Raw genomic sequence first — 144,179 nt, forward strand, 5'->3', positions numbered from 1 at the left:
AAACATTCATGGCTTTAACCTTGGTTATCCCTTGAACCCTTTCACAAGAGTTTACCCCTTGGGTAAAAGCTTTATCCAATAGATAATCCTAACCTAACCTTAACCCTTACCTCCTAAGGTAACCTTCATGTCTTCTCAAGCATTTATTGCTTCTTACATCTCCTCTCAAGCAAACTCTTGTTGACAATTGTCACCATTTCATTGGTGAGAATTATAAACATGGATTGATTAACTTTCAATCTTGGTCCTTGTTAAGATTATCCAATCTTGACCATCCATTGCCCTATTTTCTCTATAAATAGAACTCTCATTCCTTGTTTTCATCATCTCCAAGTTTTCATGCACCTACATTATAGCCTAAATTACTAAACATCTAGTCTCTCTTTGTTAAATCATCATAATAGCATTTAGAAGCAATTTAATATATCATAGAATATTCATGTTAGACTAGTATATCATTGCTAGGATAATTTGCTAATCTTATCATCATCTTTATGCTAGCTTAATCATCATAGTTTCAATATCAGACATCTTAGAATGCATTCATGCATATAAATAAAACATCACTCGTTCTTGGAGTTATCATTCCTAAGTCACTTTGTTCAGTGATCTGAGAGCAAAAACATTTACTTTAGGGATCCTGTGAGATAGAGAACAATGGGACACCCCTTGGGAAGTTGAATTGATTGAATTAGTTCGTATACTTGAACCAAGAGTCACCATTGGTGTGTGGGTATTTTGGATTTGAGTTACTCATTTTCGTCACCACATTTCCCCACACACACTAACAACCTAGAAGATTTGTGAGAACTAGAGTAAAATTGAACAGTATTTTGTTTACATTAAATGCAGTGTTCACAAAAATTAAACTCAAGATTACAATCATCAAGCCCTTCTACGAGACATTTATTTTTTAAGGTTTTGAGACCCCCGAACTCACCAATGTGACCAATTATCTAGTGCCATAATGTTTTCTTCTCTACAATGAGTTTCATCTCTAAAGAATTGACACTCTTGGGTACCCAAAAAACATGTCGATGAAAAGTAGAAGCAATATTCCTCTTCATAGCTTGATCTAACGATGAGTATGAAAAAAATTTGAGCCCTCTTCTTGGACTCCACAAATGCACTATTGCACTGAATCATGCATGCATCCAACTTATACAAGGTGCCTATCTAAAAAATCCTTAGCAAGCACCATAGAACCTATAGTCATCTTGCATTCGCCTTGCAAGAAAACAACTTGCACACCCATATCACTTAGTTTACTTACAGAGAGTAGATTTTGTGCCAAATCCAAGATGTGCATAACATCGTTGATTCCCCTTTACTCTACTATCATAGAATCTAATATTGACTCTTCCACGACCAACAACCTTTAGATGAGATTTATCATCAAGATACACCTTCACACCATCACATTATTCATACTTTGAAAACTAATCCCTATGTGAGGTCATGTGAAAAGATGCACTCAAATCTATCAAACATATATATTTCAATGCATGTGTTACCAAGGTTGTGACAAATGCTTCACCATCACCCTTAGAGGATTTTTATGAATTTGAATCAGAGGGTCTTTGCTTCTTCTTTTTTCCTCCTTACAATATTTACGAAAGTGACCAGTTTTGTCATAGTTCCATCACTTCGCCTTGGAATTTGCAAGAGACTTAGATCTCCCATGGGATTTGGATTTGTCTCTTTCATCTTTCTTGACCTTCTTGTCTTTCTCTTTTGATATACCATGAACTACAAGAGCCTCCTTGGTTGACTCAGAAGTCTTCCTCCACATCTCTTCAGAAGTCTTCGTCCATCTTGAACTTGGTAGTTATACTCCCAATAACCATAACAAGGTGGTACCATGAGTCAAGTAAAGAACACATGGAATGGTCCTCCTCCTCAATCTTGTCACTGACAAAACCCAATTGAGCAACAATCATATTGAATCCATTGAGATGATGAGCAATGAAACTCCATATTCGATCTTCAAAGAGTACATCTTCTTTCTTAGGAAAATCTTGTTTACCAAGGATTTAGCTTGACGAACATTTCAAATATTATTCCATATTTCTTTTATAGTTTTCTCTTCATGGGAATTTATGAGAACTAAATCAACTAAACAAATTACTATCAAATCCTTAGCCCAAAACTTTTGTTTGAGGCCAACACCATTAAGCATACTCCTAGCCCTCTCCATCAACATCTTGTTCATCCTCTTTGAAACTCTATTATGTTGAGAGGTGTGTGGAGTTGTCTTATGCCTCCCAATCCCATGATCCTTACAAAACCTATCAAAATCTATTGAGAAAAACTCACCACCATTATCAATCCTTAAAAACTAGATTGAATCTCAAGAAGAGCCTTAAACTCCTTGAACCAACTAAAGATTTACTTTGAAGAAAATAAACTAAATTCCTTCTTTTGTAGTAATCAATAAACAATATAAAATACATGGATTTTAAAATCTAAGGAACATTAATAGGACCAAAAACGTCAAAATGTATCAAGTTGAACAACCTAGAAATTTTTTTATAACTAGAGTAAAACTGAACACGGTTTTGTTTACCATAAATACAGTGTTCTTAGAAATTGAACTCAACATTAAAATTGTCAAATCCTTCTCACCAATGTGACCAAGTCATTGGTGCCATAACATTGCCTTCTTTGTTGAGAGTTTCATCTCCAAAGCATTAGCACCACTAGGTACCTAGAAAGCATGCCTATCAAATGTAGAAGCAATAGTCCTCTTCATAGCTTGATTGGATTGTGAGGATGAATAATATAGAGCCCTCTTCTTGGACTCCATAGACGCACTATTACACTAAACTATGCATGCATCCATCTTATATAAGGTGGCTATCTAATCACCCTTAGCAAGCACCATAGAACCTCTAGTTATCTTGCATCCACCTTGCAAGAAAATAACCTGCACACCCAAATCACTCAATTTACTTATAAAGAGTAGATTTTGTCCCAAGCCCAAGATGTACATAACACCATCGATTCCCTTCACTCTACCATCATGGAATCTAATCTTAGCTCTTCCACAACAAACAACCTTTAGATAAGAGTCATCGCCAAGATACACCATCCCACCATCATTTTCTTCATACTTTGAAAACCAACCACTATGTGAGGTCATGTGGAAAGATGCACTCGAATCTATCTATAGACACCATAAAATTAATTAAATTAATATTTAATTAATTACTCGCATCGCATTGCATAATTTTATTTAATCATGTTAGCCCTTTATTATCCCTAAATTATTTAATTAATTACCCCCTTTTCATCCATATAATTATCCCAATTAATTAAATTAGTTATAATTAATTAAGTTAATTTGGTGATTCCTACAAACCCACCTTTTAGCCCCTTCATTAAGCTAATTAACCCAAGCCTAATCCCTATGAACATTTATCCTATTTATAAATGTTATACACCTACCCAATTCCACATGTGACTCCCCTCATAAATGACTTGCATGCACAAGTCATTTCACCTCTCCACCTCAGCTTTGACCAAGGGGTGCTCACACATGTCTGAGAATGCTCTTCCCCATGGAGCCACCCTACACCTTTCCCTTTTAGTTTGCATGTCATAACCCCCCTTCCAATAGCCCTTGCACTATGCTAAAAGTGTTTCCACTTGTCAGCCTCATGGTCTTCCCAAGATTTAATCACACATGTGTGAGCAAATATTACCCTCTTGCCTATGACAAGTTGATCTTCCCAAGATGTGCTCACACATGTGTGAGCATACCTTGCCCTCTTCCCCATGCCAAGTGTTCTTCCCAAGGATCGACTCTTGGTCCACATGTCAAAAGGTTATGTACCTTGTCCACTTCATCTCCCCTCCTTCAATCTCAACCCTTCATTTATCTTCTGGAATCTTGACCATCCATTTCGAATCTCCAAAGTCTATAAATGAAGCCTTCACTCATCTTAAACCATCCAATTTTCATCATAGCCTTATGTTGCCCTTTTGGTTGTATATCCACTCCACTACATCCTTATGTTTCCATTTTGAAAGCATAATCATATCCATTATCCTAGCACCCTTATCATGTCAAAATCATTATCCACACATCCACACTATTGTTATGCCAATGTGAGAGCATTCCACATTTAACTCTCCATCGAATCTCCCACTCTTCATTCGTCAATCTTGGAGCAGCAAGATTATGGAGATGAGGAGGACAAGAAAAAACGATGGCATAGGGAGCATAAGAGAAGTAGTGGTTTTCATGCTTCTTTTTTATGCTTTATGTTTATATTCCTTCATAATGCTTTAAAATGGGTTTTGATTTATATTGATTGCTAATTTGCCATTTTACCCGATCCCGTATATAAATCTGATTTTCATTTGATAAAGTTAGTTCCTTCATTGCAAGCATCATTCCATGCGATGACATCTCTTTGAAGCATTTTGTCAAACAACGCATGTGACTTGACTAGGCTTCCATATTTTGGATTGCACTAACCATTTTGCATGTGACATATCTTCGAGGCATTATGTCAAATGCTTTCTTATTTCACATTCATGTCTAGGAAGGCAATGGAAAGGTATTCAGTTTTACACTTTCCTAGGGCATTTGCTTAAGAGATTTTAAAGCCTCTTCACTGAATCTATTTTGTGAATAGACCTACAACCATAGCATTCCACGAGGTACCATCTCTGTGCAACATTATGACAAAAACAACATTCCACGAGATATCATGCCTACATATATTCATTTGATACATTGCATTTGCTTGAAAATTCCTAAATCCTTTTCAACACATCCACTTTTGTGCATAGCCTGCAATGCTTTCCATGCAATGACGTCTCTATGACGCATACAGTCCAAAAGTTCATGTTTGTCTATGCTTCACATTTTGAATGCTTGTATGACATGTATTTCTGATAAAACCATTTGACTGAAATCATACATAACCTCAGTGTAGAGGACACTGACACGAGTTGTGACTTTGGCTTTACGCCTACCAATTACATTTGCTTGTAAGTTGTTTTTTAAATCTATTTCATAATTCACATTACTACATAGGGGACACGTCTGTTTTGGTTCCAAAACGACAGTACGGATTGACTAACACGCGTGTTAGTTGCACGTTTTACAGCATCAATTTTGCAATTAACGGCTGCCATTGACTAATCTATCACTAACACGCTGTACAAAAATATCTGTTTTGGAGCCAAAATAGACACAACCCTACATAGGTAGGGAGGACACTAACAAAATTGTATTCGTATGAAAACACGAGACAACATGGAGGCTACAAGTAAAGGGTTGTTGAACTGAGCTTTTACACCTGCACATTGAATTTACTTGAAAGTTTCTAAAGTCGTTTCAACAAAACAATTTTGTGCATATACTGCAATCAATGTTTTTCATGAGATCGATATCTCTTTGAGGCATTCTATCATGCAACACTTGACATAAACCGCCTATCCTTTAGGTTTTGACGGTTATTCCTACCCAAATCCAATTATGCCTGCATTTTCTTTACACCTGCCAGTGGCATTTACTTGAAATTTTTAAATCTTTTCCTGCAAATCTCTCTTTTGCGTTAATCCTACCATCGTTGCAGTCCATGAAGTCGACATCTCTTTGAAGCATTTTACCAAACTGTGCCCATGCCATCTTTCTTTGACTTAGGCTAAAAAAATTTGCTTTCTCCAGGCTTTAAAATTGCATAAAATAATAGTGTTAAAAGCTCTACTATTTTATTGTGTTTATCGTCGACATTAAAATTACTAATCTCGTTTTATGGTAAGCTTGTAAGGGGAGGGAGGATAAAAAAAAATGTGTGTGCAAAAGAAATTAGGCAATCTTTTAAAACTACTCAATTAAGAGTATGGCTACTGTACAAGGAATTATTGTCTAATAATTTTGACATGATATAAGAACTCACTTACAAAGTGTTTTTTTTGTTCATTCAACATTATACATGTACTGCAATATAAAGTTTCAAGTGGACTTGTCATTGTGTGATGTCTTGAGCATTTTATTTTTTTCTCATTTCTTGTTCTAGGATTTCTCAAATTCGAACATGACGTGGGAAGCAACAAGTGGAAGAAGTAAGGAAATTTGTGCAACCAAGGATCGCATAATCGGTATTTGTCTTTTACAATCATTTTGACAGGTCATTTTTTTTAATTTGATTGTTACTAACTCTTCTCTAACCAAAGTGCGGGTGCAAGACATCAAGGAGGGTTTTTCTAAAAGAATCTTTTTGCAGGTTTTGAAGACTTCGCATTTGCAATATTTCTTTAAAAAATCATTTAATTGGGTAAATCGATCAATCCTAGGATAGTCACCTTTATTTTGCGCATTGGTTTAAAAAAAACAATCACATTTTACAATCTTGGTTAAAAATGAACAATCACATTGTCATTTTTTCTACAATATGGTTGTAAAATGCACTCACATTTTGTTATGGGGCATTAAAACGAACAAGTGTTTTCTATGTTTGGTGCACTTGAACATCTATAGGGTAGACCCACCATTAAAGAGAAAGGTGATTGACAACACCCACTTTTTATTTTGAGTAGAGAAGCACCTCTTGGGGGCCTCATCACCTCATGGGAGTGTTTCAAAATTGAGGCACATTGGGGATATTTTCTCTCCTAGTGAGTCTAAAGTGGTAGTTTTTGAGCCGCTATATAAATGCATCAGTTACACAGTCAAAGTGCTAAGTGAATTCGACTATGTGAAGGCTCTTTTTGCACCAATAAGCTTAGTTAGAGTCTTAAGTGGCTTGCTTCATGGATTCATTGTGGACTGGTATCCATCATATCATTACTAGACACCTTGTTGTAGTGGCCCAAATCCCATTTGCTTGTTTGTGGAAGAGGTCGAACCTCCGAAGCCACCCCACATCGTACTATTCAAAGTAGAGATAGATGTCCCTAATTCATAAGATCTCTAGATCTTTAGGGTATGAGATTCTAGTATGCCTGAGAAGTAAGTGTCATGGTAGGGGAGCCAATGCTACCAAATCTCTATCTATCTTCTTTGTTTAAGTATATGGAGAAATCCAAGTGGGGACTTAACAAGTAGAATCCTCTTCCAGCCTAAGTTGTATGTCTTCAAGTATTTGCAATTATTGAAACCCGGTATGTTCAAATCTAGGCTAATCTAGGCCCCCCTTTATCTCATACTAGTTGATGCATCAAAGTTGGCCAATATGTTTTATTATTTGATATCTCTTGCCAAGAGAAAAATTCCAAGGTTGATCGATACTTCAATCCTCAATGCATCATATCTGCAAGTCTCTTAAGTATCCCACAAAGTCCATCTACCGCAAAACCAAGAAGAAGAAGCCTAGTCCTAAGGTTATCCAAGAGCGACGATGTTTCCTATACAAAAACCATGACATTCTATTAAAACATCACACATTCCTACAGTGATATCACGACTTCCTCCATGGCTTTACTGATTAGTTTGAATCGGAAGCTATACGAATAATAGCTTGTGACCAATGGATAGCCTCATCTCAATCCCTAAATGGAAATCGACACATCTCACAAGCTTATCTACGTAATCCATAGATTACCTATCAGTAGCTTGGAACTTGTCATCTTTCACTAGCCACTCATTTTCCAACCATCTTCTTTCAAAATCCAACCTTTCATTGCTTCATGTGGACTTAGTGCAACCATCTAGAATCGACCATATGATCCCAACCAATCAAATTACATCCAATCATCATCCCTAAATCAAGATTAAAAATTTGCAAAATTTAGTCTAGATATTTTCATCATTTGAAATCCCTAATTAGCATAGTGCTTGATAAATTATCTATCTCAAGTATTATTTCTAGTTAGCTCTAATCACTTGAGGTTCATCAAAACCGTTGTCCACATTCGACCTTGCTTAGGAACATAAGTTTATCTTGAGTTAGAAAAGACTCAATCAAATCCAATCTTAATCAAAGGATATAGATTCAACCTAGCTAGGTATTTACCTTGCTTTATAGCCAAATCATTTATACCTACACCTTATCTAATCTTGCTTGGAAACCTTGTTTGTCCCCAAGTAAGAGAATATCGTAATCCAATCCAATCAAACCTAATCCTAATCAAAGGATCAAGGTTCAATCCAATCTGACCTAGTCCTAATTTTAGGATCAAGGTTCAATCCAATCCAACCTAATCTTGATCAAAGGATCAAGGTTCAATCCAAATACAACATCCAATACTACCCTAAGGTTCAACTTTTTCCAGTAAAATCGCTAAGTCCTAAGACCAAATCTCATTCATCTTTCACTTCCCCCTCCAACCATCCTTCCACTCTTACTATTTTGAAGTCACCTTTGCCTAGTCTTGATGCAAGCCCAAAAGCAAAATATGGCTTCCCAGCTAAACTTCTTGATCTCAATCCTCATCAAAGACCTTCTTTAACCCAAATCCAAAATCCAAACATCGGAGCTTGGTATGAGTAAATGCTTATATAATTTCAAGGATCACCCTATCAATCATGCCCACCCCAACCCGCTTACCAAGTTAATCCTATAACCTCCAATCCATCTACCATATATTCCTCCATTCCATCTCAACACATTATATCCAATCCCAGTCCATCTCACATCCCTTATCCTTCCTCCACCTTTGACAAGGGAAATCTTTTTTATCCCTCAAGCATGTCCCCATCACATCCCTCACAAACACACCCCTCTCATCTAGTATATATACCTCCATCTTCTGCCCCATCCACATCCCAAGTGCTCAACCTAAGCAAGGAGATCGAAGACCTGAGAAACATGATCAACAACCTAAAGAAAGGGACTCATAAGAAGACTTATACATCACAATCCCCATATTTCTATGACATCTCCACTCATAATCCAAATCATGTATACTATAGCCTCCAAACCACAATCCTAATCTTTCATCTCTTCCTAAACCTCCATTTAATCCAAATCCCCTTCATAATCCTACTCCTCCACCTATTCCCCCAACTCATAATCCCAATCTTCCATTTAATGCTAAACCCCCACATAATCCTATTCCTTCAAAATCCACAATATCCCCATTCCTCCAGAATTTTTTCCCACAAACAATCCAAGCCTTACAAGAAAAGGAGATAAAATCCCCACCTCAAAAAAAAGTTGTCCAATCTCCTCAAGTCATACATCCACCTCCATTTCCTCCAAATCAAGATAAACCCCAATCCCTTAAGTGTCGTGATACTTCTATCCCTTCACCCACCCAAGATGAAGAATCATATCTTCCTTCGTCGCACCATCTCCACAACCCCAAACATGTCAAGAGCTTGTTCCAAAGCATTCTAGCATAGATTACTCTTCATATCAAGATCAAAACATCCCTCCATCTCATGATACCTTTCCATCTCACAATCCAAGTCTACCTTCCGCTCCATCCCATGATCCCCTTCCATTTTAAAATCCAATTATCCCTCCTAATCCCCTTTAGGATCTCATTCCTCATCAAGATAAAACCATCCCTTCTATCCAATACAATGAATCCCCTCCATTTCTAGATCAAATCACTCCATCTCATAATCCCATTATATTTCAAGATCCAATAATCCCTTCCACTTCACCACATGTTCCCATCCCAAGTCAAGATCAAAGTATTCCTCCATTGACATGTCATAATCTCAATCCATCTCAAGATCCTAATATTCCTCCTAATCCCCCACATGATCCCAATCCTACAAAAGATTCCATCATCCCTATCCAAGCTATTCATGAATCTCATACCTATCAACTTGGCTCTTCCAGTTTTATCCACTATGGTTTCCTCCAAGAGCTTACAACTCCTTCCACCTCCTGTCCCCCTCAAAATGGACTTGCATCCCGTTTCCAAAATAATAAGTATCCTATTGGAATTTATAATTTATGAAAAAATGAATTATCAAGGCAAAGGGTTAGGTGTCCATGAACAAAGCGTATTAGAACCCCTTCAAGTACAAGAAAATGAAAGATCATATGGCCTTGGCTACAACACTCATGCTCAAGATGTTGGTATATCTTCCATCCCTTTGATATCCAAAATCCATTAATATAAATCAAAATCCCATCATCCCCCATATTCCACATCCATTTTGGACCCTTATGTCCAAAAGTCTATTCCTTTCTCATCCGCATCCATTTTGGATCCTTATGTTCCAAAGCTAAACCCTTCATCCCTTTCATCCATCTTGGTTCCTTACATCCCTCCATCCACTACACCGCCACCTCAAATGATCCCTAAGCACAAACAACAAAAGTACACATCCTTCAATTCCTTCCAATACTCTCCTTCCACCATACCATCCGTAAAATCTCTAAGTCATTTATCCCTGTGCACCCGCACCATTGCAATTAGAAGCAATTTGGATGCCAAATGTCAAATGCATAAAGCCAAAAATTCACAAAAATCCAAGGATCAACATGTCCCATAAAAAAGACATGCTCAAGAAAAGAAAAATATGATACAAAAGAAGGATAAAAAAAATCAAAAAGCCCACAAAGAAAAAATTAAAAACTAATGTGAATTCCCAAGCCACTCATAGAAGCATTACATCTCAAAGAGAACTCCAAATTGGCATCCAAACTTGCAAATCCAATAGCTCCCTCCACTTTTAAGTCTTCTAATCCTCCATCTAAAGATCCCTTATCTTCACAATCCATTATGGGCCCTTATGCCCTAAAATAAACTATCTCACATCCATCATCCCCTTCATCTATTTTGGGTACTCATTCCCCAAAATCCACAATTGATCCTCCATCTAATTGAAAATCCCCTCCTCAACAACTCCACCACACTTCAAGGTGTGTGCTAATGATGATCTTCCTAACAACCCATATCCATTATTCAACATCCATTCTCCATAATCCCATTCTTTTAGTCCAAACTTTTGCATAAATGCTTATCCCCCTTCATCTTCCATCCATTCCATCTCCCCATTTATTTCTACCAACATATATGAGCATATATCCAATAATCATGGTTCATTATAACACATCTTAAAGGGATATGAAAAATAGAACTAGATGCTTAAGTGCTCCCTTGATCTCCCTTTCATGAATCCACTATCTTCCACATCTACTTATCCTCGTCCTTAACCATCCAAAAATTCAAAAGAAAAGAAAGAAAAAAAAGAAAAAAGTAAAGAGAAAAACTTTATTCAATGGTGAAAACCACTTCTTGTGGCACATTGGGTAAGTACCATGATGAAAACTTGGTAAACAAGTTTCAAGTGTAATCTATCATCCCCTTGCACTCTACAGTTGGGGATAAGATTCGTCGATTCAATCCTTCCATCCACATCCTCCATCTCCCTTATCCTCTATCCACATCCTATCTAAGACCATCCTCATTTCCTATCTTTGATCTTGACTATCATATCCCTATCCTCCATCTCATATTCCTCATCCTATCCAAACCTAACCTTCCTATCTTTTATCTTGATCATGCTAGAGGAAAAATAATGTATATGCATGCTTTGGGAAATGCAAGCCTAAATTCCTCCTCCATCCATAACCATTACACACTATCCTTTTATCTCGTACATCTTTATTTGTCATCCTTCATTGTACCAACTCTAGTGTGGGGTAGTTTACTCCTTTGCAACATAGTCATTGGGCTTCCATCTTGCTATCCTCCATCCTTTAGTCCTCCATATCCTATCCAAGCAATCTCTCCATCCCTCCATCCTTTTACCAAGCCTTGGTTCTCCCATGTCATTGGTCCCAATCTATTTATCCTTTATCCATAATCCAATCCTATTATATTTGATCATCAGTCCAATCCCATCATATCCAATCATTTATCCTCTTCCCATCCTATCCAATCCATTTATGATCCCCATAAAATTGAGCTTACCCATTCCTCATCCATCTGAGCTTACCTATAATTTCACATAATACAAACACCTATCCACAATGTGTTAACCAAATCCAAGCACAAATCCTATTGACTATTGTCTCTCCTAGTCAGCTTAATCTATTTCCTATAATCAATTTATCCTATCAATCAATGCACATCAGGACGCATCCTTCCCAATCCTGACAATTTATCCAAATCCATGTCCTACTCTTGGTAAGAGATGTTTTTTGGGCAAATGAGTCATTTTCTTGAATGATATTTTCACATTGATTTTATTTTTTTGTCTTAGGACTATACCTATTCATGGATGCCTTGATCATCCTCTATCTCGGTACATCTAGGTTGGTGTACATTGGGGCATAGTTTTTGTGGTATGACGTGTTTAATGGTTCCTCTTGTACAATCCAAAAAGTCTCATATTTACACCATCATGGGTGTTTGTGAACTTGTGTGCATTGAGATAACCTATTATCTAACAGTCTAGTCCAAGCATTAGATATTCACAACATCCTAACTTTTATAGCCAGCGGTGTAGACAATTTGTTGCAATATCAAAACCTAGGATTGCTCTCCACATATCGCACAACAACAATCCCATCCTCTTCGTTCATAAGCCTTCCATTGAACCCATCATATCCTTTTTCATTCCATCCTCCCTTTTCCCCTATGGCTCCAATTTATTCACCTTCCTCATCCCTCCCCTTTTCCTTTTCATCCTATCCTCTTATCCATTTTGAGAGCATGCCCATGTTCTTAGAACCTGCATGTCCTCTCAAGGGGGCATACCACTACCTCCTCATCATCCTTCCTCAACCCACCAGTGATTGGGGCATCATTCCACTAGTCCATATCTTTTTCTATCCACTACGTTTTATTCTTTTTTGATACAACATCACTTCCTGCCGCTATATCAAAGAGGGGCAAAATGTAGACACCATAAAATTAATTAAATTAATATTTAATTAATTACCTACATTGCATAATTAATTTTATTTAATAATGTTATCCCTTTAGTATCCTTAAATTAATTAAATTATATTTAATTAACTACCCCCTTTTCATCCATATAATTAATTTATTAATTAATTATATGTTAGTGAACAAATTTTGTCTTTCTTTTAATTGAATTGATTTTAAGTTCAACTAAACAATTGGGTAAGTGTGACATACATCACTTCCCTCTGAATTTTAGATAGGTACAACTCCCTCCATTAGCTATTCAGGGAATAATCTAACTAAATAAACTGATATGCTTTTAACCTGAAAGCACGTAAGGCTGCCTACTTCATTCTTAGATGAGAGGCCAAGAAATATGTAAATATTTCAGAATAACTTTCTACAAGATGCTTTGCCATGAAAATCAAAAGTAATCAAAGCAAAGTTCAATAACACTGATTTCAACACTTCATAAAAATAAACAAGAGAAGCAAAGTCTCTTTTCAACTAAATATATTTCTAAACAACACAGAAAGAAGCCCCAGATTAATAACAACATTCACCATCAGAAAGATAATCACAAACATTTTGATTAGATTAATATTTGCAAAGAAACACTACTCCACGAATTCAAAACTCAAAGATTTTCCACCTCAAAATGCATATGATCTTTATATGTGTATTTCATGCAACAAAGACATAAAAATACATGCATAAGTTCTTTCCAATTTCAAATTCTAAAAAAATGATCACTTCCTTCAGACAAAACCAAAATTTCTAAAAATCTAAGTCTACTGCTCTAACCCTTTCTCCATCTATCTTCATCTAATTTCTAGTAGTTTCTTAAAGAACATAGGAGGTCTCCCTAAAAACCCGACCTCCTCTGAAAAAGTTATAAAAACCAACTGAGTGTTTAGGGGACAGATGTCCCGAAGTCATTGCAAGGTTATGAAAAGCATATAAAAATAAAAACAAAGTATTAGCATCATGTTATGCCTCATCTCCATCACCATCCTCTTTTCCACTTTTCTGGGCATCGTGGGCGGTTGCAAGCTCCTGAATTATAGACTGACTCAAATTCTTCATAGCATTGATCTTCGCTTTTGCGGCTTCCTTTTCCCACCTGTGTTTCACCATTTTCTCGGCATGCTTAGATAACTGATCATTACCAATGAACGTCAAGGACTCCAATCAGGCGATCTGTGTTATATCTTCAGAAGTAAAGTTGCCTTTGGCCTTAACTTTCTCCATGTGCAGCTTAAATGCCTTTACCGCGTCCTGTGTATTCAGCCCACAAAGTCTAGTTGCCAATCATGGTCTGGGTTAACCACTTTATTGTCATTGACCATGCTAGATTGAAGTTCCTGAAGTTCGTAAACAAAGGCCCTGGCATCAGAAATCATAGACTTAAATGTAATTACCTGTCATGCTATAGTTTTCTTCAACACGAAGAATTGGCATTCATTAGTTACCAATTTAATTGAATTTTCTACTAAAAACTTTGTGGCTCCATATTTTTCTATCTTGGTGAACATGGGTAATACATTTTCACATTTATGCTCTTCCTTTTCCCATGGCACAATCTGATTCTGAATCTCCACAGTGAGGTTTTGCATTTCATCGCATAGCTTCCTAGAGTCTGTAATATATTTTTCGCCATCTCTGATCACTCCTTCAATCCATTTCTCTATGGCCCCTGCGATGCTCTTGGCTCGCTGAACTTGATTCATCGGTTTCTTGTTCTCTGGTGAAGTAGGGTCAAAACTTTCTGAAGCATGCGATATGGGAAGTGCTCCAAAACACCCTATGTTATCAATGAATTGAGCTAGAATCTTGATATGTCGCTTCAGTTCTCTTTTCTCTTGTCCATCTTTTTCTGACCTGGTGAGAATCTTCTTAGCCGTCACATTGAAAAGGTGGTTATCAGAGTCCCTGCTCATGTTTCTGAGATCCACTTTGGTGACCTCAAAATCCTTTGCATTTATTTCCTTATTCTCATCCTTGGGCTTATAGGAAGCAATTTTAGCAATCCACCTCCCGGTCTTTTCATCAGCGTCCAATCTGGTAGTTGTTTTGAACTTCTTCTGTTTGGGACCTTTCTCCATGTATTTGACCACCATGTCTTGAATTGGGATGGACACTGGGATTGAGTTTTGTTTCTTGCTTACTGAAGTAGTTAACCATTTGGGAGTTGTACTTGAACTAGTGGTTCCTCCGGTTACTTTAGGTGGCGGTGTCATGGCTACAGTGATTGCATGGGAATCCATGGTGTTGACAATGTCACTATCAAGGTCCTTGGCCTCAAAAATCTGAGTATCAAGGATCTTGTCTTTTACCTCTATGTCTTTGACCTGGTCCATTTTCTTCTGTGCAACACTTTGTGACCTTGTATATCGAGGAGCAGAAAAGTTCAAAGTAGGATTAGGCTCGTGCTTGGTGTGAGATGACTTCTTATTTTTACCTGCATGAACATGCATAGAAGTAGGGTTAGAAAAACATTTTGGGGAACGTAGAGAAACCACATTATCTCTTGCAGGATCAATCTTGATGCCTAATTTCATTGCCTTTTTCTTATTAACTCAATTTGCGGTTCTCTCCAAGACTCTTTTTGTTCTGAGCTGTATATCATCCTCTTCTTCCACATCCCAATTAATGCAGGACATTTTGGGTTCAGTTTGGTCTAGATATCCAGGTTCAAAAAGCTCCAGATAATCCTCTTCGATCCCACTTATATCAAGTTTCACCTGCAGTGAAACTACCTGTTCTAGAACCATTCTCATATTTGCTCTTTTAAATACTTCAAGCTCATCACAACAATCTTCCCAAAAGTCCTCCAAGTGTGGGATAGGAAGGTACGGCATCAAACCAAGACTCCGTGAGAAACCTTTATTATCAAAACCCTTCCTTTCATGATACAGTGGAAAATTAAAATTATTCAAGTCAACTCCTATGCTCAACGCATTTGAGATTGAACTACAAGATAAAATGCCCAATTGAACAAGAAAATGATCCTCCCATTTATCTCTGGGTTGAGTTTTCTTAATTACGGTAGACAACTGCCTACAGATCTCAGCAAGGACAAAACAATCTGAACAAAAACAAGTCTAAAAGGCTCTTCTTCAAAACCACCTGCCCTTATATAACAGAAATGAGGAAACTAAACAAAGAAACTGCCATATTTTTCACTAAGTCCTGGGCATCTTCAGACATCCTTTTAGATTTCATGTTCTTCAATTCATAACACAAGTCTCCCAAGAAAGCATTATGTACTCTCCTAAAATCTTGCAATGCATTATCTTTTTGCAACATGGGGTAAAAGTCGTATACAAAAACATCCCCTTCAACAAGTTGCCTAGGAATTCCCATTACTTCTTTGACACATGCTAGGCAATAAATCAAACACGAAGACATAAAGAAATTTTGCTTGAACTTCTTCGCCATGCTTAGTTGTTCCCTCACGGAGTCAGCAATAAGCATTGCCCAATCAAGGTACTATTTTCCTTCCAACACCAGTTGCACATAACAATAAATCCAGTCATCAAAGTTGTAGGCCTCAGCTGAACCTCTAACTTGGTGTAACAATAACATAACATCATGGATGTGGGGAAGCATGTGATTTTTGTTGGGATATTTAGGTAACCTGGAGTCACCCCTCTGAGGAACTTTTAACCAATGCTTCGCTGTATTGTTCTGGTGTCCAGTTTTATCTGCATTGAACTCAGTGACTAATTGGGCGGGGACAAAATTTGAGAACTTATAATCAGGCAATTTGAAAACAGAAGAAATGACTTCCCTGTTAATCGCGAGGAGGGTTTCACCATAATCTCTCTTGATAGTTTTAGAAATAGGATCATATCTCGCAATGCACTCCCTAACTAATTTTGGGCAAGGAATAGCAAGAGGAAAGGCTATCGCCTCTACGAGGCCACTACTTAAAATTTCTAAACCAAAAGAACCGTCAATTTCTTTAAACACCCTTTCCTTCAAGACCTCCAAATTCTCTCCTTTCAGGTTTGTGTCACTAACAATGGGTTTTGTGCAAGCAAGACTGAAAATATTTCCGAAAAGGTGCAGAGTGGACTTCATAATTCATAAACAACAACCCTTATTTCTCCCAGCAAATTTTATTACGAGAGAGAAAAACAGCTAAAAATCACTGGAGAAGATAGGAATCAAAACTCACCTTCATAGTTGAAACCAATCGAACGATTACCAGCAGACAAACCTTCTATCAAACACTTCGCAGCAATGAAGAACAAGTTTAAAAAATTAATCACTTCATACCTTATAGCAAATGAAGTGACAAAAACTCATTTAGTGCATTAATTTTGGCCATCAACTCAAATGTGTTGATCATTGGGATTTGACATCACGCGTGTGTATTTAATGCATGGTGGCGCTTTCGGGGTAACCGCCAATTCCCAAAAATGATTACTTGCCTTCAAAAATCAGCTAGTTGACGTCACCCGAGATATGGTCAGATCTTCATCACACTTAGCAATAAATGCACCATCATGTCGTTTAGTCCATGGGACCCACCTGATTTCAACATGCATGAACAATTTGAACTGACTTCATGAGGGTTCAGGTAGTTCAAAGCGTACGCTGCGCCAAGGAAATTTCCTTTGAAAAGATTAACTTTGTTAATTGCCACTGGCCTTTTGAACTTCATCGAACATGTTGAACATCACTGAACTGTTTGAACTAGGTTCAAATGGTTCATAGTCTGGAGAAAGAGGATATGAAACATCATCCACGACCGTGAAATAAAATTGTTGCAAAACACTTGAGTGAATGTTAGCCTGAAAACATCTTAGACACAACTTAGAACCTGCAGTACCTAAATGAACATTATGAACTCTTTTCAAGATGGTTCAAGGGGTTCATGAGGTTCAAACAGACCATTGAAACTTAACGCTACGGATTAAGAGATGATTTACAAGCGGATGAAGGATTGAACCAAGGAATTTTTTAACAAGATAAAGACTCAAATAAAATTTTGCAAGGCGACTTACTCTTGTTATGAGGGACGAATGACAAGGTAACATTATATATATCTCATTTTCTCTAAAGTGATTTATTTCAATAAATCAAACTCAACCTTAGGGGATATTTCAATTTCCTTTCTAATGTCAACTAATTAAATTAATTACAATTAATTAGGTTAATTTGGTGATTCCTACAAACACACCTTTTAGTCCCCTTCATTAATCTAATTAAGCTAAGGCTAATCCCTATTAACATTTATCCTAATTTTAAATGTTACACACCTACCCAAGTCCACATGTGACTTCCCTCATAAATGACTTGTATGCACAAGTCATTTCACCTCTCCACCTCAGCTTTGACCAAGGGGTTCTCACACATGTGTGAGAGTGCTCTTCCCCATGGAGCTACCCTACACCTTTCCCTTTTAGTCTACATGTCATAACCCCCCTTCCAATAGCCCTTACATTTTTCTAAAATTTATTCCACTTGTTAGCCTCATGGTCTTCCCAAGATGTGCTCACACGTGTGTGAGGATACATTGCACTCTTCCCCATGCCAAGTGTTCTTCCCAAGGATTGACTCTTGGTCCACATGTCAAAAGGTTGTGCACCTTATCCACTTCATCTCCTCTCTTTCTATCTCAACCCTTCATTTAGCTTCCAATATTGACCGTCCATTTTGAATCTCCAAAGTCTATAAATTGAAGCCTTCATTCATCTTAAATCATCCACTTTTCATCATAGTCTTATTATGCCCCTTTTGTTGCATATACACTCCATTACATCCTTATGTCGTCATTTTGAGAGCATAATAATTTCCATTATCCTAGCACCCTTATCATGTCAAAATCATTATCCACGGATCCACACTATTGTTATGCTAATATGAGAGTATTCCACATTTAACTCTCCATCCAATCTCTCACTCTTCAATCATCAATATTGAAGCAACGAGATTGTGGAGATGAGGAGGACAAGGAAGAATGATGACATAGGGAGCATAAGGGAAGTAATAGTTTTCATGTTTGTTCATGCTTCTTGTTTATGCTTTATGTTTATCTTCCTCGATAATGCTTTAAAATGGGTCTTGGTTTATATTGATTACTAACTTGCCATTTTCATAGCATTACACAATCAACCACACATCTTCTGATGCATGTGTTGTCAAGACTACAAAAAATGCTTCATCATCATCCTAAGAGGATTTGTCTGAATATGAATTAGAGTGTTCCTTCTTTTTCCTCCTCAAAATCTTTACAAAAGTGGCTAGTTTTGTCGCAGTTCCAACACTTCGCCTAGGACTTTCCAGGAGACTTACATCTCCCATGAGATTTGGATTTACCTCTTTCATCTTTCTTGTCCTTCTTATTGCCTTTTTATTTTGATATACCACAAACTGCAAGAGCCTCCTTAGCTAACTTAGAAGTCTTCCTCTACATCTCTTTGGAAAGTAATGATGCTGCCACCTCATCTATCTCGTACTTGGTAGTTGTACTTCAAATAGCCATAACAAGGTGGTCCCATGAGCCAATCAAAGAAAACAGTTAAAGCATGCAATGATCCTCCTCCTCAATCTTGTCACCAATAAAACCCAACTGAGCAATAATCATATTGAAATCATTAAGATAATCAACAACAGATCCTCCATCTTCCATCTTCAAAGAATGTTACAGATAGAGAATAATATGTTTGAAGTCAACCCATTGTCGATGGTTTTCATTGATGTTACTACTTGAGGACAAAGGGAGTATGGTGTAGATAACCCATGACATAACTAAAATAAAGACCAATGTTGTTATGACATTTTCATATCATCATTATGGTACATATTAGCTTTGTTGTAGTATGGATGACAAGGATTCAATATTAGCAAGTGATGTTGAAGACAATGATGTTTTGATGAGATCTATATCAAATATAAACAAAATTGGGTATCTAAAGTATGACCTGGAGATGGCTACACATGTTCTAGTATGATTTCAAGTTGTTCACAGTGATATCTTGTCAGCCTTGTGTACTACATTTAGGGGTATGATCTAAAAAATTGTATAAAGCATAAACTAAGTATATTCTAAGGCACAAACACAGTTTTTCGGTCTACATTCCTTCACATAGAAAGATATGATCTTGTGGTTCATAAGATAACATTGTAGAACTGGAAACATGATATATCTAAATTTTCAAGTCAAGATCTCCTCCACATAAAGAGTTATATATAACTGTGTACTGGATAGTGCTAAGGCAAAGTAAAGTGCTTCACAGGGCATGTTGGAATGCTTCACATTTTCATCATGCTTGCAAATGTAATCAAGCAATTTCGAGGACATGTTAACTAGTACCTAAGACATGGTTTATTCAGGTTTTAGATGATTTGGTGAAGTACAAGTTCAATTTCCAAGGTGTCAAGATGATACAGTAAACTTCTATACTCTTTTTTTCACTTGTGCAAGTTGTTAGATGGTTGTGTCGGCATGAAATAGGATGAATTCACAAAATGAGAGTTTAGATATGTTTAATAGATCCTATAATACTCACATTGTGATTTGCATGTTGATGTTTAAGCCTCTTTGGTATCAGTATTAGTCAGATTAGTTTGATTAATGTGTTAAGTGCTTAAAGGGTTGGCTTGACATGCTAGAAGGATTTGCATCAGGTTTTTGGACCATTTTCCAAGAGGAGTAATGTATGCTGACCATGTAAGATTGTTTTGGTACAAGTAAACCCTTTGCATGTACCGTTGTGACCTATTCTATTTAGGTTATGAGTTTTGGGGCGACTAATGTGGTGTTAAACATTTCCTTTATACACCACCTTGTAGCTGACCTAAGTGATGTTTTGAAGACTCGAAAAGGATATAAAACACAAATCAAATAAGTTAAAATATGTGTGTATATAAGAGATAGATATGTGCTCCAATGCCTCAATCAATAGGGTATATTGTTGACAAATGTCATTAATTTTTATAAACTACTACAAAATTTAGGAGTAGTGAGCTTCCTTTGGCACAACCATAAAGCTATAGGGAGTGTATACTTCCTTGTGGTATCATCCCATAAACCTATTATAATATTCTTATCTCTTGCGAGGCTACATTTGGACAATAGCTCCAAGCAACTTTTCTCACTGTGGTTTTTCACGTAAATCTGGTGTTATGGTTTGTGTATGATTTCTCTATGTACTTGTTGTTTATTTGATGTGGAATAAATAACTAATCAGAAGTGAAAAATTTGGTTAAGATTGATTCACCTCCCCCCTTTTAGTCTCCAGGTATGTTCAACAATTGGTATCAGAGCAAGGTTCCTTGATACAGTCTAACAATTGAGATAGATCTTGCACTTGAACGCATGAGAATTGAAGTAGTGCTTAATGACATAATTTCTTCAAAAAATGATCTAGACATGATGAACTTCAATTTAGATGACATAATGGACTTTAATCTATGTGATTGTGAAGTTGATTATGAAGGAAAACTCCATTATACTCTTGAAGATACGGATGTTGCAAGAAGAGAATGCATAGAGTATAAGAGCAAACTCAAAAAGGCAGAAGATGCAGCTATCAACCTAAAAGATCAAATTGAAGTATGAAAGAAGGTTGTTGATTGTTTGAATAATGAGTTCAATGACAAATATACTGAATGCACTAAGCTTGAAATAAGTAATTGTTTCCATGAGGAAAGAATAAGAGAAAGCAAAAGATCAAATAGACAAAAACCTAAAACTTGAGAATGGCACCAACATATTTGATGTGTTACTCAGTAATAAAGAATCATAAAGGGACAAGGGCGGTCTTGGATTTGAAAAGGGTCAAGATTAAATGCCAAATGCTTTCAAAGATACTTTTAATACAAAAAAGAATGAAGTCTGTGCTAATGACTCTAATAATGCTAAAAATAAAAAGAAAATATTAGATAATGATCAAACAAAGGCCAACAATCAAAATAAGGGCTCTAGTAAATCTTTCTCTAGATAAGTAGCTAATCCCAGGTAGCCTCAATCTTTTCAAGGCTTCAATTATTCTTGCAATAAGTTTGGTCAGAAGGTTGTCAATTGTAGAAGCAAGACAAAAATAAATGATTATATGAGTAGTAGACCATTTATGCCTCCTAAATATATTGTTATGACTTTGCATTCCTTTTATCGTTATTGACATGCAATAAGTTTGGTCATCAAGGTTCAAATTGCAAAACTAATGTAAGGAGAAATAACTTTGGTCTAGATTACAATATTGTTTGCTACAAGTGCAACAACTTTGGGCATAAAGCAAAGTTTTGTAGGAGCGATTATGTAAAACCACCAATTCAAAATAGGAAGAAGGAGAACACTCCTAATGAGCAAAATAAGGAAACCACAAAAGTATGGAGGAATAAACAAGGTTAGAATGATGAGAAAAAAAATGATACTATGTGTGTGCATGGTGCAAAAACTCTCTTAATAAACTAAGTTGAAGCATTAACTTAGGGGGAGTTATCATATGCAAGATATTGTAGCCCCCTCAAGAGAACAAAATGTTGAAGATCTCAGCATGAAAGATGATCTATGACAATACATTTGAAGTATGTGATTGTGAAGGATGATCTAGTGGTATTCTCAAAGTTGCAGATAAAAGAATATCATGTGGAGTATTGTGATAAGTTTCTCGATCTCTGTAAAGAGACATAAATGTTTGGAAAGAAACTACCTAACAAGGACATATGCATTTATGACAAATTTTTTTAGGTCAAATGCAAAGGTATGTGTGCCCTATTTGATTGATCTGATCTCATTTGAATGCAAACACTCAAATGAAGAGTTGGGAAGAGAAGAAAGCATCCAAAGTATGAAAGGTGAAACCCTAGCAACAACTTGTAGAGGTATTATTCTAGATTGTTTCAAACCCTAGTCTTTGTAATTTAGAAGAAAATGCAATGGCAAATCCACAAGTATACAATGTTATTGAAAGGCCTGGACCAAAGTACAAGAAATTTCCTTTCAAAGCTATGACAAATGACAAGGATAGAGAATTCTCCCATGTTCTAGTGAACATGGTTTACATAGAAGGTGTTTGGATCTATATCCACTCTGTCCTGAATGAAACCAACCACACAAAGTTTGAAGAACTTGGATGTATGCTCTTTGATGACAATGACTACTACAAATCAAAGTTTGCAAATATAGAAAAGAAGAGATTGGATACCTAGAAAGATTATCCTAACTTCTTCCATAAGCATGAATGGGTCGAGTATGTGTTAATGAGAATTTATGATGATTTTATGCATCTTGACGAGCCCTACAGAATAAACAAGGAGTCAATTGCGGTTGTCACCAATTTATGTTATATTGGACTAGTCTCGATGATGAAGTCAATTAAGAATGATGAGGTTACAAGACTAATCAATGCAAAATTTGATAAAATAACCTTAAGTGTCAATTACATAACCAACCCAGGGGTCTGATATGGCACCATGAGAATCACATACAAGATCAATTATAAAAATAGAGAAGGACCTACAATGGATACCACAATTCATATTGCATACCATATGGTTAAATAAGGAAAGGAATTCAACCTTTGCACAATCATGAGAGAGCAAATTCTAAATAACTTGAAGAGAATAAAAGAAATAGGATCTGCAACTTCAGTTATGGTACCCTAATTATCTATTTAGTCTATTAATTCTTGAATAAGCTGCCCAAATTTAAGGGAAAGATCTGGCAACCACACATTCTTGTTGCTACACAAATTAGTAATCACATGAGAGATTTCATGGATGGTAATATGTGCAACACTAAGTATTGGGGTTTCTTCAAATATTTTTAAGCTAGCAAGGCAGGTATAGAATCCCCTTTAGAATTGCAAAGCAATATGAGGGATTGATCGCCTTTCTAGTGGACAAAGATAATTGCTACATGGAGGACATAGAGCCTAGAACAATTTAGTTTCCTAAAATTCCTTATGAGGTTACTGAAGAAGAAACAGTTGGCTATGTCCATATTTTTCTCACCAAGCCAATGGATCGCATTGTTAAAATATTTGGAACCCTTGAGGAAATAAAGATAAGAAGAGTAAAAAGAATGTGGAGGATTATATTGATAAGCATCAAGATGAACTATACAAAAAATGGCATGTTGAAGCAATGGTTGTGGAGGTTCCTTAGAATGTTTGCACACATTCACAAGATATCCAAGGACCTAGAAGGTCTGAAAGATCCGCTTTTCTACTACAACTGCTCAACAACCTTCTAGAGCCACACAAACTTTGTCCTCTAGAAAAAGAGCTACACTTGAATCTTTGGAGAAAAACAAAATTGTAGAAAGAGGGCATGCTAGACCCAAAAAAATTCCAAAAGAAAGAAAGTTAAAATTATAAATATTGAAGATGAAGAAGAAGAAAGGGAGGAAGAAACATCAAAGTTGAAGAGGAGAGTAAATAAAACAAAAAAAACTCCTCTAGTGGCACCTCCACATGAGCCCCTTCAACTATATGCAATCCTTACTGGAATTGAACAAATGTGATTCTTGAGGAGACTACAAAGATCTATCTGGAAGTTACTCTCTCTGATCAAACTACCATTGAAAATGCAATTGTGATGTACATGATCAACTATAATGTGCCTTTGAAAGATATAATAGGACAAGTTTTGGAGAGCCTTTCTCTTATGTTGAAACAAAAAAAGTGAAAAAGGCACACAAGTGAATGAAGAATTGGCAAAGAAAGCAAAAGATAAAGTAGGATCCTATGTCTCACAAGAGGAAAATGATGTAGATGAAGTTCATGTACCTCCTTCAAATAAAACTAAGGAACAAGATTTAGAAGAGGAGAAAGCCACATAAGAAGAAAATACTTTGGATTCTCCAAGAAATACAAATAAGCATGAAGAACAAAATAAGAAGAAGATAACACTCTAGAGAAGACAACCCTTGATCAGAAAAAAGCTCAAGTACATACCAGCATAGGCAAAAACTCAGAAAAGAATGAAGAAGCATCCTTCTCTATGGCTCCTAATGATTCCATAAAAGTTGTCTTGGAGCAACAAATGCAATATCAACTAGTGATCACTCCACAATCATTGCAATTGCCTGCACACGATGGACAAGTTGATTTGTCCAATATATCTCCTCTCCATGAGTTGAATTTGAGATATATATTCCACTCATATGCAAGGAAGGAGATTCTTCAGTAACATGTTGAGAATCCAAAATTGCTAGATGAATTCATAAGGATGATTCAAGAGGGATCGCCTGAGGTAAAAGTTGATTCATCTTTTCCTCTCAAACAATAGATGAAACTTCTATTGGAATCCTTTAGGACTCACTCATCCCATATGGAGAAGTAGACTAAACAATTGGCAATAAACAAAGTAAATCATAAGAGGTTGGTTGATGCATCTAACGGATGTGCCATTGCACATAACAAGCTGCATGAGAACTTGAAAAATATACAATAGTTCTTAGATGATGTCATTAATTTGTATTAGTTATGTTTGAAGTGGCCAATATTAACAAGAAGTATAAAGGATCAGATAAACTCTATTCAGTCATAGATAACATAATTGGCCAACATTTATGATCCTATGAAGGACAAGGATGGCGCTACAAGAGCATAGCTAGAGAATATTCACTCCCAGCTAAAGAAAATGTTGGACTATAGAGAATATATCAAAGGGGAGGTTGGAAAACTTAGGGAAGTGGTGAGCTTAAGGCTACCTTACTTAACTGGCACTTTGTTAGAGACATAAAACGTAGTTTAAAAGATGAAGCTACCAAACTCCATTAAGGAAGTAGAGAGAAGACATATATATATATATATATATATATATATATATATATATATATATATATATATATATATATATATATATATATATATATATATATATATATATATATATATATATATAGGAAGACCCCTTATCCTTTTCCCTTGATTTCAAAGGGGAAGAGAAGACATACTCTAAATAAATGTTGCCATCAATGACAATGGGGGAGATTTTTGCAAATATAAAATAATATGTTGTCATTTGATGTCAACCCATTGTTAATTGTTGTCATTAATGGTACTGCTCGAGGATTAAAGGGAGTATGATGCAAATAACCTATGACATAACTAAAGTGAAGACCAATGTCGTTATGACATCCACATATCATCATTATGGTATAGATAAACTTTGTGATAGTATGGATGACAAGGATTCAATATTAACAAGTAATTTTGAAGACAAGGTGGTTCTAATGAGATCTATATAAAAAATAATAAAAAATTAGGTTATAAAGTATGATACAAAGATGGGTACACATATTTGGGTATGATTTATATTTGTTCACAATGATATCTTATCAGTCTTGTGTACTGCATTCAGGGTATGATTTTAAAAGTTGTCCAAGGCATAAATTGAGTATATTCTAAGGCAAAGACATAGTGTTTGTGTCCGTATTTCTCCACATAGAAAGATATGATCTTGTGGTCTAGAAGCTAACATTGTAGAGCTAGAAATCCAATATATCTAAAGTTTTAGATCAAGATCTCCTCCATAGAAAAAGTTATAGATAGTTGTGTATGAGACAATGCTAAGGTAGATTAAAGTGCTTCACGAGGCATGTTGGAATGCTCGACATTTCATCATGCTGGCATATTTAATTAAACGGTTTTGAGGACATGTTAACTAGTACCTAAGCCATGGTTTACTCAAGTTCTAGATGATTTGGTGTATCACAAGTTTAGTTTCCAAGGTGTCAAGACGATATAGTAAACTTGTATACTTTATTTTTCACTTGTACAAGTTGTTAGATGTTTGCGCTAGCATTAAATGGGCTAAAGTCACAAAAGGGGAGCTAAGAGATGCTTAATAGGTCCTATAATACTCATATCATGATCCACGTGCTAATATTTAAGTCTCTTTAATAGTTTGGTATTAGTCAGATTAGTTGGATAAATTTGTCAAGTGCTTAAAGGACCGACTTAACATGCTAGAAGGGTTTGTGCTAGATGTTTGGACCATGCGCCAAGAGGAGTAATGTATGCCAACCATGCAAGATTCTTTTGGGAGAATTTAACCAATTTACATGAACTAATGTGATCTATTTTCTTTAGGTTATGATTTTTTGGGTCGACTGATGTGGTGTTACACATTTCCTTCATATGCCACCTTGTAGCCAACCTAAGCAATATTTTGAAGACTTGCAGATGATATAAAAGGAAGATCAAATTATTTAAAATGTGTATATAAGAGAAAAATGTGCACTTCAATGCCTTATAGTCAGTAGAGTATATTTTTGACAGATGTCATTATTTTTGTAACTGTTGTAAAATTCAAGAAGCATTGAGCTTCCTTTGGCATAGCCATAAAGCTTTATGGAGTGTGTACTTCCTTATGGGCTCATCCAATAAAAACATATTGTAATCTTGTTATCTCTTGTGAGGCTAGATTTGGACAGTAGCTCCAAGCAACTTTTATCACTGTGGTTTTCCCCTGTCGGGTTTTCTATGTAAATATAGTGTTATGGTTGTGGCTTGATTTCTCTTTGTTCTTGTTATTTATTTTATGCAAAATAAATAACTAATCAGAAATGGGAAATTTGGTTAATACTAATTCACCCCCTCCTCTCAGTCTTCAGGTGCATTCAATAGAGAATCAATCAGATGTGGGAGCTCAGCATACTTCTCCAAGAAGATATTCAAATGCAAAGAAGAGGACCATGGAAACAAGCAAGAATATAGCAGACGAGACTCAAAGAACCATCTTTGAGGCAGGTATTTTAAAAAACCATGAAGATCATCTCCTGGAATATTCGAGGATCGAATAACCTCACAAACATGATTTAATTAAAAGTATGATTAGAGACAAAAACTCGGATATTTTTTTGATTCAAGAAACCAAAATGTCTAAGGAAAAGGTTGAAGGCTTGAAAATGTTTAGTAATGGAGGAGTTAGCGGTGGTAGTTAAGAAGGAGCCTCGGGAGGTATTGTTACTTTCTGGAATAAAAACACTGTAGATGGAGAAGTGTTGATTCAGAACAACAATCTGGCTTGTATTAGATTTAAGCATTTAAAAGAGAGCACCTCATGGGTCTTAACTAATGTGTATGCTCCTAATACTAAGACTGGCAAAAGTGATTTTTGGAAAAGATTATCCTTGTTAAGAAGTAGGTTTGTTGAAGCTGGGTGGATGATTATGGGGGACTTCAACACCCCTTTGAAGGAAAATGAGAAAAAGGGAGGGATCTAAACCAATCTAGATAGTATATTGGATTTAATGTACTTCATCAATAATAATTCTCTCCACGACCTGGATTTGCAAGGAGTTAAATGCACCTGGACTAATAGAAGGAGTGGTGAGGACTTAATTCAGGTCAGGCTTGATAGAGCTCTTATTTCTCTAGATTGGTTTAATTTTTACTTTTGTTCTTTATCTGCTCACATAAGGGCAAGATCAGATCACTATCCTATATCCTTCACGACTGATGCCAAGAAGAGAAGAAGACACTTCCCTTATAGATTTGAGAGAATGTGGACTAAACACTTAGATATGGAAAACAAAATCAAGGACTGGTGGCAAGTCAGAATTGAAGGTAATGCTATGTATAAAGTGGTCAAAAAGTTGAAGGTTGTGAAAGAAAATGTTAAAAGGTGGAATAAGGGTTGCTTTGGGAACATCTTTGTTTTGAAAACCACTGTTCTATTAGATCTAAAAGATATTCATGATGAGATTCAGAATAATGGATATACTAATGTATCAAGAGATGTTGAATTAGTAAAAGAAGAAACTTTCTGGAAACAAAGGTCAAGAAATGTTTGGTTGAAGGAAGGGGATAGAAACACTACATACTTTCATATGTCCACTTTAAAACATAAGGCCATCAATAGGATATCACAGATTAAAGTTAATGGTAGAACTGTTGAAGATGAAGAATCAATGAGGAAGGCTGCCATGGAGTTTTTCTCCAACCTCCTTGCTAAGGATCAAAATTTGGATTGGCAAGCTCAAAAGAACCTAATGGATTGTATCCCATCTATCTTGGATGCTGATCAGAACTCTTATCTAACCTCTATCCCATCCAATGATGAGATTCTGAAAGCTATCAACTCCTTTGAAGGTAACAAGGCTCCGGGCCCGGATGGTTTTCCCATGTTCTTTTTTCAAATGTACTGACATATTGTTGGAGATGATGTTTCCAGAGCTGTGAAAGAGTTTTTTGGTGCTAGAAGAATTTTGAAAGAGCTAAATGGCACTTTTATTGCCCTTATTCCCAAAAAGATGGGAGCTGATTCCATGGATCTATTCAGACCTATAAGCCTTTGCAACTCTTTGTACAAGATCGTCTCTAAGGTTCTGACTTCTAGAATCCTGAAGTTGTTTCCTTCTATCATTTCTCCCCAGCAAAGTGGCTTTGTCCGTGGAAGACAAATCTTGGATTCGATAATTTCGGTCCATGAAAACATTCACTCTTTGTCCAGTGCTAAAAAATAAGGCTTTCTTTTGAAGTTTGACTTATCCAAAGCCTATGATAGAGTGGACTGGGATTTTATGATGAAAGTTCTTTCGGCTTTCGGTTTTTGTTCTAGAAGTATCAATCTTATTATGTAATTAGTCTCTTCTACTTCTTTTTCTATTTTAATCAATGGGTCTCCTTCCCCCTTTTTCAAGTCCTCAAGGGGACTCAGACAAGGAGATCCTCTATCCCTAGTTATTTTTCTTATCATGGCGGAATGTCTAGGGAGATGCATTGGAAAGCTGGTTGAGAAGGGAGAGTTTTGTGGGTTGAAACCATCTTCAGCGGATCAAGTTTGCTCACATCAACAGTTTGTGGATGATTCTATAATTATGGGGAAGGCGTCAGTGCAGGATTCTAGGAGTTTAAAGAAATCATTGGATAGTTATGGGTCTGCTACTGGGCAACTTATTAATTGGTCTAAAAGCTTTGTTTATTTCATCAATACTCCGGAAAGAAGACAGATAAAAATAAGCAACATTTTGGGGTGTCAATTGGGGAGTATTCCTGCCTCCTATTTGGGGCTCCCTTTATGCCAAGATCCTCCTGATACTTTCTAGGGAGCTCTTGTGGACAAATTCCATAATACGTTAGAAGGTTGGAAAGGTTCTCTTCTAAGCCAAGTTGGTAAGGTTCATCTTTTGAAATCTACTCTTCAAAGTATTCCTCTTTATGCCATCAACCTTTTTAGAATTCCTGCCAAGTTTGCGGAGGCTATTGAAAAAATTCAAAGAACTTTTCTGTGGACAAGGGTCGAGGAGAAGAAGAGAATGAATCTGATTGCGTGGGATAAGGTTTGTAAACCAATAAGAAAGGGAGGTTTGGGTCTTAGAAGAATAAGAGACATGAATGAGTTTCTTATGGCCAAGCAGATTTGGAGAGGTTATAACAACCATGGAGAATGGAAACTGATATGGGACAACAAGTATAACAGACAATATCCTACTCTTCTAAGCTTCCTCAATGCGGAAGATATCCCAATTGGATCTAATATCTAGAAAAATGTTTCAAGAACAAGAGATCTAATTGCCAAAGGTGTGAAATGGAAGATGGGGAAAGGAAACCTCATCAAATTTTGGGAAGACTCCTGGTTGCTTGACTCCATGTTGAGTGAAAGTCCTGATTGGGGTAGATTTCAGAATCAATGCAAGGAAAAATATGGCTCTATGGTGGGTGACTACTGGGATGGACAGTGGAAGGAATTATCCCAAGTTGATCCCTCCCTGGGTAATCAGAACAAAATAATGAGCTCCATGGTGGTGGTGGATGATGAAGATCAACTAATCTAGAAACTCACAACAAATGGTAAATTTACTGTGGCCTCTCTTTATTATCAACAAATTTCTAAAGTGGATAGTCCTTGTTGGGCTAAGTCTTGGTTGAAAGGCCTAATTCCTAAAATTAATATTTTCTTCTGGACTGTCCTTCAAGATAAAATTCTAACTATTGATAACCTTAGAAAAAGAGGTATTTGTATGCCTAGTGTTTGTTTTCTTTGTATGCAGAATGAGGAGACCATTAACCACCTGTTATTTCATTATCCCTTCTTTGCTGATATCCGGGGAAGATGTCTGGATCACTTCAATATCAGTTGGAGTTTCCCGGAATTAGTTCAAGAGGTTTTTAATTCTTGGCAGCACCCCTCAAGGAATAAGTCTACAATTTTGTTATGGAAATCGACCTTACCCCATATATGTTGGGGAATATGAAAAGAGAGAAATGAAAGAGTGTTAAGAGAGAAGGTGTCTAAGGCTCAAATCGTGTTTGAGAAAACAAAACGAAACATAGTGGAAAATATTGATATCATAGGTGGTATTGCTAACCCTCGAGACAAGGATGATCAAATTATCTTCAAGAATTGGAGATTAAAGGGATGAGATTTCTTTCAGACTAATCCTAGAGATGGTGTGAAATGGGAATGTCCTCCCAATGGTTGGATGAAAATCAACTTTGATGACACTTCAAAGGGTAACCCTGGTAATGCGGGATGTGGTGTGGTCTTAAGGGATGAAAGGGGAAAATGCAAAATCATTAAATGCATACCTATAGGAAATCAAACTAATCATGTTGTTGAGGCTATGGCAGCTTATCATGCGATGGTTCTAGCGAAGGAAACCAATTGCACCATAGTCTGGTGTGAAGGAGAATCTTTGAATATCATAAACTGTTTGAACAAGGTGTTCCCGCCTTCTTGGTCAATAAACAATGCAATTAAAGAAACGAAGAAAATAAGTGACACATTTGATATGTGTGTTTTCACACATGTGTATAGGGAAGCTAACTCGTGTGCTGATTGGGCTGCCAACCTGGCTTGACAAACTAAGGAAATCATTACTATTAATGGTGAGAGCGAACTTGCATGTGAAGCGAAATCCTTGTTCGATATGGACCGTATCCAGATGAGGCAACGTGGCATCATCAATCATAATTCCTAAATGCTTCTTCCACTTATTTCGATGAAGGCTTACAATGGCAGTGATGAGCATTTATTTAAGTGTCTTATCATATTAACTGGGCATGGATTCAGGATCGTTTTTCAGGGCAATAATAGAAACCAGAGAAGAAGAATCAAAGTCGAGAGTAGGAAATTCAGTGACTGTGAAGGAAAATGGGAGGGAACAAAAAAAGGTTCAAACCAACCTCTTGTTCGGACTGGAAGAAGAACATAGAGGTTTGGGATATTCTACAAGAGGGGGGTTTAAGTGTGTTTATGGAGAGGCTTAGTGGTAAAGACCCAATGGTCACTAAGCACTTTATTAAGAATTGGAAGAATGGCAAAGTTTTGGTGGGTACCCAGATGATGACTGTGGATGAGGAGATTATTGTAGAAGCCACGAGGATGGTGACAGAGGGCATGAAATTCTATAGAGATCGTAGTATCTTTGATAAGGCAGCGGACAAATTTCCTATCACGGATGGCGAGAAGAAGAAAATGGTGAAGGTCGACAACTCTTATCACTCCCCAAAACATATCTGCAGGCCATGGAGGTTCATTTTGTTTGCTACAATTACCTACATAATGTTGGATGGGAGATTTACGAGAGCTTACGGGCACCATTTTGTGTTGCTCAACCATTTCCGCCATGGTGAAAAGGTAAGCCTACCATATTATCTTGCATGTTCCATGGACCATACAATTAAAGAAATATAGAAGGACCCTAAGGGCGACCATGCTCTTCATTAGGGTCTTATGGCTCTTGTGTATAAATTGTTGAAAGGGAAATGGATTGATAAACCGATTAGAGGTAAAAATGCAAGGGATGAGGAAACAAAGAGTGAGGATAGTGGTTTTAACTTCGACTCAGAAACTGAAGGCAAGTCGGAGGAGTTAAGCAAAAAGGGGAGGAACAAGGGGAAGAGAAAGAGGATAGTGGTGGATTCTGATATGGAGTCTGAGGATGAGTCCTTCGAAGGAAAATTCATCAAAAGCAAGAAAGGTAAAGGGACCGGAAAGCAAACCCAGAGGAAGAAGAACATAAGCAAGGGAGGTAACAAAGATATTAATCAAATTTTGATTGATTCTGATGAGGAGGCAGAGGAGGATAAAAATGATAATGGGCAGGGTAAGGAGGGGGATGATATCCCGGTTGTGGGTAACAATGAGGATTTGAATACTCAAGGTTTGTAGAAAGAGGACCAAGAGGACAAAAGGGGAAAATCTAGTGATTGTGTTGGGGAAAATGAGAGTATTAAGGGATTTTGTGATATTGTCAGCATAATGGTGAAAGACATAGGTAGCCTGAAGAAGGATATGAATGTTATAAAAAAAGCCATGATAGGTGACAAACCTCTGTCTGAAAATGTCAAACAATTGGCGGTGGCAATCAACAATGCTGAAGCCATTGAAAACATGGTGAGTAAAATTATTGAAACTGAAAAGAAGGTTAAGGAGATGGAAGGAAATAAAGATGCGAAAGGGATAGAAATTGCTATGAATAATTTGGGCAATAGAGTCGACATGATGGAACTTACAGTGAAGAAGATAGCCAAACGTAACTTCTAGATTCTTAAAGCCTCGGTGGACAATATGAACATTCTGATTAACAGATTTGATAACATCAAAGATAAAGAGGGCGACAAGGATCAGTTGGATAAAAAAGGTCATGAGAAGAGGACTAGAGCCAACACCAGGAATACGGGCGACATCAAGGGACGAGAGCTGGATGATTTGAAGACCTTTGCGAACAACATGAAGTAGATGGTGGTCCATGCTGAAGATATTATGAAAATATCTAGCTGTCTCAGTCTCGGTCTCTGTCTTTGTCTTTGTGCTATCCTTTTGCTTTCCTTTTGCTATCTTTTTGTGGTTCTTTATGTTATGTGTGTTGAGATCCCTTTTTGTTCGGGTGGGATCAGTTTTTGTTGTTGGAGTGATCAGGCACGGTTCTTTTAAGCTCTAATGCTCTCTTTTTCCTGATATGTAGAAGGTTCGGGTTCCTTTCAAAAACCTGTTTTCACTTAATCAAAACAAAAGAGGAAGCTTCTAGATGAAGATAGAAGATGGGGTCATGAAAAATACTTGAAACACTTTTTCAACCACTTGTAAGCATGCAAATGACACATGCACATATCCAAATGACTCCCCAATCTCACCTTCTAAGTTGGGCACAAAAAAATTACTATGCTTAGGTATGAAAGATGCTCTTACACCTCTTATATATGTCATAAAAATAATCATTACTAACAATACTTACATCTGTAAGAGAATCAATAATTGTCGTCTAACAATAGTAGATTCTCTTATAGCTTTTCATTACCCAAATTTGGTGTCCACCTTCTCCATTCAAAGGTGACTTTGAAACTTGTCCGTTATGTCATAAACTATCATAAGTTGGTTTGTTATAAAGTTGTCATAGGTACGTGTGTCATAAATTTGTCATTACATGACATTTGTCATCCACCACCATTGAAGTCTGAGGTCCTCTAAGTGAGATTCCTACCTCCACATGAGGAAAAAATAGGCCATGTGATCTTCCTAGTAGGATGACAAGTCAACAAGCCAACTCCCACCAGATGATGAAATAACATGTGCAAACGAAATTGTCCTTGTAGGCTCACTGAATATTAAATAAATAAAACCAAATATCAATGTTAGGACTTGCAAAGATTGAGACACCTTAATCCCAACAATTTTTCCAACCCCTTCGAGAAGTGCTAAGGTATTCAAAACTTGGTGTTTTTCCTAAAAGGTTATCTCCAAGGTGAAAGCTTTCAAAGGAAGTTCAATTTTCTTCAACAAAGCAACCCATCTTCTCAATTTTGAAAGCATAGTCGAGAGTTGACAAGGTTCTCGCAACATTGTCAACCTTTAACATAAAATTAGGAACTTCAAAGTTCTAGGTCAAAAAAGAGATGAAAATAAATTTTTTAAAGTTTGAATAATCATTTGTTAGTCGTGACAACTCCTTTGTAAGCTGACAAGATTCTCACACATAATTGCAACCTCTACTTCATTTCAAAACCTTGTGAAGGAAAAGAATGAAAGAAACAAAAGAATAGAAAATAAAAGAATGAAGAAGACAAAGCAAAAGTCAAATGATGTTTCAAAATCTTTGTCGAACTTCGATAAGGTTTTGAGAACCTAGCTAAGTCTTTACTCTCTATTTGAAAAGGCAAATTTGAAAGTTGGTTGCAGTGAATGGTATCTATCTTGCACTAATTACTCAAAACCAAAGTAGGTGAGTTAATACCAAAGTGAATTTAAAAGAAAAGTGATCAAATTTGGTGATTTTGAAAGTATTTGCAAAAAAAAATTGGGGGTTTTGAGATTGTGAAGAGCATAATTGGAGCAGAGAGTTTGATGATGACCAAAGCAACATTTCTTCACCAAGTTGTTTCTAAAAAACATGTAAATTGGCAAGTGCATATTCCTCATACTCCGGTAGTTTCTCATGTTTATAATATCAAGCTTTTTTTTGAAAAACTCTCAAAGACAAAGTTGGGTATCCTAGATGACACTTTGCCAAAAAATTCCCAAATAGAAGATAGAAATTTGAGCTAAAATCAGTAAAATGAAGTACAAATACTCGGGGTATGAACATTTATCTCATATAGATAACACATTGTTGGAGAATAGTGACACTTTACTAGGGCATGTTAAGTTAAGAAAATTCTGGGAGAGGGTGAACAACCCAAATAGTCATCCAATTACTTGAAGACTAGCAGAGAGTGGTTTATTAGAGGCAGTCGATTTTTTCGTTGTCATGTATTGCACAAACTTAGTGCTTGAATGTCTAAACCACTACAACTTGGATACCAAAGAAATTAGAACAAATGATGAAAATCTTCTGATTACCTTGGACAAAGCTACTATCAGTGAATGATTTTGTGAGATATGGACTAGGTCTGATACCATGTGAGACATGGACCAGCTCTGATACCATGTGAGATTTTGCCAAGATCAAGAGGTAATGGAAAGCACAAATAAGAGAGACAAAATAAATGATAGGAATAAACTGTATTCTATCAAGATGAAAATACTGATCAACTGGATCATCAATCGATGTTACATACAATGAATATAAGCCTACTTATATAGGCAAGGCTATATGGATATGTGAGCACACAAACATGACATGTGGCTCAATAAGAAACAAGGGTAGGTAGGAAATAGGTGTGGGTAGGTAGGAGAAACAATATAATATTCCACATGAGGTGGATCACCCACTGAATGTGGAGTGTAACAACAAGATCAACACCATAAAAGGTGGAATTTCTCCTACACACACTATCCCAATGTGGCACAAACACCCAAGTGTCTCATACCCAAACTACTATGAAATGCATTTCCTAAATAAACTTAAGTATAGTGTAATAATATCCATGATGAATAATTATTTACACCAACAGATTTGACAATTTACTTGAGAGGGAAGTATATGCTTAATTTGATTTCACCACATCACAAGGTCAATTTAGTGAAAAGAAGGGGCATTATAAAATTACAATTGTTAGGGAGTGGTTTTCAGTGCCCAAGAGGGGCAAGTCTCAATTGCCTAAGTCCTACACAAATCTCATTTCAAGGGTGAAATTGGAGACATGATTGTACTATTGCATAGATTGAAAGGCAAGATGAATGCCTACGAATTTCAAGAGTGAATGTTTTTATCCGTGTAGCTAATTTATGTAGGGAAATGGTATTTAGATTGGGCTACTTTAATTAGTGATAGACTACATTATATGATCTCATTTTTTTTCTCTCAACAAGTTTTTGTTTTTGTCTTCATATTTGTTTTATGCTCTGTTATGCACAAGACCATGCCCAAGACTCAAGCTTATTGAATATCTTGATGACTAAATTTAGATTTACAACTACTAACCTAATCTATAACTAGAGAAAATTTATCACAAGTTCAGGAGGGTGAATGATGTATTCACCACAAGGTTGGTCAAGGAGTTACAAGGAGACTTGGGTCAAATGATCTCTCATGAGGCCATTCAACCAGAAAACAAGTTTGGGAGTCGCTTTATTTAGTTTTAGAGATTTACTTGCATCAGAATAGGAGGCTATAATGGGTTGCCTCATAAGTGGCCCAAGTATGCAATTCCCCATTAGACTTGGACATTATTTGTGCAAATTCCAATCAAATGCTCTAAACATCGAGAACCATTTTTAAATACACTATCTTTACCCATGACATGAGATTTCCATTTGATAAAGATTTTATAAAGAATAATTTGCAGCTTGGCCCAATATTTCATCACATTCCTCATATGGAGGATTATTTGGTAGATTGCTCAAATGATTATGAGGTTAGGAAGAGAATTTGGATGTGGATGTCCTTGGAACAAATTGTAACATTTAGGATAGGATGGGACATTGATGATGTTGAAGATCATGAATCGGATCTGGTTAATCCCATCTGCATTTCCTACATTTAAATAGAGTTAATAGTTCCAATAGACTAGAGTCTTAAGGAACATAAGGATCTAAAATCTAGAATCATTGTTGTGTTAAAAAGGACTCATAGGTATACACCAAAGTAGGACAGAAGACAATAGGACAAACCAACCCTTGAGTTAAGTATAGACTTCTTCATCTGGCATAGTGCCAACTGCTACCCAACAAACTGGTACACACCGGGAGGAAGTGGAGGTGGAGGCAGAGATGAACCACTTGAGAAAAAAGAAAACTCTTGAGAAGACTTGTGGGGATGGCCCACCAAAGAACATAGGAGTAGAGGAGCAAGTTGAGAAAGAGAAAGGTAAAGAAAAAAGGAAAGAAAATTAGCAAGAATAAGAAAATAGAGGTAATGGAAGTTGATTCTACTAGCCTATTGCCAGACTCTTCCCAAATAATGTTAGAAACAACTCCTTAAAAAGGTAAAACTCCCCCTTATTTTCCATTTAATTTACAAAATGTGACAAAATATCCTCCATTGAAGAGGGCACTTCACTTTTCATCCCTAGATTCTTCATCTCAAGCTATTGGTACTACTTCCTCTCCATCATGATTGGAGAATACATTGAATAAAAAGAGGAAAATTTAACCAGTTAGTTTTTCAAAAGACAACATTGTAGGACAATTGCTACAAAGATCTCCTAAGCCTAAAAAGCTAAAAAACTACCTCAAGACTAATAAAGGATGATAATTTTGAGAACTTATTTATAAAAATTGCATATCCTTCAGTGCAAAGAGAACCCCATCAGGCTACTACAAGTGATTACAACATGACTAAAGTAGACTTAGGACCTCCAAGCAAGGATGGAGATGTCCACAATTTTCAAGTGATTGACTCTATGTTAGGAGAATGCTCGAGAGGGACAAACAAGATAAGGATGTGCCAGATAAGGTAGTGGAGCTACTCATAAGTTGCTTGAAGTCACTTGTTGATCCCATCACAACCTATTAATAAACACATGCCTCTATTGATCCTAATTATACAACTGAAAAAGAAATGGTTAGCAAGGTACATAAAGATAATTCATATGGTAGAATCATCCAAGAATGGGTAATAGATTTAACATTAAAGGGAGCACCATTCTTTGAAAGGTTAAGTAAAGTTTATGATGATTTGATTTTGGTAAGGAATGATTTCAACACATAAATTGTTAGTACTTGAAAGATGAGATAATAATATGGTTGTAAATTGATCAATATGGTGAGGTCCATTTTGTTCTAGGGGGTCATCTATAAAAATTCTCCCACAAAACCCTTATTTGAATGCACATCCAAGAAATCCATTTGACTCAACATTTCACAAACCCCAAATTTGCTAACAACCCATCATAATAACAAACTCAAAACCCTCAGATTTGCAATAAACAACCTGCAAACTTTCATATCTTGTCATATCTTTCATTCTTTCATGCAAACCATATATTCAAACTTTAGCCAATATTTACTCTATCAAGGGTTATACAACCATAACTATGACTCTGATACTAAATGAAATGAAACTTGCAATCATCCAATGAAAATTTTCACATAATCCAAAAGAAAAATCTATGCAAAATGTATTCAAATTACACATGCAAGAGAATATACAACATGCCCATCAAAAAATGACATAATACATACTCTGGGAAAACCCTCAATAGGAAAAAACTTAGCCTCCAAAAGCATCCAAGTTTAATATATTATTCAAAAACATAATATTACAATGCATCTTTAGAGTCTCCATGAACACCTCTATAACATCACACCTCTTCAATAGATTTGCATGTGTCCAAGTATGAATCCACACATCTTATGCCATTCTTCACATATGCACTCTTCAAAAGAAGATTCAACACACCAACTAGCCGACCTACAACTACCATGTGTTTGCTTTTATAAAAACAAATTCACACAGAACCATTGAGATTACAAAACCATTGACCTCACATTTAATATTAGGTACTAAGTTTTCACTACATTAACATTTCCTTAGTATTAAATTAAATTCATTTTTCAATGTGAAAACTCACATTAAATATATTTTCCAATGTTACATACAACACATAAAGTGACCCTAAGAATGTTAACTCAATGATGCACGTCCATCTAGATCTCCCTAAATGTATCACACACATAATAATACATTAAACAATATAAACCTAATGCAAAATGTATAGCACCTAATTCTACACATACAGTGACCCAAGAAGGTTAACTCTAATGATGCAAGTCCATCTAAATACCCCTAAATGTATCACACACATAAATAATTTAAATATTATAAATCTTTGCAAGATGTACAACACCTAATTTCTAACAATACTAACACTATTTGAACTTTTAAAATATGTTTTCATATCCAACCATTTTTTTTATAAAAGATATTTTTTCATTTAAAAAATAAATTAAACCTTGTATTCTCAAATAAATAAGCCAAGTTACATCTCTTCTGCAGCGTTCCATCCTCTGGAATGATATCCAGTTCTGGCAATACAAAATCTGAACAAATTTTTGAAGCAATACAAAATCTAAATGAGAATGATAAACCGTGAAGAGTTGTTTACACCAGCAATGGTAGGCAAAATCTGAACAAATTTTGAAGCAATACAAATGTTTACACCAGCAATGGTAGGCAAAATCTGAACAAATTTTGAAGCAATACGAAACCTAAATGAGAGTGAATAAACTGTGAAGAGTTGTTTACACCAGCGATGGTAGGCAAGTATATCGCGAACATTGTGAGAACATCCCATCTCTTAAACAGATCGCTAAGCTTCACATTCACACTCGTTCGCCCTAAAAACTGCTTCCCCAAACAAAACAACCTGATATTGGAAAGAAACCTCCACGTTTTAAGCACACAGTACACAGTTCTCTGCAGATTGTCTCAGCAAAAACATAAATTATTTCCAAGGAATATCTGTTCTGATATCCAGAACGTTACCGCAGATGGGGGGAAAAAGAAGAAAAGAAGCAAAGATAGGGAGCAAGGTCAGCTCAAGTACGAGTTGGACATGTGTTCGAAACGTGGGGACCTCATGGAAGCTTTAAATATCTATGATAGCACAAAGAAACGAGGCATTGATCTAAAACAACACCACTACAATGTTCTTCTTTATCTCTGTTCTTCGGCGGCCATGGGCATGCTGAGGCCCTCCGATGCGGCCAAATTGGACAAGGGCTTGGAGGAAGTCGCTGAAATTAGTGATGAGGTTAGGCACTTAGCGCTGAGAAGAGGATTTGAGATATACGAGCAGATGAGCTTGGATAAAATAGCGCCAAATGAGACCACGTTTACAGCCGCCGCCAGATTAGCCATGGCTAAAAATGACGGGAATTTGGCATTTGAGCTGGTGAAGAGAATGGCGGAGAACAATATTCCGCCGAGGCTGAGGTCATATGGGCCTGCACTGAGCGCCTTTTGCAAGGAGAACAAGGCGGACATGGCATACGAAGTGGATGATCATATGACTGCGTCGGGTGTCCAGGCTGAGGAGCCGGAATTGGGGATGTTGATGAAGGTCAGTGTGCAGTCTTTTAGGGAAGAGAAGGTTTATTCTTTGCTGCACCGGTTGAGGAGTAGTGTGAGGCAAGTGTCAAGGGATACTGCTTATGTTATTGAGAAGTGGTTTAAGAATGGGGAGGCTGGGAAACTTGGAGTGCCTACTTGGGACCGGGCGAAGATCAGGGATGCCCTCATTGCAGGCGGTGGTGGGTGGCATGGGCAGGGCTGGTTGGGGCAGGGCAATTGGACTGTGGAGCATGCTGCCATTGATCACAAGGGTGTTTGCAGGGTTTGTGGGGAGAAGCTGGTTACTATTGATATTGATCCACTCGAAACTGAGAATTTTGCTAAGTCTGTCGGCTCATTGGCTTGTGAGAGGGAGTCTAAATCCTTTGAAAGTTTTCAGGTATAGCTATGTGTGTGCCTTTACATCTTCTGTTATTATAAAATTTCAGTAGTCAAGCTTTGAACTTGGTGTTAATGTTAGAATAAGAAAGGTAAGACACAGCAATATGAAACTTAGAAAATCTTACAAGAACAAGATACACAGAATTTTTATCCTTGGAAAACCCTCCACCTGACGGTGAAAAACTCAGCCACACCAAAAATCAAACTTTATTGAAGGTACAAACTTGATACAATGCTCTCAAGCTTAATCAGGCAATGAATTAAGCAAGATTGTTAACACTTAACAATCAGCACTATAAGCCGATAACATCTCAGAACAACCTAAAGCTTCTACACTACAGTCAGCACGGATGATCACATATTAATATAGATTCTCTCTTGAGAACTTCACCCCCCTATAAAGCACAAACAGCAACATGCCTTTTAAAGAGAAGACAAGGCTAAAAAATATCTCTTGTCGGAGGTAGACGGAAGGCCAAGAGACACCATAAGCTTATCAGCAGTTACATATATGCCATTACATAAGCCACATAGACAATCTTTATATCGGATGAAATGCGAAGAGGAAAGAAACCGCTGCCAGCACGCATGAGGCTCCCACGAAGCCGCAAGTCAAACATGTAGGTCGGTGACAATTATTAAGGAAGCCGTTACACATCAGCTTCTCTTGAAGTGTAGGAAGAAACCATTGCAGTCATAATGAAATCTCCTGCTGCTAAAACATTAACACTCCTTCTTAGCAAAGGAGATATCATTTACAGATTTTCAAGTCATGGAGTCTCTCAACATGACAAGCACAATGGCTACACCCATATGTGTAAAAACCAAAACTTTATCATGGATTCTCTCAACGTGATAGCATCATGGATTCACTCAACATGATATTCACCATGGCTACTCCCATGTGTGAAATAAACACAAGCTCTCTCACGGAGTCACTCAATGTGATGTTGTCATGGAGTCTTTCGACATGACATCCACTATGGCTACTTCCATGAGTGGAAAGAGCAACAAAGGCTTTCACTTCAAATTTCTTCGTCATAGAGAAAAATGCATTACAAGGGCTTGCACCTCAAATTTCTCCGTCATAGAGAAAAATGCATTACAAGGGCTTTCACCTCAAATTTCTCCGTCATAGAGAAAAATGCATTACAAGGGCTTGCACCTCAAATTTCTCCGTCATAGAGAAAAATGCATTACAAGGGCTTTCACCTCAAATTTCTCCGTCACAGAGAAAAATGCATTACAAGGGCTTGCACCTCAAATTTCTCCGTTACAGAGAAAAATGCTTTACAAGGGCTTGCACCTCAAACTTCTCTTGCAGAGAAGAATGCATTAACAAAATCTTCATGATGATGTGGCTCCTTCTGAAGCTGAAATGTCAGATTGCCTCTGAAGCTGAAAAGTCAGGTTCCCTCTGAAGCTGAAATGTCAGGTTCCCTCTCATTGGGAGAGCCCTCTTGTCTCAATTTTAATATCTTCAGTGTTGTAGCGGTCAAGAAGTATGTTGGAGCATAACCCAATTCCAAATCTCCCATCGGTAGAGTGACCAACACTTCCAGCAGTATGAAACATAGTGATAGCTCAAATGATGCTCAGATATAGCATTCAGTTGGAAGTTCACAAACACATGCTATGCACCTAGAACATGTGTAGCCTCCACCTATAATAGCAAGCACAAATAGAAATAATGATTCACTATTCCAATGTTATGAAAATTCATGAACATCATTCAACTGTAAAAGAAACTTATCTCTTTATTGCCGGTTCCCATTGAGTTAGTCTTGTAGCTGAGTCTTATCTTCTCATAAGACTCCTCCAACACTGTTCTTTATATCAGGAATTTGGTATGCATTAAGGTCTGCTCAAATATACCACATATCGAGTGTTCTCTCCTTTGAACAAAATAGAGATTGCAGATTATAGCAACGACAACAATTTGATAAATGATCACAACAAATACAAGCTGATAGGATGCAGATGCTAGATAAGAGCAACGACATAGAGAAGCCGTGATCTTGTCCTTCCTAAACAATAAAGTGGACCTCACACGATGTGATACCCAGATCAGTCGCATTGCAGAGATCCCGTCGAGTTTTGTAGGGCCGCTCAAGAAATCCGAAATAGGAAGAAATGAAGTCGCAGCTTAGAGAAAGGTGTAGTCTTCAGAAAAACATAGTTTGAATAACACCAAACAATAAACAAGCAACCTTCCCAGAATCCTGAGACCTCCTGTGAGGGAGACGGCCTCAAACCTGGCTCTGATACCATGTTAATGTTAGAATAAGAAAGGTAAGACACAACAATTTGAACTTAGAAAATCTTGCAAGAACAAGATACACATAATTTTATCCTGGGAAAACCTTCCACCTGAGGGTGAAAAACCCAGCCACACCAAAAATCAAACTTTATTGAAGGTAGAAACTTGATACAATGCTCTCAAGCTTAATTAGGCAATGATTTAAGCAAGATTGTTAACACTTAACAATCAACACTATAAGTTGATAACATCTTAGAACAACTAGAACCTTCTACAGTACAGTCAACACGGATGATCACTGTTATTTTTAGTACTTTCAGATTAGATAACACTTAGAAAATTAGAATTGTTGATAACTAGGTTTAATTAGATTTATCGTTTTCAGATTTAAGCATAGAAACAAAAAATGAATGCATAAAGACAAGACGAAGATACCCTGGGAAAACCTCCTAGGAGGAAAAACCCAGCTTGAAAAGATCCACAGATCTGATTATGGTTTTGAATTCAACTGATAATTACACACTTATCTGGAGTATAGATGTTGCAGTCACAAAGGAGATGACATAGAGGCCTTCACAATTAGTTTGCTAATGGAGGTCATGAATTGCAGTTCTTCTAATCTGACTTGCTGTATGTAACAATGGTAGCAGCAACCCTTCTATGGAGTTCTGTATCTCTTGAAGATGATCTGCTGCCTTGCTTAAGTTCGCTGTCTTCTGTTACTGATTTGCACACCTCTTAGAATAGTTCGCTGTAAATTAATTGACTTGAATATCAATTTCACTTCCTTAGTATATTTCGCAGCTTGTTGCAAAAGACTGAATTGAATTGATGTTGTGTGAAGTGTATGCTTTTTTTATAGGAGTAGCAATACTTCTTAATCATGTCGGCCTTCTTGCAATTAAACATATTAATTCATTTAATTCCTTTTAACCGAAATGGATAGGGTCGGCCCTATCAAGGAGGCGTGGTGAGTTTGGATGTGGCGTGAAGACTTTTAGGTGGAGCCGAGAGGTATAGGGCCTGGCCCTATATGTAGGAGAAGGAGCTGGCCCCCTTTGGCGGATTCCAATGTTGCCCAAGGCAATAGGAATCCGCTAGGCCCTAATTATAACCAACAATCACATATTAATATAGACTCTCTCTTGAGAACTTCATCCCCCCCTAAAGCACAAACAACAACATTGCTTTTAAAGAGAAGACAAGACTCGAAAATATCTCTTGTTGGAGGTAGACGGATGGCCAAAAGACACCATAAGCTTATCAGTAGTTACATATATGCTGTTACATAAGCCACATAGACAATCTTTATATCGGATGAAATGCGAAGAGCAAAGAAACCGCTACCAGCATGCATGAGGCTCCCACGAAGCCGCAAGTGAAACATGTAGGCCGGTGATAGTTATTAAAGAAGCCGCTACACATCAACTTCTCTTGAAGTGTAGGAAGAAACCATCACAGTCATAATGAAATCTCTTGTTGCTAAAACATTAGCACTTGGATGTTTTGATAAGAACCCGTCTTGATAAGCATGTGAGCGCTCCAGACCTGAGCCTCAACAGCTTAAAATCGAAATAAAAAATCATCTAAAATTTGAATGCTTCTTTCTATTTATGTCCTAAGGTAATGATCATCCAGTCTGCTAAACGGCCTGCACTTCTATTTATGCCCTAAGGTAATGATCATCCAGTCTGCTGAAAGCCTTGCACTAAGGCATCCCATAACTCAAACATAAATAAAGATTCACCTCAATTTCTATTCAACGTTATTTTTTTCTCTCAATTTGCCAAATATCTTATATAAAATATATTAAATGTCAAGGAAGTTGGACTTTTGTTTCTTTTCAACTAAAGTAATTGAGAAGTGTCTTTTAGATTTTCTTCAATGGCGTGTGATTTTGGCTCGAAAAATCTTTTGTTCTCCTCCTTGTGCTTCCAAATGAAATGAGTGTACTTTTAGAGGTCATTTTAAGTGACTAGGTTTTACCTTTTTAATTTTATTTCCCTTTATTTTCCTTTTTTATTTAACTATTGTTGTGGTCGAGTCTATCTAGCGGGATTTGTAGTGTTGGGTGAGTTTGGTTGACTGTGGGTTTGACCAAACGCAGTATGTACTTGGGCCACAAGTCCTTGGACCTAATTTGGGCTTTCTCGCCTTATGATTCGCAAGTTCTTAAGTCCTATAACATTGAATTTGGCTCACTTGCCATGTAGCCACATCACGAGTTCTTGGGCCTTATTTGGGTCTGCTCACCTTGGGACTTGTTGAGTCTCTCCGAATCACATGAGAGTCTTATAGCATTGCATTTGCCATTTAAAATCCGAAAAAAGAAAAAGAAAGAATCCATACCTTTGTCAAATTTACTTCAAACTTGTTTCAATCTTCAATTCTGTTTATAAAATACTTTTCAATAACCCATCTCAGCACAATTTGCCTTGTGGAAGACCAAATGAGCAAAAAAAGTGAAATGAAATCATGTTTTAAAGCCCCAAAAGCCTTTTTTCAACACAGCAAGTTTAGGCGACTTGCATGTTTGTGTTTGAGACTTGCTGGCTTTTGCACAAAATTTGGCCATGACTTGGCAAGTACTCGGCCAAGACTTGGCTCACAAGTCTCATGCAAGTCGCACATTTAGGTTTTTGATCCACAATTCTCATGCAAGTATCTATGATTCGGTCCAAGTTTGCTAACTAAGGTTTATGGTCCTTTCATGGTTTTTTTTCTTGTTTTGAGATTCATGTTATCTGTGAATGATGTCTCCAAATGAACACATGCAAATCAGTAGTTTAGAGAGTCTTTTCAGTAGATGAATACTGTGAGTTGCATTTGGGAGTTAGGGGTCGTATTCTACTTGTGTTTGTTTGTTAGAAGATTTGTGTAGAGTAGGTAATCTGGTGATGAAAGTAGCTAATCTTTGGTTATATTCCACAAAGTTACAAACTACCATTTCTATGGGTTTGCATTTCCTTTTTGCAAAGGATGCTGCCATCAGAAGACTTTCTTGGTTGCATGGCAAGCTAAACTCATGCTACTTCAGCTGTCAACCTAGTTGCATATCATGCTGCTGTATAGGACGGGTCATGTGACTTGCATTATAATTCACATAATTTGAATACAAATTTCCCCTCTTTATATACTTCAACATGTGGTAATTGTCAACGTATTAACTTCCAAACCTTTAAAATAGAGTGCATTCATCAATGTTTGACTTAGTGTATTAATATGGACTATCTCATGTTGTTAACCCTACTAGCCATTAAGGTGACAAAGTTCAGTACCTTGCTTTTGCCCTCGTGGCCTTATATCGATGTTGACAAAGGTCTCAACTAGAATGACAGTATGGAATGCTTTGCAAAAGATAACTGACATTAAGATGCATATTAGTCTAAGACTCGTGTCACATATGTGTAGGCATGGGGCCAATCTTTTGCATTTGCTTCAAAAACTTAAATGGCTTCAGTATGGTGGAAATGGCTTCTTTTTCCATTTCCTTTCATTTAACCATACCATACCTATCAGGTTTGAAACATTCAATTCATTAGGGAATTAATTTTTTTCTCTAAACTTCCTATAGGAGTTGAAAACTCTGGATTGAATTAGACAAATCTGGTCAATGTCCAGAAAAAATTGGATCGAGCTCAATTTGAACCAAGCTCTGCAATTGGTTCACACTTTCCTAATAACAGTATCATTTCTTTAAGACTCGTAAGTTGAAACATCATAAATTCAACCCAACCAATTAGTTGAAATACAGTGAGGAAGATCATATAGTAGCAAGCAAACGTCAAAGAGGATCTCAAGGGTCTTTTATAACTGAAGCACAAGAATTTGGCAAGCTTCAATGTCTTCACAGCCTGCAGGCTTGTTCTTTTGAAATATTCTGAGTTGTAAAAACGAAACTAATCTATTACAGACAGTGAACTTCAATATCAAACTTAGGGGGCATCCAAAGAACAGTTAAGTCTTAAAGAAATTTGCAAAGTTTCATTGCATCAAAACATGGTTAAGAACAAACCATACCAACAGATTTCAGAACATCATTACATGTAATATCTCAGTCCTTTAGTTACAGAATGATCTCAGATGTATCAATTCTTATATAGAGTGTAATGATATTTCCTACATACAGTGCCTGTTAGGAATGCAGATGCTTGCTTGTCAGAATGTCCTTACTGATGCGGCAAGAATGATCATCCTGACTCCTCTGAAGATGCTGAGGGCTATGTTCTCGAATTGATGCTGCAGGCTGGGCTCTATAGTTCCTGTCCGTATGAAGACTCCACCTGATTATGTGTGGCCTGGAAGGATTGACGATAGTACTTGCATTGGGAGGCACAAGTGTTAGTGCGGAGGGCACCAGCCACGAAATATCTATATCACAGAGCGCCGATAGGATTTGGATTGATGTTCAATGTCAGCTCTTTGCTACAACCACTCCGTAATACAGCTACACGATCTCTGCCTATCTAGCATCTGTGTGGGATGCAAACGAAATTGATTAGAAAACTTTCTGAATGCTTAGACTGCGAAAAGGGGGAGAGCGGGGGTATCGTCCCACCTCACCCAACTACGTGAATGGGCGTTCCCACAATCTATGTCGTGTGCCGCACTTCAATTCCACATCCAAGCATGACCACCCTTCACACCCAATATGCCTTATAAAGGCTTGCGTGCCAAGGTAAGGAGAGCCGACCTCAAATTGGTTGACAAAACATCCCAAAAGAACATAAAAACGATATAGGAGAATTATTTATTTAATAAAGCCAAAGTCAAAAATGAAATAATCGGGCGTTATAGAACATCACGTGGAAGGCCAAGTAGGCCCTTGGAATCAGGATCATGGTAGTCCTCCCGTCCTCTAATTGCTTGACCTCAAGCAATTGCAGACTAGGATGTTCAAATATCTCAATGCCTTCCCATGTGGCATCTTTTGTTGGAAGCCCCTTCCACTTCACTAAGTATTCTGGAATCAACTTGTTCCTTAGCCTCTTTTCCCTTACGTTCAGTACTGTTTCAGGTTCCAATATTAATTTGCCTTCATAATCAAGTGGTGGCAATTCCTTTGAAGGCACAATCTGCTGTCCAAGAGCCTTCTTGAGGCATGAGACATGAAATGTATTGTGAATTCTGCTGTCGGGTGGTAATTCCAATTCGTATGCTACCTGTCCCACCTTCCTCACTATTGGATAAGGACCATAGAAGAGAGGTTTCAATTTTTCTGTTCCACTTCCCTTAATGGATGACTGTCTATAGGGCTGCAACCTTAAAAACACCATGTCACCCACTTCATATGATCTTTCTGTCTGGTGCTGATTGGCATACATCTTCTGTTGATTCTGAGCACACTACAAGTTTTCCTTGAGGGCCACCAAAAAATCCTTGCTTTGCTGCACCACATCTTTGACACTAGGTACTCTACTATTCGTAAAGATCAAATCCATAAAAGAAGTTGCATCGTAACCATAGAGTGTTTTGAAAGGGGACATTCCAATGGATATGTGATGAGTGGTATTGTAGCAGTACTCCCCAAAATGTAACCATTTAACCCATGCTGTTTGCTGGCCTGTAACATAATTCCTCAAATAGCCCTCAATCCATTTATTCACTACTTTAGTTTGTCCATCTGTTTGCGGATGATAGCTAGTACTAGGTGTGAAAGATACCCACCACTGAATGGATTGTTGATTTGTTTGTTTAAATCAGTTCTTTGGTCAGCGTATGCGTTTTTTTGGATTTTTGAGGTTAATGCTTGAAACTTGACAATGTAGAATGAATACAAATGCAATACATAAAGAAATATTGACTGGAATCAAATTTTCAGACTTCTGATTTATTTATCAGCAATGAATAATTTCAAAGAATAGTTAAATGATATCATTCAAAGCCAAACTAACATATCAAGTGTCCTGAGCTTGCTTGGTAAGGCTTATTCTACGGCCTAAACTGAAGAATATGATGAAACTGAAGCTTCCACAATGAGACAGCAGCTCCAAAATGTTTTATTGACCCTAACATGAATTATCAAAAACAATTGACGAAGAAATATGCAGACCTAGATGGAATTCCAACTTCTTGCTAGGAGAAGCTCCAATTTGGTGTGCTCTTTACCCTCTGATTTGCTCCTATAGTTCCAGTATGAATCAATTCTCTCAAACAAACACTGAAATTCTTCTTATTAGCCCCTAACAATGATTTTTGTAACAAAAATTCTAGTTAAAACCCTCCAATTTATTTGGTGTCCTAGGCTGTCTCCAAATGGTACGATTCAGCTGGAGGATGAATAGCTGAACCAAATTAATAAAATAGAGTCTGAAATGACTTCTAAACCTGCTATGATCTGAAAATCAGATTGTCTCCTTGTTGTAGCAGTTGCAAAACTCAGAAAATTGGCCCGTTTTGGTAAGATATGAGCTTCCTAGACATATAAATGTAGTGTAGATGAGGGGGATTTCTTCCTCTCACCCAAGATCTGAAGGTTTCCGTCTCCAAATCCCAAAACCAACCCTGCAAGAAACGTTGCAGACCTGCAATTACCAATGCTCCTCAAAAAACAACTTCAATAATAATTTAAATGCTGACCCCAATGTCTTTTTAACATGCCTCAAACCCTAATTCGAATTTGGGGTTAGGGTTGTACTTTTTTTTGAGACATGGACCAGCTAGGACTCGAACCTAGGACCTTCATATGTTGTTGGAGTGCTCTACCATTGAGCTACTGGCCCCTCTTGGACCAGTCCATTGTCGGTCCGGGTGTGGCTTATTTCCAACACCAACACCCCCCCCTTAAGCCACACCTCTCGTGTGCTTGGGGCTCCTAGCCTAGACCTGGCTCTGATACCATGTTGAGACATGGACCAGCTAGGACTCGAACCTAGGACCTTCCATATGCTGCTAGAGTGCTCTACCACTGAGCTACTGGCCCCTCTTGGACCAGTCCATCGTCGGTCCGGGTGTGGCTTATTTCCAACACCAACACTTTTGGCATCATAAAACATGTTATATTGTTTCTTTTTATTAAAAAAATACTTCCTGTAAGTGGTTTGACCCATTGAGGGTCTAATTCCTTATTAAAAGTGGCCATATATTTAAGTTATAACTTCTAGGAAAATGTGTCAAGGGGCCACTTTATTAATATAAAGTGATTGTATTATTTCACTTTATTATTATTAATTTAATCCAACTTAGGAAATATTTTAATATTTCCTAATTTATTCATAACATGAAATCTGCGACTCAGATTTGAATCCGTCCGAAGCACTGTGATCACTGATGTTGTTTGAGTCCTGCAGGCCAACTGACAGTTCTTCCTAAAAAGTAGGGACTTGCCCTAAAAAATAGGAACCTCTCTACAACACCTGTAACTGCTCAAAAGGATCTTGCTCTGCTCCTTGGTCCGCAGGGTGGTAATTCAGTCAACTACCAGTTCTCCCTAAAAAATAAGAGACCTCCCTAAAAAGTAGGAACTGTCGTCTGAAGGTCCAAAACGGCTCACAAAGCCCTTGCAAAGATCCATGACCCTTAGAATGAGTCCCCTAACCATGTCGTTGACCTACGGGAACTCGAATGGTCGGTCAACCCCTGCTCATCTCATGTCGCTTAGAAAAAGGGACATTACAATCTTCCCTTCCTGAAGATTAATTGCCCTCAAGCAATCTGCACATGCACGCTGAAAACCAATTCCTGGATCCCATATCAATCTGATAAACGTTGCTTTACTCTGATATAAACATCTGTATACCCAAAGTGAAACAACTCATCATGGATCCACTGAAGAAATGCACCACACATGTCAATATCAAGATCCCAAATCTTTGCACTGTCATATCCATCCATCATGTCAATTCTCATTATACTGCTGCTGTGAACTTGGACATCATCTAACCAGCCAAGAACTTCACTCCAATTGAAGCCACAAGTACCACCAACCATCAATGCTGATATGAATCCATCAATGAGCCAATTTCCAACAAGTAAAATGTGTTGAATACTTTTCCAAGACCTCCAAACAGCTGCTGTAACTTTACCTATATTTCCACAAATTAATGTGCCTTCGTTAAAGGTTGCTAAGTAAATGTTTTGTTGAGCCATATAACAAATGAAGTCCCTTACATGCTGATCTTCATAGCCGACTGTCAAATCTAAGAAAACTGAGTCACCAATCAATAAGTACAACGTTGCCTTATCATATGAAAGAGGTGACAAAATCAAAGGTGCATTGGGAACACCTTCTATGCCAATCAAGGATAACTCATTAGTGGCTGGTCCACTATGAGCCTTATTATCAATTCCATCACCACCATGTAAAAAATAACCAATATCAGCTGAAAAATCAGAGTTAGATAGCTCTTGTTCCTCCTTACCAATATGGTGATGAGTATCATGAATGTGCTGAAGTTGAAGCTTCGCCTGATGAGCAATCAACTTGGCTTGCCTGGCTCTTGCCAACCATCCTTCATTCATCCTCTGAGATTGCTCTATATCAGCTGTCCCAAAATGCACAAAATCTGATTTATGATGGAATGTATTATTCACATTATCATAACCCATGATTGCACCATGTGTACCTTTGAGTCTAGAATGCAAATCATTATTCTCTTTTTGACCAAAGGCTGCCATATCTTGAGGAAGAGAAGTTATATCACTGCTGTTATGAACCTCGTGGGGTGGCTCAAATGACATGCTAGAGGCTATTGATTTGCTAAGTTCAACATACACCTCCCCTATCAAGATAGATTCACACGCATCTGTCAAACTCTCCGCAGAACCATCACCATTAGGCACATTTTTTGTTTTGTTCCCATCTTCTATGGTCTGATTTGAAAAATCAGACTCATTATGACATGTATCTTCAATATCAAAAGCATCAGTAACACCCAAACAATGAGTGTTTGCATGAGATAACCCCTCACAACCATCATCCTCTTGCACCAAAGCATTTAAATCTTGATTATGCTCAGTAGTAAGACTGCTGTCATAAAAGTCAGGGCTGCTATGACTTGTTTTCCCCTTGCATCCCTCTTGTTTAACACTCATATATTGCGTGCCAACTGTAGGAATCCCTCTTACAACTTCCTCCTCATGTGCCATGACCTTTGAATCATCATTGTGTTCATATGAAGGACTGCTGTTATAAAAATCAGAATGGTTGCCATACCTTTGTGACATGTTTTCAACATTCATAGGTACCACTTCATCCCTTGTAGCATGTTCATCAAATTCCTCATAGAGATTTTTACAAACCTCATTTATGGATGAGTCAATCGGTTCTTCTCCTTTTATTTGCAGCTGATATGAATTCATAGCATCTTCAGCTTCATCGGGAATACCCATAAATTGGGTGAAGGTAAGCATATCCTGTAGCTTTTTTGGAAGGGAGCAATACCCATGATAGTTGCTTATGACTGTATCATTGAATGTTTTAATAGGGGGCCTCCTCCTTGTACTTTTAGATGTAGTTGTACTTCTAGTGTGTCTTGAACTCTTTGAAGGTGTTTGATCAAATTCCCTCCCTGCTTGTTTATTTTTACATAACCCTGTCATGATGATTTTTTTTACTGTCCAACTGTAAACCAAATCTAATCACACCAAGTGAATGCAATTACCACCCCACAGGCTGACAGGATTATGCTCTGATACCACTAAAAGATACCCACCATTGAATGGATTGCTGATTTGTTTGTTTAAATCAGTTTTTTGGCCAGCGTATGCGTTTTTTTGGATTTTTGAGGTTAATGCTTGAAACTTGACAATGTAGAATGAATACAAATGCAATACATAAAGAAATACTGACTGGAATCAAATTTTCAGACTTCTGATTTATTTATCAACAATGAATAATTTCAAAGAATAGTTAAATGATATCATTAAAAGCCAAACTAACATACCAAGTGTCCTGAGCTTGCCTGGTAAGGCTTATTCTACTGCCTGAACAAAAGAATATGATGAAACTGGAGCTTCCACAATGAGACAACAACTCCAAAATGTTTTATTGACCCTAACATGAATTATCAAAAACAATTGACAAAGAAATATGCAGACCCAGATGGAATTCCAACTTCTTGCTAGGAGAAACTCCAATTTGGTGTGCTCTTTACCCACTAATTTGCTCCTATAGCTCCAGTATGAATCAATTCTCCCAAACAAACACTGAAATTCTTCTTATTAGCCCCTAACAATGATTTTTGTAACAAAAATTCTAGTTAAAACCCTCCAATTTATTTCTTTGGTGTCCCGCTGTCTCCAAATGGTACGATTCAGTTGGAGGATGAATAGCTGAACCAAATTAATAAAATAGAGTCTGAAACAACTTCTAAACCTGCTATGATCTGAAAATCAGATTGTCTCCTAGTTGTAGCAGTTGCAAAACTCAGAAAATTGGCCCTTTTTGGCAAGATATGAGCTTCCTAGACAAATAAATGTAGTGTAGATGAGGGGGATTTCGTCCTCTTACCCAAGATTTGAAGGTTTCCGTCTCCAAATCCCAAAACCAACCCTGCAAGAAACGTTGCAAACCTGCAATTACCAATGCTCTCCAAAAAACTACTTCAATAATAATTGAAATGCTGACCCCAATGTCTTTTTAACATGCCTCAAACCGTAATTCAAATTTGGGGTTAGGGTTGTACTTTTGGCATCATAAAACATGTTATATTGTTTCTTTTTATTAAAAAAATACTTCCCCTAAGTGGTTTGACCCATTGAGGGTCTAATTCCTCATTAAAAGTGGCCATACATTTAATTTATAACTTCTAGGAAAATGTGCCAAGGGGCCACTTTATTAATATAAAGTGATTGTATTATTTCACTTTATTATTATTTATTTAATCCAACTTAGGAAATATTTTAATATTTCCTAATTTATTCATAACATGAAATCTGCAACTCAGATTTGAATCCCGTTTGAAGCACTGTGATCACTGATGTTGTGTGAGTCCCGCATGCCAACTGACAGTTCCTCCTAAAAAGTAGGGACTCTTCCTAAAAAATAGGAACCTCTCTCCAAACACCTGTAACTGCTCAAAAGGATCCTGCTCTGCTTCTTGGCCCCTCGGGTGGTAATTCGGTCAACTACCAGTTTTCCCTAAAAAATAGGAGACCTCCCTAAAAAGTAGGAACTATCGTCTGAAGGTCCAAAACGGCTCACAGAGCCCCTGCAAAGCTCCATGACCTTCAGAATGAGTCCCCTAACCATGTCGTTGACCTACGGGCACTCGAATGGTAGGTCAACCCTTGCTCATCTCATGTTGCCTAGAAAAAGGGACATTACAGGGTGTTAACTCTGTCCCTGTCAAGTGAAAGAGTTTTTGCCGTCCCTGTCACTTACAATTGTTTTTGGCAAGCCATGAAGTCTGAAAATCTCTTTGAAAAACTAATCTGCCACCTAAGGTGCTTTAAATTTTGAAGATATAGCATGAAAGTGAACATATTTTGTGAGCCTATCAACTACTACATGTAGACAGTCTTTACCTTGAACCTTTGGCAACCTTGTGATAAAATCCATTGATATACTTTCCCACTTCTGATTGGAAATGGTTAAAGGCTGTAACAATCCTGTTGGAAAAACATGTTCGACCTTGTTTTGTTGGCACTCCTTACCTTCCTTCGCATGTTGCATTACATCATTTTTCAGCCTATTCCAAGAAAAACGTTTCCTCACTTGTTTATATGTTTTGTAGAACCCCAGATGACCAGTAAGGGGAGTGTCATGGCAAGCTTTAAGAATCTTTTCCTTCATTTTGGATTCAGGTATGATATACACACGCCCCTTGTAAAGAATTAACTCATTTGTTTCCTTGAACCTGTCATCTTGCACTTTCCCTTCCAAAAAGTCAGTAGCAAGTGGATCCTTTACATAATCAGCTGTAATTAATGTCCTCCAATCAACAGATATATCAGTAATAGAATGTAAGTGTGGCTGATAATTAATGTCCTCCAATCAGCAGATATATCAGTAATAGAATGTAAGTGTGGCTGCCTAGATAAGGCATCAGCCACAACATTGTTACTCCCTTTCACATGCTCAATATCAAAGTCATAGGCTTGAATTTTACCTACCCATTTTTGCTGCCTATCATTCAAATCTCTTTGATTGAGGAAGTATTTCAGACTATTATGTGTTGGCATTTTGATGATTATATTGTGATTGTCATTGATGGACACACACTTGCTATGAGATCACTTTGAGAATGTATGAATTATGCTCAACCGGTATCATGTTGTAGTCTTTAGACTACTGTTGTTATGCAGAAAGTGTTTACTGATCTCAAGTGGTATAAAGACCCAAGCGGCATAGAGAGATCAAGCGGTTTAAGGATCTCAAGCGGAGCAGAGCAAAGGAGCCAGAAGCGGCAGTAATCTTTTTCCCAGTCTTCAATTTTTGTTAACCGGTAATCCGTTAAACCGGTATTACTCTGAGTCACCAACCGGTAACCGAAAAGTTGGACAAACCGGTAATACTCTGTGATGAGTTACCAACTGGTATATTTTTGTGATGAGTTACCATCCACCGACACTTTGACGGTGTTTTTGTGCCGTGTTATCAAATGTGTCTAGATACAATGAACCTAGGAACTTGTAATGAAATCCTATTGTACCGACATGAAATCAGATTCCTTTTAAGGACATCATGTCTAGGGTTTTAAAAGAGAGTATGCGAGTATAGCTGTTAGGTTTTGTAGTGGTTGAAAAACCTCTTGAATGTGCGATCTTAACTGAGAAGATCAAGTCTATGAGTTGTAACAGAGTAAGGAGTTACTGAAGACTGAAGTAATGCTGAAATGCATTAGCTATGAGCTACAATGGATCTAATCAAGCAGACCGTGCCATTTGCTAGATCATTCACTTGTTGATTACTCACATCTTTGACAAGTTAGAAACCCTTAACTGGGTAGGCCCAGAAAAGCCTTTGTAAATCCTCTAACAAGGTGGTTCACATCTGTGGATCTGAAATCCTCTCAAGGTAGTCTTTAATCGGACTTATCTCCTAACAGAGATTGAGATTCCTAATAGGATCTGTTTTGGTAAAGAACATTGTATGACCTTAACCGGTCTAACCTTAACCGGTCTGGTTACTATTCTGCAGATAGTTACTTGTGAGTTTCATCTCACTGTGGTTTTTCCCATTTGGGTTTCCACGTCAAAATCTCTTGTGTTATGGTGATTGTGCTTCTGTGGGTGAATGCATTATTTGCTATTTGGTTTGCATGTGTGTTAACCGGTTTGTTTGCTAAATTTTTTTACTAGTTTACTGTTACACTATTAAAGTGTTTAAGTACAATATTTTTTGGAATACTAATTCACCCCCCCCCCCTCTTTGTATTCATTAATTGGTATCAGAGCCAACCTCTCTATAAGTCTAACCACTTGGAAAGAGATATGGGGGAATACACTGTGAGGGAACTTACTTATCGGCTCACTCAGTCTGAGCAAGCCTATGATGATCTTATGGTCAAATATAAGGTCTCTCAGGCAAAAAGAAGAGAGCATGCTGAAAAACTGATGGAGCTAATTGAAAACAGTTCTTTTGATGAAGCGGACATGGAAGCCCTAATTCAAGAAGTAGAAAAGTTGAATGAATCCAATTCCAACCTGAGAAAGGAGTTGGAAGGACTGACTATCAGAATGTGTCAAGAGCTTGAGAACCGGAGGAAAGCTGAAGATCTGGTAAAAGACAAAGATCATGAGATCTCCAAGCTGAAGCAAGAGATCAGTGCACTTACCGCTTGTCTTCATGGAAGCAAAATGGAAAAAGAAGAAGTGCAAGGTGAACTAAACATGGCTATCTCTGAGAATGCAACCTTGAAGGAATCCAATGCTACCATTTCCAAAGAACTCACTGAGTCAAAGGAAATACTTGCCAAATTCAACAAGAGCTCTGTCAAGCTAGAGCAAAAGCTTGAATCAGCCAAACCGGTAAAGAATACCAATGGACTTGGTTTCTTTGAAAATGAGGAAGGTGAGACCTCTGGAACAAAAAGTGGAGCATCAAAGAATCAACCGACATCAAAGGATAAAGGTAAGCAAAAGTTCAAACCTATTTGCTTTAACTGTCTCAAGGAAGGACACACTGCTAATGTATGTAGAAGTAAGGCTTACAATAATTTTCCTTATTTTCTAAACGATAAGCCTCGATCCAATAGATTCAATGGTAATTGTTATGCATGCAACAAGTTTGGGCATAGAGCATTTGAATGCAGGTCTGTCATGCACAATACCAGAAGGCATCCTCAAAGGAATCAAGGAGTTTTTCCTGAACCCTTTGGGAACTGGAACCCAAACCGGTTTAATACCTATAGTAATCAGTCAGGTAGCGGTGGCTATCAAGCGGCAACCGGATGGAGAGCAATCTATATGATTTGCCATGGTCATGGTCACATTGCTGCAACATGCAGAAGGAAGAATGGAAACATGAATAATGGACCTTGGAGAGCACTTGGAATGGTTTGCTATCATTGCAACAAACTGGATCATTCAGCAAGATTTTGCAGAAGTAGAAAGAGTATATCGGATGATATACCGGTCACTCCGGAAGGAAAAATTGATTTTGAAATTGTTCAAGCAGATATGAAGAAAACTTGGAAGAAGAAGCCAGAAGAAGTGATTCAAGAAGAACCGGTTTCTGCACCTAGTGTGGAAGTCGTTGAACCAGCAAACTAAGCATCAGAAAAGCTTAGGGGGAGCAAACGGTGAAATATCTCGAACCCCCGGTTGACACTGGTAAAAGACCTTAACCGGTATGAGATACCTGTCAGATTGGCAGAAGACCGGAAACGGTATAAGGCAAAATTAGGGTTTACGCCCTAATAGTGGAGCATTTATTATGGTAGGTGGAGAATCTGTTTAAAATGAATTTTCAAATCATTTCACTCATTTTTCAAGCAAAGAAGTTTTCAAGTGCAGAGCGAAGAAAAGCGATTTACATTGCGATTCAAAGAATTTATCAAAATCCTGAAGAAGAATCTGAAGCAAACATCTGTTGGAGAAGAGTAGAACGCAAAGCGGTATTTTAGCAACCGAAGGAGTGTGTAGTGAAGTTCAAATTGCGAAGCCCTAAATTTCGATCTACAAAGGTATGTTTCAAAATTCTCTGTTTATCATGGCTTCAACATCACATGCTAGCTCTAGTGCATCCGTTGATTCTGTAGACTTCATTCAACGGAAGGCAAAATACAATGCCCTATCTTAAATACTCGTTGGTGTCATAGTGGAAGAAGACATTTCAGATTTCATTGACTGCAAGATTGAAGACCTAGGATCTTTGATGATCCATTCCTAGTTGAGTCTGTTCTGCGATAAGGATAAGAAGATTAAACCGGAATTCAGCATTCTGGAAAAGAAGAAACTTCACAACGCAGCCTATTTTCTTGAAGAATTTTCGGATGATCACATTCAAATTATTCTGAGCAGAGTACACGGTGATAAGATGTACTTAGAGCAGACACATGATATCACACCAGAAGCGATTCATGCTGTCACCGGTTTCTGCAACATCGGTGAAGTGCTAGCCCTAAGGAAGATCAACAAGACGGAAATGACCAAGCTCACTGGTTCTGTGATCGATTCATGGGGAATGACTGTTAATTCCATCAAGGATGATCTAGTCAAATATGCGTGTATGGTGATAGGATACTGGACATTCCATGCCAGCAGAATCAACTCTGTCTCTGCTGCAGCGGTAAATGCCACCCACCGGATGATCAAGGAAGATGCATCGTTTGATCTGTGCAATGGTATGCAAAGACAACTTCTGTTGAACCTCAAGTTGATCAAACAGTATAATGCCCTGAAATTTAAGTTTGGATAACTATTGGTTGGGTTGTTCTTCTACTTCCAAGGCTATTTTCCAGGAGTAGGTGATATTCAGTGGTCTGCTGACCAACCGGTGACAAAGCAAATCAAGGAAAGCCTACAAGCGGTTGGAACCGGCTATCCGGAAGTGCTGAACAAATACTTTGATGAGTTCAGATGCAAAATGAACCAAAGGGTAAGAATATCCGGTGATATAGTCAAAAAGTATGAGGAGGACATTTGCTTCACCATCAAAGTTGATGAGTGCATAATGGAGGCGGTTGAGCCTAGACAGGAAGAAGTGGAACCAATGGGATATGAGGTAATGTATGATATGTTGGATGGATATGCCTCTACCCTACTTGCCTCGCCTCTTGATCCAAAGGCAAAGAGAACTGACACCTATCTAGAAAGAGTTACACCGGTTCAAGAACCCTCAGTAAAAAAGGGAAAGGCAGTGCCTTCAGCATCAGCACCGGTCACTCCAGCAAGTCCTAAAGTGACCAAGCGGTCACCGGTAAAGAAGAAACCGGAAGCAGCACCTGCCAAAGTCTTCGAGAGGAAGCGGAAGACAAAAAGAAATACACCAGACTCAGAGGACACTGTCTCTGATGAACAACCAAAGAAGACTAGGCAAACAAGGAAAAAGACAAAGAGTGAACCGACAACATTTGCACCGGTAAATATTGATATTTCCTCTTGCAAACCTTTGACACATTGTCAAAGAACAATTAAGAATATTAGAAGAAAAGTACTTGGTGATTTGAAAGATTGCTTTGATGATTTTAATGATGATGAAAAGAAAGAAGTTGAATAGGAAGTTATCAATTATTTATGTATTAATGACCTGTGGCCATCAGAAATTAAACCTGAGACGCTTGATTCTTTGTTTAATTCTTTAGACAACAAGTGGCACATTGCCATAGAAAAGGAACAAGAAATAAGAGAGGAAGTATCTGCACAATACTTTCCTAATGTGCCTAAAACAGAACTGTATGAAGTGGTGGAGAGATATAAGGGCCTCTTCTTCATGAGAAGAAGAAGACTCCTGTTATTGGAAGGAAAAGTTCCGGAAGTGGTCAAAGATACCCACTCCCTTGCTCAATCAGCTTTAAGACTGCATGAAGTGGCTGAAGCCAACAGGAAAGTAGAGCAAGAACTAGAAATCACTCAACCGGATGAAGTATACAACAGTGAAGGAGAACCGGTCACCACTCAAATGGAACCGATTGATGTTGATGCCTTAAACGGTGACAATGTTACTCTGGATGCACCAGTAGAAACAGAAGGTCAGGAGAAACAGAAGGAAGACAAGAGAAAACAGGCAGAGGAAGAGAAGAAGAAACATGAGGAAGACAAGAGAAAACAAGGAGAATAGGAAAAGAAGAAAGAGGATGAGAAGAAAAAGAAAGAGGAAGAAAAGAGAAAAGAAGAGGAGAATAAGAAACAAGAGGATGAGAAGAAGAAGAAGGAAGCGGAAAAGGAAGAGGAGAAGAAAAAGGAAGAGGAGAAGAGAAAAGAAGAGGAGAAGAGAAAGGAAGAGGAGAAGAAAAAGGATGAAGATGAAGAGAAGCAGAAAGAAGAGGAGAAAAAGAAGGCAGAAGAAGACAAGAAAAGAGCCAAAGAGAAAGAAGAAGCGGCACACAGCACTCAGATGGAGACTCCAAAGGCAATCGGTACTCAAGCCAAACCGGCTGACATTACCAGTCCTATTGACCTCCAGTTTGCAAATGAATCGGAGCTACTGTAGAGCATTAAGCTTGCTCAAGAGCGATTGGATGCTCTAAGGAGGAAAAAGGAGGAAGATGTTATCCAAACTACGGTGGAAACACTCACCAATTTGATACCTGGTACAAACCTCCCCAGTACCGATTCCTCACTTGCCCAATTAAAGCTTCTATGTACAGTTGTGGAAGACCAGGTCCAAAGCCTGGAAGAAGTTGCAGAAACAAATGCCAAAAAGGAGCATGAAAAGGCTTTGAACATTGCCTTGGTGAAGAAGTTGAATGAGCTTCGGTCAGAACTTCAGAAGGCACAAAAGGACATCAGAGATGCAATGGATGAGGGCAATCTACTACTCAACAAGATTTGTCAACCTCATTTATTCTGGGATGATGTGCTCACTCAGAAGGACAAACTGCAATCTGATATGCAGTCATTTATTAGCACCTTCAAGATGCCATATGATTCCTTCTCAACATATGGACAAACTGCTCACCGGTTTCAACTTCAGTCTGCAAGAATAGAGGCAGAGATAAGCAACTGGACATGTAATTTGCAAGAACTTCAACTGGTCCTACTGCCAAGACTGCAAATTCTCCAGAAATGCTACCTCAATGTAGATGCCCTATCCATGTTACTCAAGAGATGAGTACCATGGATGCCATGGAGGAGCAGGTTTATTAGATGCAAACGGAGAATGAGGTTGCTACCTCATTGCTTGAATCATGGTCTTTATCCATGAAGACATTTATGCAAGATTTTAAATTAGTTTTTGACAAGTTTCACTCTTTATTGTCATAAACTTTTTAAATCAGTTTTTAATGCTAATGGAACAGGGGTTTTTCAACTGTACTTTGTCATTGTTGGCAAAGGGGGAGTAGTATTGTGCATTTAAAATTTTGATGCATGCTATGTATACTTTCATGTCTATCCCTGTAAGAAAGTAGTATACATTGTATTGTCTGCAAAAGGGATAGTGTATATGGTTAGGGGGAGTAATTTTACTTATGGCATAATTTTGTTGTAAAACACTTAGAAGTCAATTTTTTTTTCCTAAGTGTTGCCATCAATGCCAAAGGGGGAGATTGTTGGCATTTTGATGATTATGTTGTGATTGTCATTGATGGACACACACTTGCTATGAGATCACTTTGAGAATGTATGAATTATGCTCAACCGGTATCATGTTTGTTGTCCTCATTTTTGTTTTCAAAAATGAAGGGCCGTTACATAAAATTTTTGTGAAAAAATGAAAATTTTTACTCTATGGAACGCTTCCCAAGGCATAATTTCGACTAATCCTTGGACTGGCTTAATCCTCAATCCATCCTCGAACTACGTATCGAATTTCATCGAATTCTGGGTTCGTTTGCTATGTCTTTCCTTCAATTTCGGGTTTTAAAATCCCGACTGCAAGTGGAGAATTTTCTTCAAACTGCAAGTTTTAATGATATCCATTGTTTCGGTCTTGTAGGGGAATTTTTGGCTTATTACATGTGCACTTTTATTAAAAGATGAATACTTGTAATTTGTTTTAAATTTCCCTTTGTTGTTTTTTTTATTTTTATTGTTTTTGGTCTTGTTTAGTTAAAATAGGGATTTTTTAGTTAAATTACAAGTAAACTTGTAGTTCTCTCCAAAAACCCCTACTTTAATGGTTTTTAAATGTAATAGGGATTTTAAACCCCTATTACATATGTGCAAGTAAGTTATAACTTGTTGTAGGGGTTTTATTTCCCTTTTACAAGTATTTAAAACTTGCATTTCTCTCCAAAAAACCCGATTTTGCCTTGCAAGTGCATTTTTGACAATTTTAAACTTGCTATTTGGCAAAAAAATCCCGATTTTGCCCAACATGTTGAAAAAGTGAAATTTTAAACTTGTTATATCTTCTAAAAAACCCGATTTTCATTGTTTCAATGCATTTTGAACTTGTTATGGGTTCCAAAAAATCCGAATTGCAAGGAAAAACATTTTTTTGAGGATTTTAGGCAAATTTTTGTGTAGATTTTTTGGGAGATAGAAGGCGTTTTGGATTCCTCCCTATTTTTATGCATTTTCAAACACCTTTCACGCCACATGGAGGTTAAGATTGCTGGTTTTTAGCTTTATAATAGCAGCCACGTTTTTTCAAAAAACCACATTTTTTTGCCATTTGGAATGCCACGAATCAGCAATGTTATGAATCGTTTTGGCTTGGTATGCTAAGGCGTTGAGGTTAGAAAGAGTCTTGGCCATTTTCCATGCCATTTCTCATGCATTTGCTGCCACGTTTTTCAGTTTTGGGCATTTTTTCAAAAATGTGGCTAGGGTTTTGGAATACGGCTAACTTCTTTTTAAGAGATATTCTTCTTTATTTCAAAGATTAATCATCTTTTGGAGAGGCATTTTCAGATTGGAGCAAGGTAAGATTTCTTTTCTTCTTGTTTCATTTTTCTTGTTTTCTTGTTTTCTTGTTTTTCTTTTCTAGTTGTAAATTTGTAAATATGTTGGTTCTTCCCCAAAAATCGATTTTGTGAGAGAGATTTTCCCCTTTGTAAAGCAATTTTAGAATTGCATTGTTCTTCCCTATTTTCCCTCTTTACTTGTATTCGGAATTTTAAATCCCGATTACAAGCTGGATGAAAATCATTGTTCTTCCCTTACGGATAAAAGATTTAAACATCTTTTGTTGAAATTCCAAGTTGCAAAGATGAGAAATACCCATCCTTTCAAAATCGGGTTTTTAGAACCGGATTACATGTTGAAATTTCTTCCCATTTTCTTGAAGATGATCTTCCCAAAATCTTTTCATATTCATCTCCATCATCCGTACATACCATTTCATCCATTCATTTCACACCTTCATCCATTTTCCCCATTTAAAGTCTACCTGTGGTCAGCCATCCAGAACCTGAAATCGGTCCAAAATGCACTCAAAAAACACTTGTAAATGAGTTCTGTAGGTCCAATTACAAGTGCAAACTTGTAGTTACCCATTACACATACGAAGTTGCATGTTTGTTCCCCGCAATTGCAAGTTAATGCTCTTGTTTTTCCCACACATGTAATGCAACTTCCAAAACCCGAAATTCACTTGTGAGCCCATTTTTGCATCAATTTCTCTCTTCCCTTGTCAGTTCGGTTTGCACACACGATCTACCAAATCAATGGATTAAGGCATGGGCCTTATTTTGCAAGCAAATTTCAAGAATGGAGGACGATACAAAAAAGAGATACAACAACAATTCATGGTTGCGAGCATAGAATGCTTTCAAGACAAAGATGGTCATGACATGAAAAGAGGAAGGCAACCCTTTCCCTCCTGAAAAGATAGTACTACCCCAAGCAAGAAGACAAGGATGCAAGTTCCTGTTCTGGTTCAAGATGTCTTTACCAATTCAGAATACTTCAAGTTCTAGCATCCTGAAGCGACATGAAGATCATCATAGACAAAGGATGATGCAGTTAGAGTCGTGTCTTTAGACACATGGAATAGTTTTAGTTATGCATTTGTAATTTTGTTTTGACAAGTTACATGTATTTTTTTTTTTAAAAAGCAAGCTACACATTACTTGCACTTTTGTAATTACATGTAAGGCAACTACAAGTTGTGTCCGATTAGGACTGTAGTTGGAATAAGTCTTAGTTAGTGGGAATAACTCTTAGTTAGTTATTGAAGTCTCAGTTAGTTATTGAATGAGTCTTGGTGGTTGAGAGAATCTCTCAAGTTAGTTATGATCCTCCCACCTTTTTCTCAAGGCTCCTCTTCTATAAATACTTGAGGGGTCTATTGTAATTTTGATCTTTTGGAAAGCAAGCAAAAACTCTGCCAAATTTACAGCAAGAAGTCTTTGAACTTATGTATGTGAATTGAAAGTTTTGAAGATTAATAAAGAAGGATTACTCAAGTTTTGACTCTTTGAGCTACATGTTTGAGTTTGAATCTTTTTATTTCTTCCATGCAAAGTGTTTCTAAAGGAGCTTAGTCTAATTTGATTTGAAGTCTTTGAGCTGCAAGTAGAGAAGATTAATTAAAATAGGAAAATCTCTAGAAGGAACAGCAAGTCTTTGAGCTTGCGTCTATTCTTGAGGAAAAATTATTGTTTGATAAAAAATAGCAGCAAGTCTTTGAGCTTGCATTAGTTCTTGTCTTTTTGTTGAAAGAATAGATCATTCCAGTCTTTGAGCTGTTGTCTTTTATTCGTTGTAAAATTTAGTATAGCAAAGGGTAGATAGGACTTCCAATAGTCAAGTCTTTGAGCTTGATATTGCTGTCCTGTCCTGAAGGAAGTGACGAGAGTCTTTGAACTTTTAGGAAACTTCATTTCCTTTTTCTCGTTTTCATTTGAAGTTGTTACCATTATTATACATTTTCTTGCTATCACTTTTCTAAGGAGAGAAAAGGATATAGGCTTCCTTGAAGAAAGAAGGAAGATTGCTGTCCCATCTTGTTTTTATTTCAGTTTTAGATAGATAGGGGGAGCCTTCCCTTAATTAGGAGAGTTTCATACTCACACACTGTGGTTGAAGCCACAATTTTGTTTCCTTTCACGAGTGTACAAAATTTTCAACCAACAATGTTGTTTAGACTATTGTTGTTATGCAGAAAGTGTTTACCGATCTCAAGCGGTATAAAGACCCAAGCGACATAGAGAGATCAAGTGGTTTAAGGATCTCAAGCGCAGTGGAGCAAAGGAGCCAGAAGCAGCAGTTATCTTTTTCCCAGTCTTCAATTTTTGTCAACCGGTAATCCGTTAAACCGGTATTACTCTGAGTCACCAATCGGTAACCGGAAAGTTGGACAAACCGGTAATACTCTATGATGAGTTACCAACCGGTATATTTTTGTGATGAGTTACCATCCACCGACACTTTGACGGTGTTTTTGTGCTGTGTTATCAAATGTGTCTAGATACAATGAACCTAGGAACTTGTAATGAAATCCTATTGGACCGACATGAAATCAGATTCCTTTTAAGGACATCATGTCTAGGGTTTTAAAAGAGAGTATGCGAGTATAGCTGTTAGGTTTTGTAGTGGTTGAAAAACCTCTTGAATGTGCGATCTTAACTGAGAAGATCAAGTCTGTGAGTTGTAACAGAATAAGGAGTTACTGAAGACTGAAGTAATGCTGAAATGCATTAGCTATGAGCTACAATGGATCTAATCAAGCAGACTGTGCCATTTGCTAGATCATTCACTTGTTGATTACTCACATCTTTGACAAGTTAGAAACCCTTAACCGGGTAGGCCCAGAAAAGCCTTTGTAAATCCTCTAACAAGGTGGTTCACATCTGTGGATCTGAAATCCTCTCACAAGGTAGTCTTTAATCGGACTTATCTCCTAATAGAGATTGAGATTCTTAACAGGATCTGTTTTGGTAAAGAACATTGTATGACCTTAACCGGTCTGGTTACTATTCTGCAGATAGTTACTTGTGAGTTTCATCTCATTGTGGTTTTTCCCATTTGGGTTTCCACGTCAAAATCTCTTGTGTTATGGTGATTGTGCTTCTGTGGGTGAATGCATTATTTGCTATTTGGTTTGCATGTGTGTTAACCGGTTTGTTTGCTAAACTGTTTTATTGGTTTACTGCTACACTATTAAAGTGTTTAAGTACAATATTTTTTGGAATACTAATTCACCCCCCCCCCCCCTCTTTGTATTCATCATTATGATCAATCTTAACCAAAAACTTGTTGCAAACCAAATATTGCCTAAACTTAGTCAAAGCGTGTATTATAGCCAACATTTCTTTGTCATAAATTGACAACTTTCGCTCAGTCTCATTGAGCTTTCTACTTTCATAAGCTATAGGATGTTTATTTTGCATTAGAACAACTCCTATCCCTTCATCGGAAGCATTACATTCTAAAACAAAAGGACGTGAGAATTCTGGAACTGCTAAAACTGGGCGTGAACTCATTACCTCTTTGAGCTTATCAAAGGCTTGTTGAGCTGATGGGGTCCATGCAAATGCCCCTTTCCTGGTCAAGTTGGTTAAGGGAGCAACTAGCTGAGAAAACCCACTTACAAACCTTCTGTAGTAGTTGCTTAATCCCATGAATCCTCTCAGCTGCGTTAGATTGCTTGGCCTAGGCCAATCTTGAATGGCCTTGATCTTCTCCTCATCTACCCTCACTCCATGCTTGCTGATTTTAAATCCCAAATACAAAATTTCTTGCAACCCAAATTCACACTTGGATGCTTTGGCATAAAAGGACTGCTGCTCTAAGATACTCAAAACCTCATCCAAATGTTTTAAATGATCTTCCAAAGTTTTACTATAAACTAAGATGTCATCAAAGAAGACCAAAACAAATTTCCTTAATTGTGGAATGAAAACCTGATTCATACAAGATTTGAAGGTTGTTGGAGCATTTGTTAGACCAAAAGGCATTACCAAAAATTCATAGTGTCCATAATGACACCTAAATGCTGTCTTGTGCACATCCTTGTCCCTAACCTTGATTTGGTAGTACCCTAAACACAAATCAATCTTAGAAAAATACTTTGCTCCATGAAGCTCATCAATCAATTCATCAATTTGTGGTATTGGATAATGGTTCTTAATATTCTTCTTATTGAGAGCTCGGTAGTTGATACACATCCTCATAGTTTCATCTTTTTTCTTAACCAGTGGTACGGAATGCTTTGGCATAAAAGGACTGCTGCTCTTAAGATACTCAAAACCTCATCCAAATGTTTTAAATGATCTTCCAAAGTTTTACTATAAACTAAGATGTCATCAAAGAAGACCAAAACAAATTTCCTCAATTGTGGAGTGAAAACCTGATTCATACAAGATTGGAAGGTTGTTGGAGCATTTGTTAGACCAAAAAGCATTACCAGATATTCATAGTGTCCATAATGACACCTAAATGCTGTCTTGTGTACATCTTGGTCCCTAACCTTGATTTGGTGGTACCCTAAACGCCAATCAATCTTAGAAAAATACCTTGCTCCATGAAGCTCATCAATCAATTCATCAATTTGTGGTATTGGATAACGGTTCTTAATAGTCTTCTTATTGAGAGCTTGGTAGTTGATACACATCCTCATAGTTCCATCTTTCTTCTTAACCAGCACTACGGAAGATGCAAAGGGGCTAGAACTAGGCCTAATATGCCCCATATCCAACAATTCTTAGATTGCCTTTTCAATTTCCTCCTTGTATACCTTTGGATGTTGGTAGGGAGTGATCATTACTGGTTTTGCTCCCTCCTCATGTTCAATGCTAGAAACCTCTGCTAGGGGGCAAACCTGGGGGTATGTTTTTGAATACATTACCATGCTTGTCCAAAATAGATTGGATCTGCACATTAGCAGATCCTTCTTTCCTAGCAACATTTGTATTGGTGATGATACACTCAACTGCCCATGCTGCTTGTCCCTTACAAAACACCCTTTCCATCCTCTTAGCTGATATATCCATTGTCCCTTTGCTGGATAATCCATGCAACACTACCTTTTTCCCATTGTGTTTGAAAGAAATTTCCATTTTCTGATGGCTGGTCTCATATTTGTCTATTGCATGCAACCATTAACACCCCAAGACTACTTTCATTTCCATGTCAATCACATAAAAGTCATCCTGTAATTTATAATCTCCCATTGCCAACTCCATTCGATGTATCTTTTGAGTGCAAGATAAAACAGTCCCACTAACTACCTTTACATCAAATCCTTCACTTGGAGTTGTATTTAGACCCAGTCTCCTTACCATTTCTTCATTAACATAGTTGTATGTGGCTCCACTATCAATAAGGACGATTACCTTCTGACCTTTCAAGACTCCTTTAATGCGGAATGCACTATATCGTGGTTCTCCCATGAGGGCAGCACGAGTGTCACCTGCACATTCTCAACATTTCTTGCCTCATTTTCAGAATCAGTCTCATCATCTTCAACTTCTTCACTTCAATGTAATGTATCTGCCCCTTTCCTAAGCAACGATGCCCTGGCTGCCAAGGTTCCCTACATTGGAAACACAACCTCTTTCTCCTCAGCTCGTTCTTGGATACATCAAGGGACTTAGGCTTGTCTAATGGTATATTGGTCATCACTGTATTTCTTTGAAAAGGTTTTTTGGGCGGTACAAGGGGTGTTCTTCTGATATTAGCGTTGTTCCATACCACTGATTCTTCCATATTGAGGGCCCTTGTAGTAGCCTCTTGAAGTGTGCCTGGATAAAAGCCCTGGTCAACCCCTTAAGGGGTTTAGTTAGTCCTTCCACAAAGAGCACAACAAGCCTCTTATCTGATACATCAGGCACTATCACACAAAAAGTTTTTGAAACTCCGTCACATAATCCTCCACCTTGCCTTCCTATTTTGACTGTGCTAATTCTCTGAAGTAGTTTTCAGGATCTTTCCTTTCAAACCTTTCTGTCAATCGCTGACCAAACTCCTCCATGGTCGTTATGGAATCATGTCCTTGAGTCACCATACCATGGTACCACCATTCGTGCACTATACCTTCCAAATGTAAAGTAGCGAACTTGAGAGCCTCTTCCTCAAGCATGGGATTCAGAGAGAACTAGGTGTCAAGTTTCTACAACCATGACCTTGCTGATGTCTCACTTGTTCCATCAAAGTTAGGGATAGTAATCTTCCCTAAGTAATACTGGATATCCTTCCTATCTTCGTACCCTTTCCTCCTAGGGCCAGTTCTCGATTTGAGGCCACAGTATTCTGCAAATGCCATATCATTCCTGATAGCTACACTCAGAGAGTGATATTCAGCATGGAGTCGGTCTATTTCACTGATTTGATCTGATTGTTTTGCATTAGTCTCCTTGTTTCTCAGGAACTTTGCTCTAAATGATTTGGTGCCGGCTGGGATTTTTCCACCATCTGGGGCTGTCTTTTCTCCAACAGAATAGCTACTTCCCCCTTATCATTAGCTGGTTTTTCACTAGTTGGTTGTTGCTTAAGGTCTTTCAATAACTGAGCCACTTCTTTCAGAGTCTTAGACACACTGGCCTGCATTTCTTTAGACTTCTTGAAGAAAGCCCTGGCTTCTTCATTTGGATCCCCCATTATATATTCTTTTCTCTTTTCTCTCTGCAGATATCCCTGCTCTCGAATGCTCATTCAACAAACCCACAAGTTGGCAGGATTTGAAGCTCTGATACCACTGAAATATTCTGAGTTGTAAAAACAAAACTAAGCTATTACAGACAGTGAACTTCAATATCAAACTTATGGTGCATCCAAACAACAGTTAAGTCTTCAAGAAATTTGCAAAGTTTCATTGATTCGAAACATGGTTAAGAACAAACCATACCAACAGATTTCAGAACATCATTACATGTAATATCTTAGTCCTTTAGTTACAGAATGATCTCAGATGTATCAATTCTTATATAGAGTGTAATGATATTTCCTACATACAGTGCCTATTAGGAATGCAGATGCTTGCTTGTCGGAATGTCCTTACTGACGCAGCAAGAATGATCGTCCTGACTCCTCTGAAGATGTTGAAGGTTATGTTCTCTAATTGATGCTGCAGGTTGATCTCTATAGTTCCTGTCCATATGAAGACTCCACCTGATTATGTGTGGCCTGGAAGGATTGATGATAGCACTTGCATTGGGAGGCGCAAGTGTTAGTGCGGAGGACACCGGCCACAAAATATCTATATCACAGAGCACCAATACAATTTGGATTGATGTTCAATGTCAGCTCTTTGCTACAACCACCCTGTAATACAGCCACATGATCTCTACCTATCTAGCGTCTTTCTGATGCAAACGAAATTGATTAGAAAAATTTCTGAATGCTTAGACTGTGAAAAGGGGGAAAGCAGGGGTATTGTCCCACGTCACCTGATTGTGTGAATGAGCATTCCCACAATCTATGTTGTGCGCTGCACTTCAATTCCACATCGAAGCATGACCACCCTTCACACCCAACATGCCTTATAAAGGCTTGCGTGCTGAGGTAAGGAGAGCCGACCTCAAGTCGGTTGACAAAAAATCCCAAAAGAACATAAAAATGATATAGGAGAATTATTTATTTAATAAAGCCATAGTCAAAATTAAAATAATCGGGTATTATAAAAGACCACATGGGAGGCCAACTAGGCCATTGGAATCGGGATCGTGACATCTTTTTCCTGTCTAGGATGGTTTATCTGCAAGCAAAACCACCTTTGACGACTATTGCTGAACATGATGAGTTCCACTCTGGTTCAACTCATAAGAGAATTTTGAGTAGGGTTGAAATCGTTGCCTATTCTTGGTTCCTTCATGACACACATTGCCTTTGTTTCACCCTGACAATGTTATCTCTGCAACTTTGTTCATATTCTTTTCTTGTTAAAGAGATGTCATTATTTAAGAGTGCTCAGTGTAAGGATGAGTCTTTATGAAAACATTAAGTGATTAAGTTGATTTCACTAACTTGAGTCATTTTCTGGTCACTCAGAGGATGGTGTTGGGTTCCATGCATGGGTCTGTCTCATTTTTGTCTCAGATAAATTGGGCCATAACTGAGTGAAGTACTCTTAAGAGAATAAATCTGGGCCATTTTGAAAAGCAAATTGGGCTGTTTAAATTGGGTACAGATCTGGGAGCTGAACTCAGTAACTTGGTATTTTACATTGTCATCCAAACCACATAAATTTTCCATGAAAAGAATACTTCTATATCAGTATTTGTCACTGGTGTTGTAGTTTGATTCCTACTCATCCTTTTCTGAATTTAGACTTGGTGATACCCACCTTTTAGATCTATTTAAGAAAACATTGCACACCCTTTGTATTATTCAATAGTTCATCAATATGAGGAAGAAGATACTTATATTACATGTTTACTATTTCAAGGCTATACAATCCAGATTCTGCACATGATCTGTTGGATTCATTTTTCTCTTTACCAATAATGAGCCATCCAACAGTCTGTGAGTTCCTCAATAAACATCTGCTTTCATCGGGGGAGTCACATAGGGCAAAAACCTGTGATTGTCTCTCTGAATTTTGACCTAGAGGCTTCAATTGTACATCTTTGTTAGATCTCATCATGTCAGTCACTGTTTTTGAGGAAGAGACAATCACTGATTTTTCTAGGCATTCTCTTTACTTGTGAGACAAAATCAAGACGAATGTATAATAAATCATTGCCTCTATGGAACTAAAATTGATTGCTTTTCTGTTGTTAAGGCCCCCAACTGTTCATCTACTTATGAAAGGCATAAGAGTGACCATCTTTCGAAGACAGCTTCTGGTTGGAGCATCCTGGTCTGTTCATTTACTTATTCAGTCAATGAAGACTGTATTAGTTAATCCTGATATGTGCATCATAGCTCCTGAGATTGATGTGGCCATCATTATTCATGGCTAAGCTTCAATTGATTATTTTAAAGATTCTTTTAGTTGCATGACATTTATTGTGGGCAACTTTTAACAGTAACCTTGGCCATAGCACTGATGTTTATTTTCATCTTATTGATGTGCTTATTGCTCATGCCACTTATTTTTTGTTGATAATTATAATTTATATCATAATTCTATGGGAGGCTATGGGCAATTCATCATATTATTGACACCCGCAAAGAGGGCAGTCTCTCATTAAATATCTGCATACATCATGATGGTGCTGAATATCACATTATAATTGCACTTGATGTACCTGAATTTTCTCAATGTGTATATATATTTGTAGTATCATTGATATGTGTATGCACATTCCTGTGCTTATACCAGTGTTAAAAGATACTTTGCATTCATGATTCAAATTTCACATTTTTCAAAGTTAATGTCTTTTGTGTAAGTTATTTTTATTGTTACATGTAGTTTTGATAATTAATACCATTCCAGTCATCTTTCAATATCATTATACTTGTCTATGATGCATGCATGGAGAATAGGTTTGTCAATGGAGGAGTTGGTGCTTTTATGTATGCAAATAAGCGTGCACCTACAGGTTCAAGCAAGCGTACAATATAAAAAATGCAAAGCAAGAATGAGCAGTTTAGACGAATGATTAATTTTTTATTTGCAGTTGGGAGTTCTATTGTCTTGTCATTACGCTTGCTATATTATGTAATTAGTGGTTGCTGTTTTGGCATGCTTCCATTCTTCCAATGTTCCTTCATCACTTGTAGCCCCAGGAAATATGTTCAGCTGTTCTATGCTCAATATTTTGTTACAATACTTTGTTAACAACCAGGCATGCAATCTGAATTAATTGAGTTAACATGCTGGCAAACATTTGAAAGTGTATGTGGCATCTGATTTTTGAATTGATGTATATAAATAATATATAAGATTCATTAATTGGCTGTAAAGTAAAGATTATCAGATAGTGTAAACTGTAGTCTTGTTCATACAGGAATGGCTGGAAAAGCATGGACCATTTGATGCTATAGTTGATGGTGCGAATGTGGGTCTTTATAAGGATGCTACCTTCAATTATTCTCGGGTAACTGGGTAACTAGTTTCTTCCTACTTTGAATCCCAATTTTTTAGCCTCAGGGTAAGGGTAAAATGGTAGGATCTCTACAGTTAATGAAAATTCAGAGTCATCTTGGCTAATTGTTCTTGTGGCAATTGATAGTTAAACAATATTGCCATTGGCATACAACAAAGGAGCCCATCAAAGAAATTTCCACTTATTATCATTCACAATAGACGTTCAAAAGGAGGGCTTGCTGATAATCCTAGAAATAAGCAAGTAATTGAGAAATGGAGAAAATCTGGTGCACTATACACAACTCCTACTGGATCAAATGATGATTGGTAAGGAGAATATATGCAACTTCAAACTGGTATTTTTTTGAAAATGTCATTCTTGAATGTTGTATGCTTTGTTTTCTGGAAAATGTATAGATTACTGATTGCTAGTAAGGAAAGCTTGATGGGTTTTCTATTTTTGCAAAGTAATAGGTTTATTCATGATTCATAGATTCATCTTTGGACATTTACAAAGATTTTCATGAACATTAGCCAATTTGTATATGTTAAATGTGGTAAATTGTCCACTTTCACTAAACTTTGCAATTGCAACCATGTTATATTGATATACAGTTTTACTTATTAATGTTTTTACATTGCTAGCCTTGGAAAATTTTGATGCATTTGACAATCGGGATGTACAAAACCATAATATCATGAATTTAGTTAGTGTATTAAATCCATTTTGTTGGTCCCTTTGAGTTTCCATTGCTTTTGGTAAACCATGGTTTACAATACATACATGGTGAGTACTCACCAAGTATGTGAGTACTCGTGAGTTTTTTACCCAATGAGCAACTTGCGAGTTAACTTGTGTTTGGCACCTTAAAAAAACTCACCTACAACTTGCCTAGTAGTTACCTAAAACTCATTGAGATCTTGCACAAAACTCGTCAAAAACCCACCAGAAGATTTACACAGCCCAAACGCGGGAAAAAAAAGTGGTAAACGTACATTTTTTATATTTCTTTTTTCCCTTTAAAAACCATAGTCGCAAAATAAAAACACACTCCTCCAACAGTGATTTGCAGGTAAGTTGGAAATTCTTTTCCCTAAATTTTCATTAATCTCAACAATTTTTTTCTTAAGTTCAATTTCCTATAGTTTTTTGTTTTGTTTCATGCAGCAATCTCCACAATTTTTTTTAATTAATCTTTAAAATTGTTGCAACTTGCAAGAGTTTCTTTTCTTTTCTGAGAACCAGTAGAGTGATCTAATTGATTTTTTGAATGAATCGATAGTATTCTTTAAAATTTTAATGTTAACTAGTTAATCTTAATGTATTAATATATTGATTGTGTATTGTTTTAATATTGTTTAAATGTATATATAATGATTTAAATTTTCAATCCCATCAGTCTGCAGCTATCCTCTCATTTCTGCTCTCTAACTATTTCGTTTATCCATATGATGGATCATGTAGTATGATCCGAAACATTGATAATGAAAAGTATCACATAGCTTAAACCATCAGTGTAAAAACTAACATTATGGACTGTGGAAATTACATGACTCTAATTGTTTAAAATTTTAAATGTATATAATAATGAATATATTGATTATTTATTGTTTTAAATTTAAATATTGTTTAAATGTATATAATAATATATATATTGATTAAAAGATATATTATTAAGATATATAAGATTCAAATATAGTTTTTAATATTTATTATGGAAAGTTTTATAAACTAGAAATTACAAATTGTTCATAAATCTAATAAATGTAGTGAAACTTATTTACGGCTCAATGCTGTTATTTTTTTGTCGCTATCAATGTTGTAGGTTGATTTATAATCACAATGGCATTTGGCTTTGCATCTGCTACAAACTTAGTAAGTGCAAGTCAACTTGTTGGAAGGAAACTCCATGTGACCCCACTTGGAAACATAGCATAATGGGACTGGTACCATGGACTGTTATTTGTACCTAGTGCATGAAGAAGCATAGTGGAGGCATCAATTGCCATAAATACCATCTTTTAGACATTCCTTGCTGTGATGCCAATCCATGTAAATTAGCCCCTGAAGAGGTCAAATGAGAGATGCTAGCCCTCCTTGCAACACTAGATGAAAAGATAGTGGAGAGGGGAAGGCAACAAACATCCATACAAGAATCCATTGCTCCTAATTTGTCAACAAGGATTGAGGTGGATGTGCAACACATTGTTGGCTCTAGTCGTGGTCCATGTGTATGTGGCCCATCTTCCTCCTCCACTTCAAGCAACCTCAATTTTTTTGTGCCTAGAAATGAACCTGGATCAACCCTCGTGGAAGCTACTGGGTAGAATAAGGAGGTGTATTAGGAAGCAGAAAAGGCTTGTGCAAACTTGTGGTATTATAACAATATTCCTTCAATGTGGTAAGGAGTCCATATTGGGAGAGTTTGGTGATAGCATTGACAATTGTAGGGAAAGGGTTCAGGGTCCCTAGTCCAAGAGATTTAAGTGATAGGTTGCTCAAAGATGGCTATTGTAGATGCAAAAGAAATTGTGGAAGCTGAAAAGAAGCAATGGTGAAAGTATGGATGCTCAGTTCTTTTAGATGGCTAGACAAATGGAAGAAACCACACTCTTATTAATTTTATAGTGGTTTTAAATGTTGTGAAGTTTTTTCTAAAGTTAATTGATGCCTCCAACATAACAAAGAATGCAAAAAAATTGAGTTTGATGTTGAGGAGGTTGTTTTAGAGGTGGGCATAGAAAATGTTGTTCAAGTTGTTATTGACAATGTAGCAGCATATGTGGCAGCTGGAAGATTGCTTCAATAAAGGCATCAAACACTTTTTTGGACCCCTTAAGTGTAGCTCATTACCTTGACCTTCTTTTGGAGGACATAGGCAAAATTGATTGGATGAAACCAATCACAAAAACAAGATATATATATAATCACCCATGGGTTCTTCAATTGATGAGAGAGCATACCAAGAATAAAGAACTTGTCAATTATGAGCTACAAGGTTTGCAACTAATTTTCTAACGTTACAAAGCTTTACTAGTTTATTGACTCCCTTGAAGCACATGTTTGTGAGTCAACCATGGGTAGACTCAACTTACTCAAAGAAGGTTGATGGAGAAAGGATTGTAAAAATAATTTTTGATGGTGAATTTGCAATTAGAGCAATAGAGATTGTCAAGGTAACTTCAACTTAATTTAATTATAAATTGAATCCTTTATTTTTAACTTTAAATTTTAAAAGTATTTTGTTTCTTAGTAAATTGTAATGTAAATTTGGTTCTTCTTTGTAGGTGACTGAGCTATTGGTGAGTGTTTTGCGCTTGGTGGATGGTGAGAAGAATGCAATGGGATATATTTATGAGGTGATGGATAGGGCCAAAGAGGCAATCCAACACTATTACATGGGGGATGCAAATAGATTTGCCCCTATTTGGGAGATCATTGATCAGAAGTGGAACAATCAACTCCCCCAACCCATTCATGCAGCTGGATACTTTTTCAACCCCAAGTTGTATTACTCTGATAGTTCACGGATGCTAATGGGGTGGTGATGGAGAACTTGTCCACATGTATTGAGAGGATGACACCTACAAGTGCAATGAGAGACCTCATCATATTAGAGTTGTAAAATTGTAAGGCAGCTAGGGGGACATTGTTTTCTTCCAAATTAGCTATACAAGGGAGAGAGATCCAAACATCAAGTAAGAAAAAGTGAAGCCTTGTTGGCCCAAGTTTTGCCATTGCACCAAAAGATTGACCTTTTAATGCCTGATACAAACACTAGAGATAAACAAACCACAAGAGGCAGTTATACCATGTCACGAATCATTGATGGTGGCGTTGAACAACCAAGGGCACGAAGGTACCAACCTTCCAATAATCCCCCCCAACACGATTGAGGGATTCGAACCCGTGACCTAAGCTCTGGTACCAATTGTTGAACATACGGCATGACTGAGATCGAGGGGTGAATCAGTCCGGAACTTTAAATCAGATTAATTATAAACCAAAGTTACAAGACTCTGTGAGTCTTGGCAAGACTCGCCGAGTCCCGAGGCGGGTTGCCCTCGCCGAGGCCAGTGGCCTCTGGACTTTGACTCGGTCGAGTCTGGCCGGGTTTTGGTAGATTCGATGAGTCTGCCAGACTCAGCGAGTCCCGAGGGCTAGACTCTGCCGCCTAGGCAACAAAGAAAAAGTGAAAAATAAAATAAAATGGCTTTGTTTTAAATGAAACAAAAGGTTAATATGTTTTGAGTCTCACCCTAAAATGTCATTTTTGTTGTTTGCAAACACAAGGAGGAGAGAAAAAGAGGGTTTTGAGCAAAAAAATAGAGGCATTGAAGAGCAGACCAGCAGGTAGATTGAAGAGGAGATTGCAAATGTTGATTGTTTTTGCAAGTTTGTAGCTTGCATTCAAGCAGTTAAAGGTATTAAAGAAGGATTTGGAAGAGGTTTCTAGCAAATTTATGGAGGTAAGTACCATTGTTTTTTGTTATTTTTTGATTTTCTTACTTTCATATTTCCATTTTTTTGTACATGTGTTTTGTTTTTGTTTTATTCTATATTGATGGAAAAAATATGGAAGTTGAAACCCTAGTTTTGTTTTTTCTTTCTATTATTTATTTTTAAAGTTTAACTTCATTAGAATAAGAGACATTATGCTGATTTTTTTCATTTATAATATATTGCAGCATAATGTCTTAGCCTATCGGTAGTGGAAGTGGTGCCCAAGTTAGACAGGATAAGGCTTGGAAACATGGCATCCCCGGATCAAAAAAAGAAGTAACATGTATTTATTGCAAAACAAAATATAATGGGGGAGGTATTAACCGGTTGAAATATCACATTGCACAAATAGAATGCTATGATGCAAACCCATGCAAAAAAGCACTCCTTGAGGCTATATGTGAAGTGCAAGCTCAATTAGAGGAATTTAAAGAGAAAAAAGAATTAAAAAGGAAGCAAATGGGAGAAATGGCAGCCATTGGTGGAGAGGCTTCTTCAAATCCTCGACCTCCATTTCCTGGATCTGGAAGTAGTGGTCTGTGGTAGTGTGAGTGCGAGCATTGGGCCTCGAATTGCGGAGTTGAGCGATCACTGATATTGGCTTCTCTGAGCCTTAGACTTCTAGGCTCTAGCTTTTATGTTGATATATGTTTTGCACTTTGATGACATGGACTTAATATTCCATGAATTTTGTAGACATTTGACACTATTTGTATTTCTAATGTGTTATTTAGTTTAGCTTATTTCCTTCAGCTCAAGCCTAAAATTTGCATTTATACTTAGGTGATGAATGTAAACTTGTGTATGTGTTCAAAGTAGCTTCTATTTGATGAGATTATTGTGTCTTTGAGGTTTATTTATTAAAAAATACATGAATCAAGTTTAAAATCGTTAAAAATTTTTGAATTTCTTGGGTTTTTCTATTTGTCGAGTCTTGGCCAAGTTTTTTGCTGAGTCCAAGTCAAAAATCAGCTTGTCGAGTCCGGGTCTTGTAACTATGTTATATCATTGACTAACTTAGCAACAACACATTAATCATCAACACATGAGCATCAACCATCAACAACCAAGAGCATATCCAGACCAACATCCATTCGGATAACTAGGTTTTACATCAATGACAACCATACAAGTTCATGCTTCCAACAAGCCTTATATCTTGCAATTTATGAATTACAATTATTAATAAAATATTGTTTATTTACAAAAAAATGAATATCTTATTTGTAGGGGCTTAGTTGGAAGATTGGGGTGGAAATACGCTAAATTTAGGTTAGCCCTCCGAATTTTGTCTGAATCTTGTAATGCTTCTAGCTGTGAGTGCAACTTGAGTTTGTTTGATGCTATTCACATGAAGAAGCGTAATAAGTTGACTCAATGATGCCTCAATGATCTTGTTTTTGTGCAATATAACTTGACTTCGCACAAGAAAGGTGCAGGACCAATCAGATGAACTGATTGATTTGGATGACATTGATCTTGTTGTGACCTTTTCAAACATCACCCCATTGCAAACGGGGACCCCCCTCTTTCCTGCTTTCTGCATCGTGTTAGTTTAGGGTTTTGGTAGTTAGGCGACAGTTTTGAGCTTTCAATGCCCGAGTCTCAGTTTTGAAGTGAGCATGCCTAAGGTGCTATTAGGGTTTTGAGTTTTGAATAGGATCAAATGCGTATAAAATGTTAAATTGTCTTGGTGATCCTAAAATCTTGTCTAAGTCTGTATTTTGAGCGTAAATGAGTTTAAATGTGTTTAGGTTGGTGATATTTTTGTGCCTAAGCATCAAGAGGTCCTTTAGGGGTCGTTTTTTCTCTCCTAGTAGGGTAATCATGTCAAAATTGCACTTTGTCCCAATGGAATCCTTATTTTCCCGCTCAAATTCAGATAAAATGGTGAATGTCTTGATTTATAACAATGAAATTTGACATGTTTGGATACTTAGTGGTGTGAAAATCATTCAAGTCCTGATGGGTAACATGAAATCAAGGTCTAGAAATAAGTTTTCCCAATGAAAGGACCCCGTTTCCTTAGTTTTTAAGGCATAAATGGACTTTTTTCTGATGGGTCATGATTTTCCCCACTCATTTTCCTGATGAGGGGCATTTTTCCCCAAGTATCGTGGTAATTGTCCTGATGGACCACATTTTAACACCAGGAGGCCCAAAATTTGTCTAAGTGTTGGAAATTTTCCTGATGAAGGTCGAATTTCCCTAGGAATGAAGTATGAACTTAAATGTGGACAAAATTCCTTGTCCTGATGGGGGTCGTTTTTCCCCAAAGCTAGTTTGTGAGTGAAATTAAGGAAATGAATGCAGATGATTGTCTTGATGGGGATCGAATTTCCCCAAAATGATGAATTTTAAGTGTCGTGATGGGGGTCGATTTTCCCCAAATTGGATTTTTTGGAACTTAGCAAGTGTAATAATGCAATTCAATGCTTCTTGATGGGGATCGATTTTCCCCAAATGGTCAATTGTGATGAGTTATGAAGAATTTTAATACAAAATATTGTCCAAACATGAATCAATTTTCCCCAATTGGTTGGAATTTAATGAAATTGAACGATTTTAATTACAAGTGTGCTCCCATTTAATTGTTTTTGCCTTATTGCAAATTATTTAATGCCTGCAAACAATTATTGAATGACAAATCAATTATCCCAAGGCAAATCGATTTTTTGAGGGAAGTATAAAAAGGTAAGTTTTTATCCCACATTGCTTATGTGGTGAAGTTTCAAGGTGAAAACATGAATAAAGAGACCCAAACAGCAATATAATATTATTACATCTTGCTGATGTGACTGATTGAAGGCGCCATTGGAGGCTGATTGGAGTTCCCAGCTGGGCGAATTTGTGTAAGTGTCATTTTGACATCATTTTTGAAGAGGAATTGCAGATTTAAAGGGGCAATTTTGCCCAATTGTGTATAGGCACCACCATTGGAGAGGAGGTTACAGCAATTCAAGTGGCCGATTGAGCTGCATTATTGACAATTTTGCAAGTGTGGCACCATTGTTGGAAGGCCATGATTTTGGTGTGGCCAATTGCTTCAGACTTTGGGGGCAATTTGGGGTGTCTTGCTTGGTGCCATCATTGGGAACCATGGCGATTTTTATCTAAGTGCTTGTTGGGTGAATTTGGGCACCATTTTTGGCCACCATTGCTGGTCATTGGCTGGAACTTTGCATTTTCAGACCTGATTTTCATTTCCAGCCATAGGCGATTTCATTTGGACATCAATTTTGAGTTGTTTGAGGGTATATTGTGGCAACACCATTGCTCTTACAGTCTGAAGCATCACTTCCAGAAGTGTCTTCAGACTTATTTATTATTACCAACCACATATTCATACCCAGAATTGGCCATTTTCAGCCTTGGAGAGGTAAAATATATCAAATGCAAATATTTCACATGGTTGTGACTATTTCAAATTGCTGATTCATGTTAGTTGCAGGGTGTCTTCAGACTTGTTGGGGCCATTGTTGACCTTGGAAGGTGTATCAGACATTGAAAATTGAAAATCAGACTTACACACACCTTTTTCCAAGTATAATCAGACTTGTGGTATACTTCTGGACCCCATTTGCGACATTTTTCTGAGTATACAAGCTTGTCTTCAGACTTTGTTTACATGATCAGACCTTATAAAGTCTAAAAATAAAGGTTTTATGAGGGTTTTTGTACTCTATTTTATCAAATTCTCATTTTATCTTCAGAATGTTGACTTTAAGATCTCAGATTAACAATAAGCACAAAATCAGAATTGTATCTTTGATAATGTTAATTTCCAGCTTATATTAATCTGTAGGTTAAATGATTAATAATGAACATTTAAACAAACATAGTAGAAGTTGAATGCATGAAACAACATAGACACATAACACAAGTTACCCTGGGAAACCTCCCTCTTGGAGGAAAAAACCCAGCACGAAGTGATCCTCAGATCTGATTATAAATTAGATGTAACATTCTGAGTACAACACTTATCTCTTAGGGCTGATGAAGATGATCAAACAGCAATCTGTTTTATGCTCCTTTGATGGCTAGGTCTGCACACAAGATAGTCTTAGATTTGCACTTTTATCCACACCAGATCTGCACTTTTGGTGCACTTTAGGTCTGCACCAAATCTGCACTTTTGGTGCACTTTAGGTCTGCACCAAATCTGCACTTTTGGTGCACTTTAGGTCTGCACCAAATCTGCACTTTAGAGCACCTTAAGTCTGCACTTTTGTATACTCAGGTCTGCAATCTGTTCGCACCAAATCTGCACTTTTGTTGCACCTTAAGTCTGGATAACTTTGCACCTACTAGCTAAGATAATTCGCACATATGACTGAAGAAGTTTGCATAGAGCAGAGAGGTATTACACCTTGATGAGTAATGTAAATGACTTGCAATTGTTGCTTGTATATATATGCAAGATGTGAGACCCATCTTTTGGGTCGGCTCAATAACTTTTGGCGCCAAGCAATATTTTAGTTTACACGCCACATATGGGTCCTATCTTTGGCGCCTAAGTTACATGCTAAGTGATATGACTTTGGGTCCATACATTTGACTAGGTGTGGCCTTTAGTTTTGGACACAATAAATAAGGATAGGGTCCAGCCCTATAAAGATTCACATAATATTGGAAGAGGGCCCAGCCCTATTTATAATGAATTCTAATGTTGCCTTTGGCAATTAGAATTCATCTTTTATTTTGCTTCCTAGTTACAAAAAGTCAACACAGAATTTGTGATAAATATTGTTAGAATTCCTGATTTTAGTCCCTAAATTTGTCAAATCGTTAAAGTCAGAACTTACGCAATTCTGGAAATAAATTATTTTAAGTATTTTTCCATGATATCGACTTAGAGTTTCATACAGGTGCCATGTCTAAGGCCGGGATTGCTGCGAGGAAGGAACAATTGAGGATAGTGCAAGAAGGTTTCTATCCGGATTCACTGTTGTCATCCCGATGGAAGAGAATTACGGATACAAACATGGAATTCCTGGACATGGAGCGGATGCGATAGAGGATGTTCGGAGTGAAGAATCAACTTCCTTCCACACTTTCCACCAATATCATGAAGAGTGGCATATACCAAGCGGCTGACTTTCCTCCATCCATACAATGCAGTGAGCTAATTGTGGAGTGTGCAAAGCACTATGACCTGATGACCCAAATGATCAAATCACCTAAAGGGGCTACACTTGCATACCTTGCTGAAGATGCGATCGTGGAAGCGTTTGGAATTCCAAGGAGTGCAGATATGCGAAAGAAAACTAAGGATGAATATGAAGCTAAGTTCCTAAAGAAGGCGAAGGCATGCGTGATAGTTGTAAATAAAGAGTGGATAATTGAACTTAGACCTCGCCATTCAAAGGTTCCCAAGAGATTCCTATGTACGGACTTCAAAGATGAATATAGTGATTAGATATTTTTGCTTAATCGAGTGATGGGGATGCCTCAAGGTGCCTTATTTGAGGGCTGGATGTTATACTTTATCTAGGATTGTATAAGAGGGATAGTGGTCAATTGGGCCAAGATTATAAGTGATAACCTCGACTTCTAGTTGAGAAATGTGGAGAAAACCAAGTCATTTGAAATGACTTCCTACCTTGTCTACTTACTTGCAAGATTTGTCACATACAAGGGATTGATATGCAAAGGCGAGGTTGGAAACGAACCAGGATAGTATAGAGTTTATGAATGTTATCCGCAACTTCATATGCACAAAATTGAACATTATAGAAGGGTGAACGATGCTTTCACCATGTACATCATGAGGCTACTGCAGGGCGAGATCCACAAACGATTGTCTAAGGTGGCAACAAAGCTTATTGAACAATATGGATCATGGTACATTTAGTTTCCCACCTTCACATACCTATGGATTCAGGGATTCAGATCCAAACCATACAAACTTCCTACGTATCCTATAGAAAAAATGATCATACTTGAGGTGGTGAGACAATTTTTGGAATTTGATTTCATCTAGAAGGAGAAGCACAAAACAAGGATAACACTCCCTATTGCATTAGGAAAGACTTTGGAGGTGTGCCACATTGCAGCTGTAGCAGGTTTAGTCGTTGGGGAGCTTGAGTTCTATCGCCTTGGAACTTATAAGAGCAGGGATCGATTTGATCCGCATAATAATGTTGTGAAGATCAGAGGAGAAAAGTTCATACATAAGATTGACATTGAGGATTACTAGGCTAATCTCATGGATGAGCACGCAGTAAGGAAGAGAATGTGGTCCTGAATGTTAGTGGATTTCATAAGAAAATGTGAACTCTTTTCCATTCCTGATCAAGTAGTTGATGATAGTGATCATACTCATCCGCAGTAGGGAAATGAAGTGAGCAAGCCCATATTATTGCCTAGTTGGAAACAACTTGAGGTGGTTGACTTGAATGAACTTATGAGAGAAGTTAATGATTTCTCCAGGGAATGGATGGACAAATATGTGAACCAATTGATAAAAATGGGTGTCACCCTCACTTATGAAAAAATGAGGCAAGTGGAGCCTTCCCTCAATGAAGATGAAAGAACGCTTACAAATATAAGAATATATGCAGATGAGGAGAGTCATGCTCCCAAAAGAAGGAAGGGTATGCCTGGAGAATCTAAAATGAAGGGCAAGGAGACAGTTAGTCAGTAATCAAAGAAGAAGCAAAAGCCTAGCACTCCTTTATCCACCACCAGTTCCTCATCAATAAACGAAATAGGAATGCCAGAGAAGAGTAAAGTTTGAACAATGTTCCAATACGGAGATCTTGCCAGAAAATATTCAGGAATTATAGGCTACAACGCAGTCAGCACCATAGAATAAGGAAGAGCCACCGAGATCTCCCACAATTCATTTGAATGTTAGTTTGGGCAACAATGTTTATGATTTGACTAAGGATAAGGATAAGGATGATGATGTCATCTCGGCATTGAGAGGACTTGATTGAGAGATGTGCCTTGATGATGGGATGGGTATTTCCACCATTCCCGATTGGTTATTATAGAGCATGGAGAAAAGCAAAATGATAGGAACACATTCTATTGAGAATATTGATGATATCTTAGCAAGGACAAACAAAGTGAAAGAGCAGAAGAAGGCTAAGATATTTTCCAAGGTGGCTAGAGATGAAACAGGTGTGCAAATTGCACAAGTGGCTATCCCAATGTGTGATGTGACCAAAGATGTGGCCACTCCCACGGATTATCAGATCACTTCGATTGCCCTTGGACGAACTACAAAGACATAGGAGTTCTAGGAACTTGATGATATGGTTCAGGCAATTAGGGCACGATTGGAGAGGGAGATTGAGAAGAAGAATATGTATAAGCAAATGTGAGACTTAAGGAATATATTATAGGGATGAGTTCCCATAAGCGTGAAGATCTCACTTTTGTCTTTCCTATCGCAGTTGATTGTGGATTTCACTTTGATCATGAAGTAGCGAGGAATACACATACAAAATTTGGAAAGTGGATTGAAGATGTGACAAAACAGGAGGATGATTTCCTAACTCAATTTGTTTGAGCATTTGACAAATCGTCAATGCTCATGTTCAGGATGTAATATTTGGAGGGAGTTTGGGATGATTTTCGACCAGTACTGGAGAAGACAATTCCCCGCCTCAGAGTGTTGAAAAGAATCCTGTTGTGCGTTGCACACACTCCCTGTCGCTGACAGGGTCCCCCTCTTTAGTTTTCAGCCTTCGTCCTGCTGAGTTTCGAGTTTTGATTTTTGTCCGCCGTCCCTTTTGTTGGGATGCAGGAAGTGGTGAAGCAATAGGCTTTGTGGTCGTTAAAAGAAAGGGCGTGTTTGGATTTTAAGTCGCATGGCCTGGGATTTCTGCACGGAGAGTTTCGCATTTTTGAATACCCAAAATCAATCCAAGGGAAACCTAGGTTTAAAGCCTGAGAGTCTGCTAGGTAGGCAAGAGTGTCAATTCCAGAACCTTGCATGATTCCTCAGGAGCCCGATTTTCGCCAAATGGAAGCAAAGCGTCTAAGTTTTGTAACCTTTTCAAAACTCGCCTTTGGTCTGATTTTCCAGTCAAAGGGCAAAGTGAAAATAATAAAACCTTTTCAAAACACCCAAGTTGGCCGATTTTCGGGGGCCAAAGGGTAAAGTGAAAATAATAAAACCTTTTCAAAACACCCAAGTTGGCCGATTTTCAGGGGCCAAAGGGTAAAGTGAAATTAATAAAACCTTTTCAAAACACCCAAGTTGGCCGATTTTCAGGGACCAAAGGGTAAAGTGAAAATTATAAAACCTTTTTTAAAAAACACGCATCTGGCTCGAAGTTCACCAAACCAAGGTAAAACGTCTAAGTGTGAACTTTTCAAAAACTTTGCAAAAGACCTGTTGTGACCTTTTTCACACATCGTCCCATTGCAAATGGGGACCCTCTCTTTTCCTGCTTTCTAGGGTTTTTGTTAGTATTCTGTGGCCTTCCACTTCAGTTTTGCCAAGCCTTGCCCAGTTTTGAGCAGTTCAAGTCCTAAGGATTGAAAGTTAGTTTTTGCAAATCATGAGATTCTAGAATACGAACACCGTCAGAGTGCTTAGAAAGGCCAAAGGATGAAGATCGCAATTGACTTGGACAAATTTGGACAACTTTCTATTTTTAGAAAGTTTGCTTTTTTGCTTTTTCCTATTTTTTAGGAAGTTTTGTTTTTGGCATTTTTAGCCCAATCCCCGATATGGCTATTTTTAGAAAGTTTTCCCTATTTTTTTAGGGATGTCTGCTTTTTGCTTTTTCAGAATGGGAACCTAGGGTTTGCACTGTTGGCATTGGCCTGCTCCGATCGTGATCGAAAATTTTCAAGTTTTGACCCAAAAAGCTAAGTTCCTATATTTTAGGGGGTCATGGCGCATTCAAAGGGTAATCAGCTCGAAAAATCATCTAAGTCTGGAATGTCATCCTCAAATGTCCTGAAATTTGGCTGTCTGGAATGTCATCCTGATCCTGAAATTTGACTAAGTCTGGAAAATTGAAGAATCCTCCAAAATCTAGATTTTGCATTATAAGTCCTAGAGATCTGAAACCACTCTCAAACATCCTAACAATATATATGAAATATAACTTAAAATATAAGAAAGAGAAAAGACATATTGAAACACCACTTATACTTAAATGTTATATTTCATATATAGTCCGCCCTCTTGAGAGCCTTCAAAAGTCCGCCTTGAAGAGAGAGATCTAAACTCCGCCCCATGATGGAGAGGTGCTCAAAAGTCCGCCCTCATGAGAAGTGAAGAAAGTCCACCATGTTGGAGGGAACACCAAAGTCCGCCATGCATGAGGAAGTAGTCAAAACTCCGCCTTGGAGAGGGAGCTCAAAACTCCGCCCTCCTTGATGTCTATGAAAGTCCGCCCATGATGCCAAGTCTAAAAGTCCGCCCATGGTGTTGGTCATCCAAAACTCCGCCCAAGCATGATGAAGTGGTAGTCACCCAAAACTCCGCCCTCCTTGGTGTCCTTCCTAAACTCCATCCAAGGAAGTGGATACAATGTTGAAGACCTACATAAGTCTGCCATGTGGGAGTGCTTCCTAAACTCCGCCTTGGTAGAGGTCTTTCCAAACTCCGCCTTGGTAGTCATGACAAAAGTCCGCCATATTAAAGAGGCCAAGAAGAGGGAGCTCAAAACTTCGCCCAAGGAAGACCTTCAGAAGTCCGCCCTTGGAGAGGTGCCTAAAGTCCGCCCTTGGAGATACCTTTCAAAGTCCGCCTTGGTGATGAGGCCATGAAGAGGAAGCACAAAACTCCGCCCTCCTTGGTGTCCTTCCAAAACTCCGCCATTTGGAGGGAGTATAAAACTCCGCCATGCCTTGAGAAGGTAGCCAAAAGTCCGCCAAGGTGATGCCTTCAAACTCCGCCCTATGGTGGAGATGTCATAGAAAGTCTGCACTACCTAGTAAACACTTCTAGGTGTGGTGTCAAAGAACCTAAAACCTCCTCCCTATGTAAGAGACATCAATGATGGCAACATGAAGATTGGAAGTCAGTAAATGGAGAGATTAATATGATGCAATATGAAAGAGAAGTGATGACAGAAATTTAGCTAAGTATGAAGTGATACTTGGTGCCAAGTAGAAGTCTGCCCTACACTTGGACATGCAAGATATTTTCAAAGTGAGTGAAGTCCGCCCAAGGAGAGAGCCTCCAAAAGTCCGCCCTATGAATGGGATGAATGAAGTTTAAGGCAAGCAAACAAACATGATGATAGAAGTCATAAAACTCCTCCCAAGCATCATGTTAGAAGATGAAAACTCCACCCAAGCATGAAGTTGAAGCCTCAAAACTCCGCCCTACTCTTGGAAGTCAAACAAAGTCAATAAAATGTGAGTGATGTCATCAAATCTTCCAAGATAATCGAACTCCTAATCAAATTAGAAAGTTGGAAATTAAGATTTTTGAAGATCAACGAGCTGGAAAATCAAAATAGAAACTCAAAATTAAAATGGGGAAAGAGATATTTATGATTTTCAGACTGAGTTCCAAATTAGAAACTTTATGGAAGATACTATTTAATGAGCCTAGTTCGAATTAATCAACTAAAAACAATTTAGAAACTTGCACAAGTAAAGGATTTTCGAACTAAAGAAGATGACAACACTTTCCCAAGATTTGAGTTAGATTTAGAAACGTGAGTTGGATGATTTTGCGTGTTTCTAATTGGGAATTCAACTTCATTTACAAATACATCATTTGTAACTTCATTTTTACACCAAGAAGTTCGAAATTCTAAAGGAGAGCATAGTGAAGTGTTTGCAGATTGGAGTTCATCTGGAGAAAATCTTGATATTGCTTGCAGTTTGGTGAGCTTCTTGTCATAGAATCCGCAGATTTTGGAGTATAACCAGCTAATAGGAGGCAGATCATTCGGATTTTCTGAGTTTTTCTAAAGATCTTTCTGTCTTCTTGTCTTTTTCTTCTCACCCCATCGAAGGTGAAGTTGAATTTACGATGCAGATTTGTGCATTTTCTGAGTTTTTCAGTCATTGAAAATGATTTTAGTGGATTTATTCGAATTCTTAGTGAAGGAAAATCATTTTATTGACTAAGTAAGAGGGTTATAACACTTGGTGTTGGATTGTGATCACAGTTATCCTTAGGATTGAAGAATTTACGTATGAAAATCCATTTTTTGTGGCTAAGTATGAAAATGAAATGAAATCTCCAAACACTTAGCCATTCGCAGCCTCGATTTTCTTTAATCCAAGATAGATTTCTAACTTATTTTCCTTTGATTTTACAGGTTGCAATAGGAAATAGAAGCGGGATTATCATAGAGATCGTAGCTGGAATTTCAAGCCAAACAAAGGATTGAGGACAAGTTCACGAGCAAAGTTTGTCCAAGCATAGAGAGGGCCAAAATTTGGCTAAGTATGAGAAATACTTCACGAAGGGATTTCTTCTCCAAATTCGAGGCATTTGAAAGAATCTCAAGGCATCAAGAAAGAAAAAGTTCTCAGACTTGGTGAAAATATGGAAAAGTTAAATAAATTTCCAACTTCTTGAAGGATTTCATCTCCTGAAGAAATTAAAAAAGACAAGCTCCCAAGCAGAATCAAATGGTGACAAGAAGGAATCAAATTTCCATACTTAGACAATTTCTTGACACAAATTGGAGAATTCAAGGAAGACATCCAACACGTTGAGGTGGTGCCTCGTCATCTTTAAACCAATCAGATCGTTCCAAGTGAACATGTCCAGGTTCGATGAACCTGACTTATCCAGAAGCTTCTAGAAGGGCACACTTCACAATGCAACAACCTTCTATTTTCATTGATGGTTCATTTTTAGCAAGAAGGACAAGCGTCCCAAATGTAATTTTCTCATTGGTCGAGGGTAGTTAGTTTTGGGAAACCCTAATTAGGGTTTGTAGCTTTCAATCTGGGCCCTTGATCACTGTTTGATCTCGGCCGTTCATTTATTTTTGAAAAACTATATAAGGCCACCTCCTCTCATTTGGAGAGTGTGAGGTTTTTGATGTATTGTTGCGTAAGGTAATTTCCAGATAATATATTGCATGTGCGCTTGCTTTGTAATCCCTATTGTTTGAATGATTTGCATGGTTTCAATTTCCTCAACACCTAGTTAAAATTAATATAGATTTGAATGAAGGATTTGATAAGTGTCAATCAATGGTGTATCTCCTCTCATACTTTTGGTTAATGGATGATTTCCATTTCACCGTGCAAAGTTAGCCTGAGCTCATCCTCTATGCATCCCAACATCTTAATCATAAGCACAATCCATTGAAGATTGCACCGGCTTTGTGTAGTTGTCCCTAGTGTGGCGAAGCAAGGTTTGGTTTCTCAAGAGTACCCAATTGACACTGTCTCTGGAGTTCGTAGGATTAGATTAGCCTTCTTGAACCGTATCTCTTTTCTCCTTTCTTTTGAAAGTCTAAATCCCAGAAAACACCCCGCCCCAAAAAGAAGAGCCTAAAATTGCTAAATCCATCTAAGTCCAGCAGTTCAAGACAGTTGTTAAACATAAGTCCCCCTTGAGATTTTCAGCATACACTACCCAAAAAGCTATTCCAATAAAGTCGCTTGTTCGCACATATAGACCTTGGAATTTGTAGTGATTTTTCAGGAGAGGATAGAATGCCTTCGGGTATCCTATTCTAATGTTTTGGTAGATGATAAAACAAACACCAACAAGACCCAAGTTGCCCGAAGTTCGCCGAACAAAGTGAAAACGTCAAAACTTAAAAGAGTTTTCAAAAGGGCCTTTTAGGCCGATTTTCGGGGGCCTAAGTGAAAAGCGCAAAACTTAAAAGTTTTCAAAAGGGCCTTTTAGGCCGATTTTTGGCAGCCTAAGTGAAAAGCGCAAAACTTAAAAGAGTTTTCAAAAGGACCTTTTAGGCCGATTTTCAGGGGCCTAAGTGAAAAGTGCAAAACTTAAAAAAGCTTGCAAAAGGGCCTTTTAGGCCGAATTTTGGGGGCCAGGGTTAAAACGTCAAAAGTTAAACCTTTTCAACGCATACATTTGGCCCGAAGTTCGCCAAACCAAGCGAAAGTGTGAACTTTTTAAAACTTATCAAAAGCCCCTTTTGGCCCGAAATTCGCAAAATGCTCAAGTAGGCCGAAAATAACTTAAAATCTCGCAAAATGCTCAAGTCGGCCAAAAATGACATTAAGTTATAAATCGCGCAAAGTGCCATTTTAGGCCGAAAAAGTCTAGAATCGCGAAATCCTCCAAAAAAGCCTGAAAACAACTTAAAGTTTGTAAAATCAGCTTATAGCCTAAAATTGTAGGAGACTTAACTTCACAATCTTGCAGGAAGCTTGAAAAACAAAAGTTCACGAATTCTTCTATTTTTGCCGAAAAGCTCAGAGGAGAAATTTATAAAAGAAAGTGTGAATGCATATCCATTTCATGTTGAAACCCTAAATTTCAGTTTGCACGATTAGCACTCTTCTTGCCAAAATCTTTCATTCTTTGCAAATAGTCTTAGGAAGCCAAAGTCCTCAAATCGCAGGAGTCGTTTAAGTCATGCAAAACCCTTGTAAGCCGACTTCCAGCATTTTGAAGTTTGCTTTTGGAATCCGAATTTGCGCAAGGCGACTAAGGAACCCGCAAGCAAGGAGAGGCCGAAAAGGGAGGTAAGTCTTAAGTCGCCATTTAACCTTCGGTCTGCCGTATTTTCAAGTGCAACAAATCGTTCTAACTTTTAAATCGCGCAAAACCCTTGTAAGCCAAAAATCGTAAAGGAATTAAGTTCATCCGAAGGAAATAGGACATAGGTTAAAGAGTCGAGCCCGAGAGGTTCTCCCTTCATCACCGATTTTCAACTATTTTTTTAATCTCAACCTATCATATTGCTGCAAGATAAGATAAATTCGTCTTTCACATGGTTGAAGCGATCATATTTCTTTTACATAAGATGGACTTGCAGAATGAATTGTGAAAATTTAAACTTAAACCTTTGGAATCAATCAATCAATCATTTTCCAAAGCACTCTTTTCCAAGTGCATTTTTCAAACAATCAACTTTCAATTATCAGAACATTTAAGCGCCGAGTTGCAAGCCAAAGCATCCGAAAGCTTTCCGTCATTAACAAATCAGGAGTAACACTTCGAAATCTGCTCCAAGAACAGTAGTCAGCCAAACCAACTTGACTTTCAGCTTCATATTGCATTTAGCTTCCAAACGATCAGATTTAAATTGTTTAAATGTCGTGTTTTAGCAATATTTTCAAATTTCGATTACCTCGTTGATCGTCAATCTTAATGCTAACATCATCCTCTATTTTGACTAACCTGTTTGTTTCCTTCATCTCGTCTCGTAATTCGCATCCGGTTGTGCAGGATAAATGCCTAGATCTGTAGTAGAATCCTCAAAGATGCCTGGTGCAATCGAAACATCTTGGGTCTCTAAATCTGACATTCCCTGTAAAGGCGAGAAGAATAAGTACCAGTACCGGATTGGAGGACTGAGGGAGTCAAAAGTCCAGAGCATATGGGAAAACATAGGTGATACTGATTTGGGCCACATAGACATTCAGGACTTCAGAGACCGGGTATATTCTCCTAACGCCGATGGCAAGCCCAGGCGGATGATGGAAAGTGGTATTGCTCAGGCGGCAAGTTTCCCTCCATCCGTGCAAAATTATGAGCTAGTAGTTGAGGCTGCCCGACATTATCAGCCAGAGACCAAATTAGTGGTTCTAGAAAATATGGTGCTAGTTGACTTCACACCTGAGGCCATTGGGGATGCATTTGACATCCCATTTCTTTATAATCCCATTGCTACAACCATAGATGAAGCACAAGTTGCTTACGACATGAATCTTGCTAAATGCAGGACATTGATAAACGAAGAATGGTATAAGGAGAGAAGGCCTCCGAGTATTAGAATCAGTAAAAAGACCCCCAGAAGTGACTTTCATAACGAACATGGTGATATGGTTACCTTACTCAACCGGTTTATGGGACTCCCTCAGTCTAACGTTTTTGAAGAGTGGATGTTCTACTTTACGGAGCAGGTCTTTGTCAGGAAATCCAAGTTCGACTGGGCTCAGATCATCAGTGATAATATCCATACACAGCTGGTCGAACTTGAAGAAAATAAGTACTTCACCATGACCTCCTACCTGGTTTATATGTTCGCCCGACACCAACTGCTGATAGGATTAATCAAGAAGGGTGAAATCAGGAACGGCCCAAATCAAGTCAAGGTGTATGAATGCTACCCTCAGTTGCACTACTACGACATAGCTCAAAGGGAAAAGAACAACCCCGCTTATGCAATTGGTCAATATGAGCGTGTCAATGACGCCTTTACAAGGCGCCTAGTCAGGTTGATGCAAAGGGGATTGCACATAAGGCTCTCAGAGCAGGCTACCATTTTGGTACAAAAGTACGACACCTGGTTTATTCAATCCCTATGTTCACCTATATCAGGATAGCTGGTGCAGGAGCAACTAGGACTTAGGCTCATAGTCCTTATCCAATTTTGGCTTGTATTGACCTTAGCCAAGTCAGGTTCCTAATAAGGACTCCAGGAGGGTCCAAGTTGAGTGTGTGATGTTTGTTTTGAGTCAAGTGTAGGCCTAGTTGAGTTGGTTTTCTTCCTAGGTTTGCATTTTGTGCATAGGTAGTAGTTTGAGTAGGAAATTGACCTTCTTGATGGTCAAAAGTGGCATAACTTGGTATGAGCATTAGAGAGGTTTAGTATGGTCTTAGGAATGCTTAAAAAGTCATGAGTAATGACTTAAAATAGGTTTTATAGGTTGGCAAAGCAAAAAGCAAAAAGTTGTAAAAGTTGTCATGACAACTTTTGTCCTAAAAGTGTTTAGCGATGGAGTTAGGGATAGCACAGCACCCTAGAATGCCTCCACACGTGGGGAAGACTATAAGAACCTCCTCTTGCACGGTTACCAAGGTTGGAAGATTGATTTTGTTTGATTAACATTCTGAAACTACTCATTTTCGGACTGTTATCATTGTTTTTGGCTTATTTTGCTTACAATGTGAATACAAATGGATTGAATCCATTGAGCCAGTTATGGATTGAGTTTCTTTGGTGTGTTTCAGAGTCATTTGTTTCATTTCAAGCTTTGTAGTTAGTGTGTGTTGGTGTTTTCATAGTTTTGTTTTCGCTCAGCCAGTTTTGGCTTGTAAATAGCAATTTTATGTAAAATGGTTGCCCCATAGAATCCCTCCGTGCTACCATCACGGCCTATTGGGACATGGAAGGCAACCACTTGTACAGTGTACATATGCAGGGAGAAGTTTAGGAAGTGGTGTTTGATATGGCTACCACCTTGTTCTAGGCGAGTCCAGGTGCAACCCGACTAGAGAAGACAGGGTGAAATTTGAGTGCTTAGTGCAGAGGTGAACACAAAACCACAACCAAATCATTTGGAGGGGTCCATGAAGTCCATACAGAGTTGACATAGCAAGGAGAAGCCTTGACAAGACCTTTTGATGCCTATTTCACAAACTTGACCAGTCACTGCCGGTTAAGAGGCCTAGAAACCCTTCAAAACCCTCATTTTTGAGTTAGGGCATTGTATGGTGAGTTGGGAAACCAAAACCACCAAAATCACTTGGGGATAGGTGAATGATTGAAGAAAATCAAACCTTGTTGCAAGGTCTTTTGGACCGTTTCCTTCTAAACCCTTGAAAACCGGATTTTGGAGACCTAATAGGGGCTCCCTTGTAGCCCTTTTCTAGGTAAAATGGTGAAATCGATAGGAAGAATAATGGATGCAAACCTCAAATGGACCCAAATGGAATTCATTTCATGTTAAAAGCCACCTCCACACCTCTGCAACAACTCACAACAACAGGAGGTGAAATTGACAAGTTGAAGACAAGACAACAAGAATGAGCATATGGGAAACACTTTGAAATGGTAGGGTTCCTAGTTAAACACTTGTTGCAAACACCTTGAAATTGGCAAGAGCAAGCCCTAGAAGAGATTGAGGAGGACTTGGAGGTCTTGGAGCATAGCGAGACCTGGAGAGGTTGGGGGAATGGAGCAACTCCAACTAGGTGAAGTGTGAGCAAGCTAGGTAAACCCCATCAAATTGGTATCAGAGCCTATAAGATTTGGGCTAAGTGAGTAGATTTCCTCAGTGGAATCTGTAGGAGACAACAACATGGTGACCAATGCAGAGTTGGCAAAGAAAGTGGATGATCAGGAGGAAGAAAATAGATTCCTAAAGGAGAAGTTGATTGAATTGGAAAGTAAGCTTGGTGAGATTGAAACCAAGACAGATGAAGTGTTGGTAAAGGTTGAAGGAGTAGAAGGGAAGGGTAAAGAAGTGTCAGAGATAGTCAAAGTACCTGAACCTGATCCTATCTTAGAACAAGAACCTTTCTTAAAGGCATTGAAAGCCTTAAGTGGTAAATCACTAGAAGGATTGCCATTGTTTACCGGTAAGATGGACGCAAAAGTGGTTAACCATTTTGAATGTGAAGGCATAACTGAAGCCCAAAGAGTCAAAGTGGCCAAGTCTAGGATGAGAGGAGCTGCTCTCACATGGTGGAAATTTGTGCAAGATGAGAGAAAGAAAATTGGTAAAGCACCCATCTCTTCTTGGAAAGGGATGTTAGTCAAAATCAAAGAAGTCTATCTCCCTGATGACTATGAAGTGCAGATTCATAGGAAGAGACAAAACCTAAGACAAAAAGAGCTTGATGTAAGTGGCTATACGGAGGAGTTTCACAAACTTAGCCTTAGATCTCATGCGGTGGAAGAAGAGAGTCTTAAAGTTGCTAGGTACCTAAATGGACTACGGTGGAACATCCAAGAGGAACTTAGTCTAATGAGCCCAAAGACAGTTCATCAAAGCTATCAACTTGCCCTTAAGGTGGAAGAAAAACTGAAAAGAAAACATGATTCAAGTAGTAATAGAGGCAGGTGAAGAGGAAAAGAAAATAGAGGCCATAGGGGAGGCTTTGGAGGAAGAAGTTCAGAGCAAAGAACACATGGGGAGTCTAAACTCACCGAGCAGCAAGAAAGTGGCACTGGTAAAGGAGGATTCAATAGAGGAAGGGGGTCAAATAGTGGTTTTAGAGGAAGATCTAGTGGACAAGGTAGAGGTTCCTCATATTTTGCCTCAATGAAGTGTTACCATTGCAACCAACTTGGTCATCTAGCATATAGGTGTCCAGAGAAGGGATCATCATCACAAGGTAGTGAAAGGAGAGTGAACTATCTTCAAGAAGAGACTTCAAGCAGCAAGATTTCAGAGGTTGCCTTAGAATCAGAGGTAGGTGACAACTTGATGATAAGGAAAACTTTGATAAAAGAACCTGTCAGAGAAGAGCCTAGTCAAAGGAGGTCATTATTTAGGATCAAATGCAAGATAATGGACAAAATTTGCAAAGTGATCATTGATTCAGGGTCAACAGACAACATTGCGTCAGAAGAGGCAATGAGTAAGCTTAAATTGCAAAGGATACCTCACAACAACCCATATAGAGTCACTTGGTTGAACAAAGGCCAACATGTCCTAGTCAATGAGCAAGCATGGGTGGATTTTACCATTGGGAGGTATAAGGACAAAGTGTTATGTGATATCCTACCCATGGATGCATGCCATCTTCTATTAGGAAGACCATGGCAATTTGATAGACAAGCTATTCATGATGGAGCCAAGAATGCATACTCATTCAAGAAAGATGGAGTCACATTCAAGATCCAATCTATCCTAGAGGAAGGTGAGAAGAGGGCAGCAGGTCCTAATGTTCTTTTGGTGAGTGAAAAATAGTTCTTGAAGACACTTGAGGAAGGTGAAGGTATAGGGTTTGCATTAGTAATGAAGCTTAAAGAGGAAGACAAGAAAGAGCAGCCAGATTTGCCAATAGAGGTTCAAGACCTATTGAAGAAGTTCAAGGGAATAGTGAGTGATGGACAGCCAGCCACCTTACCTCCTAAAAGAACCATAAGCTATCAAATAGACTTTATTCCCGGAGCATCCTTGCTTAACAAGGCAACTTACAAGGTGACTCCCCAACAAAATGTTGAGATTGCCAAGCAAATCCAAGAGCTTTTAGACCAAGGCCTAATTAGGAAAAGCATTAGCCCTTGTGCTGTACCTACCGTTTTAGCCCCAAAGAAAGGTGGTACTTGGAGATTGTGCACCGACTCTAGAGCTATAAATAGGATCACCATCAGATATAGGTTTCCAATTCCTAGAATAGAAGACCTAATGGATTGTTTAGGGGAAGCCAAATACTTTGCCAAGATTGACCTTAAAAGTGGATACCACCAAATTAGGATTAAGGAGGGTGATGAATGGAAGACCGCATTCAAGACAACAGAGGGTCTTTATGAATGGCTTGTAATGCCATTTGGCTTATCCAATGCTCCAAGCACCTTCATGAGACTCATGAATGAGGTGATGAAGGACTTCATAGGTAAATTTGTGGTGGTATACTTGGATGATATTCTCATTTTCAGTAAGGATAGGGCAGATCATATTAATCATTTGCAAAATGTGTTACAAAGATTGTATGAAGAGAAGCTAACCATGAACTTGGACAAGTGTGAATTTGTTAAGCAGGAGTTGGTTTACCTTGGGTTTGTGTTGTCTCAAGGAAACCTCAAGATGGATCCTAGCAAGGTTGAAGCCATAGTAAATTGGCCTACTCCTAAGTCAGCAACAGAGGTGAGAAGCTTCCATGGACTAGCTCAGTACTACAGGAAGTTCATTAGGCAATTCAGTGCTATATGTGCACCAATGTTGGACACCATTAGAGGTGAAATGAAGGCAAAGTTTCAGTGGAATGAACAAGTAAATAGAGGTTTTGAAACCTTGAAGGAGAAGATAGCTACTCAACCGGTGTTAGTGTTGCCTAGTTTTGAGAAGCTCTTCACAGTGGAATGTGATGCAAGCAATGTTGCAGTAGGTGTTGTCCTAAGCCAAGAAGAAAGACCAGTAGCTTTCCATAGTGAGAAGCTAAGTGATGCAAAGAGGAAATACACCTCTTATGACTTGGAATTATATGCTTTAGTGCAGGCTTTGAGGAAGTGGAGACCCTATTTCCTTCCTAAGGAATTTGTAGTCTATACAGACAACCAAGCTTTGAGCTTTCTAAACTCACAAGACAAACTCAGTCACAAACACATGAAGTGGGTGGAGTATATGCAAACCTACACATTCACAATCAAGCACAAAAAAGGACAGTTAAACCGGGTTGCTGATGCATTGAGCATAAGACTTTTGACAGTCCAAGAAATTCAGTTAAGGAGCATAGGCATTGACAGATTTAGAGACCTATACCCGGAGGATGAAGACTTCTCAAATGCCTACAAGGTGTGCAAATAATACCAAAATCATTTTCATAGTGAGTATTCAGATTTTACTTTGCAAGATGGACTATTGTTTAGAGGTGGACAACTTTGTGTGCCTAGAGGGTCAATGAGAGAAAATCTCATACAAGAGAAGCATAATGGCAGCCTTAGTGGTCATTTTGGAGTCAATAAGACTCAAGAGTTGGTTCAGAGGTATTACTATTGGCCTAGGATGAATCAAGATGTGAAAAAGTATGTGGAGACTTGTATTGTTTGTCAAAAGGTCAAGGGCACTTCTTCAAATGCTGGTTTATACCAACCTCTTCCCATACCAAATAGACCTTAGGAGTGCATTAGTATGGACTTTGTAGTAGGTTACCAAGGACAAAGCAGGGATTTGACAACATTTATGTCATTGTGGACAGATTTAGTAAAATGGCCCACTTTGTACCTTGCAAGACTACTCATGATGCATGCCAAATAGTTCATTTGTTCTTCAAGGAAGTAATAAGGATACATGGTTTACCCATGAGCATTGTTTCAGATAGAGACTCAAAGTTCATGAGTCATTTTTGGAAAACACTTTGGCAAAAGCTTGGCACCAACCTATCTTTTGGATCAGCCTACCATCCACAAACAGATGGGCAGACCGAAGTGGTGAATAGGAGCTTAGGGAACTTATTGAGGTGCCTTACCAAAGAGTATGGTTAGACATGGGATCAAGTGCTACCACAAGCTGAATATGCTTACAATGACACAATGAATAGGACCACTGACAAGAGCCCTTTTGAAGTGGTCTATGGTGTTCACCCAAGGGGTATATTGGAGTTAAGAGACTTAGGGTATGCAGCAACAAGAAGTGGATATGCAGAAGACTTTGCTCAGTCAATGAAGGAGGTACATGAATCAGTCAAGCAAGCATTGATGGGGAACACAAGTAAGATCAAGCAAAAAGTTGATGAGAGAAGGAAGAACCTACAATTCCAAGTAGGAGATCTTGTCATGGTGCATCTAAACAAAACAAGGCTACAACAAGGAGTACCTAACAAGTTGCAAATGAGAAGGTTGGGTCCATGTGCCATTCTAGCCAAGTATGGTGAAAATGCGTACAAGGTGGACCTACCTAGTGACATAGGATTGTCACCGGTTTTCAACATAGCAGACTTAGTTGCTTACAAAGGACCAATCCAAGGTTCAGATTGCAGTCACTCAAAGGTATCAGATGATGCAAACAACCTTCAACTACCAGCAAAACCAAATCCAAAGGCTAAAAAGGTATTGAGTTCAAGGATTGCTAATAAGACAAGGCATCAAATCTATTGGGAGCACCTAATCAAATGGCAGGATATGGATGATGCTGAAGCTACATGGGTGCTTGAGACAGAGTTTAAGAAGTTAGGCATTGATCAAAATCTGATTCCCAAGGAGGTGACTTAGTTTTCTTTTGTTTGGGAGAATGGTGCAGGAGCACCTAGGACTTAGGCTCATAATCCTTATCCAATTTTGGCTTGTACTGACCTTAGCCAAGTCAGGTTCCTAATAATGACTCCAGGAGGGTCCAAGTTGAGTGTGTGATGTTTGTTTTGAGTCAAGTGTAGGCCTAGTTGAGTTGGTTTTCTTCCTAGGTTTGCATTTTGTGCATAGGTAGTAGTTTGAGTAGGAAATTGACCTTCTTGATGGTCAAAAGTGGCATAACTTGGTATGAGCATTAGGGAGGTTTAGTATGGTCTTAGGAATGCTTAAAAAGTCATGAGTAATGACTTAAAATAGGTTTTATAGGTTGGCAAAGCAAAAAGCAAAAAGTTATAAAAGTTGTCATGACAACTTTTGTCCTAAAAGTGCTTAGCGATGGAGTTAGGAATGCATGTTATTGAATCCATTGATCCAGTTATGGATTGAGTTTCTTTGGTGTGTTTCAGAGTCATTTGTTTCATTTCAAGCTTTGTAGTTAGTGTGTGTTGGTGTTTTCATAGTTTTGTTTTCAATCAGCCAATTTTGGCTTGTAAATAGCAATTTTATGTAAAATGGTTTCCCATAGAATCCCTCCGTGCTACCATCACGACCTGTTGGGACATGGAAGACAACCATTTGTACAGTGTACATATGCAGGGAGAAGTTTAGGAAGTGGTGTTTGATATGGCTACCACCTTGTTCTAGGCGAGTCCAGGAGCAATCCGGCTAGAGAAGACAAGGTGAAATTTGAGTGCTTAGTGCAGAGGTGAACACAAAACCACAACCAAATCATTTGGAGGGGTCCATGAAGTCCATACAGAGTTGCCATAGCAAGGAGAAGCCTTGACAAGACCTTTTGATGCCTATTTCACAAACTTGACCAGTCATTGCCGGTTAAGAGACCTAGAAACCCTTCAAAACCCTCATTTTTGGGTTAGGGCATTGTACGGTGAGTTGGGAAACCAAAACCACCAAAATCACTTGGGGATAGGTGAATGATTGAAGAAAATCAAACCTTGTTGCAAGGTCTTTTGGACCGTTTCCTTCTAAACCCTTGAAAATCGGATTTTGGAGACCCAATAGGGGCTCATTCCTTGTAGCCCTTTTCTAGGCAAAATGGTGAAATCGGTAGGAAGAATAATGGATGCAAACCTCAAATGGACCCAAATGGAATTCATTTCATGTTAAAAGCCACCTCCACACCTCTGCAACAACTCACAACAGCAGGAGGTGAAATTGACAAGTTGAAGACAAGACAACAAGAATGAGCATATGGGAAACATGTACCGAGTTCGTGCTGAGCAGGCTGAGGGATATATTGATCACCTGTTAAAACCATTGCAACATGCCCCTAAATCCCATGTCCCCCCATTGGCATTGGCACAAAGGACTGCAACAGAGTTTGAAGTAGTACGTGATACTGCCAAAGCTGTCAAGGAATGGATTCGAGACATTAAGGAAAAGGGAGAACGGATCATTGAAGATGTAAAGAAATGGCCCACCACCGAGAGACCATTCTGGTCAAATTGTTCGAGGTAAAGAGGGAATGTCTCAGGGTTCATGAGGTGGTTGGTACAATTCTCCCCCTCATGAGGGCTCTTTTTTGGACTCACACGCAGATTCCCACATTGTCCACCATCTTGGATCCTTATGACATCAACATTTTTAAAGAATGGTACTGGACTGCCAACATGAAGAATGCCAACATCCTTATGTCACATGTACCTTAATAGTAAAAGCTTTCGCCCATGACTCCGTTTGTGTGAAGCCCATTGAGAGCTTTAAAATTAAAAGAAAAACCCATGATACTAATGAAAAAGGCAGTAACAAGTAAAGCATGCATTGTTCTTAATAACATGAAACCAGGAATTATTACATTTTATGAGAAATGCAGTTGGTAATACTTGAAGACTTAAAATAAAAGGCAATTCTCCAAAACTAAAAAAATGAAAGAGTGGGATACGGATTTAAAACAGCTGCAACACAAATGATAATAACACCACCTTCAAAACATTGTCATTTTTACACACGTTCATTGGCCATCATTGGACAGAAAAGTAAATAGAAGGAGATGCTTCAGGAAAGATGGCCTTCTTACCACATACTTCTCAGCTTCTTTACTGCAATGGCACCATTTGTATAAGTTCACTTTTATTAATAAAGAAATTGTTTTCTTATCGTTTTTGTATCAGCAAGGTGTGGGAGGGTTTTATTTTACTTTTCCTTTCTGTGAAATCTGATGATTTTTTTTGAAAAAAGAGTACAAAGAAAGGGGGGGAAAAAAGGCAAAAAATAATGAGAAAGGCCACACGGCTTGCAGTTGGTCTGGGCTAAGCATGGCAGAGCCACATGGGTTTGCCTGAGCATGCTGTAGAGTGTAGCCAGATGAACCTGGCTGGACTATGCAGAGCCCTGTCGACATCGATGGTAGACTAGGCTGGACTATGCAGAGACCCAGATTTCATTTGGGAGCTGATCTGTGTACACTGTAAACTGGTGACTTAGTTTAAAAGTTTTAATATTCATCTATGTTTCTGTTCATAAGGAAAATATGATTTTATGCAGCATATTGATGTAACTCATTTATAATAGTACAAGTTCTTCCTCATAAAGGGAAAAAGCACACTGTTTTATGAATCTGAGAATAATGCATGGCATCTCCCCCTCTAGTTTCTTGGTTCTGCATATTTCACAGTTTTAACCAAGTGGTAAGTCTGAATTATTTCAATTCCAGGTATTGGCTGTATGCAGCTGTAAGATTCAAGAGCCTTATTGTGACAAATGATGAAATGAGAGATCACTTATTTGAATTGCTAGGGAGTAGCTTTTTCCCAATATGGAAGGAAAGACATCAGGTATTTCACTGGTCATGTTCACTATTTCTGAAGAAATTCACAATGTTTTGTTTACTCATCTATCCTGCTTGTTTAATCATCTGTAACTTATTTGGTTTCATGTATTTTTTGTCATTGAGGCCTAATATTCTCTTGATTATAAACTATTTCAATTTATAGTAAATTATAAGTTCCAGTATTGTGGAACTGGAGTATATAAATTGTGGAATTCTGATTATTGTATTTCTTCCATGACACATGGGAAGACACTAACCTACACATTTCATGATGCATGAAATGGCTCTGATCAAACTCGCTGGCTATTCAATTATACAAATCATAGTTTTAGGACTTTGACTGGGCTAGGAATCAGTAGGTCAAAATTTTGACTCAGACTTGGCAGCCCAAAATTTTGACTTGGACTCGACAAACACTCAGCAAAAAAAACCTCATAATTACATGAAATAAAAAAAGAAATTAATGCATTTACAAAACATAAAAGTCTAATTTCCCTATCAATTTGTCATAATTCAAACATTATACATGTTATATGATCCTCAAACTCTTCAAAATTTGAAATTTCATAGTTTCAAAGTCAAACAACTCGTGTTAAAACCCACAACTCATGTCAGTTAAAGCCAAAAGGAACTAGCTATTCAAATGTTATGCTAATAAGAGCTACGTGAACTTCAGACATTGCAGTTTGGATGATTGAGTACATTGTTGGGTTTACAAAGGGACAGATGTACAACTGGGCAGAAGAACTCTTGGTAAGAATATAGGAGTTCCTATTCTTGAAGCAATAAAGGTTTCTATAAGACACATCATGCAATTGCACTGTTTTCGAATGCAATTTATGCACAGACACCGTCATTGGCAAGTAGCAAATTTCAACCTGATATAGAATATGATCCTACTTGGCCCTCTATTTTCAGATAGAAGTCCTTGGGTTTACAGATAATGGAAGTTAAAGGATAGGAAGCCAGGACCAACAATACCACTACAAGAAAGAGAAAAGGTGCACAAACTGAATTATTTTTTGAAGGACCCATAGAAGAAGGCGACAATGAAGGGGATGAGGAGGTGGAAATCATAGAAGTAAATATACCTTCTGTTACTACACATGGAGAACCTACTTCTATTATCACATTGGTAGAACTATCCAAAGAGACCTCAGAGAATATAGACGAGTGGTTGAGCATATTGGGGGCTCTTATTGATGTCACAAAGTAAACTTTCTTGAGTCCCACACATGAAACAGAGCAACAATTAGAACAAAATACTCTTGTCACTCCCTAGTCTTCAGCTAGAAGGAAGTCCTCTGGGCCAATAGAGCCACATAGCTCAACATAGAGTGAGAAAGAAGAAATTTCCTTTCAACTCTTGAAGCCAAATCCTGTTGGTCCGTTATGTACTATTTAGTAGTATTTTTAATATTTAGAACCAATAGCACATATTACGTGTGAGGTAGCTAATATTGCAGTGAGACAAGACTCATTCTCTCTTGGTCTTACAAGAAGCCAGGGATATTCAACAATTTGTGGGAGGAGACTGTCCTAACGAGTTCATCCAAATCCATATTCAACAATTTGTGGAAGGAGACTCTCCTAACGAGTTCATCCAAATCCATATTTCTCATGGGTAGTCATTACTGAACTACCAAAGACACAACACAAATGGGTTCTATTGTGATTTTCACCATCCTTTGGAGGATCAACTTGGAAGGTTGTAGAAGTTCTATACTCATTGAATATTGGTTCAGATACCTGTTATCACAAAAGCTCGCACCCTTGCTGAGCTATCAACTCAACAACCTTGTGAAACATGGAAACAACCCCGAAGTGTGGGACCTTGCGCAAGGGGGTTGAATCTCCGGAGAAGGCCGGTGATGCAGAGAGTCTTGGAGCTTGATTCAATTCACCTTCTTGATTGACTTGTCTTACTCAACCCTTCAACTACTCAAGCCCATCCAATGGCACTTAGTAGGGGTTTTACTTTTGAGACGTCCAAGGCCTGAACCACTTTGGCTTGCCTCCAAGGTATAGCCACTGGTCATAGACAATCAACTCCTCCTATTGAGGTTGCCACCTCAATCTCCACACACCACTCCTAAGGCTCCAACAACTCCTGCAAGGATCACAACACTCCAACCTCATTCAATGGGCTCAAAATACATCTACATAGTGTCTTTGAAGTCTTTTGAGGCTTTTAGCATCTTCAAACCCATCGCCATGGTTTTCTAGCCTTTCTTTGTCTCTACCGGGCTCAAATAGGCCTAATTCAATTAGCCCTCCCTTGGCAGTTTTAAGGACTTAGTTTGAAAACTTCCCAAACAAGGCCACAAATAAATTATAGTTTTGGATACCCTTTTCAGGGTTACAAACAATATTTCAAATCTGCATCTGGGTTCTCCGTACAAATATGGGAACCAAATTTGTCCTAATTTCAAGGGTTTTGGTCTACCCGGGTGACTTGGAAAGTTGTGCTTCAAAACCTTCACCAGTCAAACTATCTGCTGAAAACAATTTAGGATTCTTGAAGGGCATTCACAAGGCTTCCCAACCATGCCTCAGTTGTGGCTCCACCAATCCATATGTGCTCAAAAGTTGCAAATTTGTTGCTGTCCTAACTCACCAACTCCTAGCGGTGAGCCTAGGGCTTCATTGTATCTCCTCCACAAAGGCCTGCAAAACAACAAAACCTATTCTAAATCTATGTACAGACCCTAACCTAGCATTCCACTTGATTTCAATAGGTGCCATCAATAGATGCTTAGGTTAGAGCCATTTTGCTCTTAAACCCTACTTGCAAGGGTTTTACACCTAGTTACAAAGAATGGATGATATCTCTGCAACTAAAGACAATCGGTCTTGCTAATCAAACTTATTGGAAAGTAAATTCAATGAACACTCATGCCCTGCAATGAGGTTTCTCTGACAAGTCCGTACTGGACCGTACCAAAGCAACAATCAATGAAGAAAACTGTCAAAACGGTGAACAAAACAAGATTTCTTGAAAACAAAAAACTTGTTCTTGCATACCAGATTCTCCAACCCGTACAATGAAGGTGTTTTTGGCTTAAATGCCCATGTTTCAGTTGGTTGAACCAACTTTCAACGCCATCAACCAAAAAAATGCAAAATGTTGCTCAGCAACTTTTACATCTTTTTGACTCCTTGGTTGCAACTTTTCATTCTAGTGCATTTCAAGGCTCCTGAAGGCCCTCAAGCATCCTAGAAGACCTAAACACAATACAATCGACCCCTATTACATGTTGACAATGATCTAGAGTACTACTCCTGTGATCAACCTTAGCATTACAACTTCCTAGGCCTAAGCACAAATGGCACAATCAGAAACTTGGACAACTCAACCATGGCTCTACTGAGTCCCACATGGTTGGTCCATTATTACATCATAAAAGACAACACAAAAACTTAAGAAAAACCAAAATTTGCTTGCTTGGAGTGTTAGGTGCCCTGCACCAGCCGACTTCCTTCTCAATCCAGGTGCAGGTGTTGAACCAACTCAACATTTCAAAACTTACTCCTAAGCCTATTCTAACAACTTGCAGAGGTAAAGGGAAGAGAGAAATGATTAAAATAAAAGGAGGTGATGCACCAAGAAGAGATTGTTTCTCTACCTACTCGAAATGACACAAAAAAATCAACTGAAACACCCAGAAGATTCACAAACTTCAGTTGTATGAGTGGCCCCAATGCATATATGAAGGTTAGAATTCACGGAATACCAAGAGGGGAGAAGGTTTCCCACAAGTCACACTCAGAAATAAATTTAACACAGCATATATGAGAGAAGAACCACAAAACATACACCTATGATGAAGGTAAGGAAACATACACAACATACATAAGTTGAAAGAAGGCAAGAATGGTGACTTCAATTAATTTTAAGGCCAATGGCCAAACTTACAGCTGCATAAATGCAAGATAAATACAAGAGAAGTGGGAGAGCATAGAATAGCTCAAGCCAGCAGGGAGAGAACCCTTTACAATGAGGCTTAACAACCTTTATATAGAAAACTAGTCGCAGAGGAGAGACCATTGGTCAAGGAAGAGAAGCCTTGACCCTTGTGTGTGCAGGGAAATGTCAGTGAGGGAATACAGGGAAGTGCATGCACTTGACATTGTGTACATGCAAGCTGCAGGCATGACATAATTCACTACAAATAAGCATGGCCCTGTACCTCTCTTGATGGAAATCCTGCCAAAATCATTAAATGCACTCCTGTAGCTCCACAAAAGAAGGTGCATAAGTCACAAAAGTTGTCAAAGCATTTAATGCTTTGAGTGTCGATCACACCATCCGGAAGTGTCGCCAGTCGGAAAGAAGTCCAAGGACTTCAGAAACTCGGGTTCCTGAAGTGGGGAAGACAAGGAAAGAACTTCAAAACCTCGGGGTTCCGGAGTTCCGAAGAACTGAAAAAAGGGGCCAAGGAAGGAACCTCGGAACCTTAGGGTTCCAAAGTTTCGGGAAGGAAGAAGGGAAGCAAAGGAAGAGAACTTTGGAACCTCGGGGTTTCGGAGAAAGGAAGGAAGAAAGGCTAGGAGGGAACTTCCGAAGTTCCGGAGAAGGCAAGGGAAAGGAACTTCGGAACCTCGGGGTTTCGGAGTTCCGGGGAACTTAAAAGGAGGCAAGGAAAAGGCGGGACTTAGCAAAGGAACTTCGGAACCTCGGGGTTTCGAGAAAGGGAAGAAGAAGAGAAAGGAACTTTGAAACCTCGGGGTTCTGGAGTTCCGAGGAACTGAGAGGAGGGGAAAGAAAGGGAGGAACTTCGGAAACTCGGGTTTCCAAAGTTCCGGGAAAAGAAAGGAGAGGCAGCAAAGGGAAGGAACCTCGGGGCTCCGGAGTTCCGAGAAAGAAGAAAATGAAGAGGGAACTTCGGAACCTCGGGGTTCCGAAGCTCTGGAGAAGGAAAACGAGAGAAGGCAAAGAGAAGGAACTTCGGAACCTTGGGGTTCCGGAATTCTGGGGAAGGAAGAAAAGGCTTAAGGGAGGAACTTCCTCCGGGCAAGGCAACACCTCACACTTCATGATCCTTTTGCTTTATCCTTGATCAACAAAGGGCAACACTGGTCCATGGATTGTATCTCTAATCGGTTCTTACTGATGGACCAAGGGTGTCATAAAATGACAACAGTACCTCTACCTCATGTTGTAGATCGAGATGGAAGCCCAATGTACAATTTGCTGAAATTGACAAATTTGTGAGGATTTTAAAACAATTAAATGAGGACTTAGAAGAACAAAGGCTTAGATTTCAAGCCTAGTTAGCTCAATAGGCTCAACTGAAAGAGTTGGAACAATGTAAGCGTGTGGAGAAACTGAGAGATATCAGAACTCCGAATGGCCAATAAAAAGGCTAAGGCTTAGTTAATGGAGCTTGTGTAGATGGTCAAAACATCCAGAGAATGAGAACTTTTGGCTGCACTTTACTTGGCACAGTTTACACTACCTCCAAGGAAGTCTCTTAAATCTGCCCCTTAGTACTAATTGTTTATTCATTGTTTGTCGTTTGGAAGATGACTTTTCTTTTGAGGGGGCTGATTTAGATAGCATAAAATACATATTAGTTATGTTATACTTCTGGTTAGTTGGTGGGCATGGTTATGCTTCGTCAGCTGATTGAATTGGTGTAATGTCCCTGCTTTGAAATAGAATTTAATAATAAATAACAATAATAAAATTTAAATATTAAAAATTAAATTAAAATAGAAAAGAATATAATTAAATATAATCAATTAAAATTTAATTAAGTTAATGAATGGTCAAAAGACATAGAATGAAAAGTTGCGACTCCCTCAAACATGCGATATAAAAGGGAGAAGAGAACCTCATTTGAGAGGGGATAATTTGGAAATCAAAAGTGCACATCTGATTTAAATAAGAAGTGCAGATCTGATTATGAAAGGTTGTCTCCCTTTTAACGGGCAGAAACAATGAAGAGTTGCACTCTTTCAAAAGGTGCTAATGGTGAAAGGGTGTGTCTCTTGCCAAAGGGCATGCATGATGAAGAGGTGTGACCTCTCCCTCACATTGAGAGATATAAAGGAAAGGAATTAAAGCATCCAGTAACATCACCATGGATTGGATCAGATCAGAACTGTTATTAAGTTACAGGCAGTAGCATCTTTGTTCTCAGTGGTATGCATGGGGATGTGTTTAATATGTATGCTTAATATATGAAGCCTGATAATGTTCTTATGCAGAATTTAATAGTAATATTAATGTAGACTGCAATCTCTCTCTCTCTCTCTCTCTCTCTCTCTCTCTATATATATATATATATATATATATATACTATGAGTATATATATATGAGAAGTTAGCATACTCGTAGTCTAGTCCTTAGTCTTCTGCTAGTGCCTATGTAAGGAGGGAAAGGTGGTCTAAATCCTCACAAGTCAGGCAATTCCAATTTCCAATGCCTTGAGGGAGAGTCCTGAGATGGGTGCAAACATGCATTCCCAATGCCTTGAGGGAGCCTGCTTGTAGATGGTCTCTAAGCACCCTAGCACAATAATTTTCCCTCCTCAGTTTGGATTAGAAAAGTAACAGGGATAAGACCTTGATATATAGGGTTTTGGAATTGTATTATTAATAAGTAAATGCCTACTAATCTAAACATTTAAATTGAGATGTTATAATATTTAATGATGCATTCAATAATATAGATTAATTGTTGATAAACAGTTTGCCTCCAAGTAGGGGACATTACAATTAGTTTGGGTGGTTGTCAATGTTTGGAATTCCTTGGCAACTGTTGGGCAAGTTTATATAGTTATTTTGTAGGTCAGGAAAAGGGACTGTATTAGAACTACTCCCTTATTTTAGTTTTGTGTGAGAGCATTGAATAAATAAAGAAAGCAACGGTTATATTACATGAAAACTCTTTTGATTTACATTTCTGTTCTCATATGAATCATTTATGTTTATGAACTCAGTTTACTGTGCTTTAAATAGTTGTATGGTTGTTTAGCAAGTAAACACTTGACAGCTAGTGTTTCCAGTGTCTATTGTTGCTCTATTTATAGTTAGACCTTGCGCTCTATGGATTGTCAGTGCCCAAGCCATTTTTAGTGGGATTTGTTGGCCAGTTGGAACCAAATTTTTCCTTTTTTGTTCCATTAATGTGCAATGTAATGTTGAAAGTTAACAACACATGGTTTTCCTATTGACATATGAATGCATTTTTTTAGTTGCAATTTTAACAGCAAGTGGCAGAAATTATGCACTAATATCACAATTAACAACGGTCTCACTTACAAACTTGTGACATGCAGTAGAAGCTGGCATTTTTGGGTGAATATTTCCAAATATGTATTTCAGAAGTCGGTGATAACTTTCAGACTGACACTCCACTTTCACTGCATACTTGGCAATGTATTTGAGCGCCTACCACTTAAAGCATGTATTTGAATGCCTATCATTGAAAGCATGAAGTTGGTGAGAACTTTCAAACCAATGCCTTGTTGGAAACACGGTTGTCGTTGCACCAAAATATTGACTTGTTAATGCCTGATACAACTGCGTGACACATAGAATCCATGGGGAGGTGGTTAAGCCATGTCACAAACCCGTCGCTTACTTTCCAAATATGTATTTCAGAAGTCGGTGATAACTTTCAGACTGACACTTCACTTTCACTGCATACTTGGCAATGTATTTGAGCGCCTACCACTTAAAGCATGTATTTGAATGCCTATCATTGAAAGCATGAAGTTGGTGAGAAGTTTCAAACCAATGCCTTGTTGGAAACACGGTTGCCGTTACACCAAAATATCGACTTGTTAATGCCTGATACAACTGCGTGACACATAGAATCAATGGGGAGGTGGTTAAGCCATGTCACAAACCTGTCGCTTGCGCTGCACAACACAAGGAGACGAAGGGCGCACACCTTGCAACAATCCCCCCCCTAGCGCAAGCGGGGGGTTTGAACCCGTGACCAAGCTCTGATACCACTTGTTGGAAACATGGTTGCCGTTGCACCAAATGATCAACCTGTTAATGCCCGATACAATTGTGTGACACAGAATACACGGGAGGCGGTTAAGCCATGTTGCATACCCATCGCTTGCGCTGCACAACACAAGGAGACCAAGGGTGCACACCTTGCAACATGTCTACCATTGAAAGCATAGTTACAAGGCTCGGACTCGCCTCAGACTTGGCTCATTGATTTTTGACTCGGACCCGGACTCGGCGCTCGGACTTGGCAAAAACTCGGCCAAGACTCGACAAATTGAAAAACCCAAGAAATTCAAAGATTTTTAACGATTTTAAACTTGTTTCATGCATTTTTTTAATAAATAAACCTCAAAGACACAATAATCTCATCAAATAGAAGCTACTTTAAACACATACACAAGTTTACATTCATCACATAAGTCTCTCAATATAATTATAAATTTTTTAAAAAGAGTTGTCGTTTGTTAAAGATAATGTATTGTCCGAATTGTCAGTATTTAAATCTTTGTTTGTGTCTTAGGAATTAGTGTTCTTGTTAGATAGTTTTTTTTACATTTAGTCTTTAATTTAAAGAGTAGATAAAATAATAATAAACAAATAAAATTAAAAATAAAGATAATCAGAAATAGATACATAATATAGAAAATTGTGTGGTTCATCATTAAAGATTATATGCATGAAAAAGAAGGGCGATATCTTTATTCATTGTAATGATACATAATCTGCTCATCCTTTTATATGAATGTTTAACTCTCCAAATATGAAGAAACAGCTTAAAAAAATAAAAAATAAAGAGATGAAAGAAAAAAATACATTGAACTTCACATTTTTAACATTTAGAATCATAATTTGCTAATTATTTAGCTTATTGTAGGGTTTTAAGTTTTTTTTTCGAAGACTTGTCATCCTTCTGAAAGTTTACTTGAAACATGGTATTTGATATTGCTGGTTGTATCTCTAATAGTGTTTGGACTGAGGTCCTATGATTGAAATTCAATATTAAAATCAAAACTTTCCCCAAAAAAACTTCGCCTGCCTTTAAGATATACAAAATTAAAGAGTCTATTCTTAGTCTTTCTCATGCTTTGAAGGATAAGAGCAAATCTACCATAGAGATAGGGGCCTTCTGTATCTTGTGAATCAATTCCCTCTGACATTTTAGACAGATCATACTTTCCAACAAGAAGACGAAACCCCCATAAAACTGTCACTCAGGCAGAGTCCTGGGCTCAGGACTCAGCGAGTCTGAGCAGACCCGGCTAGACCCGGCCAAGTCCGAGTCCAGGGTCCTCTAGACTCGGCAGAGGTGACCCGCCTCTGGACTCGCCGAGTCTGGGCCAGATTCTGGGCCAGACTCTGCGAGTCTTGTAACTCATTACTATAAAGTGCTGCACCTGGAGCTTACACATTCGAATCCTAAATGTAATTGACAGTCACGCCTTCAAAAAGACTGCAATCTAGGACCTTTAAATAGTAATTATTAAATTTGATAGGCATTACATGGAGTGTAATGAAAGATAGGAGGAGGGCGGAGAAGTGGTGGAAACGAGCAGGTGAATGCCCATTTATTAAAAAGGCAGAATAAATTCTTCATGCTTATTATGAACTGTAAGGAAGACAAGTTTTGTCAAAATTGCAGGAAAGTTGTAGAGTTGGCTGTTAAAGAGTTATTATTCTTGAAGTCCATTGCATCATTCTGCCTGGATCATGTGGACTCTGATGAGATCAAAAGGGCTAATGCAAGTTTTGGACTTCCTATCTGTGGGAAAGGTAGAAACATTCTCGGCGAGTTTGGGGATTTTTAATTTTGGGACAGTGGAGATTTTTTCCTGCTTCCTTGTATTAAGATACCGAGATCACTTGTATTAGCAGTCACTTCCTAGATCAGTTGTATTGGTAGTTACTTATTGTGGTAGCCTAACTGGGGGTTGCTTTTTGATTGGATTTTAATTTTTACAATGACAAGTTGCTTATTGTTCATTATTTTTTGTTTAATGGATTTCAAGAGAGATTTATAGTCGCTCCCTTTTCTATGATCGTAGCAAAAATGAGATAAAATTAAACGTAGATTTCCTGTTGTATCTGTGTGCGCTAATCTCTATGTAAACTCATGAAGCAGATGTTTTTGTGCATATTCATTTTGTTTTGCAAATTTTTGTTGTTTAATGATATGTTTAAATCTGAGTAACAGGTCAAGTTTTCTGGAACCAGTCGTAATCCGCAGTTTCACATGCCACCCCCTTTTTCAATTGTAATTCAGGTAATTGCTAATTTCTTCCCTAATTCTTAAAACAATTGAGAATTTCTTCATTAATTTTATTTGTTTCATATGGAAGATCCCAAATTAATCTTGAATGCAAATTAAGGAATCTGAGACTGGCTCCTGGCACATACCCATAATGGGTGGCGATGACATTGAGACTCCTAGGGACTGGCTCTGTATTACCAGGTGCAAGAGTAATGTATCACAGGAAAGGGTATCAGAGAGTAACACGCAACTAACAGACTTCAAGCATATCGGTGCCCAAGAAGCCAACAGAGATATATGTGGAGTTGAAGAGACGAAAATTTTAAGGTCTGCAAATGGAAACGACACAGCTCTGAATTCGTTTAATAAAAGCTTCAAGAGTAAGACCAGAAAAAAAGATACTAAGGAGCAACGCAGTTCTCCTTTAAGTCCCCGTAAATCTTTACACCCAAGGAAGATACGTAAAGAGCAGAACTTGCTGCATTGATTATTTTATGGCTACTTGATTTGCAAGGCTGATGATTTTGTTATTCCAGATATGCATTCGGCATTGTTATCTGCCTGTTATACGGGGGTGAAGATTCTTTGCAGTTAAAAGCAGACAGGTTATCCAATAATTTATGAAGAAAAGCTTTCAATCTCTGTCTGTCTTTGTTGGCGAGGAAATTTAGGGTAAAGATTCTCCATTACCAACTTACGAAGAAAAGCAAGATTTCAGGCAGATTACAGTCTTGAATGTTTTTTATCCATTTTTTTGATAAAAGCATTCCATCTTTTCTGTACGATTAATTTCTTTTTTCACCCATATGAATTTACTTCATTCAATTTCAATTCATTTTAACAGGTATGTGTTTAGTGAATAGTGCAAGCGAATGCTAGTTTGTTATATTCATTTTTCAGAATTAATAACCCCATCTCTTTGTGGGACATAAAATAATACCGAGAGATCGCATAATTGTCTTGCATGTTCATTAGTTGTCAAGAAAGACATGAAGCTAAATAATTCTGCACTCTTTCACTCTCATTAAAGATGTAACAGTTTCATATCACATAATTGTCTTGCATGTTTATTAGTTGTCAAGAAAGACATGAAGCTAAATAATGCTGCACTCTTTCACTCTCATTAAAGATGTAACAGTTTCATATACTTTTCATATACGAGTGACAATGATTCTATTTTATTTAGAGTAATAAAATAATAATTATAGAAAAACTGAAACATGCATGCATTTACCTGTGATTTACCGATATTTCTATGTTATTGTAGATGCCTCTCGGCATAATTATAAAAATTTGTAGAACATGGTATTTTACCTTTATAGAACATGCTAAAAGTCAAGTCATTTTTTAGAGTTAATAACCCGATCTCTTTGCTCGGTTGTTGCTTCTTGTTATTTCAAATTTGCAACATTTTTTATGTTGCAGAATATTGGTGTTTTTGTTGCGAAGGTTTTTTTCAAGAAAAATCGCAAGGTTATTTTCTATCAAAAATCATGTAGGGTTCTTTGCTAAAATCACAACAGATTTTGGAATTTCAAAACATGTCAGTTTTTGGAACAGGTTCGTGTTTTTTTGCACTATTTTTTACACAAAAATCGTGGATTTTCAATGCCTCTATAGGCTTACGCCACCTTTGTTTAAAGGTTTTTTGCTATATGGGTTTTAGTTGCAATTTTTCGTGGTTTTTCTCCTGTTCCGAATGGGTGAAGGGCCCATGTTTCCTTCCATGCGAGGGTTTCTTCTTTGTTTTTCAATATCATACAACATGAGGGTTTTTTCAACTTGCCATTTTTCTGTGTTGTCCTTGATTTTTGTCACGCGTCTAGGGTTTATGTTTTTTGATTCCTACTAGTGCCTTTTTGATTGATTTTTGACAAGGGGTTTTAATGTTCTAATCTATGCCTAGGGATTTGTACTCACTAATTGCCTAGGATTTGATTGATTTTTTACAGAAAAATCAATTTTTTTGTCAAATTTTTCAATAAAAATCGAAGATATTTTAAGATGTGTGCTAGAATTGACTTTAACCTCATTTTTCATGTTGGGATGACATCTTTGACCAACATCATGTTGGAAGGTAATCAAAGATTTAATGGTAAAATTGATTTGGGTAGTTCTACTCATCCCACAATAGCAAGTATAGACCAAACAAGTTTGATAAGTGTAATTTTAAATCAGTTATGATACTAAAATTATCTCTCACTGATGAGATGCTTCCAGAAATGCCAATTGGCAAGACTACTACAGAAATTTGGACACATCTGAAGAATCTACATGAGATGTCTAACAATGCTAGAGCATTCTTATGATGGACAATAAGATGTCTTTGTAGGATCATCTCATGAATATCAAAGACGTTCAGGGAGGGCATTGGTCACAAGATGGAAGAAGATGATATGGTTGTTATCATGCTAAAAAGCTTACCATGACCCTATGAGCACTTCGTCAAAACTCTCAACATTACTTCCACCAATGTTGATATGAAGTTTGATGACATGTGTGCAACAAGCTCTTGCAACAAGACGGGTAGAAGAAATAGTTTGAGTAGTAGTGAGACAACCATTATGGAACAAGCTTTTGCTGCCAACGACAAAGGCATAGGCAAGACCTCTCAACAGAAAGGACAAGGCAAAACTAAGGGGAGTTCCAAGAAGAATATCACATGTCATTATTGTGGTAAGCTTGGTCACATGAAAAAACACTACAAGAAGCGGTTGGCTAATTAGAAATCCAACCAAGAAGGGTCTCAACAAAAGGCCCATGTTGTTGAGCATACTAATAAGCAGAAGGAATCTGTCGTTTATGCATTTATGGTCGAAAGACCAATAGATCGTATCAAATCTTTTGCATCGTACATTAATTCTCGAGCTTCTTGGCATTTTACACATGAGAGATTGGTTCATGAAGCATAAGGCTTGCCCAGATTTAATGATCTTTGGTGGTGGTGAAGAGTATACAGTTGTCGACAAAGGCAATGTGGGAGAAATCTCATATTTCTCAATGTACACTATGTTCAAGGCATGTAGCTCAATTTGCTCTCTGAGTCAGATTATGCGACACTATCCAAAGTTGGATGTCGTCTTTAGTGCACATAAGTGTTAAATTGTTGATAAGGGAGTCCAAGAAGAAAATTCCAGTTGGGCTTAAAGATCATGGATTGTATAGGCTGGTTGACACTGGAGAGTCTCGAGAGCATGCAATGGTTGCAAAGAGTTCATCTATTAGTGCTATTTGGCATCAGTGGTATGGGCATCTCAAACAATCACCCCTCTCTTAGTCGGCTCAGTAGGATTTGGTGGAGTTCATAGTAGATTGGTTCTTTTTCTAGAAGGTCAACAAAATCACAAGCTCGCTCAAGCATACAATTTATTGAAATCCTAAAGGGAAACTTTAATGAAGATTGGGCACCTTAATGAACTTTTAAAAGGTTCAATTTAGTTGGTGAATGAATCTCTGCAAAAGGGGTGTTAATGCAATGGTGGTAAAATTCTGACTTCATGATGATGTGGTTTGCAATTTTTTTGAAGTGAATTAGACATAAGTTCAAATGCCAAGGATTTGGTTTAGATTGGCCTCAAACTTTTGAAAACATTTAATATTGATTTATGAATGGTGATGTGGAAAAGTTCAAGTGAATTGAATGCTTCACTTTTTTGAATGTGTTGGTTTAGTTGGGGGGGGAGGGGGGGGGGGATTCTTGCCAAGGCTTTTATATAGGATTTTCTAATTGAATTGATCATGCAAGAAAAAATAGTGAATCAATTTTTTAAATTTTCAATAGGTGCAATTTAGTGGGCATCAAGATTTCACAAAAATGCTTTAAAGTATGCATAAATGTTTAATTGAAATGGACACGTGGGAAACACTATCTAAACTGAAGCTTTAGTTTTAAAAAGGGAAGTTCAAATGGAGGTTAATTGTTAGCAAAAGGCTTACAATTGTATTTTTTGTATTTTTGTATTTTTCCTTAGATTCCCTAGTAAACAAGACATTGTTGAGAAACCTAAGTGAATTAAATCTGGTTTGGACGGATAGGTAAATCCTGAAGCCAAAATCTCCTTAGTTTTAAGTCATTTTGACAAACTTTTTGAACATTTCCTATCCTACTTGAGCAATACTTCAACATGGGGACCAAACTTATAGGATTTGTTAGATTCGTTATCAATAATGTGGGAGATAGGTTCAAATGCACACTTATAGTGGAGAAACCAAAAAATGAAAAAAAACAAAACAAGGATTGAGATTCTCTTTTACTTCAACATTACTATTTATGCTAGATTTGGAAACTAAAATTATTGTAAAACCACTAGGAATCAACCACTAAAACCCTATTCCTACAATAGCATGCAACATAAAACCAATGAAGAACCTAAGATCATGCAAGGACATAAAATAAAGGAGAATTGTACCATTAGCATGCTCTAAGGGCTTGTCTTTGTTGTCCTCCTATCTCCATTGATCTTGCTTGATATTGTTGCTCTCATATTTTATGTGGGACGAGAACTCAATAGAGAATGAATGGTGGTTGAGTATGGAATTTGAGGAAGTGTAGGTACTTAGTCACTTTCTCCTTATGGAAAGAGAGAGGAAGAGGTCCCTTTTATAGAGAATACCCTAAAAAATGGAGGGTTAGGATTAAGAGGTGGAAGGATAAATGATTGGCTCAGACTAGAGGGTAGGTATAGGAAATAGGAAAATATTAGAGAGGTAGTTAAAAGTAAATTAAGAGATGAATGACATGTGTCCTGAAGGGAAAAAGATAATGAATTAATTAAATAAATACAAATTTATTTAATTAATAGAAGAGGTGGGGCTAATTAAATAAATTAAATATTTATTTAATTTAAGGAAAGGATAATTTAAATGGGGAAAGGCTAGAAGAGGATTATTAGTGAATTAATTAAATAGTTAAAAATCTACTTAATTAATAGAAGGCTTAAGATAAAATAATTAATTAAATAAAATATTTATTTAATCAGGCTAGGACAATTTTAGGTGTCTATATTTTGCCCTTTTTTGAGACAATGCAACTTGTCACATTGTTTCAAAGAAAAAATAGACTGATACGATAGGTTGCCACTAGTAAGGAAGATGAAATGCCCTCTTGAGAGGTTGGGTGAACAAATTGTGAAAAATTCTGACAATCTCTCGATAAGGAAAAGGGTTAGGATAGGTTAAGCAAGGAGGATAGATAGGTGAAAAAGACCAAGGGCGAGCAAAAAATGGGGTCTTGAGGGATCACGATGATCATGGGGGGTCACCACGGGCTCTTAGGGTTACCACACCTATAAATAGGAGGGTTCGATAGGGACCACCTCATTTGCATCCATCACTTTCATTGATCAAGGCATAGAGCAAAGGAGAGCGAGCATGCATAGTAGCGAAGCTATGGCAAAGAGATTCGAGTGGGTCCGATGACATGTGCCGCTAGAGAAGTACGAGGAGCTGATAAGTACACTCTTGCCTTTTTTATTTCGTGCATTTATGACATCATAAATAGGTCTAAGAATTAGGTTACCAAAAACACGCCAGTAGGAAAAATGGCAAAAATGCGTATGCGACAGGTTATAGCATGTCTATGTTAGGTTTTGGCACATTTATGTTAAAAATGCATTGTTGCTAGGTAGAAGTGCATCTATGGTCTGTAAAAGTGCATTTATGTCAAAATGCATATAGGGTGGACATGAAAGTTCACATGTGTCAAAAAGTGATGTGTTTATAATGCTAGTGCTTGTATGTTAAGGATAATTGTGTATATGGTTTCTTGATGCGTATGTGTGCAACAATGACACGCATGTGTCTAATTGCGTTTATGCACAATCAAAGTGCGTTTTTGGTTTTGCGACATGTATGTGATACACATTATTGCGTATATGGTCAAAATAGGGGCAAAACAGGCTATACTGTGATAAACAGAAGTAGACAGTAGGATAGACAGTCGAATTGATGAAATCCGACAACTACCCCATCATAATAGATTGTGAAGCGACTGATGAAGCTGATAAAGTTGATGAAGTTGCGAGATAAAGTTTGATCGAAATTGATAAAACTTGACATTGATGCCATTGCTTTTGTGATTGTAGGTTGATTTAGCACCCCTAGATTTGTGTGAGAGGTTTCCATGGACTCAGAAACTAAGGCCGCAGTTGATAGAGGTTGACCATCTGACATTATCAGTATTGGGTTTATGGCATGCAACCTTGATGCCTGAGAATTGGACGAAACTTAGTTTGTTATCTGCATTGGTCGATAGATGATATAGTGAGCATTGTACATTCCACTTACGGATGGGCGAGATGTATGTTACACTGGAGGATGTCTATAAGATTTTGCGGCTTTTGATTCTTAGAGAGTTGATGGTGTATGATTGAAAGGGCGACAATGTACATGCTCTGTGCCGAGTGTTTGATTTTGAGGACCTGGAGATCTGAGGCAACCACGTGAGTTGGGATGAGATGTATGAGTGTGGTTTGTCTATTTGGATTGGATGACCCATGGCATGTCCATTGAATGGGGCAGGGCTATGGAGATGATGCTGACTCAGGGCACATGGTTCGCTTGGGGGCCCTGCCTATTTGCCCTTGTATCATGATCTTCATCAATTCATGTATATGGGAGCATGCAACATCTCAGGAGGGGTGACATTGTTACAAATTCGGGCTTTTGATCATATAACAGTTACAAGACCCATTTGTTATAGGGGTATGGGGCAGGTCAACCCTATGTTCATATGTATAGTATGATCGTCTCCCAACCATGGCTTGAGAAGATGGACTATTAGCGCACATGATAGATGATATTGATACAATGCTTTAGAGGCCATACTTGGACTGTGAACCATGGGACGACAATGACCAAGAGCTCCCCTACTACTATCAGACGAGATGTCTTATTGGACACACAACTTATATTATTGACAGACACTTGCTAGATAGAGTGTCTCGACAATTCGACAGGGTGTAAACACAACCATTGGGATCAATAGAGTTTGTGCGGACAGGATGAGAGATACCATGATGGGGCTCGTGTCTATCTTATTAGGTGGTTGTAGCTGAGTTTTAGGCATTGACACCAATCCCCTGGGACTTAAGGTTGGACATAGTAGATGGAGGCATGACACTCGACTATGAGGCTTATTTTAGAGAACACCCCTTTCTGAGGCTTACAAGTGTGGGTGAGTCGATGCCACAGATGAAGGATGATATATATGGAGAGAGACTTGCAAGGAGGAGGAGAGGGAGGGGGAGTGGTTCAAAGGGGGATGATGAGGGTGATGGTGGTAGAGGCAGGCAACCATCTAGGCCATCGCGAGGGAGAGCAAGATAGGGCTGACCTAGGCCATAGGTAGCGTCAGTACAGGTATAGGTACATGCAACAAAGGCATGAACATATGTATAGGTGGCTCCTCAGGTACAGGTTTTGACATCACTTCCCTAGGTAAAGGGGGAGGTACGATAGGGTTAGGATATTGCAGGACAATATCAGCCTACTCAGGTACATGATTCAAGGTGGGAGGGAAGGTTTGAGTAGCCCAGAGGAGGACATGGCTGGGGTTGGGATGAGCCTGATGATTTTGGGCCCTTGAGAGCCCGCATACAAATTTTGTAGGGGCAGGTTCAGATGTAGGCCACTAACCTTGCGTCATTGCGAGAGAAGGTGCAAATGCTTACATCCAAGAGAGATGTAGCCATAGAGAGATATGATCGAGCAGAGGAGGCTATAGAGAAAGATAGGGCTGCAAGGCAGAGTGATGTATCATCCAAGATGGATTATGTATTAAGAGAAGCCTAAGAGATTCCTTACTGGTGGTAGTTATATGAGAAGGTCGTACCTGCGAGTCAATGAGTAGGTAGTTTTGCCATGGTGTTAGAGGCCAAGAGTAGAGGTCAAAGATAGAGATTTGAGAGGGGGGGCATCATGGGACTACCTAGAGTAGGTACAACTATAGGCTCAGGAGGGGCTAAACTATCTTCAGGAGCTCAGCGACCGCATAAACCATTAGGGTCAGAGGGTAGAAGTTCATCATAGCTCTCTCGGGTCTAGTTTTGTATCAGTGTATTTTGTATGATGATGTAGGCATCTACGGTGATTTTGTAGTCATTTTGATATTTTGACATCATTGTATGACGACACTTCATTGTTTTGATATATATGAGATCAAACCCATTTCTTGCGGTGGTTCTATGTATGTCTCAATGTGATGATGATGATTATTTATGATGTTTTATGCATATGGTGTGATGGTTATACTATGCTTTATGATGCTATGTGATGATATCATTATGATGCAGTTATCTATGATGGATTTATGTGATGCATTTCTATGATGGATGCATGATGTGACACGACTTATGTATGCTCCTATTTTGATTATGATGCATATCCTATGCTATGATGTCATTATTATGTTATGTGATGGATGAATTCATTTATGATGATTATGTACTAACTGCAAGATGCATGCGTATGATTATAAGATGAATTATGATATGTAGGACTAACCATGTGATGCATGATTATGTTTTTGTTGTGTCATCATTCTCATTAAGATGACGTGACTACATGGGATCGAGGATATGAAAGGATCAAGTCGCGAAAGGTAGAAGATATGAGGGTGAAATGAGTTTCTTGTGCATTTATCATCATTGAGTTTATTATGGCAAATGTTGTGACCATACAAATATAGGATAGACCCAAATAGTCAGTGTATCATTTGCATGGAGATCAGACAGTCACAAACAAGGAATGTCCCTGTTTACACTAGACCCATAATGTCCTCAGATCCTTGGACAAGACATAGTGTTACTAAGAAACAATCCACTAGCAGTAAACAAGTGACCATGCCCCATCTCGACCACTCTAGTTTGTAGACATCCTTGAGAAGCATAGGAACCATGACACCACAAAAAATCAAATCAAATAAAACCAAAGACAACATTAACATATATTGAAATCTTGTTGCATATGTTAAAGTATTTAATCTGGTCACAATGTTGTATCCTTATAAAGGATAGATAGAGAAAAGAACTCACAAAACTTGTTAGAGCCATAGTTTGTTAAAAGATTGATTTGTTGAAAGCCCAATATTGCTTGTGTCTCATTTGAAATTGACTTACTCCATGAAACTGATACCTTATTATGAAGAAAGCAAAAACTTTATTGCAGATTGGCGATGCAAATGATCTTTTATTGCAGATTGTGCTTGAGAAGAAGAAATGTATGAAAAGCAATGCTCCTCACAACATGCGATGCCAAGGATCCACTTCCATCGCTACTTCAAGGATATGCACCCAGTTATGTAGATAGGACCTGATTATTATGGGTGAAACAAAAGGATGACAAAAAGATTTATAATATATGGTAGAATGATCCTAGGTAGATCAATGACAAGCCATGATGGGGATAGATGAATTTATTATGGATTGATAGGATATGAGTGTGTGTAGAGAGAAAGGATGATACTAAGTCTTGGAGGGAGGAGCAAAAGTCCCTACACATGGTGCCAGTAACTTGATTTTCACCATGGTACTTGCCCAGGGCGCCATCGAAGTAGTTTTCAACATTGGACAAATTTATTTCTCTTTACTTTAATTTTATTTTTTATTTTATTTTGTGTCGCACAAGATAATTGTTTGCCAAGTTTTCATCAAGGTGACAATTTTTTTGTATTTTTGATATTTTTTATTTTTTTGTATTTTGGATGAGATTCTCTAAAAAGTCTATGTGTAGTACCTACAAAGGTGCATGCTATTGATAAGACCATCAAGTTTTTCTCCTTCAATCGTTGATAATTGATAATGCTCCTGAGCCATAAAGTGTTGTAATAATGTAGGGGCCAAGCCAATTAGGTTCAAACTTACCCCATTTTTCTCAATCCTACTGATTCTTAGGGTTTTCTCTAAGGACCAAGTTACCTACCTCAAATGTACAAGGTTTTACCTTGTGATTGTAACTACAACTCATGCATTGTTGACATGCTTTGAGGTTATTGAATGTATTCTATTTGCACTCATCTAGCAATTCCAAGTCCTACAAGTAGGAAACTCTGTAGTCTTCATCACTGATAAGATCGTGCAAGGAGACTTGTAAAGATGGTAACTCAACCTCAATGGGAAACACGACTTTGACACTGTATATAAGGTGTAGCTTCAATGGGGGTGTAGACACTTGTGCAATAGGCAATAAGGCAAGATTGAGTTGGATGTGCCAATTACAACTAGTGTCATTGATTGTCTTCTTCAGAATTATGAGAATGGGTTTATTAGATTGCCCAACTTGACTATTTCCTTGGGATAGGATGGAGTGGAAAAGTGATCTTGGATGTGGAATCTCTCACAAAGTTCACAAACATCCTAATTTTTTAAAGGACATCCATTATATGTGACAATGGAAAGGGGAACACCATATCACTAGATGATGTAATTAAGGATGAATGTTGTAATTTGCTTACCAGTAATTTGGGTGAGGGGAATGACTTCAATCCACTTTGTGAATGCTCAGTGGCTGTGATGATGAATTAATGGTCGTTGTATGATGGAGGGTAAATTTTGCCCATGAGGTTGAGTCCGCATTGACAAAAGGGCCATGATGTGGCAATCCGTTAAAGTTATTGTGCTGGTGCATGTATTAGGTCTCCATAAATTTGACATTGCTTGCATTTTCTGACAAACTGATATGCATCATTTTCCATTGTAGGCCAGTAGCAACCAGTCCTCATAAGTTTCTTGGCTAAGGTTGGACCACTAGAGTGAGCCCCACATATACCTTCGTGAACCTCTCGTAATGCAATTTGAACTTCCTCACTTTCTAAACATCTAAGGAGAGTACCATTGAGATGGTAAAGTGTGTTGGAAATAATGACATAGTGAGAGGTTTACCAGATGAAAGTATGGCATTGATTGTTGGAAAGAGTGGGTGGAAGGGTGTTATCACAGAGGTAGGTTAATATTTCGTCGTACCAAGGGGAATCAAGACCAATAACACATATTAGTTCAAATGGAGGGATCTCATATGTGGGGACCAAAAGATTATCTACCAAGAACTCACAATGGGTTGTATTTTGTGGCATGTCAATCAAAGAGGCTATTGTAGCCATGACATCTGCAACTTGATTACTTTCTCTAGGTATTTGCTCAAAGATTATCTTTGCAAAGTACTTCTTAAAGTCATCCACTATTTTCTTATATGTCATTAATTTCTCATCTTTGGTTTGATAGTCATCATTTTCTTGATGGATCACAAGTTGAGAGTCACCAAAAACACGAATCTCTTGGATCTTCCATTGTACTGCAACTTGTAGACTTGTAGTTAATGCCTCATATTTTGCAATGTTATTTGTACAAGTTAATCAATATGAATTTAGAATATAATCTCCTTGAGGTGTGATGAAGAGTATTCTTGCTCCTTCTCCATGCTGCATAAAGGATTCATCAAAATATAGTTGTCATAATCTTTGATTATGTCATCGCTAGGATGGATTCATTTGAAAATTCTGATATGAGAGGAGAATGCTTCCGCAAGTTGATCTGCAATGAATTGTCCCTTGATGGCTTTTTTGTCAATGTACTCAATGTCAAAGTCACTTAATACATCACCCACTTAACCAATTTGTCTGTAAGAGTTTCTTTGTTGAGTAGGTATTTAAGTGGATCAATCCCGACTACAAGCTTGATCTTATGAGTTAACATATAATGCCACAATTTCTATGAAGAAAAAACTATGATAAGACATGCATGCTCAATAGGAGTGTAATTAAGTGCATACCCTACCAAAGTGCAATTAATGTAGTAGATAGCCCATTCTTTTCCTTCATGATCTTATTATGCCAAAAGTTCCCCAATGTTGTTGTTGTTGATATGTAGAGTAACAAAGGTTTTCCTTGAATTGGTGGTGTGTAGTGAAAAATGATGATGATAAACTTTTACAAAACCACAAAGATCCAACCACAACAAAACCCTAGTTCTACAATAAAGCATTCACCATACACTATTGAAGAAACCTAAGAACATGCAAATCAACAAATGAAATAATAATACCATTAACATACCAAGTAGGGTTTGATCTCCATTGATCTTGTTTGATATATTTGCTCTCAGATTTTGTATGTGCACAAGAGCTCAACAAAGAACATATTATGGTTGTGATATCACTTGATTGCAAGAAGGCTTGATTGCATATATCATTAGTTAGGGTCGTGAAAGGAAGAAAGTATCCCCTTATATATAAGACACCTTAGGAAATGGAGGGTTAAGATTGAGAGGTGAAAGGACAAATGGTCAGCTAGTATTAAAGGGTAGGTAGGTAAAATATGAAGGGGATAGGTAGAATAATTAAAGATAAATGACGTGTCGTAGAGAGAAAAAACTAATGAATTAATTAATTAAGTAAATAAAATATTTATTTAATTTAGGGAAAGGATAATTTAAATAAATAAAAATATTTATTTAAATAGGGAAAGGGATAGAAGAAGATAAATGAATTAATTAAATAAATAAAATATTTATTTAATTAGGCTAGGACAATTTTAGGTTTCTATAGGTGGCATGAGCATTAGTAGATTCATGAGATAGTCTTTGAATAACTGAAATGCTTGTTGACACTTGCCATCCCATTTATACTTGATATTCTTATGAAGCATATTTTGTAATGGATGACATTTATCTACATGTTGAGTGATGAATCTGCAGATTGACTGGAGCTTTCTTTGTAATGACCTTGGTTGAATGACGTTCTCTGGAGGAGGCATTTATACTTTGACTTTAGCTAGATTTGTACCTTGACAATTCGTAGTGACACTATGTATCCTAAGAGTTTCCCTAAGGTTACTCCGAAGACATGTTTCTTGGGATTCAATCTGACTTTGAATTTCTCCAAGTGATCAAAGACTGTAGCTAAGACATTCAAATGTTCTTCTCTTGTGATCAACTTTCCCAAGGGGTTATCTACATAATCTTCCATTGTAACATGCATGATATCATGAAAGACCGTGGTCATAGCTCTCTGATATGTAGCACTTACATTCTTTAGTCCAAAGGGTGCAACATTCTAGCAAAAGGTTCCCCAAGGACATATAAAAGTAGTCTTGTGTTGATCTTTAGGCGCTATTTAATTTGATTGTATCTAGAGAATCCATCCATTAATGATAGCATTGCACGTCTAGTTGTGAGATTGATGATCAAATCAATGTTAAGAAACAAAAAGTCATCCTTGGGACAAGCCTTGTTTTCTCTAAAGTCTGTGCATATTTTATATTGCCATCTGGTTTGCCAACAAGTACAAGATTAGAGATCCATTTAGCATAATCAATAGGTCTTATGAAACTGACATCCAATATCTTCTCATGTTCAACCTTGGCCAACAATTCCACTTGCGGATGCATCTTTCTCAGTTTTTGCTTAACCGAATTTGCGCTTGGTGTAACTATCGAAAGGTGCATGACAAGGTCATGATCTAATCCATGCATATCTGCATAGGGCCATGCAAAATTAATTTGCCGTTCCTTGAAAAATCTTGTAAAGTTGGGCCACTCTTATTGTGTCAATAATCTGGCAAGAAAGATGTTATGTGGTTCTTCTTCTGTCCCAATATTTGTCTTAATAGTCTCTTCAATCAACATGGATGATTTCTCCTGATATGATGTTATGGGGAGGGTGTCATGCCTTTCATCCTCTTGCACCTCATGGAGGATTTCACCATTGTATGTATCCTTTCTTTTTACTTTAACAAGACACATAATTTATTTATATTTTTTATATTTTTGTGATTGGAAGGTTTGGCACCCTCTCCAAAGTATGCCACATTGTTTAGTTCAATAGTGTATCCTACTTTATGGTCCCTAAGAGGGAGACCATCTCTTATGCCAAGATAGTCTATGAAGGCCTCATCGTTTTGGAAGGTGTCAAATTGTAGTGGCCCTTGTTGGTCCCAATCTATGAGTGGGGGGTGAATGAGGGAAAGGCCATTGCAATGTTCAAAATTGAAAGGTCTAAGGGTAAAGACACAAGAGTGTTCGTTTATGTCAATGAAGTCATCGGGATTGTCGTTGGTACTCTCCTCATTAGTCTCGATTGTAAGGTTAGCTAAATCGATGTTGTAGGATTTTGCCAAGATCAAGGGCACAATGAAAAGCATAAAAGAAGAGACAATAGAATGATAAGAACAAACTGCATTCTCATCAATATGAAAATGATCAACTGGATTAACCAATATAATGAATATAGGCCTGCTTATATAGGCAAGGCCATATGGATGTACGAGCACACAATTATGACATGTGGCTCAATGAGAAACAGGGGTAGGTAAGAAATACTAGGGGTAGGTAGGAGAAATAATATAATATTCCACAAGAGGTAGATGACCCACCGAATGTGGAGTGTAACAGCAAAATAAGACCACAAAAGGTGGAATTTCTCCTACAAGCTCTATCCCTATGTGCACACTTCCCTAAGTGTCTCAAATCCAAACTACGAAGAGATGCATTATCCTAAGTTAACTTAAGTAAAGTGTAATAATATCCATAATGAATATTTATTTACACCAACACCCCCCCTTAAGTGCAACTTAGGGGAATGAAGACTCAAGTCAACAATGCAAGATTGGTCTCAGCTACTAGGCCATGATAGGTACCCATGTACAATATGCAAATGCAAGAAAAAACTATGCAATCTCTCACAAACGGAGAAAGGGAGAAAACCCAGTGGGAAAAAACTCCCCCCCAAAAGAGAGATGAAAGTACAAAAGACTCTCAAAGAAGAAGGACAAAACCTCAAAGAGGAAAAAGTCCCCCCCATAAGAGAGGAAGGAGAAGTCAGCTGACCCCCCCTAGTGACACATCCCGCACCCCCAAGAGAGCTCGCAACTGCTGGAACTTGCTCTCGATGAAAGGTTTGGTGAATATGTCAGCAACCTGCTCCGCTGTAGGATAATACTGCAAATCAATGACTTGCTCCTGAATGAGCTCTCAAATATAGTGCATATGAATCTCGATGTGTTTGGTCCGCTGGTGCTGGATCAGGTTCTTCGAGATTGCAATAGCACTCTGATTGTCGCAATGTAGAATTGTCAGTCGTGGAGTGGTGAATCCAAACTCTGTGAGAATCTACTGGAGCCAAATGGTCTCAGTCGCTGCGTTAACAACGTCTCGATACTCAGCCTCAGTCGAAGAGAGAGCAATAGCATGTTGCTTCTTGCTTTGCCAACAAATGGGGCCCGAACTAAGGTGAAAACTGTAACCGGAAGTAGACTTACGATCATCAAGATCACCAGCCCAATCGGAGTCTGTGTAACCAACCAAGCGAAGTCCTGTGCCTGCTGCATAGTGAATCCCATAGTGATGTGTACCCTAGATGTAATGAAGGATGCGTTTGGCAGCTTTCCAATGAAGCTCATGTGGTTCCTGCATGAAGCGAGAAACCATACCAACTGCAAATGAAATATCAGGGCGTGTATGGGTCAAGTAGATGAGACTACCCACAAGCTGATGATACAAAGTGGCATCAACTGGTGGAGAAGAACACTGAGCCTCAAGATTGACTCCTGAAAGAAAGGGAGTCGGGGCAGGCTTACAATCAGCCATATGAAAGTGTGCAAGTAGATCAAGAGCATACTTGGACTGTGATAGTGTAATCCCAGAAGGTGACTGTGAAATCTCTATCCCGAAAAAGTAGTGCAAAAGACCTAAGTCAGTCATAGCAAATCTGTCATGCAAAGCAGATTTGACCCTGCTAATGATGGATGTAGTACTCCCTGTAATGATCAAGTCATCAACATAGAGCACAAGTATCAAGTGAGAGTCATCCTGTCACAAAATGTAGACATTTGGATCGGAATGACACCTGGTGAACCCTACGGAGAGAAGAAAGGAATCCATCTTGGCGTACCAAGCCCTGGGGGCCTTCTTAAGGCCATAGAGAGATTTCCTTAGTCTGTAAACCAAGGAAGTATCCTGGATGAAACCCTGTGGCTGCTCCATATAAATCTCCTCATCAAGATCACCATGAAGAAAAGCACTCTTCACATCCATCTGATGTACAACCCAACCATGAGCTGCAACAATAGCAAGTGTCAAATGAATGGAGTTCATCTTGGCTACGGGTGCAAAGGTCTCAGTATACTCAACACCTGCAACCTGAGAGAAACCTTTCGCAACAAGCTGAGACTTATACTTATCCACACTACCATCCGTTGCAAACTTGGTCTGATAGATCCACTTACATCGAACCATCTTTCTCTCCTTAGGGAGATGGACTAAATCCCATGTGTTGTTCCTCATCAAGGAACTATATTCTTCCTCCATAGCTTGGTCCCACTCAGGAACCCCTGATGCTTCCCTAAATGTCTGTGGATCGGAACCGGTAGCAATGAATGCATGTGGTAGATCCTGATGCTGTGATTGAGTTCTCCATGTATTTGAAGGATCCCCAACAAGAGAACCCACGGACTCAAGTGTCTGTCGAGCCCAACGAGGTCTAGGTGGAGGTGGAGAATGAGGCTCCTCAACTGCAAGTGGACCCTGCGAGGTAGAGTTGAAGGAGTCTCATCATCTGAATCACTAACATCACTATCCACAATGGAGGAAGGTGGAGGAGGTAGAGAGGCTAAGCTAGGAGAGCTTTCCTCAAAGTGTACACTCCTCTCAATGAACACCTCATGTGTCTCAGGATCCATCAATCTATATGCCTTAACACCCTCAGGATATCCAACAAATATGCAAGGTTGACTCTATGGTTCCAATGCGTTGCATTTCTACGGAGGTATGCGAGCCCATGCTGGACACCCAAAGACTCTGAAATGTCTCACAATCAGTTTCCTACCAGCCCAAGCCTCAAAAGGAGTAATACCTTGCAAAGCTTTGTGAGGAACCCGATTCTGGATGTGTGTGGCACAACCGATAGCCTCTGCCCAAAAGGCGGGATCAAGAGAACGTGCATGTATCATACAACTAGCCATTTTTTTGAGAGTTCGATTCTTGCGTTCTACATCTCCGTTCTGCTGTGGAGTGTATGCAACAGAATGCTGAAGATCAATTCCCTCAAATGTACAAAAATCCTCAAATCTTTTGTTCACATATTCCCTTCCATTATCTGTACGAAGAATCTTGACCACTTTCCCGGATTGCTTCTCCACACGAGTCTTGAAGTCCTGAAATCTGTCAAATACTTCACTCTTATGAATAAGAAAGTAGACCCAAGTGAAGCGGGAATAGTCATCAATGAAGGTGAGGACATAGCAGGCCTTGCTAAATGAAGGTGCTGGAAATGGACCTGCTACATCGCTGTGAACAAGTTGAATAATTTCCAAAGCTCTCCAAGCTTTCCCCTTATCAAACTTCTCCCCAGGATGCTTGCCCATGGAACAACCTGAACATACACCCTCTGAGAAACTGATTCGAGGTAGACCTGTGACCATGTCTTTAGTGCTGAGCTGCTGAAGATAGTGGTAGTTGAGGTGACCAAACCGCTCATGCCATAGCTTACTTTCTGAATTTGAATGAGTAAGCAAGGCCCTAGAAGGTGAACTTGGCACAAAGTGGGAGAATGAATAAAGCCTTGACTTGTCCCACTGCTACCAAGGCATCATCATCAAGTTCCTTTACCAAAACTGAATTTGGTGTAAACTCAACCTTTTTCCCATTTCCATAGTGAGTAATTTGGTAGATAGAGAGAAGGTTGGTAGACAAGTTAGGAACATAGAGAACATTCTCAAATGTTCCATCATCCATGTCAACTGAACCTTTCCCTTCAACCTCTACTTGTGTATCATCACCTATGTAAATGTGAGGTACTTTAGATGGCTCCAATAAAGAAAACTACTCCTTTGTAGAACCCATGTGATATGAAGCACCCGAGTCAAGTATCCATTGCTGTGAAGAACCTGTTGTAGCCACAAATGCTTGCCCTTTTCCTTAGACTGTGAGGAAGAGGAAGGAGATGAATCCTTCTTTATGTAGGCGGATGGCAAGTTGATGTTGTTTTTCTTAAGAAGATTAGTTAACTCATCAACTTGCTTTGCATGGCATCGATGCTCATCATGACCATACTTCTTGCAATATGCACAAGTTGGCTTATCCTTCTTAGGTGGTGTCCCCTTCTTGGAAGAGGATGAAAAATCGCCTTGTGATGGAGAGGATGATTGTCCTTTTTCCTGTTGTGGCTTAGACTTGGATTGCTTCTTCTTCTTGTTGGAATCTTTGCCTTGACTTCCTTGATTCCCTTGATTAGCCACCAAAGCCTTGGACTTTGAAGACTTGAGAAGTCCCATGTTCAACAACTTAGATTGTTCCAATATAAACATTTATGTGAAAGCATCAAATGAAGGCATAACATAAGAACTCCCCACTGTCAAACGATGAGTTTGGAAGCTAGACACAAATGCTGCATATTCTGGTGCAAGCTTGTTCAACAAGTTGAATATCAATTGAGCATCCTTTTTGTCAATTCCACAGTCCTTAAGCTTTGCTCTTAGCTCATTTGCTTTGGTGACATAATCTTGGATTGTATCAAAACTCTTGGGATCCACGTTGGTGAGCTCATTGTCAATCTTATAACCTATGATTTTATCAACTTGACCATACAATTTCTAAAACATATCCCAAGCATCTTTGATTGTAGTACATTTTTCAATATGAAAGATGAGATCATCTGATACATACTTGTGCAAAGTTCCAAGAGCCATGCAATTCTTTGTGAGCCATTCTAACTGAGCATTAGGATCAGCCTTGGGATTAGGTGGTGCTGCTATTGTTCCATCTATGTAATGCGTGAGACCCTTTTCCATTAATTTACTCCATACTTTAATTTTCCATGATGCATAATTATGTGGAGTTAAAGGTGGAAATTTATGAGGACTCATTGCAACAAAAATGAAAGAGCACAAAGAGAGGCACAATCACACAAGACACCCCCCCAAATTCACTCAATCAAAGAACCCCCCCAAAAGTGATGATTTGGCACTTTATACTTAGTGCATATACAATGGGCCACTTGCAAAAAATGGCAAAGTGGGCTTCTAATTACAATTTTACAATTGCCTCAATAAGGCCAAAAGAGACTCAAACTAATAATGCAAGAGATCTAAACTAAGATCCAAACACTTTACAAGTACCTAATAGGCCAAATAAGACCAATACCTGAAAGTACAAATTCCACCCAAAATATCTGAAATCTGATCATAGATTATGAAAGTAGACGAAAAAACATGCACTTTCAAAAAAAATGGCACCTGAAAAGGAGGTCGTATGAGCTCAAACGAGGCCTTTGAAGTTGCAGAATTGAGGATTGGACAGGTACAACTGAGAGAATCCAAAAATTGTGAAAAACCTGTGCACCAAAATCAAAAAATAACCACACCACTGTGAAGATCATGAAATTTTAGCCCCTTTAAAAAAAAATTGCACCAAAAAAGGAGCAAAAATGAGAAAGATATGGCCTTTCAAAGTTGAACTGCAAAACTGAAAAGCTCAATGAAGAGGGGGTCAAAAAATTTCAAAAGTATGTTGATGTGGCGCTGACATCAGAAAATGATAGGCTAAAATTTGACGCTCGTTTGGCCGTCACAAAAATGTCATCTCCCCCCTGCGTGGCATCTGTACCGTACGGACATGCTGAAGTGGCAGTTGTGATTGGGCGATGATCTGTTGTACGGATGTTGACCGCGGGCCAGTGGCTGCTTGCCATGTGGCGAGCATGGGTCGGCCGATTTAATTAATGGCCAAGGCCAGTGGTATTGCCAGCGGCGGGGTCGGAAGGTGCCGTCGGCGCGGGAGCTGTGCGGCGCGGAGCAGGGCGGCTGGCGGTGTGCGGAGCGGGGCGGCTGGCGGTGTGAACCTGTAGCAGCGGCGACCAAGGGGATACCGGCGGGAGGTGCACGGAAGCAAGATGCACGGTGGCGACGGGAGGCTCTAGAGCTGCGGTAGCCGAGGAGAGTATGGGGCGACAGCGACAGTATGGCCCTGCAACCTGCAACCTGCAGAGTACTGCGGGGTCACGGGGGTGGGGGTCTGTGGACCCCCCCAAATTTATTTTTATTTTATTTTTTTTGATCGCCTTTTTCAAATTTTTTTTGTTTTTCCAGAAATTTTTCTTTTCTTTTTTTAAAAAATAATTAAATTTTTTTCGAAATCCGTACAATAATAGCCAAAATGGGGAAAAAAAATTTCTCACCAAAATAGGTCGACTTTATAGTCAAAATTCATGGAAATGGCCTCCCGGATTCAACGGTGATGTCCAAATCGTAGTACGATGCCCCCAAAAAATGAAGATCCCCAAATCCGAAAAATTGAAGCCTCCAAAATGTCTCAAAAAAACTAATCAATGAAGCCCTGTAAGCTCTGATACCATGTAGGATTTTGCCAAGATCAAGGGCACAATGAAAAGCATAAAAGAAGAGACAATAGAATGATAAGAACAAACTATATTCTCATCAATATGCAAATGATCAACTGGATTAACCAATATAATGAATATAGGTCTAGTTATATAGGCAAGGCCATATGGATGTATGAGCACACAATTATGACATGTGGCTCAATGAGAAACAAGGGTAGGTAAGAAATACTAGGGGTAGGTAGGAGAAATAATATAATATTCCACAAGAGGTGGATGACCCACCGAATGTGGAGTGTAACAACAAAATAAGACCACAAAAGGTGGAATTTCTCCTACAAGCTCTATCCCTATGTGCACACTTCCCTAAGTGTCTCAAATCCAAACTACGAAGAGATGCATTATCCTAAGTTAACTTAAGTAAAGTGTAATAATATCCATAATGAATATTTATTTACACCAACAGATGTCGCTAGAAGGACACTTGGCAACATGAGTTCTCACCTTTTGCAATTTTGACCTAGAGCCTTGAGACATAGAGGGTTTGATATCCCAATAAGTGTTTATCCATGCTTCACCAAGTTATCTTTCTTGTCTTGGGGTGTTGATTTTGATGACATTTGACCAACTCTGAATATTTCTTTGAATTTTTCCTCTGTTGTAGATTCACCTGGTTCTCTGAAAGTCTCCTCAAGCTCATAATCACTAGATGATTTATCAAACCCCCATTCCCATTCATTTTAATATGTAGAGAGACAATCTTCTTCAAGTTTATCACTAGTGCAAGTGGGAGGACCAATTTGTAGTGCTACTTGAGATCTAAGGCCACATAATCCCAAGGATGCAAAACCAAGTCCCTTTATTCTTTACTTCTTTGGTACCAACTCAAGTTACAATTGTTCCACAATGTCTTGTTTGTGCAATCCAAGGGGACCTTTACCATCATATCCCATTGTTTGTAAAAACTTGAAGCCTTTTCTATTATTTTCAACTAGTATCCTGATATGATCTTGATTAAGTTGCTCTCCTAGATCTTTGTATATCATCTTGTAAAGGTCTTCTTCCATTTCACCCCATTTAGCGAAAGTGGTGGGATCCTACTTTATGATTAGTGTTGATATCTATTTTGATGGTTGTGGTCTTCCATAAGATTTAGGAAAATCCATTAATTGACGAAGATACATGGATTTATTGAATTTATACTTTCACATTCCTTTCTTTTTGAACTTTCCCTTGATCTAAACTTGTTTTGAAGTGGAAGCCTTTAGCGATTCGAGATCAATATTATGTTGAAGATGGATTAGCTTCCCGATTAATTGGGATTGTTGCTTCAAGTCTAGGGCGAGTATTGTTGCAATACAAGTATGGATTTGGATCACCTTGAACTGAACTCCAGTTCCATTATGCAGGAATATTATGCATTGTTGGTAGGTTGAAGGAACTGCTTTCATAGCATGTATCCATGGTTGGCCCAAAAGTATGTTATACATGAGGTAAAGTTCAAGAACTTGGCAAACCACATCTCTCACTACTAACCTCACTCTAAGTGGCAAAGTGACTATTCATTTAGACGAGTTCTTTTCACCGTCATATGTTTTTATGGTGATCTTCTTTTTAGAATCCACAACATTTTTAAAGAATCTCAATGCTAAGACAACTTTTAAGGTACAAATATTGAGACTTTCTCCTCCATCTACCAAGACATGTTTTATTCAGTGTTTATGGAGGAAAGCCTCATTAGGAAGTGGTGTAGTGTGTGGTTGTTGTGGAGATTCATCATCTACTTCGATGAACATAAGACTATGAGGGGTAGAGAGGTGTCCCACCATGGCTTCAAATTGGTCCATGTTTTGATTGGTAGGGACAGATGTCCCTTGCAAGGTCTTGTCTAGAAATGTTTTATGTGAAGGTGAAATGTGCAAGAGTTTAAGAATTGATATGAGGGCATATGTCTTTCCCATTTGGTCTACAAGGTCATATTGGTTATTGGATGATGAAGTTGTTTTGGATGTAGCACCTTGTAGATTGACTTTACCCCGTTGAGTAGTGACATTGCATTTGGGGGCTTTGCCTTTTTTGTTTATGGTAGACACATGAGGGTCCACTTTAATGATGTGATTCATGGTGTAGTCATCATCTACATTGGTATACTTAGCATTATTATTTGTTTTAGGGGATTTTCCCTTATCATGTTTTGAAAATGGATCCTTAAACATTGTTTGTTCTTCATTGGAAAAGTGACCTTCGACTTCAATTACTCCATTATCAATGAGGTCTTGAATAAGATTTTTCAATTATTGCAATTATTAGACTTATGACCCTTGCTCTTATGATATTCACAAAATTTGTTGTCGTTCCACCATGAAGGTTTTACTCTTGGTTCAAATGGTTGATTATCAGGTAATGTAATGAGCTTATTGGCAATGAGTTTCTTCAATGTAGATTTGATCGGTTCTCCCAAAGGTGTGTACCTCCTTGGGGGCCTTGGTGCCCTTTGTTATTAACTTTATTATTAGATGAGCTAGCACTAGGGAAACTTACCATAGGTTTAACCATGTTTGCATCAACAAACCCATCGTTCATTATATTCTTATTCTTGTTTTAAAATCAGAGTTTTTCTTTTGCATTAGCGTCATCTTTGTTTTCTTTAAAGATTTTGATAGTGCTTTTCTGAATGAGAACCTTTTCAATAGATAGACCATTTTCAACGACTTCTTTAAATGTAGATAAACATGCTTTACGAAGGTCATATCCAATATTCTGATTTACATTTTGTGTGAACATTTCAACCATTTTATTTTGTGGAATTTGGCAAGGGCATCAACTAGCTAAAGTTCTTCATCTTTGCAAAAATGATGCAAAGGATTCCCCATTTTGTTGTTTGATATTGCATAATGTTGTCACCAAAACATCACATTCAATGTTGCATGAAAAATGTTGGATAAATGCTTCTATCAATTCACCCCATGACAATTCCATATGGTAACCACAAAAACCATTCCATGGCTTGTCCACCTAAACTTTATGGAAATTAACACATTAAGTAAGAATCCTCTTGAGCCAACTCTATGCAAGCTGTGAAAAAATCTCTAATATGTAGCTTAGGATCTCCTTTTCCTTTATATTTGTCAAATTTAGGTACCACAAAATGTCGAGGAAAAGGTGGCATAGGTATGCTTCTATCAAAAGGACATGGACAAATGTCTTGAATCGTGTAATTTTTCATGAGCATTTGCATACTTGCCATTTGTTGTTGTAATTATTTAATCTGTTGTTGCAAATCACCACTAGGTAGTACTCTATTTCTTTGAGTTATTCCTATTCCTGACCATTCGAAAGGATGAGGAATATAATACATGTAAGGGTGATATTGGTCATATGTATCTTTAGGTGATGGGGGTGGAGGTATGTAATTGTTATATGTTCCACCTGACATTCAATTTTGATGGGGTACTAGGCCTTGGACGAGTGTAAGTATCATGAACATGTGTATAATTGGTATTGTAAGTGTTTTCTTGAGCATGATCATCAAATCTAACATGAGGTCGTCTAGCATATACATTGTCATGATTAGGACCTTGGGTAGCATCTTGTTGTTAGGTATGTGGATGGGTGTTCCTTCAGCCATGGAAAGCATATGCATGAGGTTGTTCATAAGTTTGTCTAGCATAGGTTGCATGAGTATGTGCCTTAGGCATATTGAGTTTTTGAAAAAGGGACGAAGGTGAGTCATGCACGAGGATACACTCATGTCTATGTCCACCATTGTTATCATTAGGGTGACTTGGATCTGCTTCCAAGATTTGTGAAACATCAAATTCACGGGGTAATCTTGCTCTATCTTCAAGTAACATGTATAAATATCATTGTGAATCTTTTTTCAAAATTGCGTCAAGCAATTTATTAAACCTTGCGTCAGACATGTGATATTTAATTTATGCAAATGTGAAAGTCTCATTATTAAATTCTTGTGTATTATTGTGATTCTCAAAAGGTTGTGGATTGTAAAATTCTTCCTCATCATACTCATATGTGTCCATATTTTGAGATCTTTGAGCTTCTTCGACTTGTTTTCTAGATCTTTGGGGTCAAGTTTTGACCATGAAAAGATTTGACTAAGATGAAATGTAGGATAAATGATAAGATTTGATTATGAAAGCTACAATAATTAATGGGAATGAAAAAGAATCTAGAGTTGTCTTGCAATATCCTAATATGTTGTTTAAAGTTGATATAATAACTTAAGCAAGGTGTGGCTTCCTAGGAGATGATAAATTCCAATAGGTAAGTTGACCCTAACTCAAGATGCTAAAATGGTACCGAAGATGATAAATCTGACACGAGAACCACCTAGTGATATCGATCTAAGATGTGTTACAAGATAATGATAAGGACAACAAAAATAACTCTTTCACTCTTGTTGGAAAATGTAAGTCAAGGTCTGAAAATGTTTGAAAATGGATGAAAAGTTGTGAAACATTATGGTTGACTAAAAAGGAATCCTATGGAATCAATCTTAGAATCTCTTCAAATCTTAGTGACTACAAATAGAATAAAATATCCATAGACACGTTAGAATTTATCAGAAACACAATAACAAAGTCCATAAACACATTTTTATAGTTGCAATGTTGTTTAAAAATATGTCCAAATACACAATTAAATGTTACTCAAATACACATCAGAATGTTGCATAGATGCAATAAGATGTCTAAAAAATGTGTTTTCAAAGTCTTAGATGTTGATCAAAGTTTTGTTTGTATATGCGCCATAATTTTACAGATACATAGTAAGGAGTCTCAGAAACATGTTGGAAATGAACACAAACACGACTAGAATGATCATATACGCATTGTAAAGTGTGACATACATGGTTTCGGTGAAAACTATTTTTCTCTCAATTTTGTCCAAATGTTTCAAAGTTTTAATACGTGACCAAATCTGAATGTTGATGTTTCTGTGGAAGGAAAATACATCAAACAAGAAGACACAATCTCTATAGGTGTTTGTCCAAAATATGAGTGCAATGTGTATGTTTAATAGGACAAAAATAGCCCAATTTCTACAGGTCTAAACACAATTAAATAAACTTCAAACACTTCTTATCCCTAAGGTCAAGGTCTCATGGCAGTAACTTTAGCCCACAACTTAGAATCTTCATCGACTCAAATGTAGGGACACCTAAAATGGGTGTATACACTCTTGTCTTTGCGAGAGAGGACAAGTAGGGGCCTCTTAGAGTGGAAGGATGACCCAATCACCCTCTCCTCAAAAAGATACAAGTAGCTTATGCTAAGCCAAGGATTTTGTATCTCATCTCAAGGGAGCCATATAGTGAGTATCTTGGGGGCAAAACCAGTTATGCCCTTGCACTGAAATTACCACGATGCTTGGTCAAAAATAGGGTAGGCAACTAAGAAACTTTCTTGTCACAATTCAGGGAACCAACACCTTGCGAGCATCCAACAAGCCACTTAGGACTTTAATCAACCTGCTAGGGGTGTAGGATACCACACATAAATGTGTGGTATAGGTTCTACTTTCAATTGATGTTGTACGACAAAGGCTAATGTTGGTTATGACTTGACTTTTGTCTCAACCAATTTATATAGTGGCCTGAAAGAAAGATCCGCTCAGGATCATCACTTTATTTCCAAGGTAGGCCCTTCTAAAAAGAAAAAAGAGATGCTTAATGATTTCTCTTACACCCAAGATCCACAAAGGTAAGGGGAGATGACACTTTCATTAAGCACCTAGGGTTCTACAACAAATATGTGCAAGCGCACCAAACACTTCAAACAAATTTCTTTTTAAGAGTTACCAAATTGAATTATTTTCTAATCTACCAAAAAGATAAGAACACTCCTATATTACCCCTGCAAGCACAAATGAATTAGTAGTTTAAGAATTACCCCAACCTATAAACAAAGAGATTAGAACATGAAATAAAAGCAAAGGGGCCTTCTACAAATGACTTTATATGTTTCAAGCTTCGGGAAACCTTCAAAACATAGATGCAACATAAGAAGCCAAAAACATGTAAGGAGATAGAAAATACACAAAAATAATAGAACCCTATATGCGACAAAAAGAGCCACAAACGTGCCAAAAACATACAAAAAACGTGTTAGGAAACAAAATGTTGAAAATTGACAAAACCAAAAACCTGGTTGAAACTAATAAAAACGCGACAGAAACAAAATGTTATTGACAAACCAAAAATCCTATAGAACCTAAAACACAACAAAATTAAGTATATACACATTAAAAATTGATGAAAACATGCTAAAAAAGAGAACTATAGAAAAATGAGAAAATACTTAAAACCCTAGATGTGATAGAAATTAACCTATGTGCTGGATACCTACAAAAACACATTAAGAACCTGCAAAAGGGTGCCAGAAAATAGAAGACTCTAAGAGAACCAAAAAAGCAATAGAAACTACCACAAACACATAATCACCTGAAAATTGTTTCAAATGATAGACCTGCAAATCTAAAAACACTAAAACAACAACAAAATATTATAAAATAGGGACAAGTGTCCCATCAGGTATGCCAAAATGTTTATGCTAGATTTGGAAACTAAAATTATTGTAAAACCACAAGGAATCAACCACCAAAACCCTAGTCCTACAATAACATCCAATATAAAACCAACGAAGAACCTAAGATCATGCAAGAATATAAAATAAAAGAGAATTATATCATTAGCATGCTCCAAGGGCTTGTCCCCATTGTCCTCCTATCTCCATTGATCTTGCTTGATATTGTTGCTCTCAGATTTTATGTGGGCACAAGAATTCAATAGAGGAAGAGGTCTCTTTTATAGAGAATACCTTAGAAATGGAGGGTTGGGATTAAAAGGTGGAAGGATAAATCGTTAGCTCAAATTAGAGGGTAGGTATAGGAAATAGGAAAATATTAGAGAGGTAGTTAAAGGTAGATTAAGAGATGAATGACAAGTGTCTTGGAGGGAAAAACTAATGAATTAATTAAATAAATAAAGATTTATTTAATTAATAGAAGAGGTGGGGCCAATTAAATAAATTAAATAAATAAAAATATTTATTTAAATGGGGAAAGGCTAGAAGAGGATTATTAGTGAATTAATTAAATGAATAAAAATCCATTTGATTAATAAAAGGCTTGGGATAAAATAATTAAATAAATAAAATATTTATTTAATCAAGCTAGGACAATTTTAGGTGCCTACAATTACAAATGAGAACCAGTATTGCATGAAGACACCAAGACATATACAAGACAAGACACACTAAGAACAAAAACTAACAACTGACAACATGAAGGAAACTAAATATACATAAGACATATACAAGAAACCATGGTATATACAAGGCAAGGCACATTATGTGTGCAACAACTTACAACCAATGACACAAGGAAAAAAAAAACATTGAAGATATGGCTACACAAAAAGTTACCACTTTATTTTGCAAGTCAAATATTGCATGAATACTCATCACATGTGGTTGTGAGTTTTATGAACTAAAGAAATTGCCTAAGACACACCAAGCTCGAGGAGATAAATAATCAATTAAATTCAATTCCTAAGCTAGTTATCTCAATTTTGTTTCCTCCTTAATAGGCTTGCACTCATTGCATCTCATGAGATGACATCTCTTCAAGATCCCCTATCAAATAATTCAAGTGCTTTGTCCATGATTTCACAGTTTACATGTGTATCTAGCAGGACACTTGTAACTACGACATCTGACGAAATTCTCCCTTTTTTATGATTTGATGGATGGCCCTTCATTAATGCTTGATATTTGATACAATACACATTATTATAATGCAGGATTATTACATAGTTTCATTCAACATCACTAGTAATCTCCACAAGAACATTGTATGTGTTTAAAACAAAGAAAGGTTCACACCACAATGTTGGAGATGAATTTAGATGCAGTGTAGCATTCAAAACAAACATGAAGGTTCTTAACAACTCTAATAGTTGTTCTGTGGGTCTTGTTTGACAAACCAAATGTTATTGCCAACTTTTCACTATGGTGGCAAATAAACCATTCTTTTTCCTTTATTTGTCAAGCAACTTTCTCTAATTATGCATAGATCTTCTCTTGATCTTCACCATAACTACCCACTTCTGTGTAAATGCTTAAGAGAATAACATAGGTTGTAACTTTTGGTCAAAGTTTTCTAAAGAATTTTCAACAAATCAATTCAATGAATATCATGCAATAGTTGCATTCCATGAGATTACATCTCTTTGAGACATTCTTTTTAAACAATTCACATTCTATGTCATGCTTCTACATTTTTTTGAAATATATGACAACATCTTCCCAAAATATAGAATCTTCTAAGTTAGTGCTAACTTCCTAAAAATAAGGATTATGCCATCTCATCACCTAACATGTAGGATGTTGCCTCATCAAGAGGTCTCATAAAGATAAATCGCAACAAGAAATTAATAAATTAGGATAAATCCATTATGTAATAATATATAATTAATTAAATCAAATAACCAATTGAAGTGATCGGTTTTCCACAATCCATTATGATTCTTGTTGTTCTTTTTGGATTCGATTGTGTTTGTATTTTTTGCATTGACGTTTTGGATCACACTCTGTGAACCATCATCAGGATGATAGAGAGCTCAAGGATTCTATTCAAAAAATCCTTGAGCTCTCTATCATCCTAGTGATGGTTCACAGAGTGTGATCTGAAATGTCGATGTAAAAAATACAAACACAATCGAATCCAGAAATAACAACAAGAAGTCAAATAACCAATGTCAAGACTCCAATGTTGAGACACCTTAATCCCAACACATACACCTGTAGGGGGTTTACAAAGACTCCAAAATCAATTTACTTGGTGTGAATCCTACAAACGTTACACTCCATGAGATCGCAATCATGTGAGGAATACCATCAAACTAAATTTGAACATTTCTATTGCATACTTATTGTGCATATCCAACAACTATGACATCCTACAAAATTCCACTCGATTTGGTGCAATCTGTTGGCAACAAGGCAAAAAACAAAGAGGGGGGGGGGGTGAATCAGTTTTCTCAAAATCTCTTATCAACTCAAACACAATTTCAAATCTGATAATTAACAATGAAAGCATAAATCAACATCACATCAATAACACATAATACCGATATTTTTTATGTGGAAAACCCAGTCAAGGGAAAAACCATAGTGGGAACCTACCCACAATATGATGATACCATGTTAGAAGTATATGAAATATTATAATGGGGAATGCACATGCATTTAGGCACACTGCCTAGAGCTCACTGCTCAAAAAGAACAAAGGTATACAACCCAGGGAAGACTCACTGTCTTACAAACACATTCGGATTACATCCGGAAGATCATGAACCAATAAAATAGCATCTCCTCATGCCTGGTTACAGTTCCAGTTAAGAACATAACACATATTCTACTCCTTTGCACTACTTCACTGCTTCTGAAAGATCAAAACATTATTCGCACACAAATACCTCTCTCACATGAGTATTACATTTATTTAATTATATCATCAACCCATATTTCAAGGTTGGCTCAACATACATCACAAATTACAAAGATATAGCCATACACGCTACAATATTATATGCAGACTAAAACAATTTCAGCCAAGAAATATTATGGACCTAAATCACCACCTCGAATAAGAAATACCTCCAAGAATTATGCCTTGAACATCCACAACACGCTACAATCATCATGTCAACCAAGAACATGAAGAACACCACTGGATCAAGGGAAATCATCAATAACGAGCACAATGATCAATGCAGACCATCAATGCAAATAGGACACAATCTAGAAACATCCACAAGCATCGTGAATTACCACAAAAACAACCGCACCAACACAACTTACTAGAATCTCCATCATCATTATATCAAACTTCAAGAATACTAATTCCAATCATTATCGAATTGAAAGATTCACTTGCAGACCTCCAAATCAGGAACCATCTGAATTGATGATACACCAAAACATCCCAAACACACTATCAAATCCACAAACCAAGATATTGCAACACGGAGCAATGTGGAGAAAAATACAAAACATTGATCAACACCAAACAACTGAAAAACCAACCACAATACCAGATCTCATAACTCGATCAAATCTCCATGCAAACCTCTAAAAATTGAGTTGAATCAACTAGAGATACTTATCTCAAAACCATTTAATCCACAACAACTCATCTGCAACATACTGGCCAAACCAACTCACTTAATCTGACTACAACACTAAAACACACAAAGGAATATGTTGACATCAATGACAACATATCACTAAGTCAATGCAAAAACATATTTAAACATTATCCCAACAATCTCCCCCTTTAGCATTATGGCAACATATGATATAAAAAACAATCAATGACAAAGAAAGACAACTCTCAACAATCTCCCACAATACAAATAATCTCTCCCCCTTAGATCATTACTCGGTTTTTCATATGAATCTCCCCCCCTTTGAAATCAATGCAAAAGGCACATATTTGCACCACAAAATCACAAAACTAAACATCTGAACACTAACCACTCCCTCTGAGTAGTAGTCACCACTTATCAATCTGGATCACAAGATATGACTTTGAAATCCACCAGATTAATGCAAATCCATGTATCTTAGTTCTTATCAGGAGGGGCAATCACCCCTAACTTCTCTCTGAGATACTCAAAAGTATCCTTAAGCAAGGGCTTCATGAAGATACCTACAATTTGTTCCTTTATAGATACATAGTCCAATCTAGCTTCCTTCTCATTCACCTCTCAAGAAATGAAACTTGATAGATATATGCTTCTAGTCTTTGAATGCAACATCATATTCTTAGAAATGTTGATAGCACTTGAATTATCACAATATATAGCAATAGGCTCATCATAAGCAACTTTGATATCCTTTAACATCTACTTCATCCAAACCACCTGAGTACAATTGCCAGCAACAACAATATACTCAGCCTCTGCAGTAGATAAGGAAATAACATTGTGCTTTTTACTCATCCAAAAAACCAATCTCTTTCCCAAGAAAAATGTACCACCACTAGTACTTTTTCTATCATCCACATCTTCGATCCAATCAACATCAATAAAAGCACTCAAAGTAAAATCATCATCTTTAGGATACCACAAACCAAAATCAGTTGTCCCTTTCAAATATCTAAAGATTCTTTTAACAACAACAACATGAGATTCCTTAGGATCAGATTGAAATCTAGCAACAAGACATACATCATTCATAATATCTGGTCTAGTCTAAGTTAAATATAGTAATCCACCAGTCATAGATTTGTATCTAGTTTGATTTTCTTTAGGGGATTCATCATCCTTTGTCAACTTACATCTGGTCACCATAGGAGTAGC

The 144,179-nt window shown here is 37.9% G+C and overlaps 1 protein-coding gene across 1 annotated transcript; it reads left to right on the forward strand.

The window, feature by feature from the left end:
- Positions 1–39,549: 39,549 nt before the first annotated feature.
- Positions 39,550–113,542, forward strand: LOC131028195 (proteinaceous RNase P 1, chloroplastic/mitochondrial). The gene is made up of 6 exons (XM_057958436.2): positions 39,550–41,021; positions 73,109–73,198; positions 73,334–73,515; positions 102,134–102,254; positions 112,416–112,484; positions 112,591–113,542. The coding sequence occupies exons 1-6, from the start codon at positions 39,822–39,824 to the stop codon at positions 112,957–112,959; spliced, it is 2,031 nt and encodes a 676-aa protein (XP_057814419.2). The 5' UTR covers positions 39,550–39,821; the 3' UTR covers positions 112,960–113,542.
- Positions 113,543–144,179: the final 30,637 nt, after the last annotated feature.

Source organism: Cryptomeria japonica, chromosome 1, assembly GCF_030272615.1.
Source record: "Cryptomeria japonica chromosome 1, Sugi_1.0, whole genome shotgun sequence".
NCBI lineage: Eukaryota > Viridiplantae > Streptophyta > Pinopsida > Cupressales > Cupressaceae > Cryptomeria > Cryptomeria japonica.

Coding starts and splice junctions, on each gene's coding strand:
- LOC131028195 (XM_057958436.2), top strand. CDS start 39,822: ATGGTAGGCAAGTATATCGCGAACATTGTGAGAACATCCCATCTCTTA. Junction 102,255..112,415: donor TATGGAAGGAAAGACATCAG/GTATTTCACTGG, acceptor TCTGAGTAACAG/GTCAAGTTTTCTGGAACCAG. Junction 112,485..112,590: donor CTTTTTCAATTGTAATTCAG/GTAATTGCTAAT, acceptor ATGCAAATTAAG/GAATCTGAGACTGGCTCCTG.